This window comes from Aquarana catesbeiana, linkage group LG13 (assembly GCF_042186555.1).
Source record: "Aquarana catesbeiana isolate 2022-GZ linkage group LG13, ASM4218655v1, whole genome shotgun sequence".
Lineage (NCBI taxonomy): Eukaryota > Metazoa > Chordata > Amphibia > Anura > Ranidae > Aquarana > Aquarana catesbeiana.
The window spans coordinates 33,052,666-33,196,844 of record NC_133336.1 but is presented as its reverse complement, the minus strand read 5'-3'; the positions used below and the strand labels follow the sequence as shown (position 1 = coordinate 33,196,844).

At 43.5% G+C, this 144,179-nt stretch overlaps 1 protein-coding gene across 1 annotated transcript; it reads left to right on the top strand.

Moving 5' to 3' along the window:
- Positions 1–71,454: 71,454 nt before the first annotated feature.
- On the top strand, positions 71,455–135,638 carry DIO2 (iodothyronine deiodinase 2). Its single transcript, XM_073609751.1, has 2 exons — positions 71,455–72,170; positions 125,014–135,638. The coding sequence occupies exons 1-2, from the start codon at positions 71,949–71,951 to the stop codon at positions 125,584–125,586; spliced, it is 795 nt and encodes a 264-aa protein (XP_073465852.1). The 5' UTR covers positions 71,455–71,948; the 3' UTR covers positions 125,587–135,638.
- Positions 135,639–144,179: the final 8,541 nt, after the last annotated feature.

Below are 144,179 nucleotides of genomic sequence, written 5' to 3'. Positions count from 1 at the left end.
TCGTGTACCAGCCAGAATCTGTTCGTTATGGAGATCTGACAACTTCCAGTGACAGCAGGTTAAGAATAATATTTAGCCATGCTGTAGGTTTTTTTTTTACAGCCAGACACACAGTCAAGTTCTGTATGAACATGAGTATAAACAGCTGCCATGCCAATTCCACAAGGAATATAGCGCAGGGACATAACTTTCCTTCAGATTTCACAATGAAATGGACTATTTTCAGTTTAACAAAAGAAAATGATGGACGTGAATACTCCGGGATGAGATTACACAGCAGGGTAAGTCCCGTTTAGTGGACAATCACTCCTGCAGGCTGAAGACTCCCAGATCTTGGTAAAAACTGCTTCTTCTCAGAGTAATTGTACAGGTCAGGGAACAGAAGGCAGAGATCTGCTCTATGTACCATGACAAACACTGCTGTACATCACAATGTAGACATATTTATACCACAAGGAAGCACCCAGGAGGGACTCCCCTCCACAGATGTGCAGAACATGGATAATTGGAACAGACATGTTTAAATTCATAGGTGGCACCTGCAACCTTAGCGCTGCTTTGTCATCTTTCATTTTTTGTGATTTCACAAAAAAAAAATTTGAATAACTAAGTAGACACTTGACAGCTCCTCATAGCGGTATAAAAATGCAGGCCTCCAGCTACTGGGAACAGTTTAAGAACAGTACGATACTCAGAACTGAAAGAGCCACAAATAAAGACAAAAAGCAGGAAGTTCCCTATTATGTAAATATATTTGTGTGCTTCCAGGAACTTCTTCATATTCCCATCGCACACATTCCTGGATGAGCTCACGAGTATGGGTGCTGCAGCAACAACCAGCTGGATACTGGTTCAAGTCACAATGAAGATATTTGCCAGCACACCATGGAACAACGTAGATAGTGTCCAAACATATAATTTATTGCATTATCACAACACAAGGACAGTGCAACGTTTCAGAGTCACGCAGGACCCCTTCGTCAGACGTTGCACTCTCCTTGTGTTGTGATCATGCAATTAATTATACGTTTGGACACTATCTATGTCATTCCATGGTGTGCTGACAAATATCTTCATCATTCATTCTTCCAGGAACTTCTTCTCCAAAAAAAGAGAGAGAATGCACTAAAAGTCGGTACTTAGAAGCTGTGCCTTAAAAAGGCAGGCAGAAAAAGGTAGGGAGATGACTTACCATGCCTTCTTCTGCACTGTCATCTGTCTGGAAGTACCCATCTGGATATAGGAGCGGGGCTTTGCCTCTGCACATCAATACTGCCCCCTTGATGACTGGTAACCGGATGACTGGTGGATTATTATTATAGATGGATGATCCACAAAACAAATGAAAAAGAAGCAGGGAGATCCTTGCACTGCAGGTCATCAGTTACTGTTAAGGCTTCTTCTCTAACAAGGTGAGCACAGTAGTGAGATCACCAAATCCCACTTCAAATCTGGAAAGACTAGCAATCAGAGGCAGCAGTGCCTTGGATCTCACACTGCAGATATACAGCTGTCATGTACCTGGCAAGTGAGCCTGACGTGCAGAGGAAGGCCTCCCCTTCAGCTCCGGTTCGGGGGGCCACTCATAATGAAATAGTGGCCGCAAGAGCATGGCGAGGTATGAGCGCCTATGATCAGTCCAGTAGTCTACGCTGGTAGTAGCCGATAGGTCACTGGAAGGGTGCCAGGAGACGGAAACAGCTGACAGCAGGCAGATCAGACCGCAGGACAGGCTGGCACAGGGCTTGGCTGTCGACAGACTGTGGAGGCACAGCAGGAAGCAGGAGCCAGAAGATGATGCTGGACTGAAGGAGCTGTAGAAGGCTGGAAGAGCTGGATGCAGGGTCAGACGAGCCAGGTCGGTAATGGGCGGGCAGATCAGGCAAAGACGACAGACAGCCGGGTATTCAAGTCACAAGCACTGTTGGCAACGGAGAGTGGATCAAACAAGAGCAGAAGGCAGAGGCAGGTAGCAGGCAAGGATGGTCAGAAGTATGCTGGGTCAAGATCAGAGGTCAAACACAGGAATCAGGGACACACTCACAGAACACTGTAGACCAAACAGCAATTAGCCAGTGCAGTAGCTTTGCTTACAAAGGCAGTTTGGCGCCAGTATTGGTGACAGGCGCGTGGCTGTGAATGCATGTGAGCACGCGCACATCTGCACGTCTGTTCAATATCTGCCTGTCCCATTCCCAACCAGCATGTGCGCCTTGAAACTTCATCTGTACTATGGCAAAGTCTTTCCTGACAAAAGCTAACAGAACAGGAGTGCTTAGGCACAGTAAGTGATCTGCTATTTTTCAGGAAGGATTTAAGGCAAAGGTTGATTGATTTTTCAGGGTACTGCTTAGGCACAATTACCTTTTCTAGAGGTTCCTTATGACATCATTATACAGGATATATATAGCACCAACACGTTGCACAGTGTGATAGGTCTCACTAATAAGATCTGTTTTCACAGGTTGCCTAAAGGTGTATAGAGTAGGAGACAGTTGGAGCAGATTGGTATAAGGAGTTCCAGAGGATGGGAGAGGCTTGGGAGAAGTCCTGGAGGCAAACATGGGAGGAGGTAACTAGAGAGCAGGAAGTCTTGGGAGGCACAAAGAGAACGACTTGGTTAGTATTTTGAGAAAAGATTGGTAATGTAGCAGGGGGCAGAGTTGTGGATGGCTTTGTAGATTGTTTTTAGTATTTTTAATTTTATTTGCTGGGTGAGCGGAAGCCAATGGAGGGAGGATTGGCAGAAAGGGGGAGGAGACGACACCAAATGACTGGTAAGGTGGGGGAGTCTGGCAACAGTATTCATGATGGACTGAAGGGAGGGAAGCATATGTAGAGGCAGGCCAATGAGAAGGGAGTTGCAAAAGTCGAGGTGAAAGATAACCAGGGTGGTAATTAGTAGCTTTGTAGTATGGTTGGTTAAGAAGGGGTATATTTTGGAGATGTTCATAATCCAGGATGTGGTATGTGGGAAAGGACTGATAGTTGTGCCATTGATCTTGATGGAGATGTCAGGGGATGGGCCATGGGTGGAATAATGTGAGCTCAGTTTTGGATAGACAGAGTTTGAGGAAGTGTGACATTTATACTGATAAGTCTGTTAGTAAATTAGTGATGTGTGAGGAGACTGATACAGTAAGCTGAAAGGTAGAAAAATAGATCTGTGTGTCTTCAGCATAGAAATGGTATTGGAAGCCATGGGGGCTATCAGCTGACCCAGGGAGGACGTATCGATAAAGAATAGGAGAAATCCGAGGCCAAAATAATGCAGGACCCCATTGGAAAGATGAAGAGGAGAGAAAGAAGTAGAAATGTAAGGGATACACAAGGTGCGGTGATATAGGTAAGAGAAGAACCAACAAAAAAAAAAAAATCAGAGTCGCAGAGGCCAGGGGAAAGGAGTTTATTTTTTTATAAGAAGGGGGTGGTACACTGTATCAGAAGCAGCAGACAGAAGAGTAATGCCGCATACACACGGTCGGACTTTCTGACAACAAATGTTCGATGTGAGCTTGTTGTCGAAATTCCAACCATGTGTAGGCTCCATTGGACATTTGTTGTCGGAATTTCCGACAACAAAAATTTGAGAGCTAGATCTCAAATTTTCCGACAACAAAATCAGTTGTCGTAAAATTCCAATTGTGTGTACACAATTCCGATGCACAAAATTCCACGCATGCTCGCAATCGAGCAGAAGAGCCGCACTGGCTATTGAACTTCGTTTTTCTCGGCTCGTCGTATGTACGTCACCTCGTTCTTGGCGACCGGAATTTCCGGCAACATTTGTGCGACCGTGTGTATGCAAGACAAGTTTGAGCCAACATCCGTCGAAAATAAATCCAGGAGTTTGTTGTCGGTATGTCTGATCGTCTGTACGCGGCATAAGAATACATCGTAGTGACCATTGGTTTTGGCAGATAGTAAGTATTTAGTGGGTTTTAAGAATGAAGTTTCTCTGGAATGTTGTGGGTGAAATCCAGACTGAAAGGGGTTAAAGGAGGTTGTTAGTGAGGAAAAGACTAGGTGTTCTAGAGGTTTGGGGTTAAATGGCAGCTATTTTTGGGAAGACTTTAGGACAAAGGTTTGATTTTTCAGGGTACTGCTTAGGCACATTTTTTCTTGAGGTTCCTTATAACTAAGCAAATCTATACTTTTTGAGTCTCCTGGCCAGCATGGAAGCTGAAAAGTAACTGTGGCAACTCTTTCAAGTACATCATAATGAAGTGTCTTCAAAGAGTGAGGTATGACCAAAGTTTTTTTGGCCATGCTTCTCTGTGGGTCACAGGAGTACTTTACTTTTGTTTATCTGTGACAAAGAGTCAGCTGATAGGTAGCTACTGCACGCTATCAGCTGACGGGGCAAAGCTGATTAAGACTCTGAAAGAATCCCAACAGTGTTGTCATTTGACTGCCTGACAACTGACTCCACCTCTCTGAGAGCCAGCTGCTCCCACCCCCTCACCAGCCTGGCTGTCCAGTGGAAGCATAAGGTGTAAAGCAGACAGCAATGACCGTCAGTCACTGCTCTCCACTAAGAGCAGACCAAGAATTGAGTGACTAGGCACATTTATGGCCAGCTTAACATGTGAACTATTTTACCCGCCAAACAATGTGCATTGCTATTCAGTCACATATGTTATTCACTTTCCTCTGCCTCGACTGTCTGGCCATACACCGCTATTTAGAACTTGCATTTCTGCAGCTTCCTATATAACATACTGATTATCAGCCTGCTTGACGGGACTATGAATAGCCATCATCACACCAAAATGGGTCAGCTGCTCCTGAAAGTTACAAGTACCCAAATATAAATTTGAAATAATAAAACTAGTAGTATTTAAAATCTTATGGGTTTTAACTAATAAATAATTGGGTTAAAAGAGTGTTATGTTTGGCTGGAGTTCCACTGTAAATGCCCACAATGAATATCACATTAATATTTAAATGCAATCAAGTAAAATAGCGTACATGAATGTATGAATGGGCCAGCGCAGCTCACAGATAATCCAGTCAGCAGCTGTACTAACAGATAACACAGATTTCCACATAGTGTGTTCTGATTAAGCTATTGCTAAGTTAGAGTTTTGACCCCAAAGGATGGCAAAGAGTCTATTTTTTGGGCTACTGAGTCATCAGAAATTGGTGCCACATCCCTGAACAGAACAAGAAGAGTGATACTTTGGAAAGGATTTTTAGGCACCATTCAAAACCAATATTATAATAAAATACAAAAAGTTTAATTTAATAATTGCTTAAAAAACAATGTGTTTGTAAAATTTATACAATTTACATAGGCATAATCACATATACAAAGAAAGGGGGAGAGAATTTCCATCCATTAAAAGTACAAGAATGACAAGAGGGATCCAACGCATTTCGACTCGCAAAGTCTTCTTCAGGGACTTCTTTAAAACAACGAGATGGATAGATTTTGCAAGGTAAATAACAGCCAACAAGTAAAACCAGAACAAAAAAAAAAATATACACGTTGAACAATTTAACATTCTCGGATACAAAATAACTCACAAATGTGCTAAATGGAGACCAGATATAATCAGACACCACCAGGACCTCCCCAGGTGACCCAGCGGCGAGGAGGTAATTCAAGGGACAAAGGCCTAATGTCAAAAAAGTTATACATAAATGTAAAAAACCACAAAAAGAAGAAAAGGCGCAACACATTTGACATGGTACCAGGGTAAGCTTTAAAGTTTCTGGACCTGGATATAACCAGCTCCACAGAACAATGCTTAATGTGCTCATAGATGAACAAGTATTTACTAAAAATGTGAAGGTGGCTAGGGCTGGAATTGTAAATATATCACATAAAAAGCCCCCTTGGTTCTGCAAGATGGAAGGTCATATACTGACTACATCAAGGAACCAGACAGTTATAAAAAAAAAATACTCTAGAATCTGACATGTGCAACAAAATGTGTGCAACTGGCTAACCATAATTCAAAAAGTACCGTGGCCAGCACGTTCTATGTACTGAGGGATCCCAGAATAATGCGGAGGTTCCTACAGCATCCACTTATATACAGAGCCTTGAAAAAAGTATTCACACCCCTTGAAATTTTCCACATTTTGTCATGCGACAACCAAAAACATAAATGTATTTTAACAACTTCCCGACCAGCCGCCGCAGTTATACTGCAGCAGGTTGGCTCCCTTGCGTGAGCTGTCGTAGCTGTACATCGGCTCTTTAAGGCGATGTAGCAGGCGCGCACACCCACAGCCTGTCCCCGGAGTCGATGCACGTGCCCGGCGGGGCACGATGGCCGCTGGGTATCCGTGATCGCTTGTGACAGAGTGAGAACCAGAATCTGTGTGTGTAGTTACACAAATCCTGGTTCTGTCAGGAGAGGAGAGAGATTGTGTGTTCCTACTAAGTAGGAACAACGATCTCTCTCCTCCTCTAGTCAGCCACATCCCCCCCACAGAACACAGATTGGGAACATAGATCACCCCCTAGTGTTAACCCCTTCCCTGCCAGTGACATTTATACAGTAATTAGTGGCTATTTATAGCACTGATCGCTGTATAAATGTCAATGGTCCCAAAAAAGTGTCAAAAGTGTCCAATTTTTCCACCGCAATGTCTCAGTCTCGATAAAAATCGCAGATAGCCGCCAAAAAATAATAATAAAAATGTCATAAATCCATCCCAAATTTTGTAGTCACTATAACTTTTGTGCAAACCAATCAATATACACTTATAGCGATTTTTTGTTACCAAAAATATGTAGAAGAATACATATCGGCCTAAACTGATGAAGACATTTTTTTTTTTTTTTGGGGGGGGGGGGGGATATTTATTATAGCAAAAAGTACAAAATATTGTTTTTTTCAGAATTGTCACACTTTTTTGTATACAGCGCAAAAAATAAAAACCACAGAGGTGATCAAATACCACCAAAAGAAAGCTCTATTTGTGGGGAAAAAAGGACATACATTTTGTTTGGGTACAACGTTGCACGACCGCGCAATTGTCAGTTAAAGCGACACAGTGTCGTATCACAAAAAATGGCCTGGTCATTAAGGGGAATATCTTCCGGGGCGGAAGTGGTTAAAGGGATTTTATGTGATAGACAAATTGGCACATAATTGCAAAGTGGAAGGAAAATTATAAATGGTTTTCAAAAAAGTTTACAAATAAACATCTAAAAAGTTTGGCGTGCATTTGTATTCAGTCCCCTTTACTCTGATACCCCAACAAAAAATCTAGTGGAACCAACTGCTTTCAGAAGTCACTTAATTAGTAAATAGAGTGCACCTGTGTATAATTTAATCCAAATATAAATACAACTGTTCTGTGAAGCCCTCAGAGGTTTGTTAGAGAACCTTAGTGAAGAAACAGCATCATGAAGGCCAAGGAACACATCAGACAGGTCAGGGATAAAGTTGTGGATAAGTGTAAAGCAGTTAGGTTATAAAAAAAAACATCCCAAGCTTTGAACATCTCACGGAGCACTGTTCAATCCATTATCCGAAAATGGAAAGCGTATGGCCCAACTGCAAACCTACCAAGACATGACTAAGCTGACAGGCCGGGCAAGGAAAGCATTAATCCAAGAAACAACCAAGAGGCCCATGGTAAATCTGGAGGAGCTGCAAAGATCCACAGCTCAGGTGAGATAATCTGTCCACAGGACAACTATTAGTAGTGCACTCCACAAATCTGGCCTTTATGGAAGAGTGGCAAGAAGAAAGCCATTGTTGAAAGAAAACCAAAAGAAGTACAATTTGCAGTTTGCGAGAAACACTGTGTGGGACACAGCAAACATGTGGAAGAAGGTGCTCTGGGTCAGATGAGACCAAATTTGAACTTTTTGGCCTCAAAGCAAAACACTTTGTGTGGCGGAAAACTAACTGCACATCATCCTGAACACACCATCCCCACAATGAAACATGGTGGTGGTGGCAGCATCATGTTGTGGGGATACTTTTCTTCAGCAGGGACAGGGAAGCTGGTCAGAGTTGATGGGAAAATGGATGGAGCCAAATACAGCGCAATTTAAAAAAAAAAAACTGTCAGTCTGCAAAAGACTTGAGACTGGGGTGGAGGTTCACCTTCCAGCAGGACAACCCTAAACATACAGCCTGAGCTACAATGGAACGGTTTAGCATATTTATGTGTTAGAATGGCCCAGTCAAAGTCCTGACCTAAATCCAATTGAGAATATGTGGCGAGAATTGAAATTGCAAAATCCAGGCACACTCCCTTCGGACAAAAGTCTGATGCTTTGTCTCCAGAAAATCCGATCGTGTGTACGAGGCTATACCCAAAAAGACATGCAGCTCTAATTGCAGCAAAAGGTGGTTCTACAAAGCATTGACTCAAGAGGGCTAAATACAAATGCACGCCACACTTTTCAGATATTTGTTAAAAACTGTGAAAACCATTTTATCATTTTCCTTCCACTTAACAATTATGTGCCTCTTTGTGTTGGTCTATAACATAAAATCCCAATAAAATAGATTTATATTTTTGGTCATAACATGACAAAATGTGGAAAATTTCAAGGGGTATGAATCATTTTTCAAGACACTGTAGCATCTCACAGAAGGTGGGAATTAAAGGGCACCAATAGCAATCCTACATGCTGACTGTCTCATAGACCATTGGTCACCCTGTCCAATCATATAGCCCATAATAGGGTGGATACACACCAACTGAACTATAATATATGGATGGCTCATCCCACAAATGTGGTAGGCCACTTAACAATTGTGGCAGAAAGGCAGGAATCCCACCATTAGCCGCATGTGGCATGCATCAATGCCACCATAGCATCCTCCACCTCGCATGTGGCGGATAATGTCACTTCCGGCGTGTCTGCACCGTTGGTGTGCATACCCTCCCGAACGTCTGAAGTGCCAGCATGAATGGGCGGCTTTGGAGCTCCTTGAATGTGCAGACGCAAGCAAAGGGCCCAGGAGCTGCACAACCTCCAAAACTGCATAAGCAGTCCATCTCCGATGATGGGCAGGGCGGAACAAGAAAGCTCCAGAGCCACGCATGCGTGCTGGCACTTCAGACGTTCAGGGGGTGCGTGTGCCAATGGTCCAGAATAGCCAGAAGTGACACGGTGGCCCGCCAGAAGTGATGTCACCTGCTGCATGCAAGGTGGGGGACGCTATGGTGGCATTGAAGCACGCCACATGCAGCTAATGGTGGGATTCCCGCCTTTCTGGCACTATTTTTGAGTGGCCTACCACATCCATCCACATATATATGATCCATCTATATATTAAAGTTCAGTTGGTGTGTATCCACCCCTGTTACCCCCTATTATAGGCTATATGATGGACAGGGTGACCAATCTTCTATGAGCCAGTGAGCATGTAGGATGGCTATTGTTGCACTTTAACTCCCACCTTCTGTGAGATGCTATATAAGTGGATGCTGTAGGAACCTCAGCATCATCCTGGGATCCCTCAGCACATCCAACATGCTGGTCACGGTGCTTTTTGAAATGGGGTAAGCCAGTTGCGCACATTTTGTTACACATAACAGATTCTAGAGTGTGTTTTTTTTTTTTATAACTGTCTGGTTCCTTGATTTAGGCAGTGTATAACCTTCCATCTTGCTGAACCATGTTCCAATGTGATATGTTTACAATTCCAGCCCTATCCACCTTCACATTTTTGGTAAATACTTTTTTTTTTTTTTTTTAACATTATTGTTATTATTTAGCCCCTTTTGTAGTGTGTGATTGTTATATACTTTGTAGAAGGTTGGCAGTTCTAACTGCCTTTGTAAATTGCTTTCTTTATCCCTTTCATGACTAAGCCTATTTTTGAAATTTGGTGTTTACAAGTTAAAATCCGTATTTTTTGCTAGAAAATTACTTAGAACCCCCAAACATTATATATATTTTTTTAGAAGAGAATCTAGAGAATAAAATGGCGATTGTTGCAATATTTTTTATCACACGGTATTTGTGCAGTGGTGTTTTAAACGCAAATTTTTGGAAAAGTGACACTTTCATGAATTTTAAAAAATCCAAACAGTAAAGTTACCCCAATTTTTTTGTATAATGTGAAAGATGATGTTACGCCGAGTAAATAGATACCAAACATGTCACCCTTTATAATTGCACGCACTCGTGGAATGGCGACGAACTACGGTACCTATAAATTTCCATAGGCGACGCTTTAAAAAAATTTTTACGGTTACCAGGTTTGAGCTACAGAGGAGGTCTAGGGCTAGAATTATTGCTCTCGCTCTGACGATCGCGGCGATACCTCACATGTGTGGTTTGAACACCGTTTACATATGCGGGCGCGACTTCCGTATGCGTTTTCTTCGCTGCGCGAGCTCGCGGGGACAGGGGCACTTTAAAATTTTTTATTTTTTTTTTATTTATTTATTTTATTTATTTTTGTACTTTTATAAATTGTGTTTAAAAAATTATTATTTTTTTTTTTACTTTTATTGCTGTTACAAGCAATGTAAACATCCCTTGTGACAGTAATAGGTGGTGACAGGTACTCTTTATAGAGGGATGGGGGGTCTAAAAGACCCCCCATCCCTCCTTTACACTTCAAAGTATTCAGATCGCCGAAAACGGCGATTCTGAATACTATGTACTTTTTTAAATTCGGCGCCATTGACAGCCGAGTAAACGGGAAGTGACGTCATGACGTCGCTTCCGCGTTTACAATTAGAAGGCTGGAACGAAGCCGCTCACAGCTTCGTTCCAGCCCGCCCCCAGCCGCCGAAGATTCCCGATTGGACACCGGGCCTCCCGATCGCACGGGAGGCCCGGTAACAGCGGCGGGAGGGGGGATGTCCCCTCCCGCTCCTCCGGTATAACAGCCGAGCGGCTTTTAGCCGCATCGGTTGTTATACTCGGGTAGCTGATCGCCCGCTGAAAACAACGGTACCGGGATGATGCCTGCAGCTGCGGGCATCATCCCGGTATAACCTCGGAAAGCCGAGTACGCATATGTGCGTACGGTCGGCGGGAAGGGGTTAAATAAATGCACATTACAATCTCGATTGGCTACCCCATGGCAATTACTTATCTGCACGCTTTTTATAACAAAGTCCCTCATATCTTTGGACTTATGTGGTTTGGTTTCATCTATCAAGTTTAAGTTTATTTAGCAACCATGTGTATTATGTCTAGGGCTGCAACTAACGATTATTTTCATAATCGATTAGTTGGCCGATTATTCTTTCGATTAATCGATTATTCAGTTAATAACCTTAAAAAAAAAAAGTGTGGTGTATAATTTAGTTAATGTGTAAAGTTTTAAAAAAAGGTAATTTATTCTTAAATATCTCTATGCAGTGGTAAATATAAATAACCAACTATATGGTTAGGAAGCAAAGTATCTAATCCACTCTGAGAATAACACAGACAGAGATATACTGTATATACTATTAGAGGAGATATACTGTATATACTATTATAAGAGATACACTGTATAAACTATTAGAGGAGATATACTGTATATACTATTAGAGGATATATACTGCATATACTATTAAAGGGTGAATCTGGTAAATATCAGACTCAGTGATCAAATTTTTTTATTAAAAACAAAAACAATGTCTTCCTTCAAAAATAATGTCATTTTAAGAACGTTTGTTCTTTCATTCAGCGAATGTACAAAGATTTTTTGTCTGAATATTCTCGTCTGAAAATTGATCCGTGTGGCCAGCATAAGGCTCGGTACACACCTATGCAGTTTGCTTTTGATCTGTTTCTGCAATGCTTTTTGCTGTGCGTTTTGATTTCTGTGCGATTTCTGTGCGTGATTTTGCTGCGATTTGCATTTTTTTGGCCAATTTGTTGTTGGGCAGATTAAAAAACACAAATTGCTGCAAAAACGCATTACATGCTTTTCTGCAGCTTTTCAATTGAAGTATATTGAACCAAAAAAGCACCGTTTTGCGTGAACGTGTGTCCCATAGGAAAACATGTAAATGAACTGTAGTAGCGATTATTTGCTCTTCTATAAAGGGCGCATTTTAGGGATTTAACCCCATTATGTTACTGGCCGATTAATCGATTATGAAAATAGTAATCGATTAATCGATTAGTTGTTTCAGCCCTAATTATGTCCCTACTGGGATATCGATCCAGCTACTGACGCATTGACTCAGTCTGACTCGGCTTCACCCTGTCCATCTATGACCACGTTAACATTGTTCTGTGAAGCTGGTTATATCCAGGTCCAGATACTTTACAAGCTTACCCTGGTACCATGTCAAATATGTTATGCATTTTCGTGTTTTTTTTTTTTTACATTTCTGTATGACTTTCTTGACATTAGGTCATTGTCCCATGAACTACCTCCTGGCCGCTGGGTCACCTGGGGAGATCCTGGTGGTGTCTGCATATATCTGGTCTCCATTGTGCACATTGTGAGTTATTTTGGATCCAAGATGGTTAAATTGTTCAACATGTGTGTATTTTTTTTTTCTCGTTTTACTTATTGGCTGTTATTTACCTTGCAAAATCTATCTATGTCATGGTTTTAAAAAGACACCCCTGAAGAAGACTTTGCGAGTCGAAACGCGTTGGATTCCCTCTCGTCATTCTTGTCCTTTTGATGGATTGAGATTTTCTCCCCCTTTCTTTGTATATGTGATTGTTAAAATGCATAAAATTTACATATGCACAAACACATTGTTTTTTAAAGCAATTCTATAATAAACTTTTTTGTATGTTATTATAATATTGGTTTGAAATTGTGCCTAAAAATCCTTTCCAAAGTATCGCTTTTCTTGTTCTGTTCAGGGATGTGGCACCAATTTTTGGGCAGCTAAGGCATATCTGATACAATTTACCTAGAATGCAAAACTTCAAAGATTGAGCAGCATCTTTGATAGGGGTGCACACAGAACAAGAAAGTAATTGACTTCTATGGCTGCCGTCATTGTTCAGCAACCTCCAAAATCATCACAGCTGGTAGGTAGGATGTGTCCCATTTCTGATGACTCAGTAGCCTAAAAAATAGACTGCCATTCTTTGGGGTCAAAACTCTCACTTAGCAATAGCTTAATAAGAACACACTATGCGGAAATCTCCTGTGTTATCTGTTAGTACAGCTGCTGACTGGATTATCTGTGAGCTACGCTGGCCCATTCATACATTCATGTACGCTATTTTACTTGATTGCATTAAAATTTTAATGTGATATTCATTGTGGGCATTTACAGCCAAACATAACACTCTTTAACCACTTCCGGACCGCCCACTGTCGTTTTATGTGCTGACTTTGAAGGAGGATATCGTTGTTATGGCAGCAGCTAGCTGCCATAACCCCGGTATCCTCATCTTCAGCAGGCGGTCCGCGGTGGATTCGCCACGAGATCACTTTTAATCGGCTGCGGGAGAGTGCCCCCCACGCGATCTGGTGCCCTCCGCCGCTTACCGGAGCCGTTAGCAGCAGCGGAGGCGATCGTGTGTGTCCCCTGCCTGGGTATGGAGACGAGTGAGGGGAAGATGGCCCCCACCCGTCTCCAGATCACTGCAGGGCGGAAGCGACTCAAAACGTCACTTCCGCCCATAGCTTTTAAAGGGCCTTTTTTTTTTCTTTTTTTTAAATGACAATTTTTTTTTTTATTGCATTTTATTGTAAATATGAGATCTGAGGTCTTTTTGACCCCAGATTTCATATTTAAGAGGTCCTGTCACGCTTTTTTCTATTACAAGGGATGTTTACATTCCTTGTAATAGAAATAAAAGTGACACTTTAAAAAAAAAAAAAAAAAAGTGTAAAAAAAAAAAGTGTAAAAAAAAAAAAAAAAAAAAAAAAAGGTAAAATAAATAAGAAAAAAAAAAAATTTAAACGCACCCCGCTCCGACGAGCTCGCGTGCAGACGAAAACGCATACGTGACTAGCGCCCGCATATGAAAATGGTGTTCAAACCACACATGTGAGGTATCACCGCGATCGGCAGAGCGAGCGCAATAATTCTAGCCCTAGACCTCCTCTGTAACTTAAAACATGCAACCTGTAGAATTTTTTAAACATCGCCTATGGATATTTTTAAGGGTAAAAGTTTGTCGCCATTCCAGGAGCAGGCGCAATTTTGAAGCGTGACATGTTGGGTATCAATTTACTCGGCGTAACTGCCCGTTCTGCCTAGTGACAGCCTCACTGATCTCTGCTCCCTGTCATCGGGAGCAGAGATCAGTGTGGTGTCACAGCTAGCCCATCCCCCCTACAGTTAGTAATCACTCCCTAGTACTGACTTAACCCCTCCCCGCCCCCTAGTGGTTAACCCCTTCACTGCCAGTGTCATTTACACAGGAATCAGTGCATTTTTATAGCACTGATCGCTGTATAAATGACAATGGTCCTAAAAATGTGTCAAAAATGTCCGACATGTCCGCCATAATGTCGCAGTCACAATAAAAATCGCCGCCATTACTAGTAGAAAAAAAAATATTAACAAAAATACCATAAAACTACCCCCTATTTTGTAAACGCTATAACTTTTGCGCAAACCAATCAATAAACGCTTATTGCAATTTTGTTTTACCAAAAATATGTAGAAGAATATGTATCGGCCTAAACTGAGGAAAAAAACTGTTTTTTTATATATTTTGGGGGGATATTTATTATAGCAAAATGTAAAAAATAATGCGTTTTTTTCAAAATTGTCGCTCTTATTTTGTTTATAGTGCAAAAAATAAAAATTGCAGCGGTGATCAAATACCACCAAAAGAAAGCTCTATTTGTGGGGAAAAAAGGACGGCAATTTTGTTTGAGAGCCACGTCGCATGATTGCACAATTGTCAGTTAAAGCGACACAGTGCCGAATCACAAAAAGTGCTCTGGTCAGGAAGAGGGTAAATTCTTCCGGGGCTGAAGCGGTTAAAGCAATTAATGATTAGTTAAAACCCTGTCTATTATGTCCCTACTGGGATATCAATCCAACTATTGACTCAATCTGACCCTGTACTTGTCTATGACCACGTTAACATTGTTCTGTGAAGCTGGTTACATCCAGGTCTAGATACTTTACAAGTTTACCCTGGTACCATGGCAAACACGTTGTGCCTTTTCGGGTTTTTTTACATTTATGTATAACTTTATCCCTTGAACTACCTCCTGGCCGCTGGGTCACCTGGGGAGGTCCTGGTGGTGTCTGCATATATCTGGTCTCCATTTAGCACATTGTGAGTTATTTTGTATCCGAGAAGGTTACATTGTTCAACATGTGTATATTTTTTGTTCTCGTTTTACTTGTTGGCTGTCATTTACCTTACAGAATCTATCCATCTCATTGTTTTAAAGAACACCCTGAAGAAGACTTTGCAAGTCAAAACGCAATGGGGTCCCTTATGTCATTCTTGTCCTTTTGATGGATGGAGATTCTCTCCCCCTTTCTTTGTATATGTAATTGTTAAAATGCATACAATTTACATATGCACAGACACCTTGGTTTTTAAGCAATTATATAATCAACGTTTTTGTATTTTATTATAATATTGGTTTTCAATGGTGCTTAAGAAAATCCTTTCCATAGTAAATGGCAATGGTAAGTATTGCATTCTACTCTGAATGCTCAATAAAAGGCATGATCCCAGTTCTGTATTGATAAATCATTCTAATGCCCCGTACACACGGTCGGATTTTCCGACGGAAAATGTGTGATAGGACCTTGTTGTCGGAAATTCCGACCGTGTGTAGGCTCCATCACACATTTTCCATCGGATTTTCCGACACACAAAGTTTGAGAGCAGGCTATAAAATTTTCCGACAACAAAATCCGTTGTCGGAAATTCCGATCGTGTGTACACAAATCCGACGGACAAAGTGCCACGCATGCTCAGAATAAATAAAGAGATGAAAGCTATTGGCCAATGCCCCGTTTATAGTCCCGACGTACGTGTTTTACGTCACCGCGTTTAGAACGATCGGATTTTCCGACAACTTTGTGTGACCGTGTGTATGCAAGACAAGTTTGAGCTAACATCCGTTGGAAAAAATCTTAGGATTTTGTTGTTGGAATGTCCGAACAAAGTTCGTGTGTACGGGGCATTACAGAGGTTGCAGCACTGGGGTTCTGAGTTCACAGTGTTTTTTTAATTTTTTTTTTTTTTTTTAATTTCCTGAGTAATCCAGTTTCTTCCTAATGCCCAAAACCATAGCGGGTACAGGCTACCCCCTCTCTTTACAAAGTATAGTTACTGCTGTGTTTCCTTTGTAGATATTCGCTAGCACACCAAGGATCATCAAATTTCATCCAAACGTTTTTTTATTAAAAGAATGATCACATTTCAAAACGGTGTAGTGCAACGTTTCGGAGCCACACAGGACCTCTTCATTAGGCATGTGACCTGCGTGGCTCCGAAATGTTGCACTACACCGTTTTGTGATGTGATCATTCTTTGAATAAAAAAAAAATGTTTGGACGAAATTGATGATCCTTGGTGTGCGGGCAAATATCTACTAATGGTAAAGGTTCCAGTATCCATTTGGCGGTCGTTCCAGCACCCAGTATTCTAAGAGCTTATTCCAGGAACATGTGCGATGGAAATATGGACTATGGACGGTTGTGTTCCCGGCCCCGTCCTGCTAACCTCAAAGACTCCCGACTCCATACGTGGTGTTTTAGCATGCCACACAGTTGACACTGCACCAGACCTGACATCTATGGCCATCGCAGCTTTACCGGTACAGTGCATTATTGTAAAGCACTGGTGTGAGGATGCCTGCCTTAGATGTGAAGGTATATCACCACAATCCCCAGATTCAAACTTAAACAAAGACAAGAGATGCTCATTATTTGGCCAGATCAGGCAGGTGACTAGATCAATTCTATGGACTCTGGGGGGAAATGTCCACAGATTACCCTGTCCTCCCTGAGTTGTTTGCCCACTCCTCTTTCAACTTTTCATGCAGACCTGGGCAAATATGTTTAAATGGTGTCTACATTTGTGAATGATGGAAATTAGGTAGTGAAGAAACTCCAGTGCTGCTTTGAGTTCTCTTTTTTTTTTTTGGCTTTTGGCATATAATCAAAGAAATTGTTGATCAGATGACGGAATACAACAGCCAACAGCCGTTTCTGGTATTTAAACAATCCCCCTTAACAGGGCTGTGTGTAGACTGTCATTAGCCCGTCTGCTGGCTCTCCTCTTTACTTCAACAGCCACAACCCCTACACAGATCTGGCCACCACCACCCTAGCCAGGCGGGCTCTATTCATCCTGCTTCTCAGGCCAGGGTCCCTCACAGCCACCAATTTATGAGCCAAGGCTGTAAAAACCTACGTTAGACTTACCGGTAAAGGTATTTCTACGAACCTTCCAGGACGGCAGGCCTGAGAGATGAGGGCTCCTCCCCACAGGAAACACAATCAATTGATGGCTTGTTATAAGTCCCCACCCTTCCGCTTGATCCCCATTATGTAATAAAGTAATCCTGATCTGGTTCACAAGGAGCATCGCTCCACATAGGTACTTACCACCTCGCGGTTAGCTTACCTTTCCCTCCACATAGGGCGGGTAGTAGGCCTGCTGTCCTGGAAGATTTATAGAAATACTGTTACCGGTAAGTCTAACGTAGGTTTTCTCCTATCACCATCCAGGACGGCACACCTGAGAGCATAATTAAGTAAACACAGGCCTACATTCATACCACAGCTTGTAGGACCTTCAACCAAAAGCCAAGTCTTGTCGTGACAACACTTCCACACGGTAGTGCTTCAGGAACGTATCCTGACTGGACCAGGTGGCCGTGCTGCAGATTTGTTCCAAGGAGGCCCCTGCTTTTTCAGCCCAGGACGTTGCTAGTGACCTGGTTGAATGAGCTTTAACCTTTGCTGGTGCTGGAACTCCAGAGATAGCTTCCCTGATCCATCTGGAGACGGAGGCTTTAGAAGCCTGAAGTCCTAGACCCAGCGTACAAAACTAGCAGGTGACTGGACCTCCTAAAACTCTTTGTTCTTTCTAGATAGGTAAGGAGACACCTTCTTACATCCAGACAATGACATTTTTTCTTTCTCATTTTTTGGTTTATCACACAAGGACGGCAATGTTATATCTTGTGTCCTATGAAATAAGGATGCTACTTTTAATAGATGCAAGGGATCTGCCCTGAGGGTGACCCTATCTGGCTGTACCAAAAGGAAAGGTTGCTTCATGGACAGCCCTTGCAATTCCCCGACCCTCCTGGTCATAGTAATTGCTAACAAAAATGATAATTTTAAGGTTAGAAACTTAAAGGAAACCTCTTCTATAGGTTCAAATGGGTGTTTAGATAATGTCTCTAACACCCTTGTCAAGTCCCACGGTGGGAAACTACTTTTGGAGACAGGGGAAATCCTTTCCCTGGCCAGCAGAAACCGTTTAATGAGGTCTTTGCCAATCTTACATCAAGGTAGACCGAGCGGGCCGCTATCTAAACCCGAAGGGTGCTGACCGCTAGACCTTGGTCTACTCCATCCTGGAGAAACTCCAGGATAACGGGAACAGTGGTGGAGGTCATCTGTCTTTCTTTACCCCAGGGACAGAAAGTCTTCCAAACTTTAGAATAAATCTTTTTAGTCACTGGTTTCCTATTCAGAAGGAGGGTACTTATTACTCTCTCTGAGCAGCCCTTACTTTTTAAAATCTGGCGCTCACTAACCAGGCCGTCAGCTGGAAAAATGCCGGCCTTGCGTGGAGTCTGGACCTGGTGCCTCCCTGGTGACTCAAGTAGGCTACGACAGTGGCGTTGTCGGAGCTCACTTGAACCTCCTTGCTCATGATGCTCTTTTGAAAGGCTTTTAGAGCCTTCCCCTTTCTTTGAGCTCCCTGTAGTTGGACGACATCCGACCTAGCGAGTTGTTCCATTGGCCTTGGGCTTTCTCCTTTCCAAGGTGGGCCCCCCACCCCCAGGAACGGACATCGGTGGTAACTTTTACTGGATTCCACTGAGCCCACAGCCCTTTTGGGTACTGTCCACCACTCCAGGAAGGACAGGACCTGAGGGTTTAGTAATATCTCCTGATCCAAGGACTCTTTGTTTTTGTCCCATGAAAACAGGAAGAAGTAAAGGTCTCTTGAGTGAAGTTGCGCCAAAACTATGGCTGGTATACTTGCCGACATCAGACCTAGGGTTCTTAGCACCTCCCTTCTAGAGCGTGACAGGGTCTTTATCAAGCCCCCCACTGATGAAGCTAGTTCTCTGGCAAGAAGAGCTTCTGCAGTCTGGAGTCCACTCTGTAATCAAGGTCTTGACCTGTTCTGGTTCGAGGGAGGATTTTTCCGCGTTGATTATCCAACGCAGGTTTTTTAGAACCGACATTACTTTGTTGGTATCTGATTTGACCTGGGTGACTGATGGTCCGAAGATCAGTAGATCGTCCAGGTATGGAATTAGAGATATACCCTGGAGATGTAGAAAGGCTACGGTCTCTGCTAGGATTTTTGGAAAAATCTTTGGGCTGGCTGTTAACCCGAAAGGAAGGGCTCTGAACTGCCAGTGAAAAATCTCCCCTCCGACTGCTACCGCGAACCTCAGGAATGCCTAATGATCCACGTGAATTGGCACATGCAGGTAGGCATCCCTGAGGTCCAGAGTCATCATGAAGGCCTCCTTCATGAGGTTTTTGCGTACGGAGTAAATACTCTCCATAGTAAACTTTTTGTATTCCAGGTACCTGTTCAGGTTTCTTAAGTTTACTATCAGCCGATACTTTCCTGACGGCTTGCGAACAATGAATACGTGGGGGTAGAATCCCTGGAACTGTTACTTTGGTACTGGTACCACCACCTGCTGTTCCACCATTTCCTGGATACTCTTCAGGAGGGAAGATCTTTTCAGGGTATCCCTGGGGGATGTGTAAGGGTGATCATTATGGGGGGTTTTGCCGAGAATTCCAGACGATAACCCTCTTGCAGGATCTGGCAGATGTCAATGCTGTCCGATATCTTTTCCCACTGAGGGACAAAGTGGGACAGCCGTCCCCCTACCCTGATCTTGGAGTCACTTGGTTTCTTTGGTGCCAACCTTGGAGGAGGAAAACAATAAAGTGTTCTTTTGCTTTCCCCTACCAAAGCCCCACCGTTTGTTGGGCTCCTTTTTGGCTCTATGCTGTGGTTGCAGTGGGGGGGCCCTCGAAAATTTTTTGTAAATTTTTCTTTTTTGGGGTTTATTGGGATTTTTTTTTACCCTTTTCTGATGACCTAGACAGAACGTCATCCAGGCCCTGGCCAAACAGCAATGAACCCTGAAAGGGAAGGCCATTTGACGTAACATCTCCTTCACAAGCCTTAATTCAGACAGCTCTCCTAGCTGAGTTGATGCGGCCGTTTTAGCCGAGGCTCTTGCAGACTCAACTGCAGCATCTGCAAGGTAAGCAACAGCTTTTCCTATCACTGATAGGGAGTCAAGGACGTCACCCACTTTGGATTCCTGAGACAGGTGCTTGGTCAATTTCTCCACCCAAAAATCTGCATTCCTGGCCACACAGGCTGCTGCTAAGGCCGGACCCATGGCTGATGTATTAGCCTCCCAAGCTTTTCTAAGAAGGGATTCTGCTCTACGGTCCATCAGATCCTTAATACTGCCAGCATCCTCAAAGGAGAGTTCAGACAGCTTGGCTTGACTTGAGACAGGGCGGGGTCCAGTCTTAGGAGCTTAAAGAATGTCTCTTCGTCAGTCTGATTAAAGGGAAACCTCCTTTTACAAGTTTTTTGTCTGACAATCCTTCTTTCAGGCTCCCTCCATTCCTGTAGGACCAGATCCTTAAGAGATTGATGGAGTGGGAACACTCTGGATTGAGCCTTGCTCAGACCCCTGTATACCTTGTCCTGTGCTGAGGTTACTCTAGGGGCTTCTGGAATCTCCTCAGTAGCATATATTGCCTGCAAGAGTCCATCCAGATCCTCTAGGGTAAAGAGGTGTCTCCTTAACCTGGCATCCTTCTGAGTCTGACTTAACAGGTCGAGATCCAGCTCCCACTCTGAGCTGTGTTCTGACCTGGCCTGGCTTTCCATATCCCCCCCGTCCTCCTCTTCATCCTCTACCTTGGCTAGAGGGAGTGACTGTGAGGGTGGGAGAAGGGCACTAGGTCCCCCTCCAAAGAGGCTCTCCTGGGAGGATGTGCCTTCTCTAGGGGTAAGTTCCTCTGTGTCAGGGCCCTGGGTTGTTGACTGCCCGGCGGCCTCACAGAAAGCTTTGGCTGTTGCCAACATTTCCGTTTGCATAGATGAGAGAAATTTTTTCATCAATGCAGAAGCTTCTTTTCCTGCTAATTTGCTTATACAGTTATAGTAGAAGGGTTTTGAGTGGGACGTTGGGAGTTTATCCTTACAGTACCCACATTTTTTGAGGAGCTATGCCCTGTAGCGGCAGGAGGGTGTTTATCTGGGGCCTCCTGGGCTCCACTGGGGGATTCTGTAAGACAAACGATATAGCACATAACATTATTTTGTCTTCCCCCTAACTGCGGGCTTGTACTGGAGGGGGGGGGGGAAGGGTAAGGTGATTGGTGAAGTCCAGCCTGTTCTGGCCATTCCAAAGATTCTCCGAAACCTAGAATCCAGGACCTCTCACCCCCTTCCCCTCCTCCCTTTCCAAGGGGGGTATGTACTCACCGGGCCCCAATCTGGATCTGCCCGCAGTTGCAGTTGCCTTCCCTTCCTTCTGTTCCATGAGGAGGTTAGCAGGGGCCTGGGCTGCTGGTACCGCTAGTGGGGCTAATACAGCAAGCCGACAGTTTTCCACCGCCTTGCTGTCTCCACGCCGCTCTCCGCGCTTTCTCCCGACGTTTCTAACACTTCCGGGTTGCGCTTTAACTACGGCGCCGCCCACTTCCAGCTATGTACCAGAGTGGGTCGTGGAGAGCAGTACTTCCTGTAAGAAGATTCCCGGCAATGGGAGAGAGCGGCTGGCGGCGGTGGTTCATGCACATCCAGCGATGGCGCGCACTCCCTGCGGCCAGAGCGCTTGTGCAAACTTGGGGGCGACCTGTGAAAATGACAAACCTGCAGGTTAGTTCAGCCCTCCCCGGCCTCCCTAAAACCTCAACAGGGGGGCATCAGACCCTCCCCGGTTATTTGGTCTTTAAACAAAACAAACATGCTGCTGTGTTCGGGAGAAACACAATCAATACTGGGGATCAAGGGGAAGGGAGGGGACTTATAACAAGCTGTCAATTGATTGTGTTTCCTGTGGGGAGGAGCCCCCATCTCTCAAGCCTGCCGTCCTGGAAAGTGATAGGAGAAAAACTTTTTTTCATACTGCCCTTGGAGAAGGGCATTTTGGATTCCAAAATGTGTTGGGTATTGTATTCAAACTGACAAAAAAAAAGGTTTTCTTATGCCGTGTACACATGGGCAGACTTTTCGACCGGACTGGTCCGACGGACCGAGTCGGGCGGACAATCCAACCATGTGTGGGCTTCATCGGACCTGCAGCGGACTTTTTCGGTCGAAAATCTGACGGACTTTAGATTTGGAACATGTTTCAAATCTTTCTGATGGACTCGAGTCCGGTCGAAAAGTCCGCTCGTCTGTATGCTAGTCCGACGGATGAAAACCGACGCTAGGGCAGCTATTGGCTACTGGCTATCAACTTCCTTATTTTAGTCCGATCGTACGTCATCACGTACAAATCCGTCGGACTTTGGTGTGATCGTGTGTAGGCAAGTCCGTTCGTTCAAGTCCGTCGGAAAGACCGGACTTTTGTTGCTGAAAAGTCCGCCCGTGTGTACGCTGCATTGGTCTGGCAGTCTTTATACAACTTCTTAGTTCTTGGATGCGCACTGTAAGGGCCCCAAGTTACGGGATCCTGTTTGGCAAGAGCAGTCTCATCAGGGCCATTACAAAGTTTAATTGGATAGGTTGGTGGCAATTCTGTATCACTAATCACCATTGCTCCTAGTGTGTCACCGAGATTTCTTTGGACTTTGTCTCATGATGACTACCTAATAACCCCGGGCCAGCTAAAACACACATTGTCTCATTAATTATACAGCTTTGTCTGCACTCCTTTCTTCCTGCTTGACATATCACGTCTTACCTGACCTGAAATAAGATGTTTAATTCAATGAATGTCTGTTGGTTTCCTGAATGATTCATTTGTCTTTATCAAGAGTGCAGAATGCTTTACACACTGTCAAAGCTTAAGGTAATTTACTCGGAAGACAGGTTAGCCGATTGCTTAAAAAAAAAAAAGGAAGAGCATTAAGCATTCACGGGAATATAGGGGAATCGCGGCTGATTTGGTAGCACAGCAGATATTTCTCACGATAATAGACAAAGCTCCATGTATACTCATCACAATTCTATTTCAGTGTTTATAGACACACCCAATTATTAAATCTCTCTCACACCAACTACTACATGGATATCTCCCCATTGTGATATTGGCAAAAACAAACAATTGTGGCATAATATCACCATTGTAGGGGGAGCAGGGACACAAACTACTGCAGGGAAATCTCCAAAATGTATGAGGGGTGGAAATGCAAACTGTGAAAATCTCACCATTGCGGGAGGTGTGGAGACACAAACTACTACAGGGAAATCCCCTATTGGTGTAGAGCAGTGGTTCGCAACCTCAAGTACCCCCAAGGGGCCACGTTTTGGGAACATCTCTTAGATAAAATTGCTCTTATCAATACTATGTCATTGATATGGATTTAAAGCAGCTGTGCAACGGAAAGCAAAACCTGAGAACCTGGCCCGTTGGGGATACTTGAGGACAGAGTTTGAGAACCACTGGTGTAAAGGCAGAGACAAACTACTGGGTGGGAATCTCACCCTTGGGGAAGGAGCAAAGACACAAACCACTACAGAAAAATCTCAAGATCATGGGAGGGGCAAAGACACAAAATACTGTGGGAAAATACCACAATTGTAGGAGGGGCACAAACATATACTACTGTTAAACTAAAACATTGTTATATCTTTGATACTCAATATTTTGTACAATAAAAAAATAAATAAAATAGAAAAGAAAAAGAAAAAAAATTCTTCTGGCTGCCATCTTTGTGCTAATTCGAATAGCTGTTCAAGAGGTGCAAAAAATACAAGAGGATTCTGTCATATCAAAATCTGCCCTTTACACTCTGCAGTCTTATCTCAAACAATAGTACCAAGAAGTGCGTTAAGCTGGCCATACATTATACAATTCTCTATTTCTTCCTTCCATTACATAGTTACATAGTTAGTGAATAAAACGAGATCAGTCCAGCCAGTTCAACTTATGATGTGTGTGTGTATTTATGTCAATATTACATTGTATACCCCTGAATGTTATGGTTGTTGAGGTGCCCATCTAATAGGTTTTTGAAAATATTGACGTTGCCTGCTGATACCACTGCTTGTGGAAGAGAATTACACATCCTCACGGCTCTGACAGTAAAGAACCCTTTACGCAGTTTATGGTTTAACCGCTTCTCTTCTTTAGTGAATGTCTTTTTAAGATCTCTTTCACTAAATTGTTTTTTCCCTATGTTAGGGTGGCCAGTACGGTATTTGTACATCGATATCATAACCCCTCTCAAGCGTCTCCTCTCCAGAGGGAATAAGTTCAAGGCTTGTAGTCTTGCCCTATAGCTCAGGTCCTCTATTCCCTTAATTAGCTTTGATGCCCTTCTCTGGACTCTCTCCAGTTCCATCCTTCCTGAGGACTGGTGCCCAGAACTAGACAGCATATTCAAGATACGGCCAGACCAGAGTCTTGTAGAGTGGGAGAATTATCGTTTTATCTCTGGAGTGAATCCCCTTTTTAATGCATGCCAATATTCTGTTGGCTTTCCTTGCAGCAGCTTGACATTGCATGCTGTTGCTGAGCCTGTCATCTACTAGGACCCCCAGGTCCTTTTCCATCCTAGATTCCCCCAGAGGTTCTCCCTTAGCCAGTAACTTGTGTTTGTATTTTTGGCACCCAAATGCATTACCTTACATTAAAGGTAAGGCATTCAACATAAAACCTCATTAGCCATGTGGTTGCCCACTCCTTTAGATTGACCTAAACCATATAATACAAGGTCAAACCTGAAATCAGGCAGGGCCTTACACTTCATAGTTGAAGGTAAATCTAACAGAAATTGAACATGAAAATTGTATAATGTATGGCCAGCTTTAGTCTAAGAGGTAGAATTAGGAGTTTTCAGTACCTCATTTGAGCACTTTGATGAAGAGGCAGGTGCCCTAAAACATGTAGATGTGGAAGTAGACTTAGGTGGGGTACACACTAAGAAAATCTGGCGAATGATCGTCCAATTTTCCTCGTTTCCAGAGCAAATCAGAACCTATGAACAAAGTCATACGAACATTCTCGTAGGACAAAGGCTTTTTTTTTGTGTTTATGGTTTCTGATCTAGTGCAGTCTTTCTTTTCTGAATTTTCCTGTACGAAAATCGTTTGTTCTGTTCCTGTACGAGAAAAATTTTGGAGTTTGTCCCTTCAGGAATTTACGTGCGAAAAGTCGGAATCGGCTGTCGAAAGTTGTGTGCACACTACACGAAAATCGTACGAAAATTATTTGGACGAAAACATTTGCCCAATTTTCTTAAATTGTGTACGAGCCTTTACTCTCAGGGTATAACTTCAGTCCCCGTTCTAGTGGTCATTCTGAGAAGAAACAGCACTTGCATAAACTCTCTGTGTCCAAATTCTCCTGCATTCAGCTTTCCTCTTGCTGGCTGTCTACAGAGAGTGAGTTCAACCACCATTAATGTGATTCACAAAAGATGAAGGCACCCCTAAGATCTCTGCCTCTATTCCAGCTTGTAGGTGCTCATTCCTCTGACGTCCACTGCTTCCACACACAATTAAGCAAAGCTCTGGAGTCGTACACCATTTCCAAGAGGTGAAACCAACTTTATTTTTCAGCACAAACACAAAAAACTCCACCCAGGAGCCATCCTCTAACATGTTTCGTCTCCTACTGGGGCTTAATTATAGAGCCCTGAAGATCTATAATTAGGCCCCTGTAAAGGGGCAAAACATGTTAAAAGAAGGATCCTGAGTGGCATGCCTGTAATTGGGCTGAACAACAAAGTTGATTTGACTCTGCAAGTGTTGTGCAGCTCAAAGCTTTGCTGTACTGTTGATATAACCTGAGATTTCTATGAAGTGGCTGTCTTCCTGGTTTTATGCCCTGATCAAGTCACTGTTTGAGCACAATCTTACAATTTTATTAACCAGTTGCCAACCAGCCACCACCGTTATACTGCTGCAGGTTGGCTCAGCTGCACGAATCGCCGTAGTTGTACGTCGCTCATGTCCGTTGTCCCAGCAGCGATCTGATTCGTTACAGAACCAAAATCGATCTATAGGCCCAGGCCAATGACCTGCTGATCGGTTCTGGCAAATTAAATGCCTCCTCTGCCTGTGTAATGTAAACACAGGCAGAGAATATGATGTCATCTCCCCTCGTGGAGTCCTATTCGGTTCCAGTGTGGGAGGAGAAGACATCTACAGTGAGTACACCAAGCACTACACTGACAACAGGACCCGTAGGCACAGTTTTCACCCCCTGATCCCCCCCCCCCCCGTTACCCCTTCCACTCCCTGTCATAGTGTCACCAAGTGCAGTTTTCAGATTTTTCACTGATCACTGTACTGGAGTCACTTTAACACTAATCAGCGTAAGGGCAGTTAGTGGTAGGCCCAGGTAGGTTTAGGCTACCCCCATATATTCCCTAATAAAAGGTTTTAACCCCTTGATTGCCCCCAGTTAACTTTTTCACCCCCTGTCACAGTGTCACTAATATAGTGTACAGATCTCTTTTCTGATCACTGTATTCTTGTCACTTGTGACTAAACAGCAATAGGGCAGTTAGCGGTAGTCCCAGATAGGTTTAGGGTACCCACCATATAGTCCCTAATAAAGGTTTACCCCCTTGATCACCCCCCTGTTAACCCTTTCACTCCCTGTCATTGCGGCGTTAGTGTAGTGTACAGATCTTTTTTCTGATCACTGTATTAGTGTCATGGTTTAGCTAGTTAGCATCAGTTAGGTGTCAGCGTCAGTTAGCTTCAATCCCAGACAGCATCAGATTTGAACCCTTTGAGTGCCATTAGCGCTAACACACACACCTCCCTTACTACAATAGTGCTTGAACGGATCAATATCTTTGATCCGATCAGATCTATACTAGCGTCCCCAATAGTATAGCGTTCACAAAAACGTGACATTAGTAGGATCAGCCCAGACACCTACCAGCACCTGCGTTTAGCCCCTCAGCCCAGCCCAGCCCACCCAAGTGCAGTATCATTAGATCACTGTCACTTACAAAACTGCAGCGTTGGCAGAGTCACGCCTGATCCCTGCTAGCACTAACAGTTAATTTTTTTGTAGCGATTCAAGCAGTCGCTGACAACCAGGTGCTCTTTTACCGGTGAGTCGCACTAGTTGTACCTATAAATTTAGTGGCCAAAATGTCCAAACAGAGGTACACTAGTGAAGAGATCTACACGTTGCTGAGCATGACAGATGAGAGCGAAGGGGAGACCTCACTGTCAGATTTAGGCTCAGTATGTGAACCTGTAGAGAGCAGCGGCACCCTGACAGATAGCAGGGACTGCTACTCTGTCGTCAGAGCTAAGGTTAGGCGTACCTGACCCCGTTCTTCTGTTGCTGAGGTGCAACAACCGCATGGTTCTCATATGGAGCAGAGAGCCAGTACTAGTGCCGCTCAACCTTCTGGTGAACTGGCAAGCACCAGCGGACTAGTATGTCCTGGTCATAGACAAACCAGCACTGCAGTAACATTTGGTGACGTGGCAAGTCCCATAAGTGCAGTTCAAGCTGGTGTGGTGGCTAGCACAAGTAGTGCCCCACAGCCACCAAGATTTTAAAGACAGGCCCGTAGAGCCCATAGTGCCCTTCCTGATGCATTTGCAAATCCTGATTGGCAGCCCACCACTTCTGTAGCACCCGTACTTCCCCCATTCACTGGCCAACCCGGAATTCAGATGGAAACAGCAGATTTTAGTACCCTTGACTTTTACAAGCTGTTTTTCACGGAAGATCTGTACAGATCCTTTGTGGACCAACGCAATTTATACACTGGTCAATTTATCGCCGCAAATCCAAATTTGACCCTTGCCAGAGAATTTGGCTGGAAACCTATAATGGTTCCCGAATTTAAGACCTTTCTGGGCCTAGCCTTCCTCATGGGCATTACTAAAAAGGTTGGAGTTGCGGTAATATTGGTCCACTGACCCAATTCACCATATGCCCGTGTTCTCTGCTTCCATGACCAGGACTAGATATGAGCAATTCTTGCGGTTCATGCATTTCAATGACAATGAAAACTGTCATCCTTGGGGTGACCCAAAATATGATCGGCTCCACAAAATTCGGCCCCTCGTAAACCACTTCAACCAACCGTTTACAGCCTTGTTTATTCCCCATAAAGTCTGTATTAATGAGTCCCTGATTAAGTTTTCTGGCTGTCTTGCTTTCAAACAGTTTCTCCCCAGCAAGCGTGCCAGATATGGGGGTCAAGATGTAAAAAGCTCTGTGACAGGGCCACAGGCTATACATATAGTTTTCTGGTTTACGAGGGAAAAGATAGCAGCATGAAGCCCCGTGACTGCCCAGACTACATAAGGAGTAGCGGCAAGATTGTTTGGGACTTGGTGTCACCCTTATTCGGAAAGGGGTACTAATTGTATGTGGACAATTATTACACAAGCATGCCACTTTTTAATCACCTTTTTGATTTTGGAATTGGCGCAGGTGGCACGATGCAATCAAATTGCCCGGGCTTCCCCCAATGGCTTGTAGAGCCCCGACTTAGACAGGGGGCGAGAGCCTGGTTGAAGTGTAATAAATTGCTTGCAGTGAAGTGGAGGGACACACGGAATGTTTTCGTTCTGTCCTCCATTCACACAGACACGATTGTCCAAATTCCAACAGCGACTGATGTTGTTGAGAAGCCCCTGTGTCCACGAATACAACCTCAACATGGGAGGGATGGACCTCAACGACCATATGATGGCGCCATACTTAATTGGCCGTAAGGCCAGACGCTGGTAAAAAAGTATCTCTATACTTATTCCAATTGGCTCTGCTGAACGCTTTTGTGCTATACAAAGAGTCAGGAAGAACTGGATCCTTCCTAAAATTTCAGGAAGAGATCATCACAGCCTGTTTCCAGGCGGTGCTGTGCCCCAACTTCCCAATCCAAATGCAGTGAGCTGGCTGCATGAGAGGCATTTTTCGGATGTCCTCCGTGGTACCTCTACCCAAAGAACACCCCAAAGAAGATGTTGTTTCTGTAGAAAACACGGATATAAGTGTGACACCCGCTTTTATTGTCCCTCCTGTCCTGACCAACCTGGTCTCTGCATCGTGACTGTTTCCGTCGCTACCATACACTAGTTGAATATTGGAATAGGGTACAGCACGGCACAGTCCTAGGGCACACTTTCACACAGGGTCTCGACAGATGTTAGATGGCCATCGCATTTTGATAGAGCCAAAGCTGGAACATTTATAGTTACAATAAAAGTGTAAAAAAAAAAAAAAAAAAAAAAAAAGGGGAGCATGAGCGAGGCTGAGATGGCGGACGTGTGAAGTCTCGACTCTGCTCCCCACCGGCCTGCTCGTCACACACCCGGACAGTTAGCGATCCCGCCCGCCGCTGAAAAACCTGCTCCGACCCCCGCCACCCCGGGGACCCGATCCACAGCCCGGACAGAGCAGAAATCGTCCCCACAAGAGCCGCTGGAGCGGGGACTAGGGGAGGCCGGAACCCGCGGCCTCAGTTACACTATCCGCCGGCCCGATCCTCGCCAGGGCTTCTAGCAACCCCGTCCACCGCAATGAGCATCCCTCGGACACCTGCAGCCATGAGAACCAGAACTGCAGGTTAAGGTAGGCCAGATTAGCCCCCCCAGCTGCCGCTCTGACACAGGCCAGCGAGGGCCTGAAACATCAAAATGGCGGTGGCAGCGCGGCTCACAAGTAAACAAGCAGCCCCCCCCCGCAGACACAACCCGAGGATGCCTTATTTCACAGCCTGGCAGGGGAGGCGAACGAGGTGACCCCCCAAGCAGCTTCACTATCACCAGAACGAGACATGTTCTCCTCACAATCTGATGTGGACAGGGCTCTGGGGGACATGCTATTCAGCCAGGGGAGCCCAGGTAATAGCCCTAGCTATTCATCCAATGTGCAGGCTGCTCCACCACCCACTGAATATTCTGGGGATCCCATACTTTTAGCCAGATTTTCCGCATTGCTTGATCAGGGCTTGGAAAAGGCCACTACACGCATAACCTCCAACCTTAAACGTGAATTCCAAGAATTGGGAACCCGCATAGAACCCTAGAAAACACGTTGGATGACACTATTACGAGGACCAACCAAAACACTGACTGTATAGAGAATATCCACAAGATGCTCGATGACGCCTTAAACAATTTTAGGGTCCGCGGAATCCCTGAAAGTTTCACAGACTCTGAGGCTATAGTCAAGGAACTGATTTCATACCTTATTCCAGATATACCTCCCCACAGAATGGAACTAGATCGAGTCCACAAGGCCCTGACTGCACCTCGGCCCGATGGTCTACCAAGAGATATCATTGTAAAACCTCACTACTACACGGTGAAGGAAAGAGTGATGGCTAAAGCTAGGGAGATCGCGGACTTACACCTGAGAGACCACTCTATTCAGATTTTTGCCGACATCTCGCCTGTCACCGTACAAAAACGCAGAGCATTGAAACCCCTGCTACAACCACTCATTGCTAACAACATAAAAGTATCACTGGGCCTTCCCGTTCCGAATGAACTTCACCTGCCGTAACAACAAATACGCCTTCTCGACCTTTCCTGGAGGCGAAATATTGCTGAGAAGTCTGGGCCTGATCTCCACTGAACCTGGAGGCTCCCCCCACACCCCACAATCCAAACCTCCAACCAGCGTGCCACTGCAGAGCCCCCTGTCCCAGGTGCGGCGCTCCACAAGAAGCAAGGCCAAGCTCAAGGCTCGACCTCCATGATGACGACGGCTGTCGGGGTCCCTTTTTGGGATGATGCAAAATTTTTTGACGCTAATTTCCCTAATCGATCCTAGGGCGGGATCACAGTTAGAATCACAGTTAGAACCACTTCTGATGGTTCCTAAGTTTACTGTTATGTTACAGAAAGAGGGAAGCTCTCCCTTACAAACAAACATTATCCTATAGTATTGTGTACAACAAAAATGAGACTTCCACTCCTTGTTAAAAATGTATGGTTCTACAGTTAACGATTCAAGGGTGTTCTAATGGCCGGTGGCGGTTGTCATCTGCCCTGTTTGATTTTGTTCCCCTTCCTTGTTGAGGGGACTGGGATCAAACCTGGCCTTGGGTCTAACCCAGGGCTGTTACTGACGACAAGGGGCCTATACACCCCTCCCCCCCCCTTTTTTTCCCCTTGTTATTACAATTTAGTCATCTTTAATAATCTAAGTGACTTGTTCTAATATTGTTCTCTGCATTTTGTAGGACAGTACCTATTCAGATTGTAAATTCCATCCCTACTCTCTACCTCTCTTTCTTTTCCTTTCTTTCTTCCTTTTCTCAAATCTTTCCTTCGGAGTCCCTCGGTGCTGGGCCCTGACCACAAAGTGAACTTCGTCAGTTGGACAATCCTGCAACCGTCCTCTGGGGTATAGGTGAGTGTGTTTATTGCTTCTTGAGTGCACCATGGCAAACCAGACTACAGACCTCCCCTTTAAAATTGTTACACATAATGTCCAGGGATTTAATTCTCCAGTTAAACGCAGAATGGCCTTTCAACACTACAAATCCCTACACACAGACGTGCTTTTCCTTCAAGAAACGCACTTTCCTCCGAATTACAATCCTAAATTCCTACACCACTACTACCCCCACTTTTACCTAGCGAACGGCCCTGGGTAAGACTGGGGGTGTGGCAATATGTTTTTCTAAGCGGGTCTCTTTTTCACTGGAGAAACAAATTAGTGACCCAGAGGGCAGATACCTAGCACTAATGGGACACCTGGGAGGACTCCCCCGTTACCTTAATTTCTTACTATGCACCCAACACAGGCCAACTACCTTTTTTTCGTAAACTACTGCACGCCGTGTCCCCTGACCTAGTTGTTCTCTTTGGAGGGGACTCCAATGTGGCCCTAGACTCTATCTTTGATAAAACCAGGAGGCCTTCATCGGCCCCACGACACTTCCCTAAAGTTGGATCTAAATTAGCCAAAATGTTATATTATCACAACTTGATCGACGTCTGGAGAGAGTTAAACCCATCCAGGAAAGATTACACATTCTTTTCCCATATCCACAATACCTATTCCAGAATAGACCACTTTTTCACAAATCCCACAAGTGTTCTTCTTTTTCGGGCCAGTAAGATAGGGGAAGTGACTTGGTCAGATCACTCCTTGCTTTGGACCACGTGTGACTCTTTACAAGACGCTAGGGGTCCAGCTCCCTGGAGAATAAAGGATTCCCTTCTGAGCAACCCTTCCATCTGTTTCGACGTGGAACAGCACCTCACGGAATATTTCTCTTTGGACAATTCGGAAGATACTTCCCCTGTGACCAACTGGGCTGCCCACAAGGCCACAATTAGAGGCTATCTCATACAAATAGAGTCCTGAATTAAAAAACACTCTAACTCATTAATAAAGGAAAAGGAACGGGAATTAAATGATCTACTGGCCCAGCACAAACAGTGTCCTGACCTAGACCTGAGAGACAAAATAGATTCCACTTGGTTGGAATTAAAGCTTTGCTTGACAACTAAAGCAGAAAAAAGCCTTGGGTGGACCCAGGCTTCTTTCTATACGTTGAAGGATAAACCTGGTACCATGCTGGCTCGCAGACTTATGCCTAGGACCCGTTGGACGGTACCCCCAAAACTCAGACAGCCCAATGGAAACTTGACACAGAACCCACAGATCATTACAAAATTCTTCCACTCCTACTATACTTCCCTATACTCTGCACAGGAGACCCCCCCTTCCGGAGCCCTGGATGACTTTTTTAAAGACGTGGCCCTACCATCTTTCTCAGATTCTCACCGTGAGATCTTGGAGGAAGACATCACCGTAACAGAAATATTGGCCACAATAAAACAGGCTAATGCGTCCAGGACTCCGGGGCCGGACGGCTTCTCAGCCTCTTATTATAAGAAATTTGCTCCACTATTGGCACCCCATCTACTAAAATTCTTTACTGCCCTTCGCAACGGGGTGCCACTTGATACGGATTCTAATAGAGCCCACATCAGTCTGATCCCCAAGCCAGACAAGGATCATAGTGATGTGGCAAACTATCGCCCGATATCACTGATCAATAGCGACCTGAAGCTACTCACAAAAATCTATGCAAACCGATTGAATACGTTTCTGGCGCAATATATCCATATAGACCAAGTGGGATTTGTTACGGGGCGGCAAGCTGCTGACCAGATACGACGGGCCACTGACCTGATTTCTATTTTACGCTCTAATTGGGATGGGATGGGCGCTAGGCGAGGAATGCTTCTGTCATTGGACCTTCACAAGGCCTTTGACTCTGTTTCCTGGCCCTTCCTTTTCCACACATTGAAACAGTGGAACTGCGGACCTAAATTTTTGAGCCTTATCGGCACATTATACTCTAATCCTTCGGCCAACATTCTTGCATATGGACACAAGTCCGATCTTATACAGATAAGGAGAGGAACTAGGCAGGGATGCCCTCTCTCGCCTCTCCTTTCTATTCTGGCAATCGAATCACTGACTGTGGCCATTCGTGCTAACCCCAACATTCATGGTGTCCCTAGTGGCGGCAGGACACATAAATGTGCTTTTTTTGCCGACGACTTGCTATTATTTGTAACAGATCCGATCACAACTCTACCCAATTTATTTGCTACACTCTCTAGATTTAAAACTGTCTCTGGTCTACGAGTTAACCATCTAAATCTGAAGCGTTGGACATAAACCTTCCTGCCCCAGTACGGGATGCAATACAGCAATCGTTTCCCTTTAAATGGTGCACACAGGCACTCCCTTATCTGGGAATTAAACTCACTCGGGATGTTTCTACACTGTTTCAGGTTAATTATACCCCCCTTTTTAAGTCCATTGAACAAGAACTGGCAGACACAAGATCTTTCCTGGATGGGTAGAATAGCAGCCATAAAGATGACGGTACTCCCCCCGAATCCTATACTATTTACGATCATTGCCGATTCCGATACCATTCGCATTCCTTAAAAAACTTCAGTCACTAGTATACAAATGCATTTGGGGTGGTAGCGGATGCAGAGTAGCTCACTCCACTCTCTATATCTCCAAAGGGAGTGGAGGACTTGGGAGTTCCCCACTTCGAGAAGTATTATAGGGCGGCTCAACTGGTACAAATGTTTTCTACAACATACCAACCAGGCTGTGTTCGGTTGGAAGCGCAGGCCAGTCCCTCACTACCAATAGACCTCCTGCTATGGCTTCTGACAAGAGAACGTCAGGCCATTTTGTGCCCTTCTTTATCCCACTCCCTGCGTCTGTGGGACACGGTGAGCAAAATATATCCGCTGAAATCTCCTCATTCTCCTGTAGCCCCTATACTTAATAACCCACACTTTCCTCCAATACAAAATCCCCAACAATTCACGTGGTGGGTTAACAAAGGCCTTTATAGGATAGCACACTTCATAGATCACAAAGGGATCAGGCAACAGGCTTACTTCCGAGAGACGTTACAGTTGCCCCAGACGGAATCTTTCCGTCTACATCAAATCACTCACTTCATAAAATCCCTAGCTACTGATGTGATAGACATAACCACTAGGACCTTGTTTGAAAATAACTGCTTATGCAGAACTGAGACATGGGGAGGGATCTCAGAGCTCTATGCCCTCTTCAATACTCAACAGACCAAACCTTCATACCAAATAGCATGGGAATCTGATTTAGGTGAGACTATAGAGGAAGAGGTCTGGGGGAAATGGTCGACCATGGTGCACAAGGGCATTCTCAATACTTCCCTGGTGGAGGGAAACTACAAGGTGTTATCCAGGTGGTACCTTGTCCCAGCGAGGCTGGTGAGGATGTACCCCGGAACTTCACCCCTTTGCTTTAGAGGATGCGGGCAGGAGGGTACCATGTTTGGTGGTCCTGTCCCAAGGTCCAGCGCTTCTGGATCAGAGTATTCACCTTGACCTACTCAGTGACAGGACAAAATCTACCTAAAAATCCCAAGACGGCGCTATTTGCAGATTTGCCGGACGGGACCCCTAGACATCTCCGAACTCTCATCTTCTTTATTTTTTTTCAGCAGCTAAAATTACAATAGCACGAGCATGGAAAACTCCAGTGGTCAACCTTGCACTGGTAAAGAATAAACTATCTTGGATCATGGTCAATGAAAAATTGGCCAGTATCTTTAAAGACAGACAGGCCAGATTTGACAGGGTGTGGTCCCCCTGGATTAAATACCTCCAAGCCCCATAGTCTCTAGAACTGGATGGTGGGGGACCCAGGCCGAGGGAAACGACTCCTACTTTGGATTCTTGACCTTTACTTTTTTCCAATTCCTCTCCTTCCCATCCTCCTCCTTCTTAACCTTACTTTAAATCACTTCTCTTCTCCCCCTCCTTTCTTCTCTTTTTATGTTTAAAGATCCAATTTATGGATACAAGTGGAGAGCTATGGAGCTTCTCTCTTCTTGGCTCCGATGGAGGAACAAGGTAAACTAACTTTAAATGCCTAACCTCCTTTGGTGCCAAGGGCTCTGATACTGAGATATACTAAGGGTGCTACAACTTGACTTATTACCAGGAAGTTAACAGAACTCCGCTCACAGGGCAAATTTATTCTTCATTTTTTATTTTTCATTTTGATAAACACTATTGATATATGGAACTCATGTGATATGTTATTCTAGACCCTTTAAGGGTAGGTCTTCATTTGTGTCCTTATGTTCACAGAGCATACTGACACTCACATGTTAACCCCCCTTTTTTTCTTGTTTTGTGTTATTTGACTGAACATATGATTACTGACTTATTGTCCATGTCATTTTGTTTAATTTGTAAAACCTTTAATAAAAAAAAAAAAAAAAAGAGAGAAAAAATAAAAAAAAGCAAAAATAGTTGTCATTTTATTTTTCTCGCTCTAGTGTTCTGCTGTTTTACTGTATTTATGCTTAAAGCAGAGTTCCACCCAAAAATGGAACTTCTGCTTTAAGTACTCGTGACCCTCTGACTTGCAACATTTGGCATGTCATTTTAGGGGAGGGAGCGGGTACCCAGTTGACAGGCACCCAGCTCCCACTTCCTCCCCTGGCACCAGAAAGAAGTTCACCTCTCCCCCCTCCTTCCCTGCAATCTTCTGGGACACGTCACAGGTCCCAGAAGATTGTCCGGTCATACATAACGTGCAGCACGTCTCGCGCCCGGCTGTGAAGCCACAGCCGGGCGCCCACCATTACAATGCCGGCAACGCAGGGAGGAGGTGGAGAGGAGCGAGGCTTTGTGCGCCCACATCACTGGACTGTGGGACAGGTGAGTGTCTGTTTATTAAAAGTCAGCAGCTACAATTATTGTTGCTACTGACTTTTAAATGGGTGGAACTCCGCTTTAACTGTAATGTTTTATTGTTACTCTATTTTATCGTGTTTGCATTTTAGGTATGGCCTACTGTTATACTGAAATGTTACTGTGTTTTATTGTTAACCATTATTTGCTTTGCAGGTATGGCATTCACCTGCAGCACAAGTTCATTTTGGACAGCAACAGGATTTGCTCTCACGATACATAAATCCGTGACTCCAGCGCTGTAGGAGGTGATTTCACCACCACAGTTAAAAAAATAAATAAAGGAGCATAGATGCCAAAGCATGGGGCAGGGGTGAACATTAGGGGAGTATTGCCCCTATGCTTCGGCATATATTTTTACTTTTTTTTGGCACAGATTGCGATAAATAAAAAAGTTGTTTCATTGAGTTAATGTTTTATTGTTACTGTGATTTGTTACCATTGTTTGCTTTGCAGGTACGCCATTCAGCTGCAGCACTGATTTATTTATTTTGACAGCAACAGGGTTTGCTCTCATGATACGTAAATCAGCGACTCCAGCACTGTAGGAGGTGATTTCACCACCACAGTTAAAAAAAAAAAAAAAAAAAAAGAGCATATATGCCGAAGCATAGGGGCAGGGGTGGACATTAGGGGCATATATTTTTATTTACTTTTCTTGGCAGAGATTTCTTCATCCCATGGGCTGAACGAAAAAAAAAAGAATGGTGTATGTATGCCCATCATTAGAAGTGGGTGGAAGCAGGGCGGTATTCTAATGGTTGGCATACCACCGATCGATCAATGTGAATAGAGGAATCTGTTAGGTTCTCTTTTTTCATTTAACCCACAGGCAACATTAAAAAAAAACAAAAAAAAACAAAACAAAAAAAAAAAACACATTACAATATATGCTCAACCAGGACCAGGGACATACTGGTATGTTACTGGAATTTGAGTGGTTATACCAGAATAATGCCTGCAGTTTTAGGTATCATCTTTGTATCGTTTTTTTCAACCTGCGGTCAGCTTTCGTGTAAAAGCAATCCTAACGGCTAATTAGCCGCTAGACTGCTTTTACAAGCAGTGGAAGGAAAGGTCCGCCCCCCCGCCATCTTCCATGGTTTTCTCTAGGTCTCTCCTATCCAACCAGGGAACCCGAGAATGCAGCTGTTGGTTCCACCAGCTGACCTTAGAGCTGATCGGAGACTAGAACGGTTCCAATCATCTCTATGGCCTAAGAAACCAGAAGCTACAAGCATTTCATGACTTCGGTTTTGCTGGACATAAACAGCACCATTGGGAAATTGGGAAAGTATCTTATCACACCAATCTTGGTGTGGTTAGATGCTTTAAAGTGATTGTAAACCCTTGTTTTTTTTTTAAAATAACAAACATATCATACTTGCCTCCACTGTGCAGTTCGTTTTGCACAGTGTGGCCCCAAACCTCATCTTCTGGGGTCCCCCGATGGCGCTCGCGGCACCTCCTCGCATCGGTAAACCCCCTGGGAGAAGCACTCTCCCTGGGGGTTACCTTGCGGGTGTGCTCCCAAGTCCAGCATTTGCGTGCATAGACACTGAATTCCAGACTCGGCCCCGTCAATGCGTCATTGGATTTGATTGACAGCAGCGGGAGCTAATGGCTGCGCTGTTATCAATCTATCCAATCAAGAGCCAAGAACCCCAGGCAGAGAGGTACAGAGTGTCTTTGCCGAGGGAACAAACGGGCTCAGGTGAGTAAAACGGGGGGGGCTAGGGGGCAGGTCAGTGTCAGAAGTTTAAAACCCCTTTAATGGCTGAGGTCAGATCTAGAGTCTAAAAGACCCCACATGTTTCAAAAAAAGAGTACCTGTCACTACATATTGCGATCATAGGGGATATTTACATTCCCTGTGATAATAAAAAAAAAAATATGAAAGGGTCAGTGTAAAAATAAAATAAAAAGCAAAATAAGTAATAAAAAAAAAAATTTAAAAGGGCCGTCCCCCCAGTGCACGCAGGAAAAGGTGAACACAAGCGCCGGTCTTGTGACATATGTAAACAGCAATTGCACCAAGCATGCGAACGTCAGATCGAGGGCAGTAATTCTAGCAGTAGACCTCCTCTGTAAATAAAAAGTTATAACCTTTAAAGGCTTTTAAAAATGTATATAGTTTGTTGCCGTTGCACGGGTGTGCGTAATTTTAAAGCATGACTTGTTTGGTATCTATGTACTCATCATAAGATTATCTTTTATATTTCAACAAACATTTGGGCAATATAGTGCGTTTTTGAGCACTGAAATTCAAAAAAGGGTTTCATTTCCGAAAAAATTGCATTTGAAAAATCGCTGCAAATACGTTGTGAAGAAAAAAAAATTGCAACACCCACCATTTTAACCACTTCAGGCCCGGAAGGATTTGCCCCCTTAATGACCTGGCCATTTTTTTGCGATACAGCCTTGCGTCGCTTTAACTGACAATTGCGCGGTCGTGCGACATTGTACCCAAACAAAATTTATGTCCTTTTTTCCCCACAAATAGCGGCATCTTTTGGGTGGTATTTGATGACGTCAGCGTTTTTTGTTTTTTGCGCTATAAACAAAAAAGAGCAACGATTTTGAAAAAAAAAAAAAAATATTTCTTACTTTTTGCTATAATACATTTACAAAAAAAAAAAAAAAGTAAAAACAAACTAATTTCTTCATAAATTTAAGCCAATATATTCTCTACATATTTTTGGTATATATATATATATATATATATATATATATATATATATATATATATATATATATATATATATATATATATATATATATATATATATATATATATATATATTAAAAAAAAAAAAAAAAAAATCGCAATAAGCGTATATTGCTTGATTGGCGCAAAAGTGTACAAACTACGGGATAGATTTATGGACTTTTATTTTTATTTTCTTTACTGGTAATGGCAGCGACTGCGATTTTTAGCGGGACTGCGACATTGCGGCAGACAAATCTGACCCCAAATGACCCTTTTTGGGAACCAGTGACATTATTACATTGATCAGTGCTACAAAAATGCACTGATCAATCTATAAATGACACTGGCAGGGAAGGGGTTAACACTAGGGGGCGATCAAGGGGTTAACTGTTTTCCCTCAGCGTGTTCTAACTGTAGGGGGGGATGGGCTGATTGGGACATGACAGAGATCACTGTGATCACTAGGAACAGTAGATCTGTATGTCATCTGGCAAAACGGGGAATTACTTTGTAAAAAAAAAAAAATAGATGATATATTGAGACTTATTTGTGAGACTTTTTGGGAGCCTAGCTGCATGCAGGAGCCCGAAAACCAATCACCGCCTTCAGGCTTTCTAATGGATGTCAGGATCTGAGGGGTTAACAGGCAGCTGTGAGACAGTTTAGTCAACGTAAAAGGCTTTATTCAGCAAAAACAGAAAAACTGACAGTCTTTGTCTTCATAGGCAGTTCAAAACAGCAAAACGACTCTTCATGCTCAGGGTCCCAGCCACAGAATATAACATAGTACAGTCCCAATTCAGGCAAGCTCATCCAGCAGGATCAAGTCATAGGCAACAGGGGTCCTTCCAGCTTCAAGCTCCTCTCAACTCTGATAGCTCAACAGCCATTCCCCTCAGACTCTCTGACCAGTTGCCTAATAAGCAGGCCTGAAAGGGAAAGTACTTACCCTGTTTTATTAACCCTTCCCAGGCTGACTCTCCACAGGGTGTAACTCCTCACTACCTATAACAGTTTCGGAGGCCCTGAAATGTCAAGATAGCACAAACCCCCCAAATGAGCACATTTTGGAAAGTACACACCCCAATGTATTTTTCTTTTTTTAAAACTGTGACAAAAAGAAAGATTTGCAAAATACTCAACATGCCTCTCAGCAAATAGTTTGGGGTGTCTACTTTCCAAAATGGGGTCATTGGGGGGGTTGTGCTATCTGGGCATTTCATGGCCTCCGAAACTGTGATAGTGAGGAGTGAAATAAAAAATGTACGCCCTTAGAAATCCCAAAGGCGGTGATTGGTTTTCGGGGTCCTGTACGAGGCTAGACTGCCACAAAGTCTCACACGTGTGCTATCCCTGTACTCAGGAGAAGCAGCAGAATGTAGTTTGGGGTGTCATTCCACATATACCCATGGCATTTTGAGCAACAGATCATTTAGTGACAACTTTGTGTAAAAAAACTTTTTTTTTTTTTTTTAAATTTTCCCTAAACTTGTGGCAAAATATAAAATATTCCATGGACTCACAGGCCTCTCAGCAAATAGCTTGGGGTGTGTACTTTCCAAAATGGGGGGTTGTGCTATCTGGGCATTTCATGGCCTCCGAAACTGATAGTTAGTGAGGAGTGAAATCAAAAATGTACGCCCTTAGAAATCCTGAAGGCAGCAATTGGTTTTCGGGGTCCTGTTTGGGGTTTTTTGGGCATTTTTTTAATCACTTGTGACAACAAAAAAAAAAAAATTAAATTAAATATTCAATGGGCTCAAAATCTCAAATTCCTTGGGGTGTCTACTTTCCAAAAAAGGGTGGTTTAGAGTGGTTTTGTACTGGTCTGCCATTTTAGCACCTCAAGAAATGAGAAACGAGACAGTGAAACTAAAAGCTGCGGAAATTCCATTAAAATGTACCCTAGTTTGTAGACGCTATAACTTTTGCGCAAACCAATAAATATACGCTTATTGAATTTTTTTTTACCCAAGACATGTGGCTGAATAAATTTTGGCCTAAATGTACGACTAAAATTTAGTTTATTGGATTTTTTTTATAAAAAGTTGAAAATTTTGAAAAATAATTATATTTTCTGTCTTTTTCATTTATATCGCAAAAAATAAAAATCCCAGAGGTGATCAAATACCAAAAGAAAGCTCTATTTGTGGGGGAAAAAAAAGGACGCAAATTCTGTTTGGGTACAGCGTAGAGCTGCACGATTCTGTCCAAAATGAGAATCACGATGATTTTTTTGCTTACAATAGAAAGATCACGATTCTCTCACGGTTCTTGTGAAGTAAAATCTCACATTATACAAAAAAAAAAAAAAAAAAAAGGCTAACTTTACTGGTTAGTTTTTTTTTTTTTAATTAATTTTTTAAAAAATTGCATTTGAAAGACCACTGCGCAAATACAGTGTGACATAAAATATTGCAACCACCATTTTATTCTCTAGGGTGTCTACTAAAAAAATATATATATAATGTTTGGGGGTTCTAAGTAATTTTCTAGCAAAAAAAACAAAACAATTTTAACTTGAAACCAACAAATGTCAGAAAAAGGTTTAGTGTTTAAATGGTTAAGATTTTTTTCACTTACACAGGAAGTCTATTCCATTGACAAATTGTTACAATGTTTATACTTAAGTTCAACTGATAAAGAATGTTTTGATTCTTGACAGACTGCCCAGTTTTTCTCTTCCTTTCTTTTGATGGCTGTGGCTTCAGAAGAACAGAGAGAATTCTTCGCAGAAAGAATTGTGAAACAGTTTAGTCAAGATCGCAATAACGATTCTTGACGATTAATTGTGCAGTTTTACTACAGCGTTGCATGACCGCACAATTACCAGTTACAACAGCGCAGTGCCAAATTGTAAGAAGTGCTCTGGTCATTAAGGGGGCAAATCTTTCCGGGGATGAAGTGGTTAAAATGTTTTACCTGCACTTTGTGCGCTCTGTTTTCTTATCATACAAAATCGTTCATGTAGGAACCATCACAGCAATTACATTATTTGTTTAATGAGCAGCGAAGAGCAGGTTACAGGTACCCAGTGACAAGGGCGATGCATGGTTTTCCCTGGGGCCATTCTATACTCAACCCTCTGAAGAGAGACAAGAGAGCTGAAAAGTGGCAGATAAATAAAAGTCCTTACTATCATTATAACCTCAGGACAATGTTCCCCGGCTTCCTCCACAGAAAATGAGTCACTTCCAAAGTAAACACACAGCACAAATTACTAAACAACCATAAAAAAAGAACCAGAAACCTTCCAATACTCAGCTCCACGTATTGCTTGGAGGAGCGGGCCAAGATGAGAGCCATGAGCTGCTATTCCTGGTCAGGGGGCGAATCATGCTGGGAGAGAAATGAATAACAAGGAAGGAGCTCCTTCCATCAGAGGATCGTCCACTCTAACGTGGACAAAAAACAGAAAGTCACAACACTGGGCTGATTTACAAATCGCCCTGTTTATTTTATGTTCGGGATCCATGCCAATAACAAATGTTGTAAAAAGAAACACCAGTACAGAAACGCTTTCACCTAATAGTATTTCATATCCCCAGAGGCGAGGCTAGCCTACACAACATGGCAATAAGTCAAATAAAGATGACACCCCCTTCCCCCAAAGAAAATCACTAAGATGTTATGATAAGCAATAATAGCGCTTTTAATAACAGAGGCACACTGCATTAAAGCTAAATTTTGAAAGGAGCCTTTCCTTTTTCTTTCAAATGCCATTCAAATATCTCATAGTTTAGCCACTTTACTAAAAACAATCGTCTAGTATCTTGGGTTTCCTCCCAATTAATTCAAGCAATGGGAGTGGCTGCCCTGTAAATTGTGGGAGTGTCCTCCTTGCACAATGCAGGAGGGACTCCCTTGTAAGCACTGGGGGTGGCTGCCCTGCAAGGTGTAAGAGTAGCTGACCTGTAATTTGTGTCTGCCCTGCAGGGTGAGGAGCAAATGGCTGCCCTGTAGGGTGAGCGAGTGGCTGCCCTGTAGGGTGAGAGAGTGGAGTAGCTGCCCTGAAGGATGAGAGTGGCTGCCCTGAAGGATGAGAGTGGCTGCCCTGAAGGATGAGAGTGGCTGCCGTGTAAGATGAGAGTGGCTGCCGTGTAAGATGAGAGTGGCTGCCGTGTAAGACGAGAGTGGCTGCCGTGTAAGACGAGAGTGGCTGCCGTGTAAGACGAGAGTGGCTGCCGTGTAAGACGAGAGTGGCTGCCGTGTAAGACGAGAGTGGCTGCCGTGTAAGACGAGAGTGGCTGCCGTGGAGGATGAGAGTGGCTGCCGTGGAGGATGAGAGTGGCTGCCGTGGAGGATGAGAGTGGCTGCCGTGGAGGATGAGAGCGGCTGCCCTGTAGGATGAGAGCGGCTGCCCTGTAGGATGAGAGCGGCTGCCCTGTAGGATGAGCGGCTGCCGTGTAGGATGAGCGGCTGCCGTGTAGGATGAGAGTGGCTGCCCTGCAGGGCATAAGAGCCTCCCCTGTAGGGTGCGAGTGTAAGGAGTATGAGTAGCTGAACTGAAGGGTATATGAGTAGCTGAACTGTAATTTGTGTGGCTGCCCTGTAGGGTGAGAGAGTGGCTGACCTGTAGGGTGTGAGCGTGGCTAACCTTTAGGGTGTGTCTCTCTGGTAGGGGATGTGAGTGGTTCCCCTGTAGAAGATGAGTGACTGCCCTATAGGATGTGAGAGACTGCCCTGCAGGGCATAAGAGGTAAGTGTGCTGGCTCTGTAGGGCGTAAGAGTGCTTGAAGCACTGAGAGTGGACATATAACGGGCATTTGCCGTGTCTACCTTGTAAGTTAATAAATTGGGGGTGGGGGTGTGCCTGAGTGAGCTTGCAAGAGGGAGTAAGCACAGGGTGGGCTTCACCAGTGCTGTCATATAACTTGTATCCAGTAACAGCATTATAGCAGGTAATAGGTGTTGCAGTGACAGAGCCAATTAAAAGTGCAGTTATACTCCTTATACCATGTAGCTGTAAAGCACTGCAGAGGTAGGGCGACCACACAAATAGTTTTTTTTATTTTAAACATTTTTGACAAATCAAAACTTATTTTTCAGTGAAGTGCACTGAACCATAGCAACCAATCACATTCATTTTACAGTAGTCAGGTGAGTGAATGTGAATTCTGACTGGTTACTGGTTTTAGATTTATTTGCTTGTTGAAAGGGGATTTTCCACTTTAAACACAAGTGTATCCAATCCCTTACTGAAGGTTCTAGATAAAAGGATGCCAAGTCCCCCAGTATTCAGGTTTCATGCCATTACTCACTCATACAGAATAATCTTCCTTTTATGTTTCTTGTCCATACTGGTAAAAAAGAGCACCTTGAGCCTGGCATTTCATGGATTAAAATGTTGTTTACTGACCTGCTTGTCCATGCTACCCAACAGCTTATACGGGTGCTTTTCAGCAAAAATGCATAACTGGTCTGTAGGATCTCACAGACCAATAATTAAAGGAGGGGAAGGGGGTTCTTTTCTAACTTTAGAACATCTCATGGTGCCAAGGTGGCTAGGTAAGGCATAGTCAACCAGAATAGTCCAAAGCTGCAAACAATAACAACGCTTGAGTTCCAAAGGTGTAGTTCATCTAATATTTCCTCACACCTTTATTTGGTTAATGACCTACATTTTACAAGGCAGTAGGTGAGTCATGTTTATATTGTTTCAAAACATACTATAAACCAAAATTTCCCTTCAACAAGCCCTGAGTCAGTTTGTTTCCTCCCCGTACTAAAACCAGTTCTATAATAGAAACACAAGAATCTTCCTGCCAAGACTAGGAGCAGATCCTGACCAGGCCTGGGGTATTCTCTGTTCTGACATCTCCCGTATGTATATCTAAAACATCCTAGCTGGCCTGAAGGAACAAAGAACATGTGGACAACTAATAAAGCATTTTAGGTTAAAATGTAAACTGGTGCAACAAGGAACTGGACGCCGGACATTAGTAATTGTTCAGAAAATGGCAAAGGAGCTGAAGTCTGATCGCTCTGCATTTCAGATGGATTACAGTGACAAGCACAATTTATAGCTGTGTGAACAGAGGATGATTAACAAACCTGTCATCTCAGAAGAGAAATGTGAAGGAAATGTGAAAAGCGTGGGAACATAACCACAAGGGGCAATTTAGAGCCAACGGGAAAAGGCAACAGGTTGTCAGACACAACAAGAGAAGGTGTGAATATTACCAGAATCAAAACATTTTGGTTCTCTCCTTACAGCAATGCAGAAGCAATGATAATGGCCAATGTGCAGTAACCTACAGTACAGGTGTCAGCAGAGCCTAGGCGTAAAGTGCCCCACTACTGAACTAATTTCTCACATTTTTGTTTTTTTTAGCCTTTTCTGGTCAATGAAAGTATGTTTCTTGGCTTCTCCATGCACAAGGTGGAGCTGATTTACTCAAGGAGCAGAACATGTTCACTTTGCAAAGCGAACATGTTCTACTCGCTTATGAAATCAAACACTATGGGGTTGATTTACTAAAACTGGAGCAAAATCTGGTGCAGCTGTGCATAGAAACCAATCAGCTTCAAGGTTTTATTGTCAAAGCTTAACTGAACAAGCTGAAGTTAGAAGCTGATTGGCTGCCATGCACAGCTTCACCAGATTCTGAGTGCTCCAGTGTTTGTAAATCTCCCCCATGTGTCTTTCAGGGTCTAAAGTGTAAGTGGATTATGTGAAAATAAGGCCGACTTTAGTGCCCTTGCAAGTAGAGGGTCATCCGTGGAAACCTTTAGACCCCTTTTACACTGAGGTTTTCAGGCATTTTATAAATAGCGCCTGTAAACTGCCTCCCATGTTTTCACACTGGGGCGGTGCACTTGCGGGATGTTAGAAAAAGACCTGCAAGCAGCATCTTTGAGGCGGCTTGGGACACGCCCCTGCCCACTGAAATGAATGGGCAGCGATTCCGAAGAACCTGAAAAGCATTTCGGAAGCGCAACACGGGCGTTTTTATCCCCGTCTTTGGCCACAAGCAGTGCTAAAGCGCCGCTAAAATGAACGGCGCTTTAGCGCTAACGCACGGGCGGCCCCATGTGACAGGGGTTTCAAGATGGGGAAGATGTTACAGCATCAATGATTCTGAATGTTGCAGTCCTTGTTCAGAGCACAGAACAAAAAGGAACCACCTGACACCCCCAATTGCAAACCAAATGGAGTCCAACTGGCCCTCATTTTCTCAATCAACCATTTGGGTAGCACATGTCTATGTCTTAACTTAGTTGTTTTGTGGGCAGAGAATCTGAAAAAGACGTTGTTACTCAGGTGTTTTCCACTAAGCCCAGCAAAATAATGAACTCCACATCTACATTGCGGGAATGCTGCTCGGCAGGATCATTGAGCACTAAAAGCAGCAGGCAGAAGAGTCAGGCTGGTTCTTGCTTGCTGTACACCAAGGGCACCCAAAAGAAGGCAGAGCTCAGGTGGCCATGAGAATCCCTCCCTTTTTTACAGTGTTATGTACTCAAGTCTTACCAAATCAAACTCCTTATAAATTAGGCCAAAGCAACACCCTGATCATTTTGGAGGTTGTTAATCATGGATTTGTCATGACGCTGCCAGACAAGTTGGGAAAGATAATTCCACTGGCATGGACCAAATTTCCCCCTAGGGCTTTTGCCCAGAGGGGCATCCTATATCTTATCTGGTATCATTTTATTCAAAGTAGCACCAGCTGGGTCTTCAACGCATAACCGGTTAGGGGGAAGCTGCTGTAAAACACATATAACATGGAGCAGTCACGGACAATGTTGGAAATTTCCATCTGCAGAAATGAAGAGAAAATTTGACCTTATGAACTCGTTGGTTTTGGGCAGAATATTTTGCTGAGGTTCTATTCTGCACAGAAGCTTCCAACAGAAAGACATGAACAAAGATATCATTATCACCCAATTACAAGATGGTCACTGGGGGGACGGAGATGGTGAGATTTGTCCAAGATCACACAGCGCGATGCAAAAAGCCACAACTCTGTTACTTCAGATTATCATTAGTGTAACTGGGCCAGCTCGGTAACCTATACCTTAGCGCAGTAAAATATTTTTTTTTCTTGTCCTTTTAACCGCAGGCTGAGTTTACTCTTTTTATAACCTAATCTTAAAGAGTCTGCCAAGGATCGTGTTTGAGAACAAAAACAGACGTCCGTGCATCTCAGGCAAGTTAAAAGGCAGAACATCTGCCACACTAAATCTTTCAGGATGTGGAACTAGCCAGAGAGGAAAAAAAAATTATTTCATTTATTCAAAAATGGAGCTGGGGGAGGATTTAAGACGCTGTGCCGAGAGGTGAGGAGCTGTGGGAGTTTCAGATCGCAACCTACACAGGTGCACAAACACCAGCACAACAACTGACACAACAAGAATATCACGTGTCTTACAAATGGGTCCATAATTAAGAAATGATATATTATAGATCAATTTTTGCCTTCTTCTAAGAACACATTGTCTGCTTATGATGCCAACTCTCAACTTTGGTACAGCCAGCTACTTACAGTATACAGAGAACTTGTGACATTTTGGAGAACACTGGTGTTGACCATTCACTTTGTTCCTTAGGTCAATATACTGCTTTCTTTTAACAACAGAGCTTGAGAAAATGCCACAGTGTGGCTCTTTAAAATGCTTTTAGATTTAACGGACTCCCCTTATTCTGCATTTACTCAGTGTTATGTGCTCCCTACCATTGTCAGCTTTAAAGCATATTTCCACTTTTGCAGTCAAATTTGAGAAAATCGCACTATATGACTGTTATGTGTTCCCATTCACATAGCATGTCCAAAACGTTTTTTTTTTTAATAAAGAATATTTCCTATCTTTTACATGTTTCTCAGGAGGAAGTGTCAGCCGACAACAACGTTTTTTGAACAATGTTAGAGCAAGCCTGTCCCAAGTCTGTCCTCATTACCATACAATTTGAGAAGACTAGCCTATACATGTTTAGGGCTCATATACACTTGCTTTGACTTTAACACACATCAAAGCACCCAACGCTTCAACATTTTTTTTTTTTTTTTTTAGGTGTTTTTGATGCTTCTGTGATGCTTTGTTGAAGCTTTACTAAAGCTTGTCAAATATCCTGTGTGAGTTGATCTTCTATTTGTTTTAAAGGGGCCCAGTAGTACCTCCGTTGAGCAGATCCCCAACTCAACTTAATAGTTCAGCAAGTCCCAAGCTTATTAGTACCCTTGTTCAGAAGATATCCAGCTTGTTAGTACCCTCGTTTAGCAGATCCCCTGCTCAGTAGTACCGCCAGCTCTGCTAATCTCCCACTCAGTAGTAACCCCCAGCTCTGCCTCTGGTTTGCTGATCCTCCTCTCTCTCTGATCCCCGCTCACCTCCCACTATATTGTTCCCATGCTGCTCACAATGTGTGACATCTGCTAGTGTCTCCTGTTCTGGTCCCCCAGCTCTGCCGATCTATCGCCGCTCAATCCTCCCTCACAACTCCCCGTTCATCTTCTGCTATAGCATTCCCATGTTGCACACCAGATGTGCCTTTCTGCTAATTGCTCCGCTCTACTCCACTCCAGTCCAGACCCCGCTCATCTTTCTGCTGCTCCACACCAAATATGACATCTGCACCAGACACTTCCAGAATATATACACATGAACCAGAAGTGACTGCGGATGAGGTCTTAGCAGTTTGCATGTTGGTTTCCCAGTGCATCCTGGGATATCCCATATCTGCAATATCTCCAAAACGCAAACCAACCTCTGAATAAAAGGCCCTCAAAAGCTTCAGGTGCTGCAAGCAAGTATTGTCAGACATCAATGAAGGTTTTGGAGATGCTTTGAAGCACCAAGAAAGCGACATGGGATATAATTTTTGAAGTGAAGCAAAGCAATCAAATCTAATTACAATTGATTTTTTTTCCTAAAAGTTTGGCATTCCTAATGCAAACATTTTAGCCAGCTAAATAAGTCCAATGCAGCAGGTGTGACCTACCTTAACAGTACTGCCCAGTCCCCTTGCTACACTGTGTGCAGCCCCTGAAAATCCCAAGCACCTGAGTATGGAATGTTTCTATGCAGACCATCCCGCCTCTCACAATGCAAAGTGTTCAACTGCCAAGCATGAGCACTAACAACTGCGGGCAAATGAAGTCCTGAGGCAGCGATGGCGAACCTTGGCACCCCAGGTGTTTTGGAACGAAATTTCCCATGATGCTCAACTACACTGCAGAGTACATGAGCATCATGGGAAATATAGTTCCAAAACATCTGGGGTGCCAAGGTTCACCATCACAGTCCAAAGGGATACAACAGTGCATTGATGAAGTTGGCATGCGCTAAAGTCTATGTTCAGCTTTACAACAACGCTCATTGGAAAACACAGAAAGGATGGATGAACAGACCATAGGTATGGTCTAATACATGGGTGGCTAAACATCATTTCCTTATTTTTTTTTGTAAGATTCCACATTATTCTTTGGGGTACGCATTTTATTCCAAAGCAAATAGTGTTGTATACAATATTAAAACGAGTTTTCCTTTCACTGACATGCATGAATCTCATACAAAGTCTTTCATATAAACCAGTGACATCATCAATAATAAAAAAAAAAAAAAAAAAAAAACCGCTCAGGTGAAAACCATCCTTCCAGAATGCAGTTTACTACACCCGTTACTGTGCCATGGAGAGATTCACTGTGATGCTGTACAATGCTTGGCATATTTTCATATCTATGAGCAGAGCCCACCTTCAAATACGCTTTACGTAATTCACAGAAATCAATACTAAATATGCACACCAAAATCACTAGTGTATAAACAGGATACTGTTTGTGCGAATGGTAAAACCACATGACCACAATCTGGCGTCTTAAAGGGTATGACTAGATCAAAGACCACAGTTGGCCTTGTGCATGGTGGAAAGCATGAAAAGTATTACACTGCAAGTCCATTATGTACCATGAAATGTACTTGTTATATTTAAAGACATGGCGTCATTGATATCAGAATTTTGAATTTGTGGTTTATTGATTGCAAGATGAGCGGCAATGCCTTACCATAATGCAGATCTTCTGTCCTGCATTGAAGTGAATCACTAAATCCGTGTTGTGGAGTGGAATTTTGAAAATAATTTTGTTTATAAAATGTCCTTTGATTCAGCAGCATGCAGGATTGGTGATAACCAACTACATTTCTCATGGTCTCCCAAGAGTGCACTGCACCTCAACAGAGCAAAAAGAGCCATCAACAGAGGCGTCAAACGGCTTCCAAAAGTTAAATTGGGTGTTAAACCGTAAATGAAGAACAGAAAAATGTAGATCCCAAAGTTATGGATCATCATTTGATATCAGAGGCAGGTATGGAAAGGTAGCCATACTAGCAGCACAGTTCCTAATGGGTTAGGGCTCTTCTCTGCAGCACTGATGTCCTGGATTTCATTTCCACCAGGGATACCATCTACATATCTTTACTGTGTGTTTGCGAGGCTTTATCCTAATGTTTTCATACTTCCTACACCATCCAAAATTATACTGGAAGGTTCATTGCCTTCAAATCTCCTTATCTCCTTATCCTCTCAGTGGGTGCTCAGTACCCAGAGGCAGGGTGTTTCATATAATGTACATCTTAAGTCACAAAACCCTAACAGGGCGTACACACGGTCGGACTTTGTTCGGACATTCCGACAACAAAATCCTAGTATTTTTTCCGACGGATGTTGGCTCAAACTTGTTTTGTCTACACACGGTCGCACAAAGTTGTCGGAAAATCCGATCGTTCTAAACGCGGTGACGTAAAACACGTACGTCGGGACTATAAACGGGGCAGTGGCCAATAGCTTTCATCTCTTTATTTATTCTGAGCATGCGTGGCACTTTGTCCGTCGGATTTGTGTACACACGATCGGAATTTCCGACAAAGGATTTTGTTGTTGGAAAATTTTATCTCCTGCTCTCCAACTTTGTGTGTCGGAAAATCCGATGGAAAATGTCCGATGGAGCCCACACATGGTCGGAATTTCCGACAACACACTCCGATCGGACATTTTCCATCGGAAAATCCGACCATGTGTACGGGGCATTAGGCTTCATGTACACGGGACGTTGTTTAACCTCTCCTGAACGATTTAACCTCACAGCTAGAAACCGTTGTCTAAAAATCTCAGTTTAGCTGCGTTTACATGCCGCGTTTAGAAGCGTTTTTGTTAAAATGAAAAACGCCTGTAAACAAAACGCTGTTAAACGCGAGTTACTGTGTTTAGCGTCGTTTAAAGGCTGTTATAGTCATTTGGTGTTTCAAATACCTCGGAGCATCCGTCGTTGAAAAAAAAAAAAAAAAAATTGCGTTCCAAAAAATGCTTCTAAACTCAACTGCCTAGAAACGACTGTAAACGACCCTGTGTACATGTACTGTTCAGATAACATAGAGGAGAGTTCAGGGGTAGCTGAAAAAAAAAAATGCACAACTGCTCCTAAACATCCATTTACCAGCAGCAGTGTACATAAGGGCCTAAAGCAGTCGCCTTGTTTATTTGATATAAAATTCTCAAATTTTTGTTACCTAACATTTTTAGGAGTATATTCACAGGCTTATAAAGGTTGAGGACTTTGGTCTGAGAGATAGTCCACAGACATCAGAGAGTGTCCAGAAATGTAAGTGCAATCCAATTGCTGAAAGTTCTTTTCATAAACATGAACTGTAGAGTCACCTGGGAATCCATGTATGCTACTAAGGGGGTCAGGATATCATCCTTGACGCGGTTTCATCCTGTCATTCAGACAGGAAAATTCCAGCAAAGCCTTTTACCGTGTACCCTAGCACATGTCTGCCAAGGTCAGCTGTACCCACAGACAGGGATGTCAGCTAACCTTTTCATGATCAACTTTATTAAGTGATAATCAACTTACAACTGAGGATACTTCTAGGCTTCTAGAAGTCCAAGCCCTAAAGAAAACCTGTGTTTTGTTCAAAAGACAAAAGTAGAACTATAGGCAAACTTTTTTTTTCATTTTGGATAGAGCAAGGTAGTGTCAGATTTTTTTTTTGCCATCTGTATCCCATTGTAGAAATTTCCCTTCACTTCCTGTCCCACACAGGAAGTGGGAGGAAATACCTTCATATTAAAAGGAATACCTTGGGGACCCCCAGGTCACCAGGGCTAGTGTCCCCATTGAAAGACTACCCCCTCTATTACTTTTCTGGGGACAGTCCAAATTTTGGGATTTTCTTTACTTTCACTTTGAATGATAATGGTAAACAGGACAAATAGAAAGAGTGAATCTCCCTAACGGGGGCACAAACAGCAATAAAAACCTAAAAGGGTTCTACTCCCTCTCCACTCTATCCAAAGCTAAAAAAAAAAAAAAAAAAAAAAAAAAAAAAAAAGGTTTTGCCTTTAGTAAGGTTTTAAGCATTACTGTACCTAGTAGCAGCCTGCAGCAAGTCACCTTGTGATGATGCTGATTGCGTTAGCACTCTCCCATAGGGGAGTCACATGCCCCCTTTTTTTTCTAAAGTTACCAGGTATTTCCTTTCACTCTCAGCAGAAGAACAGCTGGACAGTGACATGCTGGAGAGAAGTAAGGATTAAGCCCACGTTCACATCGGGCCGATTTGACACGCCATTTGACGCGTCAAATCGCCAGCTACTGCACCGTTCAAATCGGTGCGACGCTACGCTGATTCCCAAAAGTAGTTCCTGTACGACCTTTGGTGACTTCAGGGGTGATTTGAATACACATCTGTGCATGAACCCGCACAAATGTCTGTCAAATCGCCCCCAAAGTCGGACTGTATTGCCGGTTTGAAATCGTGCAAGTTCAGCTGATTTCAAACCCGCCCTCAATGTGAACCTGGGCTAAAGGTTTAGGGCTTTCTTTGCCCTAAATGGACAAAGCATACATTTGATTTAGTGTCCATCTGCTGCAATGCATTGTGTAAGTGCACTGCAATTTTTTTGAATAGCACCCCAACATACATACACAACGCATCTGTGCTGCAACACACCACAATTATGTGTTGGGGGCATTGCAGTGGAAAAAAAAAATAAAAAGAGCAGTTACTCATTGCATTGGGGCCCATTCCAAATGAATGGTCTGCAGGAATGCAACTCGCTACAGCACATGATAAATCACCTTGTGGCTTGCGCTACCACAGCACAATACAATGTGAACAGGCCCTCAAGGTGGCTGAAAAAATGCATCTACTATACAGTTTATAGAGCATGTTCAATAACCTCATACTCTATAAACACTAAAATAAATAATATAGGAATGGCGCAATAAAAGTGGCCTGGGGAACACATGGTGGAATGGGACCTTTTTGTTTACAAAGGGTGTTTAAATCATTATCCCCTTCCAGGCGGGCTTATGGCATGAATATTGGATGCGTTATTTCAGATCAGCCTCACACACAGGTAAAAGTATGTAACAATCCAAGGATGAAATGTAAAGACGGGACGCACCAGTGAGCTCAAATGTGTCTGCTTTGTATAATGCTGAGACCTTGGCCGTTCACAAAGCAGGATATACAAAGTGTACAGTACATTGGGAATAACTTTGTGAGGCTGGATTTGTGTCTCTGTGAAGATTATTGAACAATTTCTCATGTTTCTACCTCTTCCTGAAAAGGTCACACTGAATCCCCTGGAAACCGTCTACGTTGGTGGTCCTGCATAGAATACTGTTGAGTCGAAAAGGCTGCATGTCACTGTGAACTACAATGTCAGTGTGCAGCGTTCACTATCTACTGACACTGGAAACTATGGCACAGCTCACAGCTGGCACTTCATCTGAAACCTTTATAGCAGAACAACTCAAAAGTATCAGGTCATTTGGTGATCTGCAATACAGGATACACTGAAAATATGCTAAAGTAAAATAAAAATAAAAAAGGCTACATAGCCATTTTTAGAAGGCCTCTTGTGAAGCTTCTGGGTGACACTGTATCATCTTGTCACATGATTGTGTGTTGTGCAACCTCGATCTCATGTTTTAATGTGTATGTGTTAGGTCGCAACCAGGTCAAGGAGAGGGCAAAGCTTTAGATTCAGATCTGATCAAAAGAGCAGGATGCTAACAATATTAAAGCTGTCTTTGCAGTGTTTTCCCTAGGGCGGTTTTTGGCGGTTGCTTTGCTTGGCTGTTTTGGCAGCCAACTAAATTCTCTTAATAGCCTGCTTCCCACTTGTGCTCTTCGGCCCTACCTGGCTCCCCTTTCAGCTCGGAATCGCAGGGGAAGCCCCCATTCTTAGTAAACCCAGAAAGATTTGAACATTTCCAGCTTCAGGATGTCAGAATCTCCAAGGCAGGTGCCAGGTAACATGCATATCAGGGACTTCTTTGCCCCGTTCACACGATCGGACTTTCTGACAACAAAACCGTGGATTTTTGTTCGAAGGGCATTGGCTCCAAATTGTCTTGCATACACACGGTCATACAAATGTTGGCCAACAATTATGAACATATTGACGTACAAGACGTACGCGATATCTCCGTTACGAATGCTAGTTATATCTCCGACTCGTACTTGATTCCAAGCATGCGTGGACTTTTGTCTGACGGACTTGTGTGCACACGATCGGAAAGTCCGACAACAAACATTTGTTGGCGGAAAATTTGAGAACCTGATAGCCAACATTTCTTGGCGGAAAGTCCGACAACAAGCGTTCAATGGAGCGTACACACGGTCGGACTTTCCACCAACAAGCACACATCCAACATTTGTTGTCGGAAAATCCGATCGTGTGTACGCGGCATTTGTCCTTGACCTGTATGGGCATGAGTCAGAGGAGGCAACAGATCCCTAAAGTTACCAAAAAAAAAGAGTTCCCTTCACATAGGGGGCTTGTCTGATATAAAATTATAGGATAACTGAATACCCCCCCAAAAAAAAAGTATCCTTCCTTCAGGGCCCCCGCCTCTGTTTTTAAAAAGATGAAAAATATTCACTTTCCAATGCAGTTTCCAAGTGATCCACTTGTATTCTCACCAAAAAGGTTTTTAACCACTTGCCGCCCGCCATATAGCAGAATGACTCCCTCAGGATATTGAGCCGCTGCTCGCGACACCGGGGGCGCGCATTGCGGCGATCGTTGTTGCGGGGTGTCAGTCTGACACCCCGCAACACCGATCTAGGTAAAGAGACTCTGACGGAGACTCTTTACCACGTGATCAGCCGTGTCAAATCACGGCTGATCACGATGTAAATAGAAAGAACTGGTGATCGGCTTTTCCTCACTCGTGTCTGACAGACGCGAGTAGAGGAGAGCTGATCGGCTGCTCTCCTGACAGGGGGGCTCTGTGCTGATTGTTTATCAGCACTGCCCCCCCTCGGATCCCCCCCAGGATGGCCATCCACACTGGACCACCAGGTATGCCCCATAGACCCCCAGGGAAATACTAATCTGTGCCCAGGCAGCTGCCAATCAATGCCCAGGCAGCTGCCAATCAGTGCCCACTCACAATGCCTACCACTGCCAGTGCCACCAGGGATGCCTATCAGTGTCTCATATCAGTGCCCATCAGTGCCCACCAGTGCCGCCTATCAGTGCCCACCAGTGCCACCCATAAGAACCCATCTTTGCAGCTTTTCAGTGCCCATCAGTGTCGCCCATCAGTGCTGCATATCAGTGCCCATTGTCAGTGCCCGCTCATCGGTTCCGCCTTATCAGTGCCTGTCAGTGCCCATCAGTGAAAGAGAAAACTTACTTATTTACAAAATTTTTTAACAGAAACAAAAGCAAAACTTTAATTTTTTTCAAAATTTTCGTTTTTTTTTATTTGTTTAGAAAAAAATAAAAACTGCAGAGGTGATCAAATACCACCAAAAGAAAACTCTATTTGTGGGAAGAAAATGATAAAAATTTAGTTTGGGTACAGTGTTGTATGACCGCGCAATTGTCATTCAAACTGCGACAGCACTGAAAGCTGAAAACTGGTCTGGCCAGGAAGGTGTACAAGTGCCCTGTATTGAAGTGGTTAAAGACAAATATCAAAAGAATAAATTGGCTTCCATTGCTGACCCCTTCCAGTTACCACTGCTTTCAGTGTCATTGTCACAAGACAAGCATGCAGCCAACAAAGTCAAAACTTTACATGCTTGCTCTAATGAGCATTACAACCATCATGTTGCAGAAATTGGGGGGTCTTCTATTACAGAGGAAGGCTGTGCAGCATTGGGCAGGTTCAGACAGTAAAAATCTCCAAAACAGGTAAAGAGGCAAGAATCAAACCAGGTAGAATGCACTTAGGGGGTGGCGCCATGCCTTAAAAAGACAACTTGTACCAAAGGTACAGTTGTCCTTTACAATCCAGATGGTAATAGGGGGGTTGGTTTTCAATACACAGTGGAAGACTGTCCCTTTACCCTATGAAACCTATGGGGGAGAACTGCTAACTGCGGATTATGTTTTTTTTTTCCAGCAGCATGAATTACACGTCAAATGCTTCTACATCTTCAGTATCGTGTGGGTACTTTCTGGGGAATGGGGGGCCGCATTGTGATCATATCTGTAGAGTCTAGTGGGTGTAACACAGACCTGGTGCAACTATATTTACAAAGAATTCTATAAGAACCAAAATGTGAAATTGGCTGAAACAGACAACCCAATGAACTGAGATCTGCATTAAAAGCCTGATGGGATGCAGCAGTTTGCTGCAGTCATTCCTCTTTATCTCTATGCCTTTTCTCCAAAAAAGGCTTTTTGTGTGTACACTGAGATGCACATGCACAGAAATAAAAACAGCCTGGGCCAGCCAATAAAGATGGCCAATGATGCCGAATCAGGAAGAGGCCAGGTAGAGGATGTTGGCACCAGCAATGAAGCTCATTGAACGTCACATCACAGGAGCAAGTTTTAAAACAGGGAGCCCTCAACATCAAAGAGTCACAAATATGTACAGTGTATGTAATACTACAGAAATCAGAGACTAGATATACAACAGTAAATGGTCAGAGATTGTACACATGCTGCAGGCATGATTGGAGACTAGGGACATGGTGTAAAAGCCTGTCAGAGACTGAGAACACTTTAAAAGAGACCACTAGAAATGACAAGCCTTCACAAGCGAGCACTCCAAGCAGCCCGCTTAAAAATTATCACCATATTCGACATTGCCCTCAATTTACAAAAAGAGAAAAAAGAATGGGCAACACAGAAAAAGTAAGTAAGTGTGAAAGAAAGAAACCATCCATATGCTAATAGGATCCAGTTTAACAAACAATTTCCTTCTTTGTCCCCGAGTTAGCACCTAGGCAAGGAAAAACACCGACTCCTGCCTACTGACACCTGAACGTCAGACAGTAAATGCCAAAGGTTCACAGGTGCTGAGATCTCCACTGTGTGAATGCGATGAAGAAACAAACAGAACTGAGAAGAGAATATGACATGTATGTGTGTGAGGCCCCATGAAGAAGATACTTACAAGTGGCTGTGTGGTGCCAAGGGGGCCGAACAACTGAGATTTCTATGGATCCGGCACAGATGAAATGAAGATTCTGTCTTACCTTAAAGCCTCATCTGCGCGTTCACTTTTTATAACCCATATAGTCGAATATATTGGAAAATGTTGGATGGTTTCTAGGGACAGATCAAGAAATCCACATCCCTGGTAGAGTATAAAAAGAAAGGTGTTATTACTACCCATATTGTCATTAACCCATGTTTTTGGATTGCGCTTCGCCCATTCTATGGGGTCAAATTGTACATCGCACCAGAGTAGCACAGGACTCTCTCAAATTGCATCACAACTGCTCTGCAATGATGTGAACAGGCACCATTGGAAGCAATACTATTTTCACTGTATTTGCGATTAATATGAAATCACATGCGCTCAGTTCACCACCTTCCACCCATCCTTGTCATACAATGGGGGCGGGCTGTGACCTCAGCGCATCGGCGTCATGGTCTCACGTCCCGCACACGGCGCCAATTGACGACGCGTTGTGGGAATGTGTATTCTTTCCATACTGCGCTACAGTGATAGGCGGGCGGGCACCCACCGTGATCGGTGTATCGCGGACGGGAGGTCCCCTTGCTCCTATACGCTGCCTTGATGCCTTACATGATGCTGGCGTGAACACGCCCCTGACCCGGGGTATTTTAGTGGTGGCCATTTGCCGGTTCACTCCATACATCACCACAGTGGGGAAGTGACCTTCTATGCGCCACACCTTTACCAGACAGGTATTTACCCTACTATTCATGACCATTTCCATTCACTAGTTTGCCATTTTGCTTCTTAGCTCTTTCACTTTTTTTGTTTTTTTTGCACACCTCTTGGTACACATAAACTGACCTTTTGACCCCTTGCTGTGCCCTGTTCAACTTTCACATATACCTGGTCCTTGTTCCTGAGTGGGCCCAAGTGCTTAACACATATTCTACACCACACACACTCATCCCTTGGTGTATACCTATGGATGCAACCATTACCCTCACTATCTACACCTACTCACCGTTCCTTTCCACCCACTTATCCACACTCCCCCACTTTTTTCCAGAACTGGGTGCGCCTTGCAACATGTTTACCCACTCCCATGTGGCGGTGTGTTGCAGTGTTCCAGTATCCTTGGCTGCCATCTTCCTCGGGTCTGAAGTTTATCTTCTTGGGGGATGTTCTCTGCCTCAACCCCGTTTGAGACTTTGTAACCTAGTCTACCGATTTAACCCTTCCTGGGAGTGGTGATCAATCTGCGGTTTTCCGTAAGTAACCTGGAAACAGGTGTTTCTTGTTTACTTACTCCTTACCCATACAGAGGGCCCCATATATCTTAATAGATGTTTTATTATCATATTTTTTAGTTTTCTATGCATCTGACTCCTGATGATTGGTTGAAAGCCAAGAAACGTTTCGAGTTACCAACTAATGGATGCCCCAACAAACTTCTTATATTCATAATAATCAATTTCTTTGTGTACTGACTTCTGTATCAATTGTACCAATATTGTCTATTATCTGACCTATTCTGCATCAAATGTATCATGTCCAGCGTTTAATCATATTAAATATTTTTATATGAATACTATTATGTAAATCCTTTGTGATTACACTATTCAGCCTATATTATTGCATATTGATATTTTTAAATACCATGGACTACCGATTTGAGATTGTCATTTAAATAAATCCAATTTATTTCCTAACAATTAAAAACCATCAACTCCTTGATATGCCTCATTCAAAGTCCCGTCCAAAACTTTATTTTCCTTTTTTCCATGAAATCACATCAGTGTGAACCAGTCCTAAGTCATGAAAGAATTCCCAAAGCTTTCAGGTTTAAAACAAAATCAGCAATGGCAACTTCCATTCTACCCTGATAGGTTCAATGTGAGCAGTTAAACTATACATAAAAATAAGCTGAATAAATTGCACACAACACTGGGAAAACATTTTCTTTACAGGATACAGGAAATAAGCTTTCAAATAGCACGGCTACTTGGCCAACCGTGCAAAGGTCATAACCATTCAGGGCAACAATCTCCATGCATGCCAGGGTTTCCAGGTAGTTATTTTTGTGGAAGAAGTTGGTCAGTCTTGATGTATTACCCCGATGAGAGTTTAAGACATCTGTCTGCTACAAAGAAGATCTTTCCGAACCACATGTTCCCGGTCCACACTTTTTCTTCTATGTGTTCCACTTAGAACGCTTCCCCTGTCAATAAGGGTAGGGTATGTTTACTAGTGCCCATTCCAGGTCAGATGCCAAATGATAACCCATCTCTATTTCACTGTGGGTCTCAAAGGAGGAGAGAACTACTTCTCTTTAGCAGGCTACCAGATCTCCCCATACCCCAAGTTCTCCTCTCCCTGCTGCCTTTTCCTAAACCTCGAACAGCTCTACGCACCCTTTCTCTTCCTATAGTCTTCATTAACCCCTTTCCCCTTGAAGCTGCCCAGATTACCTTATTATATCTTTATTGTGTGATCAGAGAATGTGTAATTCACACAAATGGGGCTGAACAAAAGTATTCACCTGTTAACTGAAAAAAGTCTCTTTTCTACAACAATCACCCAATTCGCTGAACTGGCCCCTTTTACTCCACTTGCTCAGCAGGGATCTGTCCGCTGATCCCCCACCAAGCACAGCGGAGCGGGTGGATGACAGGTCTGTGCCTGCTCCGCTTATGCAGAGCTGACACAGCCCTCTCTGCTTTATGGGTGGTTGTCCATTTACACTCAACTGCCATTTGTTTTTGGCAGATCAGATTGGAGGTAGGCGAGTTTAAAGGGACACAAATCGGTTTACATCAGCCACTCCATAGAGGAGAATGGAGGTTCTAACTGGGTCTGGCTGAAATATGCACAGGTGGACACGATCGGACCCCTCGTGTTAAAGGGGCCTTGGGTTAAACACTTACTTCATAACCAGTGGCACTATCTCTTCATACCAGAAACTTTTCCCCTTTTGTCTTTATCAAGGATAGGAAGCACTACAAAATCTTTCAGGCAGGGGCACATTCAGAATAAACCACACACATATTTATTTTAGTGAGGAGGGATGGTTTTAATGCTGTCTGTGACCTCCTGACTCAGTGACAACTGCCCTCCTTATTTTTTGCATGGTGTCATAGGTACAGGAAATTAGGAAGAACACTCCAGTCCGGCCCTCTCCAATGGCTCAAGTAATTTTTTTTTTAAAGGCCCTACATTTTAAAATTTAACAAAGAAGCATTGTATTCATATGATGAATGTTAGATCTGACTGAACAGAATATTATTAATGCTCTCTGTGCGATCATAACAATACATCACCACGTAAAATGTAAAGTTATGCACTGTAAAGTTATGCACTTGGGGGCTAAGAGTATGCATGCATCATACATACTAGGGGGGGTACAACTTGGGGAATCCATAGTGGAGAAGGATCTGGGGGTTTTGGTAGATCATAAGCTCAATAATAACATGCAATGGCAAGCTGCAGTTTCCAAAGAGAGCAAAGTCCTTTCTTGTATTAAGAGAGGTATGGGGGGGGATGGGGAGAGAGAGAGAGAGAGATGGGGAGAGAGAGAGAGAGAGAGAGAGATGGGGAGAGAGAGAGAGAGAGAGAGAGAGGGGGAGAGAGAGAGAGAGAGAGAGAGAGAGAGAGAGAGAGAGAGAGAGAGAGAGGGAGAGGGAGAGGGAGAGGGAGAGGGAGAGGGAGAGGGAGAGGGAGAGGGGGAGAGGGAGAGGGAGAGAGAGAGAGATCATTTTGCCCCTGTACAAATCATTAGTAAGAACTCATCTGGAATATGCAGTTCAGTTTTGGGCACCAGATCTCAAAAAGGATAATCAGGGAACAGGAGAAAGTGCAGAGAAGGGCAACCAAACTGATTATAAGGGGTCCATATAGTGAACTTGGTGTTGAGTTATTCATTTTACGGTCAAACACAGATGACAATGGGGGCACTCTTTTCGTCTAGAGGAAAAGAGATTTTGTCTCCAAATATGGAAAGGTTTTTTCACAGTAAGAGCTGTGAAAAGGTGGAATAGGCTCCCTCCAGAGGTGGTTCTGGCTAGCTCAGTAGATTGCTTTAAGAAATGGCTGGATTCTGTCCTAAATGTACATAATATAACTGGGTACTGGGTATCCAGGAAAAATCTGATTGGCTCTCTGGGATCAGGAATGAATATTTTCCCCTGCTCTTGCAAATTGGATCATGACTTGCTGGGGTTTTTTGCCGTCCTCTGGATCAACTGTGGGTATAGGATTGTGTATATGGGATTGTATGATATTTTTTAATTTATTTTTATGGTTGAACTAGATGGACTTGTGTCTTTTTTTCAACCTGATTAACTATGTAACTACAGTGCCTTGCAAAGGTATTCACCCCCCTCGTCGTTTTTCCTGTTTTGTTGCCTCACAACCTGGAATTAACATGGATTGTTTGAGGATTTTCATAATTTAATGTACAGAACATGCCCACAACTTTGAAGATTTTTTTTTTATTATTGTGAAGCAAACAACAAATAGGACAAAAGAACAGAAAAGCCAATGTGCATAACCACTCACCCCCTTAAAAGTCAATACTTTGTAGAGCCACCTTTTGCGGCTATCACAGCTCCAAGTCGCTTTGGATAAGTCTCTATGAGCTTGCCACATCTTACCACTGGGATTTTTGCCCATGCCTCCTTGCAAAACTGCTCCAGTTCCTTAAAGTTGGATGGTTTGCACTTGTGAACAGCAATCTTTACGTCTGACCACAGATTTTCTATTGGATTTGACTAGGCCATTCCTACACATTTACATGTTTCCCCTTAAACCACTCAAGTGTTGTTTTAGCAGTGTGTTTGGGGTCATTGTCCTGCTGGAAGGTGAACCTCTGTCCTAGCCTCAAATCACACACAGCACCATCCATCTTTCCCTCAACTCTGACCAGTTTCTCAGTCCCGACTGCTGAAAAAACATCCCCACAGCATGATGCTGCCACCACCATGTTTCACTGTGGGGATGGTGTTCTTTGGGTGATGTGAAGGGTTTGCGCCAGACAGAGTTTTCTTTGATGGACAAAAAGTTCCATTGTAGTCTCATCAGACCAGAGCACCTTCCTCCATACATTTTGGGAGTCTCCCACATGCCTTTTCGCAAACTCAAAACGTGCCGTTTTGTTTTTTGCTGAAAGTAGTGGCTTTCTTCTGGCCACCCTGCCGGCTTATTGTCGTCCTATGTACAGATACTCCACTCTCTGCTGTGGAACTCTGCAGCTTCTCCAGGGTTAAATTAGGTCCCTATGCTGCCTCTCTAAATAATGCCCTCCTTGCCCGGTCGGTGAGTTTTGGTGTGTGGCCATCTCTTGGCAAGTTGCTGTTGTGCCACGTTCTTTCCATTTGGTTATGGTAGATTCGGTGGTGCTCCTAGAGATAATCAAAGACTTGGATATTTTTTTTATAACCTAACCCTGACTTGTACTTCTCAACAACATTGTCCCTTACTTGTTTGGAGAGTTCCTTGGTCTTCATGGCAGTATTTGGTTAGTGGTGTCTCTTGCTTAGGTGTTGCAGCCTCTGGGGCCTTTCAAAAGGGTGTGTATATGTAATGACAGATCATGTGACACTTAGATTGCACACAGGTGGACATCATTTCACTAATTATGTGACTTCTGAAGGTAATCGGTTGCACCAGAGCTTTTTATGGGCTTCATAACAAAGGGTGTGAATACATATGCACATGCCAATTATCAGTTTCGTACTTCTAAAAAATAATTTTATTTATATATTTTCCTAATTTTACTTCACCAACTTAGACTATTGTGTTTTGATCCATCACATATAATTCAGATTTAAAAAAACATTGAACTAAAGGCTGTAATGTAACAAAATACGTAAAAAGCCAAGGGGAGTGAATACTTTTGCAAGGCGCTGTATGTAACGTATCGTGAAAAGTGCTTGCCAAGTCATGCAAAACAGAACAGCTTACCGGCAGCAGTTTCTGCAAAGCTGGCAAGTCCCGGGTCAGTTTTTCTAAGATAACAACAGTCCACGAAACAATAATTGTTGAGTTCCGTGAAACAAAACAACTGTCTGACCAAAACCACTGTCTGCAACCAATCAAAGCAGCAGATGTCTTGTCATAATGCTCTGGAAATCCAGCTGGAGAATCTTTATCTACATCATCATTTCAGATGGACGTTAACAACTGACTGCGGGCAGCTCAGCAATTACGATGAATGGGGAACCGCTTTGGTACTCCAAACATCGCAAGTCCGGGCAATCTAAATAAGGAGCTTACCAGAAAATTGTGCTGACATAAGTATATATGTGTACTGTTGTAACGTAAAGTACAGGCAAGTCCACCCAAAATGCAGCAGTAAAAAGAAAATAATCTGGCGCACCAAGATTATATAGTCCAGTAAGCAATAGAATGTCTGAGACCAATAATAGGGATTAGGTGTAGTCCAAGATGGTCTCTGATCCGTGTAGGACGAGATATAATAGGGGAGAGGCACAGGACCACAAGAGGTATAAGTTAAAGAAGCTCATCTGGTGCGGAATATGTAGGTGTAGATTCCTCCTTGATCCGACCTGCAGGACCACTGTGGGGTGTTCCAGCTGCTGGGAGAGGAAGATGGCCCACTCGGGAGCCTGAAGGAGCCCCGGGAAGCCACGCTAACCAGCATGGACATCACCGGAAGGACAGAGGACCAGATGAGAAGTAAAGACTACAGGCTCGGAGCATCTAGCAAGTTCTACAGGCCTGTAGTAGGAGCTAGATGCTCTGATCGCTTAACCTTGCCTTCTCATCTGGTCCTCCATCCTTCCGGTGTGTGCTCCACGCTGGTTCGCGTGGCTTCCCGGTGCTCCTCCAGGCTCCTGAGCGGATCATCTTTTTCTCCCAGCAGCTGAAACACCCTACAGCGGTCCTGCAGGTCGGATCAAGGAAGAATTTACACCTACATACTCTGCACCAGATAAGCTTATTTATCTTATACCTCTTGTGAGTGTTTTTCATCCATTGTTATTAAAATTTTAAATCGGGATACTACATGTATCTGGCACTTCCTTCCCTTTGTTCTTTTCTCCCACCCAAAATGCAGCATGCAGGACTTCTCCCCATAGTCCCGGGTTTTTTTAAATATCAAATTACCCCTGTCAAGGTCACCGCTTTGTCTTGAAAAATTGACCATCCTCAAAATTGTCCTCTTTTTGTTATTTGTGAAGCATTGTTTACCTACTTGTATCTCCTGATGCACAGCGTGGCCACCCCGACTGTGGGCATCTGAAGCCCGCTGGGACCCTCTTTTCCGAAATTAGGTGCATGCTGGCTACCCACCATGCACCTCCAGATCTTGCGCATGTGCAATGGGAAGGAAGTGTGCCCCACTGTATGTTGGACAGGTTTCCATACTTAATTCCCAATTTAAAAATGGCGCCTAGCATTGTGTCATTTCCGGTTTTGAAATAACGCAATGCTAGCTGCGGGGGATGCCCACTGTCTCCTGGGGCTGATGACTCAGCAATCCCAGGAGCCAATGTAAATCCAGAAATTACGTACTTCCCCATGGCGAGTTACGACAGAAGTAAAGCTTTAAGATATCAGAAAAGGTACAAAACAAAAAAAAACACTTTACCCAAAAATGAGTGGGGGCCTTTATTATTGAAGCCATAGTTGTGATTTAGGCTGTCACTCCACTTTAAGACAAGAATTGGTGTGAATGGGTCAGATGGAAAACAATGAACTTTGTCTACACATTTTGCTGCAGGTAAAGGTTTGGCACGGTTTCCACAATGAACAGGCACTAAAACATGGAAGGTAAACCCCAACAAACTCCCTTATTCTTTGGTCTGATAAAAATACCACTGAAAGCATTTTGTTGAATCCGCTTATGCAGAATTCCAGGATATGCCAATAGTGTCTAAATACAAGAGTCATGTTTGTTTGAATCTTGATGTGTTTTGTGCATTTTTTCCAGATCTGTGCAGTAATCCAGTGTGATGCTTTCCCTCTGTGTAGGAGCTTCCTGTAATAAAGACTGCTCACTGTTGCTCTTCCCTCCCTGTGTAAGGTGGTTGGTCTTGCCTCCTCTCCCCTTATAGCATTCTGGAGACAGTCTGTAGTGAGTGGGGCCTGCTGGGTTCTGCCCACCGCTCTGCTCTCTGCAGAGGCTATGTACAAACAATGTAATGATGTCACTGCTACTTTTACAAGGTGATATTTGGGTTTGCAATGGCATTCAATGCACACAAAGTGATTTTGTATCCTTCAAGGCTATTACAGTGGTTGTAAACTTCTGAAATTATAAAATTAACAAAGCATATTCTTCTATAGTGTGTGTACTTGCCTCCATCCAAAGGACCACAAATGATACCTGTCTGCTCTCTCCTTGGCCGGGGACCAGCCAAGATACAACCTATGTATGGGCAGGCTGATTGTACCAAAGTGGATCCATCGATTGACTTGGGTGCAACCAGCCCCTTAGATTGTTTACATTCATTCACTGCTGGCGGCTATAGCCGCTAGCAGTACTTATTGTGTCCTGTCGGCTGCTAGCTCTAAGAACACAACAGAGCTGCAGGAGGCATTCCACCATCAACGCAGTAGAACGATTTTATTTCCTTCAAACCGTGGTGAAAGGAAAGAAAATTGAGTCATCTATGGGCTGCTTTAGCCTTTGACGTGTTAACTTTGAACAGCTTTGGAAAAGAAAAGGGCTGCAGATAAACAGGTACACCATATATAGGAAGATGTGTTTAAATATTTGTGTATCGACTAAAGCTAGTCACTTCAGTGGGTATAAGTAAGGGTTTACAACCACTTTAAACAATAAAGCTAAAGGATAAGTTCCCCTTTACAAAAAAATAAATAAATGCACATATCTTTGCAGGTAAAAAATAAGTTTTAGTTTTGTTAGGAGCCTGTAAAGCATTGTATCAAGGATCAACAGATTTTGGAAGCAATGCCACACTCACGCAAACTGTGTAGCTGTCTGCCCGTACCTCCGATAAGGGCAGGCAGTTAGACCCCTTTCACACTGAGGCGGTTTTCAGGCGTTTTAGTGCTAGAAATAGGTCCTGTAAAGCGCCTCCCGTTCATTTCAGTGCGACACTGGGGCGGTGCGCTTGCAGGATGTTAAGAAAAGGCCTGCAAGCAGCATCTTTGGATCGGTTTGGGAGCGCTGTATTTACCACTCGCAAAACGCCCTGCCCATTGAAATGAAGTGGAATCACTGCAACATGGGCACTTTTAACCTCTTCTTTGGGATTAAAAGCACCCCACTAGTGGCCAAAAAGCATCGCTAAAGCGCCGCTAAGACGAACGCCGCCGCTTTAGCGCTAAAGCGGCCACGGTACCAGTGTGAAAGGGGTCTTACTGAATGACAGGAAAGAACAATGAACCACCAGGGATCTGTGAATCAATGATGTGGTCATGTGGGCAGAGCCCCATATGGCTGTTTTTTTTTCCAACTGACAGCAAGTGCGGGGAAAAGATCCCCAACTTGCTGTCACAAGGAGAGGGGGGGGGGTTCAGATGAAGGGGGGGGGGAAGGGGTCAGATGCTGAGAACGTTATATCCTAAATATATGTGTAACATGTTCAGAAAGGTGAACTTATATTTTAAATGAAATACTTATTTCTTGGAGAGTAGCTTTAAATGCAAAAAATAGCTGTTGGTCCTGCCAAAAATACAGTGCAGTCGTTTGCACTCTGCAGCTTTTTCTCAGTTCTCTCTGTGGACAACAGTACTCTTTCCACCTATGCTATAGAGATGTATTCCTAACTCAGCCGCTGTCTGAAGGGGATAACGCTGCTTCTTCATAGATACTGTACAGGGAGTGTTATCACCATAGAACAGAAAATGCATTACTGGCAGGATCACCAGATGAAAATAAAGAAGTAAAAAATACAACCACCACATTTGAGGACTGGTAATCTGCAACATGTTTTATATATTTTGTTCTCGGCTTTTGATACGCTTTAACCACTTGCTTACTGGGCACATAAATCCTCCTGCTGCCCAGACCAATTTTCAGCTTTTAGCTGTCACTCTTTGAATGACAATTGCACGGTCATACAACACTGTACCCAAATTAAAATTTTAACATTTTTTCCCCACAAATAGAGCTTTCTTTAGGTGGTATTTGATCACCTCTGAGTTTTTTATTTTTTGTTAAAAAAATTAAAAAATACAGATTAAAAAAAAAAAAAAAAAAAAATACAAAACCGTTTTATATTTTGTTAAAAAATTTTGCAAACAGGTAATTTTTCTCCTTCATTGATGTACACGGATGGGCACTGATAGTGCAGCCTATCAGTGCCCATCAGTGCAGCCTGATGGGCACTGATAAGGCAGCACTGATGGGCAATAATAGGTGGCACTGGTGGACACTGATCGGCACTGGTAGGTGGCACTGATTGGCGGCACTTGTGGGCACTGATTGCTGGCACTTACTACTGTGGGCACTGACTGGGGGCACTGATTTGTGGCACTGGCAGGCGGTACTTGTGGGCACATATGAGGCAGTGTCACCTCTTCCTCTTCAGGACCGATGTCCCTTCAAACAGAAGCCGGCGATCGGCTTTTTTTCTCCTCACGCTGTCAGCGTGAGAAGAAAAAAAAAACAATCACCGATGTCCCTCTGACAAAAGCTGGTAATTGTTTTTATCAATTTACGGGCTTCTGTTTACATCACGTGATCAGCTGTCATTGGCCGACAGCTGATCATGTGGTAAGGGGCCGGGATCACCCCCTTACTCCGATCTGTGATCACCCGAGTCTCATTGACTCGGGTGACACAGCACGAGTCGCACGCCCCCTTCAGGGGGGTATGGCCAGCTTTGAAAGGGGAGGACGTCAATAGACGGCCACCTGGCAAAGCAGATCCACGCTGTAGCCGTCATTCGGCTATAGCGCGGATCTGAACAAGTTAAATATTTTCCAACACAGGAAATTTACATAAGAACCTGGCAGAGGAACCTCCCACAAATTGTCATAGGAGGGGAGGTTGTCCTGCCTACAGGCCACCCTGATTGGAATGGCCCAGTTAGATATGCCAGGGGGTAAGTTAGAGTCACCCTCCATCAAATCTGCGGTGGAAGGATCAGGTGCCTCAAGAGTCCTTTTAGAAGTGAGAACAGTCTCCTCAGAGCTTTTGCCCAGAGCATCATAGGTTAGTCTCTTGGGTGGGTGAAGAAGCCTTTACTCTCTGTTCTCTAGGCTTCGGTGTCTTCCATGGTTTTATATATACTCAACCATAATCTATGAGCAAACCAGATTAGCATACCTAAACCCCCCAAAAAATTTTTTTTTCAGTTACAAACCCTTAAAGTGGTTCTAAAGGTGGTTTAAGAAGTGGTTTTAGGTGTCAGCATCCCCCTCAACCCCCCCCCCCCCTTTTACTTACCTGAGCCCTCATTCGGTCCAGCTCTGTGCACGTCTGCAGCTCTTCTTTCCCCTAAGAGCCGGTTCACTTCACACAGGGGCGACTTGTCAGGCGACCTAGCCGCCTGACAAGTCGCCTCCCGTTCTGTACAATGGAACCGTTCTAATAGGAGCGACGCAAGTCGCTCCGACTTAGAATAAGGTTCCTGTACTACTTCGGGGGCAACTTGCATAGACTTCTATACAGAATTCGTTTTGCAAGTCGCCGCGGAAGTCGTTTGCAGGTCGCCTCGCTGAGGCGACCTGCAAGTCATGCCGCCCCTGTGTGAACCGGGGCTTACTTCTGGGTTTTGCTGGCTTTGCTGGGGCCTTGGTAGACATTGGCTCCCAGTGCGGTCAACCAAAGCCAGTGATGATGGAGTAGGCGGGGACGAATCCCGCTGTCTGTGTCAATGGACGCAGCAGCGGGGCTTAGGTGCGAGCATGCACGAGTACCCCCATGGGAAGCGGTGGGCAAAGGGGAGGGGCCAGGAGCACCGACGGGGGGCCCAAAAAGACAAGCTTTCGCGGCCGCTCTGTGCAAATCCATTGTACAGAGCAGGCAAGTATAGACATATTTGTTATTCTTTTGGGTTTTTTTATTTACCTTTACAAATCACTTTAAGGTAAAAACCCTTCTGCATATAGCTTCACCCCCAGTTCTGCCTAAATACTTACTTGAGCCCCATCTTTATCCAGCAATGTGCACGAGAGCAGCGGCTCTCTCAGCTCTCTCTCTCCTCATTGGCTCAGAAACAGCAGTGGGAGCCATTGGATCCTGCCGCTGTTGATCATAGCCTGTGGCGGGGGAGCTTGTGGGCTGAGCCATGCTGTGTGTCTTATGGAGATACACAGGGCCAACTCAGAAGCGAACACAGACACACAGACACACACGCGCACGCGCGCACGAGTACCCTCATTTCAAGCAGTTTGAAACTGGAGAAAAGGAGGATCGGGAATGCTTTGTGCAAAACCATTACACAGAGCAGGTAAGTATGACATGTTTGTTCTTTATTTTTTTACCTTTAGAATCACTTTAAACATAGTGGCTGCATTAGGTTTAGCCTTTTTTTCCCCTTATGTTCACCTGGTGATCCAGCCAGTAACACTTCCTGTCCTAGGGTGTCTCCACTCCAGATAGAGGGGCAATAGAGACACCTTTGGACATCAGCAATGTCAGTGAGGAGACGGTAGTGTAAGGCCGGCCATACATGCAGCAGGAACCGGCCGAGATTCGAACCATGAATGGGCAGATTGAATGTACCAAGTTGATCTATCAATCAATTTGGGGACAACGAGTCTGCCGGATTCACTTCCAATTATCGCAAGCAGCTGCTCTAGCTGCTAGCAATAATCACTGTTTTCTCCCACCTACTCCTACCCCCTCGCCGGGAGCAGGCAATAGCTCGGTAAGAGGGATTCCCCTGTCAGCACTGTCTGTGCTGATGAGGCAATTGTGCAAATTTCTTTTCTGCAACCAAAGAAATCTGCACCGGCTATGGCCAGCCTTAGATGTACTAGCAGATTTAAATGGATTTGACTAACAAAATTAAAGCTGAACTCCAGCTAACACTTTTTTTAAGAAATTAGAATAACTCTTTTTTTTTTTTTCTCTTCTTTTACATAAATGAATAAAAAGCTGACCATTGCACACAATCCTGCCAGTGTCCATATGTTTTTTTCCCTCAGCCCTCTTGACACTTTGGCCCCTTTTACACGGGCTTTCCTATCAGGTCCGCCTGTCAGTTTTTCAGGCAGACCTGATCAGAGCCTCGTCCGCCGACATCCTCCACTAATCTGATCCGATCCGATCCTGTCTGTGAAATCCAGACGGATGGTGACCCTATTTTTTCATCCGTCTAGCGGATCGGATGAAAACCGTCAGGCGGTCTGTTTTCATGCGATCTCCCCATAGGGAAGAGCGGGACTCTGATAGGTGTGTCACTGCAGTGTGAGCAGAGACGGACCCGTCATCCGCCTGCTCAGCGGACCGATCCCCCCGCTGAGCAAAGCGGAGTGTGAAAAGACCCTTTAGCTGGGCAGCTTGCCAGTTAAAGGAAGTTCATAGACTTCCTGGCCAGATCACCAGGTAAAAATAAAGGAAAATGAAAAGCCTAAAAAAGAAAATAAATGCAGCCACTACAACTAAGAACTGGTAAGCTGCAATATATATTTTTTTTCTTTTGGGTTTAGATACATTTTAAGTGACCCAAAGCAAGTGGATGTTTTTACAAAGCCCAGTAGTGATGAGTGGGAGCAGCTTCAGCCAGTGTCCTGCATGAGCTGCAGGCAGACTGTCTGAGGTGCACACCTACTGCCAGAGTACACAGGTGAGCCCCCCTCCTGCAGCCAGCCTCTCTCCCTCGTCAGGTACAGCGTGCCAGCTGCCTGCAAGTTGTTCAGGACTGCGAGATGCATGGAGGGAGGAGCCGGTTTTATCCTCTCCTTTAATAAGAAAGTCCCGCCTTGCAAGTTTTTTGAGCAGCTCTTTCCCTATTCAGAGCATCCCCAGCCAAACTAATGCCCTCTCCTACCCTGACGTCAAACAGCAGATCACAGGCAAGATTAGGGTTTTTCATTTCTCTTATTGCAGCAATTAGCCTGGGACTGTATAAAAGGGCTACAGAGAGGGGAGGGAGGCAGAGGGGAGATCTGGGGACAAAAAGAGATAGCGGAGAGAGGCAGAGACAGGAAGGCAGAGGTAGAGTGAGGGGGGACAGTGCAGGTCACACAGTCCACCTTGGTCTCTGCAGCTTCCTAGAAACTTTTTTTTTTTTTGCAAACTTTTTGAGTGATGAGAGAGACCAGCTGAAGTTTTTTCCTGGAAGCAGAGCAGTGTGCAGACACCTGTCCTAGCAGCTTCCCACTATTATACTGCAAGACATTCATTCCCTTTGAATGAAGGAAGAGAGAGGCAGGTAGAGAAGGGCAGCACTGAGGGCACAGGAGGGGGGAGAGGGAGGGTGCTGCCAACATGGGTCTGCTCAGCGTGGACCTGTTGATCACTCTGCAGATCCTGCCCGGCTTCTTTTCGAACTGCCTCTTCCTCGCTCTCTATGACTCTGTGGTGTTGGTGAAACACGTGCTCCTACAGCTGAACCGGTCCAAATCCAGCCATGGTCAGTGGCGCCGGATGCTCACCCCCGAAGGATTGCGCTGTGTTTGGAACAGCTTCCTATTGGACGCCTACAAACAGGTACGCAGGGAATGGAAAAAAAAAAAAAAGGCGCCACTTTTAAAAAGGGAAAGTTGCAGAACACCTGTGTGAGAAGGCTGTGACCGAAGGAGCCGTTCCCCATACTAGTTCCACAGCAGCCAAACTAAAACAGATGCTATCCAGGCAGTAGTGGGCAGCACCGCAGGGGGAATGGCTGCTTCTGTCGGAGCTTTCTCACACAGGTGATTCCTTTTACAAAGCAACATTACTGTTTTTTTTTTGTTTTTTTTTTCGATGCAATTTTTTTTGACTTGTGATCAACAGACATAAATGCAAAGATTGAAATATTGGGGGTGGATTTACTAAAGGCAAATAGACTGTGCGCTTTGCAAGTGCAGTTGCTCCAGAGCTTTGTAAATGAGGTAAAAGCATTACAAAAGATTACCCAATCACATTCAAGAAAAAAAAACAAAAAAACACAACAGCATTTTTGCTTGCGCATGATTGGATGAAGACGGAAGTCAGCAGAGGTCCCCCTCATTTACTAAGATTTGGAGCAACTGCACTTTGCAGACGTTCATAGTCTATTTGCCTTTAGTAAATCAACTTTAACCAACGTTGTACCGTGTCACTGAAAAAGGAAGAAGTTATATGGCAACTGATAATCGTACTGATATGTAGATGGGCTGAACATATAGTGCAGTAGACAGTAGTTCAGTACAGTGTTGTATGGATGACGGAGCTGCGCTGATGGCCAGCAGGTGAAAATCTTTTATGAGCTGGCTGAATACATTTATGGGGCAGTTGTGCATGCACATGGTGTGGTCACATAACTTAGGTGGTAAAAGCAAAAAGATAGGATAGAAGAGTGACAAAGTGCTCGTTACTGCAGAGAATTTACCAGCATGCAGGAAAATCTCTGTACAGCAACATTACTTCCCCTTACACTGCTCATGAGCTGCATTTATGGGACAGGACAGGGGGCACTGCGGATGGATGTCAAGTGATCACTCACCACCACCAGATCTCACCATGTATGACCCCCGCTCCATACACACACACACACACACACACACACACACACACACACACACACACACACACACACACACCAAAGCAATGACCAAAACAACAAAAAGGTCACAGAAAAGTGAGGACGTACACTTATATACACACACGTGGTGTGAGCCCAGGTGCTCCCAGCGGGCTCTTTTTCTACAAGTCTTTCAATCTAGTTCTCGAGCAGCAGCTACACAAAAGATAAAGAATGCATGTTAAAGCCACAGCGGCACATAAAACTCTCGACATTATAATAATAATAATCAGCGTTCCCTCCGCTGAGCAGAGATTGTACATTCCTTGGGCTATTAGGCATAAAAGGCAGCTCATTGCCCGGAGGAATTCGTATTTTATGTAATAAGTAGTTTGTGATGAGTGCCGCGGACTCCGGCTCCGCTTTTTTTTTTTTTTTTTTTTTTTAATTGCCGGTGTGCGGGGTCTGATCTCAGTGGTTTTTTTTTTTTGTTTTTTTTTTTTTTTAACTGCTGCTTTGATAACGACTCGTGCAGATCGTGAAGACAAGACTGTCACGTGGAGCTGAGCGGATTTTTTTTTTTTTTACCCCTTACGCCGCTCGGGTCCCTCGTGCTCTAAAAACGGACAACGAGCACCTACGAACTGCTGGAAAGGATTAGTGGGTGCCTGGGAAAGGCAAGGACTGAGCAGCTGGGGTGACATTTATCAGGGGGGAGGGGGACAGTGCAGGAATGGGAACATTCACATCATTAGTCAGTTCATCTCATTAAAGCTGCACAGAACCTGTGTAAACCCCCCCAATACAGGGTCAGGATTGTTCAATAGATCAGTGTCATACATCTACCAACCTAGTTTTGCATTACTGCAGCCAGAGCTGTTAGGAGAGGATTGGTTGCCACAAGTGGCACTTGTAACTAGGCAGCATTTTTAAAGGGGAACTTGGGGCAGAATTTTAAAAAATGACACATTTGATGCATTTTGTCGGTTTGTTTTTTTCCCCAAGTCCTCCCTGTAACATGAGTTTACTATCTGTTGATCCTGCCAGTAAATCTGGTAATTTAACTGTAGGAGGACAATGCTGTTAAGTCAGTCCTACAGTTAAATCACAAAGCAGCCGTGGTCACCCGGTGGACGAAGGAGTCTTTAAGTGGTTGTAAATTCGGAAGGTTTTTTATCTTCATGCATTCCACACACGAAGATAAAAAGCCTTCTGGGTGTATTAACACCCCCCCCCCCCCCCCAAAAAAAAAAAAAACTTACCTGAGCCCAATCTCTGTCCACGAGTGTCTAGACTGTCCGAGATTCTCCCTCCTGGTTGGCTGAGACATAGCAGCCACATCATTAGCTCCCGCTGCTGCCAGTCAGCTAGCCAATCAGGAGAGAGAGGGGGCGGGGCCGGGCCGCAGCTCCCTGTCTAAATGAACACAGGGAACTGTAACTCGGCTCGGGTCCCCCTATAGCAAGCTGCCTGCTGTGGGGGACACTCAACAGGAGGGAGGAGCACAGAGAAGAGGGACCCGAAAAGAGGAGGATCTGGGCTGCTCTGTGCAAATCCACTGCAACAGAGCAGGTAAGTATAACATGTTTGTTGTTTTTTTTTCTATAAAAATGAGACTTTACAATCACTTTAAGGGGCTGAGACATTGACCCATTAAAAAAAAAAAAAAAAAAAAAAACAGCCGACATTCGGCGTGTGTGTGCGCGCCACCCTGTCAGACCAAAGCTGGACGTTTTCCTGGCTTCTGTCAGATGGGCATGCTGGAAAACCAGCAGCTTACTGACTCCCGATCAGCGCTCTCAGCCAATGGCGGAAATCTCTGATCAGAGTCCGCCTGTCAGAACACAACAGCTCAGCAGGGGAGATCGCTATATTAACTTTGCATAGTTCTGACTGGAGCTGACAGTTTGTTTTTTTTTCTTTTTAAACCCATTCATAGTGTGTACCAGGCTTTAGGCAGGCATAGATCATACAATTTACTTAAAATTAGTGCAATTCCCCATCAACATTGACTATCCCTCCTGCAGCGCTATTGTGTTCTGCCAGCGGGGAGCCTTCCCTGCTGGGAGAACACAATGACCAGTGTTGCCAGCTATAGCCAATGGCACCGATTGTTTGGGAAAAACCCGACAGGCTGGTTGTACTCACACATCGATTAATGGACTGACTTGTGTACAACCAGGGTGCCCATACATGGATTGAAATTTGGTCTGTTCAGCAGGGACCGGCTTTAACCACTTGCCGCCCACAGTATAGCAGAATGACGGCGGCAAAGTAGTTGTGATCTCCTGACCGGACGTCATATGACGTGATCAGGATAGCACAGCCGGTTCGCACGCGCGGGGGGAGCGCAGCGATCGGAGGTGCTGTGTGTCAGTCTGACACACCGCAACTCTGATCGTGGTATGGAGCCTCTGACAGAGGCTTCTTACCACCTTATCAGCTGTGACCAATCATAGCTGATCATCGTGTGAACCAGGAAGCGCCAGTAAATGTCTTTCCTCGGTTCACGCTGACATGGAGTCGATCAGCGTCTCTCCCTGCCGGGGGGGGTCTGTGCTGATAATCAGCACATTGATTATCAGCACAGCCCCCATCAAAAGGTGCCCATCAGCTGCCAATCAGTGCCCAACACCTGCCAGCCTGTCCCCATAATAAACACCTGTCAGTGACTACAACAGTGCAGATCAGTGCCCACAACAGTGCCTCATCAGTAATGTTTGTCAGTGCCCCAAAGTGCCAATCAGTGCCACTCATTAATGCCTGTCAGTAGCTCCCCATCAGTGCCGCCCGTCAGTTTTTTTTTTTATTAAATTGTTGGTCTTTTCTCGTTTATAGCGCAAAAATTAAAAACCCCAGAGGTGATCAAATACCACCAAAAGAAAGCTCTATTTGTGGGAAGAAAATTATAAAAATAAAATTTGGGTACAGTGTTGCATGACCGCGCAACTGTCATTCAAAGTGGCGACAGCGCTGAAAGCTAAAAATTGTCCTGGGCAGGAAAGGGGGAAAGCGCCCGGTATGGAGGTGTTTAAGCTTAGCATTCACTCCAACATTCACACTAAACAGTGTGGGTGGCTAAATCTCTTCTGCCGGCTATTGACAGCTGGTGTCAGCAGCTGTCAGAGACTCTGAACAGTGATTGAAACCGATTGATTGCAGTCACTGTGTGGGGGCGACAATTTTCCACCTGGCTCCTTAGATTTTTAAAAAAAATAAATAAAAATAAAAGTTTGAGATGAGCGCTGCCAGCAGGGCCACCAATGGTTAGAATTTGCTAATTCCTGAGAAATTTCGGCCCAAAATTCTAACCGTCAGTAGCCCTGCTGCTGCAGTTTTAGGCTGCCTTTATGCAGCGCAAATTATACAGGAGCCAACAGTTTGCGCTTCACAACATGAGGGCAGACAGTACAGTACAGTTACTATACAATTCAATACAGGAGGAATCAGAGGGTCCTGCTCGTTGGAGCTTACACTCTAGGAGGGAGGGTCAATTGTTATAAAAGCTAATAACTGTGGGGGATGATCTGATGGAGAAAATAAAAAGTACAGTTATTAGGTGTGGGCAGAACAGGCTTCTCTGAAGAGAAGGTTTTTCAGGTATTGCCTAAAAGTGGATAGGAGTAGAAGATAAGCCGGATATATTGGGGTAAGGGAGTTCCAGAGGTTGGGAGAGGTTCGGGAAAAGTCCTGGAGACGAGCATGGGAGGAGGTGACAAGAACTAGAGAGCAGGAGGTCGTGGGAGGAACAAAGGGAACAAGTAGGTTGGTATTTTGGGACTAGGTTAGTGATGTAGCTGGGGGCCGAGTTGTGGATGGCTTTGTAAGCTGTTAGAATTTTGAATTTATTTTGTTGGACGAGTGGCAGTCAATGGAGGGATTGACAGAGAGGGGTAGGAGACACTGAACGATTGGTAAGGTGGATGAGCCTGGCAGCAGCATTCACAATGGACTGAAGGGAGGATAGCCTATGTAAAGGTAATTCCGTGAGGAGGGAGTTGCAGAAGTCGAGGCGAGAGATGACCAGGGAGTGAACTAGGAGCTTTGTGGTGTCATTGGTGGACCTGGATTTCTAGCCATGGGTGGCTCCATCGGCACCACTCTACCCAACAGCCTTTGATCTGAAAATCGAAGAAGCTAGGAGGAAAAAAGGGGTCGACCAAACAGTGACTGCAGCCAATCAGCTAAAGTCACTGTTTGGGTATTCTGACAGCCGGAGATTCGTCCAGCCACTCTGTTTGGTGTGGATGGGGAAATCAACAGACTCCTCTTGTTAAGAAATCTAAGAGAGTGTATGGCCAACCCTTGACGAATGTTTGGGTTTGAAATGGATTTCAAATGATTTATTTGGATTGGAAAAAAAAAAAAAAAACTAAACTAAAATTGTACAGAATAATAGAAGCCGACTTTTGTGAATACCCCTCAGCAGTGTTCTATAGTTCGTCCCAATTCTTGTAACTGTCACTTTTGCTGGACAGCTTGGCTTGCTACAGGAAGCGGAAAAAAACATCTACTGGCAGAAATCAAAAGGTAATAAAACTATGTTGCAGGAAAGACTCAGAGAAAAAAAAACTGCTGTGCTAATGCTAGTGACAGAATACCAATTTGTATGCCGTTATTGCCGAGTTTCAATGTATTGAACACATCCTTTTCACAAAGTGCAGTAACCTATAGCAACCACGTTTCATTTTTATGATTGGACTGAATTGAAATGTGGCTTCACACGTCGCCTGACCTTTCTTCGTTGACTAAACTGGTATATAAAAGACTTGTCTTGTGTTGATACACCACGTTTATCATATTTCACGCTGGCTTCAGATTGCTGGTCGGAAACTGAAAATTCCCCAGGCTTGCCCACCCCCCAACCTATGTTATGGCCCTTTAAACCTCCGCAGAGTTTTTCTTAGCAGGTTAGAGGTCCTGGATGAGATCTGTAACTCTGTGTCAATAGAAACAATCCTGGGCACAAGTCATTAAAGCACCTGTAGCTTGGCACAGGGGCAAAGTACCTCAATGATGCCCTCTGCTGGCAACTTCTTACAGCTCAAGAAACTGTTGACGTATGAACGGAGTGCTGATCGATTCCAAATAAAACCATTTTAGCAGATCAGGTTGGAAAGTCAAATGCCATGAGTAATGGAAAGGAACCGAACAATACAGCAGTATTTATTAGGAAGATAATTTGTTAATGTGCTGGCAAGGCAGATGTGCAGAAATTCTATACCCCCAGCACACAGTTCCATATGTTCAGGATGTGCTTACAAAGTGGGGAGGGCTTGATTTCGTGGATAGACCTCAAATGTCCCACAGTACATACATGTGCTTTCTCATAACAAAATCAGAGTGTTTGTTGTACAATACAGGACATGCAGTATGCGTATGCCGTGTTTGTATGATGAGCATTTAGAAGAACAGTCATGGGGAAGGTGGGGGGTTGGGGACCATGCATGTGTAGCCAAGTGCTGTGCAACGTTTGCTGGCACATTAATGTTAAGTGCTGCTTCATGGGAGATCATCAGAAAGCTTCTCATATGGGGAAAACCAAACTATGGACCCCAGTACACATCTTATAGAAAGCTGGCTGCCAGGATAGGACACGCAGTATGTGTATGCCTTGTATCAGTGCCAAACAAGGGGCAGATGCTGCCTGTGAAGGCAATTTTTTCTACCCTCCATCAATAGTTGCTAAAATACTGGCAGTCAGGGCTGTGCAACACCACTGGATGCAAGGGCGTAGGTGGCAAGGCAGTAGTAGTACCAGCCCTCACTATGCCTCAATGAGTGCAGCCTAACTGGCCTCATGAGCAGCATGGCCCCGCCTTGTATGTTTAGCATTTGCAAGAACTAAAATTGAGGGTCTGACCATGCGTGTGTGACAGAGGCATAATTAGAACCATCAGGGCCCCGGTGCAAGAAGCAATAAAGCCCCCCCCGGGACCTTTCCTTTGGCACCTGGACCCTTTCCCTTGGTCCAGGGGGCCCTTCCCACTGATCTCAGGGCCATTTACTCCCATTGCGAGGCCCTTTATAAGCCCCGGTTCACACTGCGACAAAGTCGCGTGACACGTCAAAACATTCAATGGGGCACGTTGCAAAAAAAAAAGGTCCCTGCACTACTTTTCTGCGACTTTGGTGCAATTTGAGTGCCACAGACTGCAATGTTAAATCAAGTCACACGACTTTGGGGTCACAGCAGTGTGAACCGAGCCTTACGGTCCCACAGCATCCCAACGGTGGTGGAATGCCAGGGCCCAGTTGCAAGTGTGACCCCAATAGTTCCCCCCGCTGATGTGTGACTAGATGCTGTCCATTGTCTATTGGCAACTTTACCCGGACTGTGTCATGTGCTCCTTATTGGGTAATCACTAGAAAGTTTGGATCATCCATGTGTGTCCAAGCACTGCCCAGTGAGCAATGATCACATTTTGGCAACTGCAGTGAATAATGCAACTGCTTGTGGGACAATACAATTGTTTATTGAAAACATACAAATCAAGCCAACATGGCCCCCCCCCCCCCCCCCCCCTTCTTCAGCGCTGTTGGTACATGCTAACGGAGATGCAAAAAGCCTTTCTTGTCTCTGCATTTCACAAGCTGGCATTTGCCATTACAAAGAAATCTGGTACTACTGCAGAGTTCATCCATCCCCATTAGCACATACACTATATTGTCAAAAGTATTGGTACGCCTACCTTTACACGCACATGAACTTTAATCCCAGTCTTAGTCAGTAGGGTTCAATATTGAGTTGGCCCACCCTTTGCAGCTATAACACTTTCAACTCTTCTAGGAAGGCTGTGCACAAGGTTTAGGACTGTGTCTATGGGAATGTTTGACCATTCTTCCAAAAGTACATTTGTGAATCAGGCACTGATGTTGGATGAGAAGGCCTGGCTCGCAGTCTCTGCTCTAATTCATCCCAATCTATCGGGTTAAGGTCAGAACTCTGTGTAGGACAGTCAAGTTCCTCCACCCCAAACTCACTCATCCAAGTCTTTATGGACCTTGCTTTGTGCACTGGTCCAAATCATTTTGTGGAAGGGGGGTTATGGTGTGGGGTTGTTTTTCAGGGGTTGGTATTGGCCTCTTAGTTCCAGTGAAGGGAACTCTAATGCCGCGTACACACGAGCGGACTTTACGGCGGACTTTGCCCGGCGGACTGGATTTCGTCGGACAATTCGATGTGTGTGGGCTCCAGCGGACTTTGTTTTCTCAAAAGTTGGACGGACTTAGATTTTAAACTTGTTTAAAATTTATCCGTTGAAATCGAGTCCGGTCGAAAAGTCCGCTCGTCTGTATGCTAGTTCGACGGACAAAAAGGCACGCTAGGGCAGCTATTGGCTACTGGCTATGAACTTCCTTGTTTTAGTCCGGTCGTACGTCATCACGTACGAATTCGACGGACTTTGGTGGATTGTGTGTAGGCAAGTCCGTTCATTCACAAAGTCCGTCGGAAAGTACGTCGAAAAATCCGCCGGGCAAAGTCCGCCGTAAAGTCCGACCGTGTGTACGCGGCATTAAGGTGTCAGCATACCAAGACATTTTGGACAATTTCATGCTCTCAACTTTGTGGATGGCCCCTTCCTGTTCCAACATGACTGTGCACCAGTGCACAAAGCAAGGTCCATAAAGCATAAAAACCAACATCCCTGTAAAAGGGGGTGACAGTTCCCAGGAAACACAATTGCTCAATCTGTACATTCTCACACATTCAATAAACAATTGCATTCTCTCACTAAGGGTTGTATTATTTTTGACACCGGGCGCTCATTCCTTCTCATTCAAGCATTGGTTCTACTGAAGCAACTGTTCTGTCCTATCAGTAAGGTAGCAGACCAAACCTCCTAAAAGAGATCAGCACCACCACTTACCTGCGGAACAACCTAATAACGATCAGCAACCATTTTAACCAAATGGGAATGGTCTCTAGCTCTAGTTAGTTACTTTTCGGCTGTCTGTAAGGGAGGCAATCTGACCACCACTGTAAAAAAGGGAGCATTCTTTTGAACTGGCCACCAATGTTAAGAGAACTCTTCCTACAGACCACCAATGTAAGGGACATTTTTTTCCCAATGATACTCAGTGAACTGGAAATTGATTTTCTTACACTGCCTTACAGTGTCAAATGTCCCTGGATGTAAGGGGTCCACTTATTCAACAAAGCAGAGAGCAATGTATAAAAGTAAAGAAACCATGCTCAAATTACAAGTAAAGAAAATTCGGGCTGAAAATCTGATCACAGTCGCTAAATTGGCATACATAACCTATCTCAGTTTGGGCAGGGTGTCCAGATCTGTGTGTGTCTGGCAAGCTTCATTAATGGAAACATTTGTGTGTGCTGAACTAGAAGTACGAGACACGAAGTGGGACAGACAGAAACCATAACACGGCAACTTGGACAAACAATCAGCACATCCACTGGGTTCGGCTGTCGCCAGAGTTCTTTGAAGCTCCACGCGGACCTGCAAAAACTGAAGCACGGAATGTTTCGGCACCCCCGTAAAGGCTTGCGAAGTTCCCGTGTTATTAGGAGAGTTCCGGATCTCTGGCTCTGAGCGTCCTGTCACACAGCTGAACTACACAAAATGCTGCCAAACCAGCTTCATTAGACTGCGGAGCTCTGAGTGGCAGGCAAGCAAGTTCATTCATCCTGAGCCCGTGTGTGTGTGTGTGTGTGCGCAGACCGCACAATGGGCGAGACGGATTCATACCGCATGCCAATATCATGTGTTCCCAGCCCGTGCCGACATGCCACAAACGCCGCGCCGGTTCTTGGTGTTTTGGTATCATTCGTGCATAATTTTACTATAGTGGAAAAGAAACGGAGAGACTGAATTGCTAACTTCACCAAACTGGCGGCACTGAAAGGTTAAATAGATAACGCATATCTGCTTGGCACGATTATGGTTTTCATACCTTGGACTATGAGATACTGTGTGTTTATTCCCGAGCAGAGCATTTGCTGAATAAGGTCAAAATGAAAAAAAAAAAAAAAAAACGGGCTCATAAAGTGCTGGAGCATGGGTGGAGCACCGACTTTCTGTTCTCGAGTAATATCTTGGCATTGGTTAATGGGTGAGATCCAGGGTGTCTCCAGGGAACACATAAACCGTGCTGAACCTGCCAGCTGTACAAGAGCTCCCCTTGGGCAGAGCCGTCTGCGTTACATTAAAGCAAAAAAAAAAAAAAAAAAAAAAAAACAGCGTGGGTTTGTTTGCAGAAATTTCTCAGCCTGGGCCTACGGAGGGGACAAGCGGCAAATAAGACCAGAACAGTCTGCTAGAACGAAGCTTCAGCCAGTTTAGCCTTCATTTACACACAAAAAAGGTACTTGCACTGCAATGTGACATTACACCAAGAATAACACTCTTTATTTTATGGCGTATTCCCAATACATATTTGTAGCTCCCATAGAGCTCATACAGGTGTTTCTCGACAGCGAAGGGAACATTTCCAGCTCATTATGCGGTCGGCAGGCGTGCACCAGTAGCTCCAGGTCCTAATCTGCTTTGCAGAGAGACGTTTTGCAAGTCTGTGCATTCGCTGGTTTTGCAGTGCGCCTGGTACCGTACGCTGCCATGGAGTATAGACTGCTAATATCCTGCTCAACACATCTACGTTAAAGAAGACCCAATCACTAAAATCTCCTATAAACTTTAGCACGTTAATGTGATTTCAAAAGCCTTTTTTTTTTTTTTAATTAATCTGCAGCTTTCATTAAAATAATCCTTGGTGATCCTGCCATGAGGGTCCTTGTTTAGGCAATTCCTGTTAAAAGGTGACAACACTTGTTCCATGCCTCCCAATTGTGCTCCTGCGTGGTCACCCTTTCACACTGGCTTCTGATGGAGAGTACAAGTCTCACGTCTTGCAGGCATAACCCACTGGTGTCACCATCAGGAAAGCTTAAGAAATGCCATGCAGCCATTGATGGAGCGCATTTAAACAGGAAGTGGCTATAAAGAGGCTACAAGATCAGCACAGAGATGCAGCAATGGAAAAAAAATTACTCCGGCGATCTCCTCTAGATTATTGGCGGATCCTCGCCATCCTCCAATCATGTGCAATGCAGGGCACACAGCTCTTGATGAAGTCTTGTAGAGCACCTTGTAGATAAGGAGGGAGCATGCCCAAGTAAAGGACCAAGTAGTATACCTTATTTCTCGATCACTAGTGTAAGTTTTCTGGTTTCCTGACTCCCAGCATGCACCTGTGAAAAAGGAACCAATGCGACTTGCAATGGAAGGTGTTTTTAGTGCGCTTTTAAAAAACCGCACCAAAAATGCTGCATGCAGGATTTTTCAAAAAGCAGTATACCCACGGTACAGGGATGTGAACAGGATTCATATAGGATTTATAGGAGAATAGTTCCATAGGATTCTAAGGGGTTGTAAACCCCCCTTTTTTTTTTTTTTTTTTTTTTTTTTTTTTAAGAACAAACATGTCATACTTACCACCACTGTGCAGTTCGTTCCTGATCCACCTCTTCTGGGGTCCCTCAGCGGCGCTGGTGGCTCCTCCCCGCATCGAGTGTCCACGTTGGAGAAGGCTCTCCTAAGGTGGACACTCGTGCGGGCGCACTCCAGAGTCCTGCCTCTGTGTCTATTCACATAGAATGCAGGACTCGGCCCCACCCCCCCATTATTGGATTTGATTGACAGCAGTGGGAGCCAATGGCTATGCTGCTATCAAACTATCTAATCAGGACACGAGACACCAGCTAGAGCTGGTGTGTTCGTTCCTGGCTGGTGGATGACAGCGTTTAGGTAAGTAAAGCAGGGGGGGATGAGGGGCTGCATCACTACAGAAGGTTTTTCACCTTAATGCATAAAAAAAAAAAAAACCTGAGGGTTTACAACCCCTTTAATCCCCTTCATGACTCGACCATTTTTGCGACACGGCACTGCGTTACTTTAACTGATAAGTGCACAGTCATAGGACGCCGTGCCCAAAAATAATAATAATTATATATATATATATATATATATATATATATATATATATATATATATATATATATATATATATATATATATATATATATATATAATATATATATATACACACACACACACACACACACATACATACATACACACACACACACACACACACACACACACACACACACACACACATATATATATAATGTATTTATTATTTTCTGCTATAAAACATATCTAATAAAAACAATGAAAAAAAAAAAAATTCTTAATAAAATTTAGGCCAATAGGTACTTTGCTGCATATTTTGGTAAAAAAAAATAAATAAATATAAATAAGCATATATTGATTGGTTTGCGCAAAAGTTATAGTATCTACAAACTATGGGATATTTTTATTTATTTTTTTTATTTATTTTACAAGTAATGGTGGCGATCAGCAACTTATAGTGGGACTGCGATATTGCGGTGGACGGTTGGATACTAACTGACACTTCTGACACATATTTGGGACTGGTGACACTAATACAGTGCTAAAAAATATGCACCGTCACTGTACTAATGACAATGGATGGGAAGGGGTTAAACATCTAGGGCGATCAAAGGGTTAAGTGTGAGCCTAGCTACTGTGTGTGCGCGCAGTGGTAGGTGCTTTTACTTGGGAAGACATGGATTCTTGTCCAGTGGTGGCCCGTTCATTAGGGGTGCAGGGGCGCCACCCCCCTAATCTACGTTTATTTATTTTTTTTTTTTATATAAGCACATGATTAGAGCCTGAAGCTCTAATTGACTTCAAAAAAGGGGTGGACTCAGGGTGCAGGACATCGCACCCAAGCCCTCCCAATTGTGTGACAATAGCAAATTTATATTCACTATTGTCTTCCTGATTGTCCTCCTGGCCAATTAGGAAGCGTGCGAGACCTAATTGGCTAGGAGGAAAAGCGACGGGATGTCTTGTTTGCTGCCCCTCCCCGAAAAAAAAATATACAGCACCAGCCGCCACTGTCCAGGAACACAGTATCCATGCCTCCCCTACTGACAGAACAGCGATCTGCCTTGTTTGCATAGGCAGATCGCCGTTCTGCCTCTGTGCGAAATGATTGGTAGGCGCCAGCGGATGCAGCGGTACACGCAGATCAGCTCCCGCTGTGTAGAATCACAGCGGGAGCGGGTCACCCGCGGTCCTACCTTGCCGCCGTATAAATTATACAGGCGGCAAGTGGGCAAAGGGGAATAGTCTTAACGTCCTTTTGTTGTACTGGAAAAAAGTGAGTTTTAACCCGGCAAAAGCGCACCAGTGTGAAAGGGGTCTTAATGAGTACAGGTGCACCATGCTGGTTAATCAGGGACCTCATAACAGACAGTCTAGGACGTAGAGCAGTGCCCTGTACCAGAAACGGGTGAAGTGCATTGCGTGCTTTGCGCTGTACCACGGTATGATGGCAATATAAAAACTGCTGATGGGAAGAATCGCAGACACGTTGGCAGCATCAGCGCGGTTACTGTACGGAGCTGTGAAACTTGGACGGCAGTTATTGAGAGAGGAAGAATTTGGCTTGGCTTTCCGCTTTTAGCATAGTTCATTTCAATTGTCTTTCTCAAGTGAAAAGACAGCAGTTTTGGTTTTGGGCACAACCAACCGCTAACCTCATGGAAAAAAATGCAGCCAGCCAAATCACTCTTAAAAAGCAACACGCAGGCATCTCTCAGCGGATCGTCTGTTTCTATAAAAAGCTAGCACTGTATATAAAACCCTTGCCCAATGGGAAACAGCTCAGATAGATAAGATCCATTACGCAATGATAAAAAGTAAAAACAACCGGGACAACCTTTCAGTCCAGAGTGCAGTCGGCATGCACAGAGCTGTACAAAAAAAAAAAAAAAAAAAAATAGAGTGCAAATAGATTCCTTATCAATACAGACACTGCCATTGTACACCTTCTTCTGTCAATCTATCATAAAAGTTAGTGATTTTTTTTTTTTATTATTCATTTTTTGTTGTTGTTTATTATAACGTTAATATTTAATTAAACTGCAGAATTTAATAGAACATACGAGATAAATGCCAAACCTACATGCTGAATTTTCACAATCTCTAAATATTTAATCTGACCTCCATCCTTCCCTTCAGTCTTGCACAGTTGTACCGGCTCCTCTCCTGTAATGAAATTGCTTACTCTGATTTCACAGCACACTGAGCTTCTCACAATATCAGATAGAGTCTCATTTCCTGGCTGGAGGATGTCCAGGTCCCTTTCATTCAATGGATTTTAGTATTTTTCAATAATGAAGGCTCAGCATCGCATGTAGGCGCTACCTAGAATGGTCTGCATACAAACAGCCTAACAGAGACCGTGAGTGTGTCCCCACCCCCCCAATTAGATGATTTCTGCGCTCTCTTATCATTTGGAGATTATTACCATTTGGCTCTTAATAGAGACTCAAGTCCCACCATGCAGCCCACCTATCTCCATTGATACATACCAATAGCCTTGAAGAAGGGGTGGCAGTTCCCCAAAACGCGTTGGCTCCATTTGTTTACTCTTAATTCTCAATAAACAATTGGATTACCTTACATCAAGCCATCAGGAGCCATGAGCGCCAGCGGGGGACCCGAGAAATGAAGGATCGGGGCTGCTCTGTGCAAAACCACTTCACAGAGCAGGTAAGTATGAGAGGTTTGTTATTCATTTTTATTTATTTTTAAAAAAAAAAGCTGAACCTTTGATACCTTTTTTTGAATACAGATTAAAATAACAAAAATTTATCTAGAGCGGTCCCTAGCTCAAACCAACCACTCCCCCAACTGACACCCACCCATTAAAGCATTTTATTACTATCTGCATATATCCTCCCCAAGATCAAGCCCACTGCTTGCATCAGGGCTCAGGGTTCTTTCAAGAAGCTATCTACACCACCTTGTTAGCCTCTACCATTAGCCAGAATCTGCCTGCAATTACATAGAGAAGCATGGAGACCAAGCGATGAGGTCACTGGGCCTAAAATAATGTAATGGAAAGAGGAAGGAGCAAAATAAACGTTAAATATTTACTGCTTAATGCTTTAAAAATAGACGTAATCCCAATCACTAAATTCTAGTAGAATTTTTAACACGTTAGTTATTTTAAATCTTCATTTTTCAATAAAATAATCCCTGGTAATCCTGTCAAGAAGGCCGTTGTTCAGGCACTTCCTGTTAGAGTCAAAACGCTCTATCCTTGTCTCCCAATTGTGTCCATACATTGTCACCCTGTCACATGGGCTTCCGATAGAGACTACCCACGCAATGAAACACTAGTGCATCCATTGCTGGAGTGTATGTAGACAGGAAGTGGCTGCAAAGAGGCTGCAGGATATCAGCAGGAACACATGCAACAAAGCATAAAAGCGCAAAAAATATGCATCTTATTATTTTTTTTTTTTAATAGACGTTAATTGTTTATGACATGCAGTGCGCTGAGCAAACTAAATGTCATCCGCATATATATATATATATATATATATATATATATATATATATATATATATATATATATATATATATATATATATATATATATATATATATATAAAAAATTTTCTAACACCCTAGAGAATAAAATGGTGGTTGTTGCTTTTTGTATTTACGCAGTGGTCTTACAAGCACACTTTTTGGGGAAAAATTACACTTTTTTGAATTAAAAAATAAAACAGTACATTTAGCCCAATTTTTTTTTTTATATTGTGAAAGATTGTTACGCCGAGTCAATTGATACCCTACATGTCACGCTTCAAAGTTGCACCCGCTTGTGGAATGGCAACAAACTTTTACCCTTAAAAATCTCTATATGCGACATTTAAACATTTCTACAGGTTGCATGTTTTGAGTTACAGAAGAGATCTAAGGCTAGAATTATTGCTCTCTTTCTACCGATCGTGGAGATACCTAATATGCGTGCTTTGAACACCCTTTTCATATGCGGGTGCTACTCACAAATGCGTTCGCTTCTGCACGCAAGCTTGGCGGGACACATTTAATTTTTTTTTTCTTATTTATTTTACCTTTTAATTTTTACACTGTTCTTTTAACCTCTTACCCACTGGGCACGTAAACCCCCTTCCTAACCAGACCAATTTTCAGTTTTCTGTGCGCTCACATTTTAAATGACAATTACTCAGTCATGCAATACTGTACCTATATTAATTTTTTTCACACAAATAGAGCTTTCTTTTGGTGGTACTTAATCACCACTGTTTTATTTTTTTTTGAGCTATAAAAGAAAAAAGACCGAAAATTCTGTAAAAAAAATAATTTTTCTTGGTTTCTGTTATAAAATTTTGAAAATTAGTAATTTTTCTTCATACATTTTGGCCAAAATTTATACTGCTACAAATGTTTGGTAAAAATAACCCAAATCGGTGTATATTATTTGGTCTTTGTGAAAGTTATAGAGTCCACAAGCTATGGTGCCAATCTCTGAAAATTGATCACACCTGATGTACTGACGGCCCATCTCATTTCTTGAGACCTCAACAAGGCAGGAAAGTACAAATACCCCACAAATGACCCCTTTTGGAAAGTAGACATTCCAAGGTATTTAGTTAGAGGCATGGGGAGTTTTTTGAAGTTGTAATTTTTTTCCATAATTCTTTGCAAAATCAATTTTTTTTTCTTTTGTAACAAAATTGTTATATTAGCAAGTTATTTCTCACACACAGCATATGCATAGCACAAATTACACCCCAAAACACACACTTTTACACAGCGTGGCCACATACAGAGGCCCAACATGCAAGGAGCACTGTCAGGCATTCTTGGAGCATTAAATTATACATATAATTTCTGGATTACCTCTTACAATTTTGAAGGTCCTGGAGCACCAGGACAATGGAAACGCCCCCAAAAATGACCCCATTTTGGAAAGAAAACACCGCAATGTATAATCTGTGAGGCATAATGAGTCTTTTGAACATGTCATTTTTTTTCTACAAGTTTTTGGAAAATGTGTAAAGAAAATGAAAACACTTTTTTTTTTTTTTTTTTTTTACACAAAGTGTCAATTTATACAATATTTCTAACAAATAGCATGTACATACCAAAAATTACACCCCAAAATAGATTCTCCTACTCCTCCCGAGTATGGCGATACCACAGGTGGGAGACTTTTACACAGCCTGGCCACATACAGAGGCCCAACATGCTGGGAGCACCATCAAGTGTTCTAGGGGCATAAATGTCAAATCTAATTTGACTACCTATTACACTTTTGTGAGGCACTCTAGTGGCATGGATGAGAACTGATGTGGCATGGATGAGCATGAATGGGGATGGATGAACCATGGATGGAGATGGCTGAGCATGAATGAGTATGGCCGAGTATGGCGGAGTATAGCTGGGTGCGGCTGAGTATGGCTGAGTGCGGATGAGATGGCTGATCATGGATGGATGAGTATTGCTGAGTACGGATGGATGGCTGAGCATGGATGAGTATTGACGAGTATTGTTGAGGATGGATGGATGGATGAGTATTGCTGAGGATGGATGAGTAATGCTGAGGATGGATGGATGAGTATTGATGAGGATGGATGGCTGAGCATGGACGGATGGATGGCTGGAGTTGTCACACATCAGCGCTGTGGGCACTGCACATCCAGCCCACAGCGCTGCTGCCTCTGATCTCTCTACTCTCTGTACCGATCGATACAGAGGGGAGAGAGGAGCCGGACATGACGCAGGTTTGTTTACAAGTGATCGTTCCGCTGTCAGCGGCCATTTACCGTGATGTGCCGGGTCCTATGGACCCGGTAGTCACAGATATTCCCGGGTGTGCACCCCAGGGTGTACAGTGACGTCCTCCCAGAATCCCGCTCTCCCTCTCCCTGCGGCGCGCACCCGAGCACATCCGTGACTGCCGGGTCCAGAGGCCAAATGACGGAGCGATCACTTGCAAACAAACCGGCGTCATGTCATGACGCCAGTTCTTTTCTCCCCTCTGTGTACCGATCGGTACAGTGTTAGAGGAGAGGGGGGGGATCGGATGGCAGCAGCGCTGTGGGCTGGATCTGTAGTGCCCACAGCGCTGCTCTGTGACAATTGCAGTCACATCCAGCCATCCCTTCATACTCTGTAATGCCCTGCAATACCAAGCCATACCCTGCAATACCCAGTCATACTCAGCCATACTCTGCAATACCCAGCAATACTTGGTGATACCCAGCCATGCTCTGCCACACTCGGCTGTACTCAGCCTCTGTATGTGGCCAGGCTGTGGAAGTCACACACATGTGGTATCGCCGTACTCAGGAGGCGTAGGAGAATCTATTTTGGGGTGTCATTTTTGGTATGTACATGCTATGTACATACCAAAAATGAATTCCACATCCTTGCCGCTCTTACAGTAAAGAACCCTCTACGTAGTTTAAGGTTAAACCTCTTTTCTTCTAATTGTAATGAGTGGCCACAAGTCTTATTAAACTCTCTTCTGCGAAAAAGTTTTATCCCTATTGTGGGGTCACCAGTACAGTATTTGTAAATTGAAATCATATCCCCTCTCAAGCGTCTCTTCTCCAGAGAGAATAAGTTCAGTGCTCGCAACCTTTCCTCATAACTAAGATCCTCCAGACCCTTTATTAGCTTTGTTGCCCTTCTTTGTACTCGCTCCATTTCCAGTACGTCCCTCCTGAGGACTGGTGCCCAGAACTGGACAGCATACTCCAGGTGCGGGCGGACCAGAGTCTTGTAGAGCGGGAGAATTATCGTTTTATCTCTGCAGTTGATCCCCCTTTCAATGCATGCCAATATTCTGTTTGCTTTATTAGCAGCAGCTTGGCATTGCATGCCATTGCTGAGCCTATCATCAACTAGGACCCCCAGGTCCTTTTCCATCCTAGATTCCCCCAGAGGTTCTCCCCCCAGTGTATAGATTGCATTCATATTTTTGCCACCCAAATGCATTATTTTACATTTTTCTACATTGAACCTCATTTGCCATATAGTCGTCCACCCCATTAATTTGTTCAGGTCTTTTTGAAAGATTTCCACATCCTGCGGAGAAGTTATTGCCCTGCTTAGCTTAGTATCGTCTGCAAATACAGAGATTGAACTGTTTATCCCATCCTCCAGGTCGTTTATGAACAAATTAAATAGGATTGGTCCCAGCACAGAACCCTGGGGAACCCCACTACCCACCCCTGACCATTCTGAGTACTCCCCATTTATCACTACCCTCTGAACACGCCCTTGTAGCCAGTTTTCAATCCATGTATTCACCCTATGGTCCATGCCAACGCACCTTATTTTGTACAGTAAACGTTTATGGGGAACTGTATCAAATGCTTTTGCAAAATCCAGATACACCACGTCTACGGGCCTTCCTTTATCTAGATGGCAACTCACCTCCTCATAGAAGGTTAATAGATTGGTTTGGCAAGAACGATTCTTCATGAATCCATGCTGATTACTGCTAATGATATCATTCTTATTACTAAAATCTTGTATATAGTCCCTTATCATCCCCTCCAAGAGTTTACATACTATTGATGTTAGGCTAACTGGTCTGTAATTCCCAGGGATGTTTTTTGGGCCCTTTTTAAATATTGGTGCTACATTGGCTTTTCTCCAATCAGCTGGTACCATTCCAGTCAATAGACTGTCTGTAAAAATTAGGAACAACGGTCTGGCAATCACCTGACTGAGTTCCCTAAGTACCCTCGGATGCAAGCCATCTGGTCCCGGTGATTTATTAATGTTAAGTTTCTCAAGCCTAATTTTAATTCCGTCCTCCTGTTAACCATGTAGGTGCTTCCTGTGTTGTGTCATGAGGATAAACACTGCAGTTTTGGTTACTGAAGCCCCCCGATTCACTCGTTAAGACTGAGGAGAAGAATAAATTCAATACCTTTGCCATCTCCCCATCCTTTGTAACCAGATGTCCTTCCTCATTCTTTATGGGGCCAATATGGTCTGTCCTCCCTTTTTTACTGTTTACATACTTAAAGAATTTCTTGGGATTTTTTTTGCTCTCCTCCGCTATGTGTCTTTCATGTTCTATCTTAGCCAACCTAATTGCACCCTTACATTTCTTATTGCATTCTTTATAAATTCTGAATGCTGTGGATGATCCCTCAACCTTGTATTTTTTTGAAGGCCTTCTCCTTTGCTTTTATATGCATTTTTACATTGGAGTTAAGCCATCCAGGATGTTTGTTCGCTCTTTTAAATTTATTACCCAATGGGATACATTGGCTAATGCCCTTATTTAATATGCTCTTAAAGCAAACCCATCTCTCCTCCGTATTCTTTGTTCCTAATATTTTATCCCAATTTATGCCTTTTAGCAAGGTTTGTAGTTTAGGGAAGTTGGCTCTTTTGAAATTCAGTGTCTTTGTGTTCCCTTCATGTCTCCTATTTGTGTGATTTATACTGAAACTAATTGACCGGTGATCGCTGTTACCTAAATTGCCCCGTATTTCCACATCTGTTATCAGGTCTGTATTGTTGGTAATCAGTAGATCTAGTAATGTTTTATTTCTAGTTGGTGCGTCTACCATCTGACCCATAAAATTGTCCTGCAAGACACTAAGGAACGGGCGAGCCTTAAATGAATGCGCGGTTCCCTCCGCCCAGTCTATGTCTGGATAATTAAAATCCCCCATTATGATAACACTTCCCATCCTTGCTGCTAATCCAATTTGTGATAGGAGATCCGTCTCCACTTCCTCCCTCAGGTTAGGGGGCCTATAGCATACTCCCAGTATTATTTTCCCCTTAGCTTCATCCCTTTGGAGCTCTACCCATAAAGATTCCACCTCCTCCCTAGCCCCCTCAGTGATGTCATCTCTCACATTCACTTGTACATTATTCTTGATATATAGGCATACCCCTCCCCCTTTTTTACCCTCTCTGTCCTTGCGGTATAGGGTATACCCTTGAATGTTTGCCAGCCAATCATGAGAGCTGTTAAACCAGGTCTCTGAAATTCCCACAAAATCCAAATCCTCCTTGTACAACAGTATCTCTAGTTCACCCATCTTGTCCGCCAGGCTCCTGGCATTGGTGAACATGCCACATAGTTTAGACCGGTCGCATATTGTCCTCGTATTGGGTGTTTCAAGATTGCAACTTGGACTTGCTACTATACTCACCTAGTGTTTTTGTGCTTTGGTTAACCTACCACTAATGCCCCCAATACTACCCTCTGGAATATCTTCCGCACTGGCTATCACTGTCTCTGGACCCTCCCCCCCATCGCCTAGTTTAAAAACCCCTCTAACTTTTTGGCCATCTTCATTCCCAGCAGATCTGCACCCTCCTCATTTAGGTGCAGTCCATCCCTTCTATAGTACCGGTTACCGACTGAGAAGTCGCCCAGTCCTCCAGGAACCCAAACCCAAAAATCATTCAGATAGCTTTTTCAGCCAGCGATTCTCTACACCATAAGAACGATCATAGCGGCTATTTCGCTGCTTGATCGCTCTTACGGGAGGCAAGAGGGGACGTCCCCCCCCCCCCCGCCGCCCTCTGGTGCTTCTACTGACTCACTGCTACGATCGAAGCCAGGATTTTTTTTTTTTATTTCAGGCTTCCCAGCCTAGAGGCAAGATGTGGGGTCTTATTGACCCCACATCTCACTGTAAAGAGGACCCGTCATGCCATATTCATATTGCAAGGGAATGTTTACATTCTTTGGAATAGGAATAAAAGTGATCAAAAAATTTATTTTTTGAAAAAAAGTGTTAAACTAAAATAAAGTAAAAAAAAAAAAAAATTAAAGCGCCCCTGTCCCCATGTGCTCGCATGCAGAAGCGAACGCATACGCAAGTCCCGCCCACATATGAAAATGGTGTTCAAACCAAACCACACATGTGAGGTATCACTGCGAACGTTAGAGCAAGAGCAATTATTTTGGACCTAGACCTCCTCTGTAACTCAAAACATGTAACCAGTAAAAATTTTTATAGCGTCCCTATGGGGATTTTTAAGTAGCAAAGTTTGGCGCCATTCCACGAGCGTGTGCAATTTTGAAGGGTGACATGTTAGGTATCTATTTACTTGGCGTAACTTCATCTTTCACATTATGTAAAAACATTGGGCTAACTTTACTGGTTTTGGTTTTTTTTAAAGCACAAAAAAAAGTGTTAGAAAAATTGCTGCGCAAATACGGTATGAGATAAAAAGTTGCAACAACCGCCATTGTATTCTCTGGGGTCTTTGCTAAAAAAAAATATACGTTTTGGGGTTCTATGTAATTTTCTAGCAAATAAATGATGATTTTTACATGTAGGAGAGAAATGTCAGAATTGACCTGGGTGCTCCAGAATGCCTGAAGGTGCTCCCTGCATGTTGTATATGGCCATGTTGTGTAAAAGTCTCACACATGTGGCATCGCCATACTCGGGAGTAATAGCAGAATGTGTTTTGGGGTGTAATTTGTGGTATGCATATGCTGTGTGAGAGAAATAACCTGCTAATATGACAATTTTGTAAAAAAAAAATCTTGATATTGCAAAGAATTGTGGGAAAAAAATTAAAACTTCAAAAAACTCACCATACATCTTTCTAAATACCTTGGAATGTCTTCTTTCCAAAAAGGGATCATTTGGGGGGTATTTGTACTTTTCTGGCATGTTAGGGTCGCAAGAAATTAGGCCGTCAGTACTTCAGCTGTGATCAATTTTCAGATATTGGCACCATAGCCATAGGTGTGCGCAGCCTCTTGCATTAGGGTGTGCACCCCAAAGCTAAAATACATATGCATGTGTATATGTACTGATGGTGTCAGTAGGGCAGTGTCATTAGTTTTATTTTATTTTTAAATAAATTATTTTATTTTGTAACATATTTTTGGGGGATGAAATATCAGTGGTCTAAACAGGGGGGAATATGCACCACACAAGGCGATTAGGGTGTGCCCAGGCACACCTGGCACACCCTGTGCGCACGCCTATGACCATAGCTTGTGGACAATATAACTTTCACAAAGACCAAATAATATACACCAATTTGTACTTATTTTTACCAAAGATATGTAGCAGTATAAATTTTGGCCAAAATTTATGAAGAAAAATTACTAATTTGCTAAATTTTATAACAGAAAATTTTTACAGAATTTTCAGCCTTTTTTCTTTTATAGCGCAAAAAATAAAAAACCCAGCGGTGATTAAATAACACCAAAAGAAAGCTCTATTTGTGTGAAAAAAAGGACAAAAAATTCATATGGGTACAGTGTTGTATGACTGAATAATTGTCATTCAAAATGTGAGAGCACCGAAAGCTGAAAATTGGTCTGGTTAGGAAGGGGGTTTAAGTGCCCAGTGGTCAAGTGGTTAAGAGCTATGGGTGGAAGTAATGTTTTGACGTCGCTTCCGCCCTGCAATGGCATGGAGACGGGTGGGGGCCATCCTCCCCTCACTCAGCTCCATACCACAGACGGGAGCAGACGCGGTCGCTACCGGAGGTTCCGGTAAGCGAAGAAGGGCACCGAAGCACGGCGGGAGGGGGGCCCTCTCCCGCTGCTGATAAAAGTGATCTTGTGGCGAATCCGCCACAGAGACCACTTTTATCTGAAAGCGGACCGCCCGCTGAAGAAGAGGATACTGGGGTTAGGGCAGCTAGCTGCTGCCATAACAACGATATCCCTCTTCAAACAGCTGACCTATAACGTCAGTGTGCGGTCCGTAAGTGGTTAAAAGGAGCATTTAACATTGTATGCATATTATTTTCCATTAAAAGCCTTCCTTATATAGACATTCAAAACCCCTGAGACTGCTGCTGGGCACCACCATCATGAATGTGAGGTCAGTAGCCCCAGCAGACTCAAAACCGTCACTCTAGTATTTCCCTTTGCTCTGTCCCCTACAGCTACATAAAAAGGTTATGTAGGGAGAGGCAGAGGAGTTAGGTCAGCACAAACAGTAATTAAACACTCCCAGAAAAGGAGGAGACTATGACAAGGAGGGAAGAAGCTAGTGTCAGGGCTGGGCTCAGCCCTTCCTTCTCTGAGCTGGCCGCTCAGCTGTCGGCTCTCCACAGTGACTCAGCTGTTGATGATCTGCTTGTCAGCCTGGCTACTTAAAGCCGTCCAGCTCACTTTATCTCTGCCTTCTCCTTTGGTCATATATCAGAGACTTTCTCCTGCGTTCCTATTGAAGACTTGCTCGGCTGACGTCTCTTCTCCTTTGGTCATATCTCAGAGACTTTCTCCTGCGTTCCTGTTGAAGACTTGCTCGGCTGACGTCTCTTCTGGCTCCTGATCCTGCTTGCTGTACTACGTTAATCTCTGGCTCTCTGACACTGGCATTGGCTGACTACCCGATCTGGTTACTGAACTTTGGCTATGCATTGACTACACGGTTTACCTTTTTATTATTAAACAAGTGTGATTAACTACTTCTGTCTCGGTCTGATTCATGGTTTCTGACAGTAGGAGAAGGCCATGAATTCAGAAGATGCAGTCAGTCCACTTGTTGGTAATATTTTTTCCAGATTGGATGACCAGGATCACCGCATGGATCAGTTTGCCTTGGCGTTACAAACGCTCCGGAGTTGTACGGCTCACCTGGAATCTTCCACTATGGCTGCTCTGGTACAACCTGTGTTGCAGGCCATCCCTGCTGCTGCTCCAGTCTCTGAGCAGGAAAAAAAAGGGGGTGGGGGGGATGAGGGCTCCACCGCTCAGGTAGGTCTAGATCGATAGGTGGAATGACTGGTATGAATCCTTCAGTAGAGAAGAGTCCCAGGTGCTGGCTAATGCAAAGTGGAGCAGAAGTGGACGAAGAGATCTGGATGCCGCACACCGGACTGAATAACTAATGCCTTTATTGTTTAAAAAGCTGGATCACAGGATATACAGGACACTACAGCAGGAATGTACATAGCTCATCTGTTGCGTTTCACACTCATGATGGGTGCTACTCAGAGTAAGCACCCATCATGAGTGTGAAACGTGTCAGCTGAGCTCTGTACATTCCTGCTGTACTGTCCTGTATATCCTGTGATCCAGCTTTTTAAACAATAAAGGCATGCGTTATTTAGTCCGGTGTGCGGCATCCAGATCTCTTTGTCCACTTCTGAGCAGGCACCCGCCTTGAGTATTACCTCTATAAGAGGCAAATCTGGTTCCGATCCGCTTCCCCAGCGATTTGGGGGCAATCCAGTTCAATGAGATATACTTTGAGATGCTGCCCCAGGCAAGTAGGTTTCGTAATATCTTTGCTTTCTGAGAGAGCCTTGGCCCGGGCAAACCCTCTATGGGAGACACAAAAACCTGTGGCTTCCTTCAAAAGGGTATTTGACGTTCCCGCGTGCTCCACTTCTGCTGCCAAGAGCCTCATGTCCATCAAACAGAGTACAAGAACTGTTGCCGATTACGCCATTGAATTCCGTACTCTGGCAGCAGAGGTTACTTGGAACAATGATGCCCTCGTGGCTGCCTTCTCTCATGGTCTCTTGGATAACATCAAGGATGAGATAGCAGCCTGAGATATACCCACTGAGCTGAAGAGGTTGATCACATTTGCCATCCTCATTGACCCCAGACTCAGAGAAAGACTCTCTTTTAATGAGTGCTGGCGCAAGCCTCCTGTACATTTCTCTCCGAGCTTTGCAGTCCCACCCTTGCCTCCCTCACCTCCCATGCCTCCGGGTACCGAGTTGGTCTGTGAAGATGAACCCATGCACTTGCGCTTCATGCGTCTCTCAGCGGATGAGAGAGCCCTTTCGAGGAGGGAGAGATTGTGCCTTTATTGTGGCCAGGCTGGTCACTTTTTGAAGTCTTGTCCTATCCGTCCAGGGAACGCCCAAACCTCGAGGTCCTGTCAAGGACAGACCTTAGTTGGCGTTGTTTCGTCTCCAGTTTCACAGAAAGATAAGCCCCTGGTTTCAATTACCCTGTCTTGGGCTGAGTCATCCGTCGAGATACAGGCTCTAATCGACTCTGGGGCTGCAGGCCTGTTAATTGATGCTGCCTTTGTATCAAAGCACTCGATTTCGCTGCAGCTGTGTGACACTCCACTTGACGGGAGACCTCTACAGCCTGCCCATGTAAATCATGAGACTGTTCCGTTGCCCATGGCCGTAGGGGCCCTTCACCATGAGATAATCCAATTCCAAGTTATTTCCTCACCTAAGTTTCCGCTGGTTATTGGTTATCCTTGGTTACAGTGGCACAACCCTTCTTTTGATTGGCTCCGTGCTGAGATTCTGTCCTGGTCGCCACAGTGCAGTGAGAGATGCTTCCAGAAGGTAGCCAAGGTCCTGTGCACCTCTTCACTTCTCCCTGCTGGAGAAGTACCGTGATTTTAGCGATGTCTTTGACAAAGGTCAAGCTGGTAGTTTGCCTCCACAACGACCTTATGATTGTGCAATTGACCTTCCACCTGGTGCCATACCCCCTCGTGGCCGGGTTTACCCTTTGTCGGTCTTGGAGGATAAGGCCATGGAGGAGTATGTTGCAGACACACTTTCTCGAGGTTTCATCCGCAAATCCTTGTCTCCTGCTAGTGCTGGTTTCTTTTTTGTGAAGAAGAAGAGTGGTGAGCTGAGACCTTGTATCGATTTATAGGGGTCTCAATCATTTCACGATTAAGAATGCCTATACCATTTGGTTGATTACGAGTTATTTGACCGCCTTAAGGGAGCAACGGTTTTCACGAAGCTTGATTTGAGATGGGCATACAATCTCGTCAGGATTAAGGAGGGCGAAGAGTGGAAAACTGTGTTTAATACCAGATCATTATGAATATCTCGTAATGCCTTTTGGCCTTTGTAACGCTCCGGCAGTTTTCCAGGAGTTCATTAACGATGTCCTCCGAGATTTGTTGCAGTTATGTGTTGTGGTTTATCTCGACGATACCCTCATATTTTCCAAGTCCCTGGAGAGCCACCTCACAGATGTCTGTCGTGTGCTTCAGAGATTAAGAGAGAACAATCTCTATTGTAAATTGGAAAAGTGCGAATTCCATTGTGAACAGGTTAAATTCCTGGGCTATGTTATTTCCACTGCTGGTTTTTCGATGGACCCAGAGAAAACTTTCAGCAGTCCTACAGTGGCCTCGACCCATGGGTTTATGTCCTCTGCAGCGTTTTCTTGGCTTTGCCAACTATTATCGGAAGTTTATTTGTAACTTCTCATTTCTAGTCAAGCCCCTGACTGATATGACCAGGAAAGACGGCAACCCACAGAGTTGGTCTCCGGAGTCCATTAAGGCCTTTGAGAGTCTCAAGGCTGCCTTTGTTTCTGCTCCTGTGTTGGCACACCCTGATTCTACGTTGCCTTTTATTCTAGAAGTTGATGCTTCTGACACTGGAGTTGGCGCCCTTCTGTCTCAACGTCCTAACTGAGTGCGCTATGCATCTGTGTGGCTACTTTTCCAAGAAATTGTCACCGGCGGAGTGCAATTACGAAATTGGTGACAGAGAGCTGTTGGCGATCATTTTAGCCCTGAAAGAATGGAGACATCTCATTAAAAAGGTACCACTGTGCCGGTTCTCATTCTTACTGACCATAAGAATTTCACATTCTTGTCTGAGGCTAAGCGCCTCTCTCCCAGAAGGGCACAATTGGCTCTTTTCTTGTCGAGTTTTAAATTACATTGTCTCTTTCTTACGCGGTACTAAGAATGTAAAGGCTGACGCCTTGTCATGACAATTTTCCTCCACTTCCAAGGAGTCGGTTCCGGTTCCTGCGATTCCTCCTGATCGTATTCTGGCTACGGTTCGTACCAGTCTTACTTCTCCTTTGGGTGACAAAATTCTTGCTGCTCAGGTCGATGCTCCTCCTGAGAAACCTTGTGACCGCTGCTTTGTTCCCGAGAGTTTCCGTACTGCTGTGCTCCAGACTTACCATTCTCCCAAGGTTGCTGGCCACTCTGGGAAGAATCAACTCTTTTGGGCCATTTCCCAACAATCCTGGTGGCCTAGTCTATGTGCTCATGTAACCGCCTTCGTAGCTGCCTGTTCCGTGTGTGCTTAGAGTAAGACTCCACGACACATTCCAGTGGGCCTCCCACAACCCATACCCAATGGAGAGAGGCCCTGGACCCACCTGTCTATGGATTTCATTGTGGAGTTACCCAACGCCCAGGGCAACACAGTTATTCTTATGGTGGTTGACCGGTTCCCGAAAATGTTGCATTGTATTCCACTCAAGAAGTTGCCTACTTCTAAGGAACTGGCTTCTATTTTTGCTCGGGAGATCTTCTGCTTACATGGGCTACCCAAGGTGATTGTCTCAGACGGGTAGTCAGTTTGTGTCCCGGGTCTGGCGAGCCTTTTGTGCACAGTTGGGTATTCAGCTTGCTTTCTCCTCTGCGTATCACCCGCAGTCTAATGGGGCTGCAGAACAAGCCAGTCAGTCCTTGGAGCAATTCCTACGTTGCTATATTTCTGACCATCATAACAACTGTTCAGACCTCTTACCGTGGGTGGAGTTTGCTCACAATAGTGCCTTGAATTCAGCTTCCCGTTTATGGCGAACTATGGTTTCCAAACTTCCGTGTTGCCTGCCTAGTTTGTTCCGCAGAGTATTCCTGCGTTAGAGGAGCATCTCCGTGGCCTTCGTTCCACTTGGGCACAAGTCCAGGAGGACTTGCGACATGGTAATGATAGGTACAGACACCATGCTGACCGCAGACGCCTGCCTGCACATTCCTATCAGGTTGGGGACAGTCTGTCTGTAGTCTCACAACCTCCAACTTTATGTTCCTTCTTTGAAGTTCGCACCTCAGTTTATGGGGCCTTTCCGTATCCTTCACAGGATTAACCCTGTGGCTTACGTGTTGGACCTTCCTCCTTGTATGCGCATCTCTAATGTATTTCATGTCTCATTATTGAAACCTTTGGTCTGCAACCGCTTTACCACCTCGGTGCCACGTCCTCACCCTATACAGGTTGAGAACTATGAGGAGTATGAAGTACAATCCATTGTTGACTCCTGTAGGTTCTGTGGGCGCATACAGTACCTGGTGCATTGGAAGGGGTACGGTCCGGAGGAACGCTCTTGGGTCTCATCCTTGGCCGTACCTGCCCCTGTCCTCCTTCGTGATTTCCATAGACATTTTCCCCTCAAGCCCGGTGGTCCTCCGAGGGGGAGGGGTAGTTGAGGAGGGGGATACTGTCAGGGCTGGGCTCAGCCCTTCCTTCTCTGAGCTGGCTGCTCAGCTGTCGGCTGATTGCCAGCTCCTTTCTCTCCACAGTGACTCAGCTGTTGATGATCTGCTCGTCAGCCTGGCTACTTAAAGCCATCCAGCTCGCTTCATCTCTGCCTTCTCCTTTGGTCACATCTCAGACTTTCTCCTGCGTTCCTGTTGAAGACTTGCTCGGCTGACGTCCCTTCTGGCTCCTGATCCTGCTTGCTGTACTACTATGTTGATCTCTGACATTGGCTGACTACCCGATCTGGTTACTGAACTCTGGCTCTGTATTGACTATGCTTACTCTGTTTACCTTTTTATTATTATTAAACAAGTGTGATTAACTGTACTTCTGTCTCTATCTGATTCATGGTTTCTGACAGCTAGAGAATGGACTCCTTCTGGAGTCGTTTTTCTGGCAAAATCAGAGGCACATTGCAAGTAAATAAAAGAATAATTTGTTGAAAGGAAAAATGCTGCAAGTAACCATTTAGGCTTCATGCACGCTAGCTTAAAGAAGTGCTCCAAGCAACAGTTTTTGAGCATTTTTTTTTCTGCTTCTAGAAGCAAACAGTACACTATTTTAGTCTAGAAGCATTTTTGAAGCTTCAGCTTCTAGGAGCAGGAAAAAAACAATTTTTTTTGCATTTTCTGGGGCAATTTGTCAGCAGAAAAAAAAAAAAAACCTCAAAGCTCCTAATTGCTGCTAAAACCTGGCACAAAAAAAAAAAAAAAAAAAAAAAAGATTTTTCATCCAGTGTTTTTCTGGCTTTTTTTTAGTTTATGGTGTGCATGAAGCCTTAAAATACTTGATTTTTCAGTGCATTTGCCTGCAGTTTTATTTTTCCTGAGCCCACGATGTGCAAAAACAAAACCATCATTGAACCAAAAAAGTGCACTTAGGATGTGCCAAATAGTCCTGTCCTGAAGAAGAAAGACTCTTCCCTGAACCCCCCAGGGTACAAAACTCCTGACAGGAGCAAGGTACACTCAGATCAGATCCAGTTGGGGGGGGGGGGTCTACTTAAGAGAGAACCCCCAAGGCAGGGGAGAAAGGAACCAAAAAGTCACACAACCTCACCCTAGAGTTGCAGGGTAGGCCCAAAGACCCTAACATCCTGAAAAAAAAAACAGACACACAAGTGCAAAGTAATGCACAGTGTGAGCAAAATAAATATGGTTTGGGTTGGTGACAGGGTCTCTTTAGGAAATGTTGCGTCTGTGCCTGCACCATGGTGCCTTACAGCTTACACAGAGTAGAACTGGACAGGTTACTGTGTTATAGGACAAAATCATTTCTTTTGATTCACAACTGCTCTCACCTATGTGCCAGACCTCAAGAGGCACAGGGTACATAGCAAACTATAGAAAGTTGTTTATGAAGTTACAATAGCATTATGCAGCCAGATAGGAGGACTCTGTGCCTGGTAAAAATAGTACAATGGACAAGGTCTATAGCCCCTGCCCTAAAACGATTGAAGAAAGTGCGCAAAAAAAAAAAAATAACCAAAAAAACAAAAACAAACTGGGGTAAAAGAACGGCAGCCAATATTCTTAAATATTTTCGGCTTCCTCCTGCAGGGTAGGCAAGGGTAATGTAACTCTCCTTCTGGCCAGATCTCAGAGAATGCCGAGTAGCCCACATCTCACGAGAAGACAATTCTGCAGCATCCTCTCGCAAGATTTGAGCTATTCAGCATTCCCAAGGATTTTATCAAGAGGAGAATGAAGTCACTCATTACACTACAGAGGTCAGGAACAGTGAGCACATTATCAACCATTTTTCCCTCCACGGGTCCTTTTTTGGACTTTTATGCAGCTTTTAAAGAAAAGAGGATGAGGTCCGCGTTAAATAAGAGGTCAAGTGCAAGGTGCGCACAGAGAAGCCATTGTGTCGACCATATCGTAAGCGTGGTAGCTGCAGGGTTAAGCCTAGTGCAATAGCGATGCAGGAAAATATTGCCTAAGGAGGAAAATATGAACAAGAAATGGTGCGTGCCAACAGCTTTGGTGTTCACGATGCCGTAAACTTTTAAGTACTTTTCTCACAAAAGTTTTCCAAAGCCCATGTGGAGCGTGAGAACAGAGCGTCGCTCGCTAGCCAAAAAGGGAGAGTCAGATGGAATTGGTTTGGCCACGGTGCGGGGTCAGGATGCGAGCAGCTGATGACTGAGTCACACTGGACAGCACTACTCATCCACTCACCCAGGACTCGGCGTCCGGGGAGCCTTACGTCAGTCAAATCAGCACAGGATTGGGGTGGGGGGGACTAAATACAACCTAAGCTGCCAAAAATGAAAATAACAAATGCATAGACATTTGTGGCTTGCAAAATTCATAAAATACAACACTAGGTAAACAAATTTTCGCTGGGTCTGCAAAACCAGCCGTTACTTGATTCACCTGGCCTTGCTAATCTGTCTGTATTGTTCCCAAGCCTGTGGAAATTATTGTTAAGAGAATTGAGGTCACGTACAAGTTGTACAATACAAACAGTATTAGGATGACCCATAGTCATGGGGCATACGGAAATACTGACCAATCACCTTTCATCTGTGACGAAACAGCTGGAATAAGCCTCCGTTTACCACTAACAGATGTTCGTGTTTAGAATGGATAGACATCAGTATGGAAAAATAACCAGCGCAGTGATAAAAATAAAGAGAGGATTTCAGGACCTTTTGCTGCGGGTTAACATATTTCAGATATCGTTTTAGGTCCCATCCCATGTGGCTACATGCGAAAAAACATGAGCGTTAAACACAACACATGGCAAAAAACCTGTGATATGTACAGGGTGTTGCAGAGCCAATCATTGTGAATGGCACCCCAACACATTGAACACTACAGTGCAGCGCGCACATACACCATACCGCGCCGTGCCTACTATGGGGTTGATTTACTAACGGCAAAAATACATATTTCAAAAAAAATATATTTCAATTGATTGCATTTGCAGCCCATTCATAATCAAAGGGCCACTTTAATGCATGGCACATTAATGGGTGCTGTAATGCGAATTATTGCAGCACAACAGATCGCTTAGGTGTGACTGGACCCTGATAAGAGACTGGCTGATGGGTATTATGAACAAGGGTGGTTCACTTTCTAAAGACTTACTAGTAATAATAAATACTAAGCAGATAGGGTACAACATAACTATCTCTTCATAAAATGCCAAAGGCTGTGCTAACATTAACCACTTCCCTACCCGCCCATAGTAATATGACGTCCGCAGGAGGGATCTCTCATCCTGGGCAGGTGTCATATGACATCCTGGGCTTCCCGGCCGTCTAGGGGGCGCAGGCGTGTGCACCTCCAGCGTGCACGTGCTCCTGCCATGTCACTTGTGAGCCGGTGCGCGTGCCCGGCGGCCGCGATGTCCGCCGAGCACCCGCGATTGCCCGATAACAGAGCAGGACCGTGGATCTGTGTGTGTAAACCTACAGATCCACGTCCTGTCACGGGAGAGGAGACCGATCGTGTGTTCCCAGTACAGAGGAACACTGATCGGTCTCCTCCCCTTGTGAGTCCCCTACCCCCATAGTTAGAATCACTCCCTAGGTAACACATTTATCCACTTGATCGCCCCCTAGTGTTAACTCCTTCCCTGCCAGTGACATTTATACAGTAATCAGTGCATTTTTCTAGCACTGATCGCTGTATAAATGTGAATGGTCCCAAAATAGTGTCAAACGTGCCCGATGTGTCCGCCACAATGTCGCAGTCACAATAAAAAAGCAGATCGCCGCCATTACTAGTAAAAAAAATAAATTATAAAAACGCCATAAAACTATCTTCTATTTTGTAGACGCTAGAACTTTTGCACAAACCAATCCATATACGCTCATTGCGATTTTTTTTTTTTTTTTTACCAAAAATATGTAGAATACATAGCCTAAAATGAGGGGGGAAAAAAATGTATGTATGTGTGTGTGTGTGTATATATATATATATATATATATATATATATATATATATATATATATATATATATATATATATATATAAAAATATAAATATAAAATTTAATCGGGATCTTTAGTATAGCAAAAAGTAAAAAATATTGAATTTTTTTCAAACTTGTCACTCTTGTTTATAGCGCAAAAAATTGCAGAGGTGATCAAATACCACCAAAAGAAAGCTCTATTTGTGGTGTAAAAAAAGATAAAAAACGTCATTTGGGTGCAGTGTAGCATGACCGCGCAATTGTCATTCAAAATGCGACAGCACTGAAAACTGAAAATTGGCCGGTTGGGGGATGCTCACTTGTCTCCCCCTCTTTTCTTGCGGCCTGCCATGTTGCGTGCTTGGATAAGGGTCTTGTATGGATTTTGGGGGGGACCCCTACGCCATTTTTTTTATTTTGGCGCAGGGTTCCCCTTAATTTCCATACCAGATCTGAAGGGCCTGGTATGGATTTTGGGGGAACCCCCACGCAATTTTTTTTTTGGTTCAGGGTTCCCCTTAATATTTATTCCACACCCAAAGGGCCTGGTAATGGACTGGGTGGGGGGGAACCCATGCCCTTTTTTTCAATGAGTTTTATCTATATTGCCGAGACCCGACAATTCATTACAGCCGCAATCAGTTTTAAATGACAATTTTTCCTTTAGAAATGGCATTTTGCTTTGGTACTGTTCTAAACACAGGAAAAATGCACCACTTTACAGGCATACTATAGGCACACCCCCCCCCCCCCCCCCGGCATGATATTCAAAGGAATATTTCATTTTTATTGTTTCACTTTTAAGCATTAAAAAAAAAAAAAGAAATCACTGCTCCCGAAAAAAACGGCAGTTTTTATAAATAAAATGTTTGCATTGATACATGTCCCCTGGGGCAGGACCCGGGACCCCAAACACTTTTTATGACAAAAACTTGCATATAAGCCTTTCAAATGAGCACTTTTGATTTTTCACGTTAGTGTCCCATAGACTTTAACGGTGTTCCGACGTCTTTCGAATTTGCCCCGAACACCGCTTATGCGGGCCGAACCGTTCACCCAGCCCTATCTGGAATACCATGAATGCTTTGGAAAAGTGAAATCTGAATGAAGTCGAATTCTAAGAGCCATCGCAATATCTTAACAAAGAGCCATTCTTCCAAATCGAGCCTTGTAGATAGACTCCGATGCACACATTCTCTCATATGCACTATAGACACTTAGAAAAGACCACTTTTAAATATACTCTTCAACAGATCAACCCTCACACAATGCCCACCAAGTGAGAGATCCTTGATAACGTTTTTCATGTTCCTAGACTTTGTATGGTAAATCTGGACTGTGGCCAAACACCCTGTGATTTTCACAAGTGATGTGACAGATTCAAGTGTTACTTATAATAATTGTACAGAACAAGAGTTACAAGTGTCTTGAAATTTGTAAAGAACTCCATTCTCGTGCCAGGGGTAACCCCCTGGGATTTTGCTGCCTAGCACTGTTTGCGGTGTACGGAAAAGCAGCAAAAGAGACTGCTACAGGCCCATGCTGTTGGGTCTGCTTCACGGTGGAATCGCTTAACTTTTAGTGCCTATCCTCCACTGGCCCACACTGTTACACTGGTGGAGGAGTTTCTAACTTACTTTATAATAGGCTAACACAGATTTCCTCAATGGAACAAAAAACTGACCAACCTAGCAACCAAAATCTCATTCCAACATGATCACTTTAGATCAAGGGTCTCAAACTGGCGGCCCTCCAGCTGTTGCTTGTTCCAGCAAGAAGCAGCACTTGTTCTCTTGGCATCTAAAGGAGCAATAGCACTTCTCAAATCTTTCATGGAAATGAACGATGCATCTGTCAGGAATATGGCCTAGGTGTTACCCTTACCGCAAATCATTTCAAGTCGGTGATGGCAGTGCCGTTACCATCTCCACTGCACGCATAGGTCTTTATAGCACGTTTAGCGGTAGAAGAAATGTGTCTTTTCCTGGATGTGAAAATTAATCAAACAATAAAAAAAAAATCTCACTTACATGACAGAGCTTCCAGCCAACGTATACTGCTCTAGGCAAAATAAAATACATTTTCTATCATCAAACTAAACTAGAGATAAAGAAATAGATGAAACAAATCTGTGATAAGTGAACATGGTGGAAGAATGCTGCTAGTTTATCAGTTTGCCAAGTCATGCACTGTCTTGCAGCAAAAATTTCCAACCGCTAAAACACATTGCAATAAAATAAAACAAAACAAGTCATTTTTTTTCAGTGAAACAAACCACTAACTTCTTTATTGTACATTAACCGCTTCAGCCCCGGAAGACTTTACCCCCCTTCCTGGCCAGAGCACTTTTTGCGATTCGGCACTGCGTCCCTTTAACTGACAATTGCGCGGTCGTGCGACGTTGCACCCAAACAAAACTGATGTCCTTTTTTTCCCCACAAATAGAGCTTTCTTTTGGTGGTATTTTATCATCTCTGCGGTTTTTATTTTTTGCACTATAAACAAAAAAGGGCAACAATTTTGAAAAAAAACACAGAATTTTTTAACTTTTTGCTATAATAAATATCCCCCAAAAATATATAAAAAACAATTTTTTTCCCTCAGTTTAGGCAGATACATATTCTTCTACATATTTTTGGTAAGAAAAAAAAAAAAAGATCGCAATAAGCATATATTGATTGGTTTGCGCAAAAGTTATAGCGTCTACAAAATAGGGGATAGTTTTATGGCATTTTTATTATTATTTTTTTTTTTTTACTAGTAATGGCGGCGATCTGCGATTTTTATCAGGACTGCAACATTATACACATCTAACAATTTTGACACATTTTTGGGACAACTGGCATTAATACAGCGATCAGTGCTATAAAAATGCATTGATTACTGTAAAAATGTCACTGGCAGGGAAAAAGTACACTAGGGGGCGATCAAGGGGTTAATGTGTTCCCTAGTGTGTGTTCTAACGGAAGGGGGGAGGGGACTGTGTAGGGGAGATGACAGATCACCTGTTCATACTCTGTTAGAACAGACGATCTGTCTGTTCTCCCCTCAGAGAACCGGAAACTGTGTTTACACACAGATCCCAGTTCTCTGTGCGTCAGCAGCGATCACGGGAGCCCGCCGGGCACTCGCATCGACAAGGGGGGGCAAGCGCCCCTAGTGGCCACAGGGCGAAGCGATGTTACATAACGTTGTTTCGCCCGGCCGAGCCATTCTGCCGCACTGTACCTGCGGTGGCTGGTCGGCAAGTGGTTAATATAGACAAATACATAGGTACATAACAAATTATACGATCTGCAGCGGTCACAACAAGGCCAGAAGCCAACGCGGCAAGCAGGGTGCCCCTATATATTCCCACACAGAGGGACAAGCATGAAAGAAATCAGATCAGTGCCACAATGAGATTTATGATATACAAACATATATACTGTACAGTGTATATGTATCACAGCCCCCCTCTTCTCATTCAATCACAGAAAACTCTGCAGTCATTCAGCAAATTCAAAGCATTCTTTGAATGGTACCCGTGCAGCCATTTCTCCTGTGTTCAGAATGCAGCAGGGCATCTGTTTGGCACTGGACCTGGAAGCAAAAGTGGAGATCACTTGACTAGTGGTGTGCACTTCAGTGATTTCATTATTCTAGGAGGATCAACTAGGTATGGTAGATGGACCAATGGTATGGTCTGTAACACTTCCCCCCCACAGGAGCCACCTTGCAGATTGGGTTTTGTGTTGTTCTAGCTTGACTCTGAGAACAACCTCAGCCCCACTGACACACCAGGTTAAGCAAATGGATACTGCACTGCTACTTTGAGCACAAATATAGATACCCTGCACACAACTAAGGTTCAGTATAAAAAATGTAAAGATCTGATTGGTTAGTGGTAAATGAACCCAACATATTGGTCACTAGCTACAGTAAATAGCAATATGCACATACAGTGGATATAAAAAGGTCTACACACCCCTGTTGAAATGTCAGGTTTCTGTGATGTAAAAAAAAAAAAAAAAAACGAGACAAAAGATAAATCATTTCAGAACTTTCCACCTTTAACCGCTTCCCGACTGCCTCACACAGATATACTGCGGCAGAAGGGCACGTACAGGCAGATTAACGTACCTGTGCGTTGCACTCTAAGAGGCGGCTTGCGGGCTCCGTGACCACGGTTCCCGTGGACCTGATGTCCGCGGGCATACCCGCGATCGTCTCACAGTGAGGAAGAACGGGGAGATGCTAATGTAAACAAGCATCTCCCAGTTCTGCCTAGTGACACTGTCACTGATCTCTGCTCCCTGTGATCGGGAGCGGCGATCAGTGTAGTGTCACACACAGCCCCTCCCCCCCACAGTTAGAAACACTCCCTAGGACACACTTAACCCCTACAGCGCCTAGAGGTTAGAGGTTTAGCATTGATTGCTGTATTAATGCCAATGGTCCCAAAAATGTGTCAAAATTGTCCGATGTGTCCGCCATAATGTCGCAGTCACAACACAAAAAAAGTCACAAAAAAAAAAACGCTGATCGCCGCCATTACTACTAAAAAAAAAAAACAATTATTAATAAAAACGCCATAAAACGATCCCCTATTTTGTAGACGCTATAACTTTTGCGCAAACCAATCAATAAACGCTTATTGCGATTTTTTTTTTTTACCAAAAATATGTAGAAGAATACAAATCGGCCTAAACTGAGGAAAAAAATGGGTTTTTATATATTTTTTGGGGATATTTATTATATCAAAAAGTAAAAAATAATGCGTTTTTTTTCTAAATTGTCGCTTTTTTTTTGTTTATAGCGCAAAAAATAAAAAAAACGCAGAGGTGATCAAATACCACCAAACGAAAGCTCTATTTGTGGGGGGAAAAAAGGATGTCAATTTTGTTTGGGAGCCACGTCGCACGACCGCGCATTTGTCAGTTAAAGCGACGCAGTGCCGAATCGCAAAAAGTGCTCTGGTCTATGCCAGCAAAATGGTCCGGGGCTTAAGTGGTTAATATGACCTATAAACTGTACAACTTAGTTGAAAAGCAAACTGAAATCTTAAAAATAAAAAAAATAAAATAATGTGATTTTATAAGTGTGCACACCCTCTTATAACTGGGGATTGTAGCTTTATTCAGAATTATGCAATCGTATTCAAACTCATGTTAAATAAGAGTCAGTACACACCTGTCATTAAAAGTGCCTCTGATTAATCCCAAATAAAAGTTCAGTTGTTCTAGTAGGTCTTTCCTGACATTTTCTTAGTTGCATCCTACAGCAAAAGCCATGGCCAGAGAGCTTCCAAAGCATCAGAGGGATCTCATTGGTAAAATGTATCAGTCAGGAGAAGGGTAAAAAATATTTCCAAGGCATTAGCTATACCATGGAACACAGTGAAGACAGTCAATCAAGTGGAGAAAATATGGCACAACAGCGACATTACCAAGAACTGGACGTGCCTCCAAAATTGATGAATATATGAGAAGAAAACTGGTCAGGGAGGATACCAAGAGGCCTACAGCAACATTAAAGGAGCTGGAGGAATATCTGGCAAGTACTGGCTGTGTGGTACATGTGACAACAATCTCCCGTATTCTGCACATCACTGGGCTATGGGGAAGTCTCCCAAAAGCATGTGCGAAAATGTTCTGGTCTGATAAAACCAAGGTTGAACTTTTTGGCCATAATTCAAAAAGATATGCTTGGCACAAAAACAACACTGCACATCACCAAAAGAACACCATACCCACCGTGAAGCTTGGTGGTGGCAGCATCATGCTTTGGGGCTGTTATTCTTCAGCTTGAACAGGGGCCTTAGTCAAGGTAGAGGGAATTATGAACAGGTCCAAATACCAGTGAATATTGAAACAAAACTTTCAGGCTTCTACTAGAAAACTGAACATGAAGAACTTTATCTTTCAGCATGACAATGACCCAACGCATACAACCAAATCAACAAAAGGAATGGCTTCACCAGAAGAAGCCCAGACCCGAATCTGATTCAAAATCTGTAGGGTGATCTGAAGAGGGCTGTGCACAGGAGATGTCCTCGCAATCTGACAGATTTGGAGTGTTTTTGCAAAGAAGAGTGGGAAAATATTGCCAAGTCAAGATGTGCCATGCTGATAGACTCATACCCAAAAAGACTGAGTGCTGTAATAAAATCAAAAAGGTGATTCAACAAAGTATTAGTATAACCACTTAAGGACCGAGCCTTTTTCTGAGATTTGGTGTTTACAAGTTAAAAAAAACAGGTTTTTTTGCTAGAAAATTACTTTAGAACCCCCAAATATTATATATTTTTTTCTAACACCCTAGAGAATAAAATGGCGGTCATTGCAATACTTTCTGTCACACTGTATTTGCGCAGTGTCTTACAATTTTTTTGATATTTCGTGAAAGATAAACGTTACACCGAGTAAATTGATACCAAACATGTCATGCTTCAAAATTGCGCCCGCTCATGGAATGGCGACAAACTTTTACCCTTAAAAATCTCCATAGGCGACATTTAAAATAATTCTACAGGTTGCATGTTTTGAGTTACAGATGAGGTCTAGGGCTAAAATTATTGCTCTTGCTCTAATGATTGTGGTGATACCTCACATGTGTGGTATGAACACCGTTTTCATATGCAGGCGCTACTCACATATGCGCTCGTTCCTGCACGTGAGCTCGGCGGGACGGGGCACGTCTATTTTTTTTCTTATTTATTATACCTTTTATTTTTTACACTGTTCTTTTAAAAAAAAAAATAATAAAAATTGTGTCATTTGTATTCCTATTACAAGGAATGTAGACATCCCTTGTAATACAAAAAAGCATGACAGGAACTCTTAAATATGAGATCTGGGGTCAAAAAGACCTCAGATCTCAGATCTCATATTTACACTAAAATGCAATAAAAAAAACAAAACAAATGTCCCTTTAAGAGCTATGGGTGGAAGTGACGTTTTGACGTTGCTTCCGCCCTGCAATGATATGGAGATGGGTGGGGGCCATCTTCCCCCTTACTCGTCTCCATGCCTAACAGGAGAGCAGACTCGATCACTTCCGCCACTGCCGGTGGCTCTGGAGCGCGACGGAGGGAACTGGAGCGTGACGGGAGGGGGGGTGGGACAGGCCCTCTACCACTGCCAATAAGTGATTTTGCGGTGCAGAGACCACCTTTATCTTTTTTCTGGCGCTGAAGAAGAGGATACCAGGGTCATGGCAGCTAGTTGCTGCCATAACAACGATATTCCTCTTCAAAGTAGCGACGTAAAACGAAGGCGAGCGGTCCGTAAGTGGTTAAGGGTGTGCACACTCATGCAACCATATTTTTTTAGTTTATTTTTACTTCCCTCCTCCTAAGATTTCAGTTTGTTGTTCAGTTGAGTTGTACAGTCTATAGGTCACATTAAAGGTGGAACATTCTGAAATGATTTATCTTTGTCTCATTTTTTTACATCACAGAAACCTGACATTTTAACAGGGGTGTGTAGACTTTTTATATCCACTGTACATAAGTAAAAGGTTAATCACAGTTCACTAGATAATATGTTCACTATGCTGTAGCAGCATAGAATGGAGTTCTGTGCAGCTACATTAGAATAAATCTAGTAAACCACAAAATAAGCAATAAGCAATGGCATTAGAAAAACAGTAACAGCAATGATAATTAATACAGCAAAAATTCCTCTGTAAACATTAGGCTATATCCACTTGCACTCTATATGCATGGCAGAGAGGAGATTCAAAACGCCCTAAAGAGTTACCTCTTACTACGGAGATTAGGCAAAGATCTTGTGAAGCAGCTGAGTGATCATTCTTTAACCCTGGTTCTTTTCTGCTGGCTGGCATTGGGGCCCAGTCTTTATGGCGGTGCACATGAGTTTAGTCCCAGTAAAGTCTGCATGCAGTAAATAATGCTGATCGTTAGATGTGCAATCCCTATGTGCTCAATCTCTGCTAGCAGCAATGGGTTAATGGCATCAGTGTCCTCTCACCAGTCCCAGCGACATGGCAACCCACTGTCCAGATGTCAGCTCACTTCTGGATCTGTCTGGAGTGGTCCTCTGCCCACAACCACAAGCTTGTAGTTGAAGGGCACACAAGAGCAGTGATGTGCACACCTCTGTCTCCTTGCAGCAAAGATAAAATCCCTGTTTTCAACCTGGTAAAAAAAACAGCTCTCTCTCTCTTTATACTTGGCAAACGTTTGGAATTGTAGTCAGAAAGTCTATTAACTGCCATAGTAAAATTTGTTTCCTGAACTTCATTTCCCATGATTCAATGCTGCCAACTGTCAAGTCTCTTGAGCTCTTTCTGTTTTTCAGTTCTCCATGGGGCGAGGTAGTGTTAACCCACTCATTTGAAGTTCAGTGGAGACACAGAAAGCACTGCAGCACAGTGTCCTAAATCACTGTCTGTCTCTAGCAAAGCACCTGGCTACAAGTCCACTGGCTAGACCAATGCAACTACGTAAAAATATCCATACCTAGAATTCGTTTAAGGAAGACTCTGCCTCACATTCAGCTTTATATACCGTGGAAGCATGCATCAACTTCTTTCTATGTTCTCTTCCATGGTCTGCTTTCATTCTGACAGTTTTAACATTGTCATTTGCCTACAGCATATTGCCAAAAGTACAGGGACGCCTGCCTTTACACGCACATGAACTTTAATGGCATCCCAGTCTTAGTCCACAGAGTTTAACATTGAGTTGGCCCACCCTTTGCATCTATAACAGCTTTAACTCTTCTGGGAAGGCTGTCCACAAGGTTTAGAAGTGTGTTTATGGGAATGTTTGACCATTCTTCCAGAAGCGCATTTGTGAGGTTAGGTGTGAAAAGGCCTGGCTCGCAGTCTCTGCTCTAATTCATCCCAAAGGTTTTCTAACGGGTTGAGGTTGGGACTCAAGCCAGTGAAGTTCCTCCACCCCAAACTCGTTCATCCATGTCTTTATGGACCTTGTTTTGTGCACTGGTCAAAATAATTTGGTGGAGGGAGTGTTATGGTGTGGGGTGGTTTTTCAGGGGCTGGGCTTGGCCCCTTATTTCCAGTGAAGGGAACTCTTAAGGTGTCAGCATACCAAAACATGTTGGACAATTTCATGCTCTCATCTTTGTGGGAACAGTTTAGGGATGGCCCCTTCTTGTTCCAATATGACTGTGCACCAGTGCACAAAGAAAGGTCCATAAAAGACATAGATGAGCAAATTTAGGGTGGAGGAACTTGACTGGCCCGCACAGAGTCCAGACCTCAACTGCAATAGAACACCTTTGGGATGAATTAGAGTGGAGACTGCAAACCAGGCCTTCTCCTCCAACATCAGTGTCTGACCTCGCAAATGCGCTTCTGGAAGAATGACCAAACATTCCCATAGACAATAGTGTTCTATCGGGTTGAGATCAGGACTCTGTGCAGGCCAGTCAAGTTCCTCCACCACAAACTCACTCATCCATGTGTTTTTTTTTATGGACCTTGCTTTGTGCACTGGTCCAAATCATTTGGTGGACGGGGGATTATGGTTTGGGGTGGTTTTTCAGGGGTTGAGCTTGGCCCCTTAGTTCCAGTGAAGCAAATTCTTAAGGTGTCAGCATACCAAAACCTTTTGGACAATTTCATGCTCCAAACTTTGTGGGAATAGTTTGGGGATGGCTCCTTCCAGTGCACAAAGCAAGGTCTATAAATACATGGATGAGCGAGTTTGGGGTGGAGGAACTTGACTGGCCTGCACAGAGTCCTAACCTCAACTTGATAGAACACCTTTGGGATCCATGTCTGCTCTTCTCTCCAGTCGATTTCCTTTTTTTTCCCATCCAAGCCAGTTCTTGTTTCTAGTCAATTTCCTCCACTTTCATCCATGTCCGCTCTCTCCTCTAGTCATTCTCCTTCTATTCATACCCACCTGTCCCTCTCTAGTCATTCTCCTCTTCTTCCATCAATGTCTACTCTCCTAATATCAGTCAATTATCCCCACTTTTATTCGTGCATGTTCTCTCTAGCCGATTTCCTCCATATCCATCAATGCCCGCTCTCCTGTCTAACCATTCTATTAACTATATAACAAAAACATATATAAGAACACATTATATCTTACACTAAACATTAAATACTAAAAATAGCTACAAAACAAAACTTTTCTGCTGCCAAAATTATTATTACTATAGAGAATATTTGCAGTAAATGTTGGACTTTAAATGTGCTCATGATTTCCAAAAGTTATATTTGGATGCATAGGCAGATCCGTGTTCTCATGACAGGTATAGGAGAGGGGAGCTGGGCCTGTGCACACTACTCTATAATTTGACCTTGGGCTAGAATGGAGGCTGCCTGGGACAATCCAGGTGCAGAGGCAGATTTAGGGGGCCTGTCGTTCCCACTAATGATGTGAATTTACTAGCTGAAATTTCTGGCTTGATTTCAGTAATAAATATTAACCTATTGTGTGACAGAAGCTTTCTTGACACTCTAAGCCCTTCCGCCCATGCTCAGGGATCCTATGTTACTAGCACGATCAGCTCCACAAACTAATGAACAGAACATGGGCAGGATTCATACTGCATTCATTTAGCAGGATTTATTACAAGCAGCAATTAAGTGTGTTCTGATGCTACACACAGCACTCTGGACTCTCCAGAAGTAGCTAAAACACAGAGAAAAGCCTTTCCTTTCTGCAAGACTCAAGACTTTTAAATCTCTTTGGACGATAGCTGGCAGGTGGGAAATGTAATCAGTAAAGTTGTGAGGCATTTGCCTCTGAAGCTTCGGGAACCTATTGACCTTTTCTGTAGTGAGAAGGATCTCAACACTGGCCATGCTGTGGAGGTCCTAAGAGACATAACATAAATGCAGACGGGTCCATTTGCACCAGGCCCACAAATTCCAAAGACAGGATGAAAAAAAAAGAGCTCATATTGCAGACCAATAATGGTCTACAAATTTTCATGACCTTTCATTTTAGGCACTGTATACAGTGTAAAGGCCTGTACACGCGCTTTGATTTTCAGACGTCAATTGTGTTACGACGACCAATCGTCCGCAAATCTTACCATTAGTACAAAGCTTTTGACAGCCGATTTCACTTTTTCGTCAGACAAAAGCTGGACATAAACACTATGAAATTTTTTGTCAGATGTGACCTCAACGTCCGATTTTCGTTTCATTAGTATGGTTTTTGTCCGAAAAAAAAATCGTAAGAGCAAGACAACGTATGCTCAGAAACGAAAGAATACATACAAAAACTATTCAACGCGTTACGCCACTTCTGACGTTGTATTCGGTCAAACGAAAATTCTTGTATTGTTAGTAATCTCTTCACTTTCGACATGAGTGAGACTAGCATGCCACAAAAATTGGACGTTCCATCGTCCGAAAAATCAAAGCGTGTGTACGAGGCTTTAGCCAGATGGATAAATCCACACAAGAACTGGTCAAATGCATTGAGGGTGAACAAAGCTCCCTTTGCCATTATAATGATGTAAGAAACTTGTGCAAGTAGAGTGTGCCACAAAAAAAAAGAAGATAAACCTGTTCCAGGTATTTCTGGGCTACCTGCACCTCTTTATATTTCACACTAAAATGGAACCTGCAATGGGTTCTGTGCCTAATTAACAGCGGGATTGCTGCAGATAGATTGGACCTGGCGTTTGAGAAGTGAATTGTCTTCCAGGAAACAGAAAACACACACACCTCTCTGCTCATGCAATGAACACACTACACGGGCAAAGCCGGCATATAGCAGGTACAGCTTCTTTCCCAGCCTATATGCATGGTCGTTAACTCTAGCAAATGGGGTGAACAGTCTTATCTTCCTCTTTCTCTCAGCTGACTGGGAAGGCTGGGGTGGAAGCCATCTCCAGACACTGGTGCATATTGCTCTAAAACAGGGGTTTCTAAACCGCAGCCCTTTGCTAGCCTTTAAACTAGGCACTAGTCCTCCCACTGAAACCTACTATGGGGCACCATTTCCTCCACTGATACCAATAATGGTGTACTATTCCTACTAGCAATACCAATGACGGGGAACTACTCCTCATATTGACCATCAACCCTGCGTCCATGTTTATTCTCACTGATGCTGGGCGTGGGGCATTTTATATCCCCAATGACCATAATCTAGCCCCCCTAAAGTCTGAAGGACAGTAAACTGGCCCTTTGTTTGAAAAGTTTGGAAACCCCTGAAGTAACATGGTTCCCCTTTGTTGGTGAAAGAGAAGGATCTGCTCTACTTTCTCAGTTCAGATAATTAGTGCACACAATTAGTGCACATGTACCACTCTTTGGCAATTCCCCCAATTGTGTTGCATGAAAATGGAGGTTTCCATAGCTGAAACCAATTATTTTGTTCCTGCTCTCCCTTGCTCTCTATGTACTTTTACATCCAGCATCTACGATGTGTATATCTGAGGTTTTGCAGAGCTACGTAGTCTCGTTCATGTCAGGAGATCAAAAAAAGTCTCATTTATGACCTATACTTGGACAAAACGTGAATAAATAATCCTAACAGTTGAACATCCTGCTTCTCTACATGCAAACTTCAGTATGTGTTTGACCTTCCTTATTCAAAAAGTGACAGGACCCAACAACTGGCATCTTTCCTATGTACTCACCCACATCATTAAGGAAGCCCTTAAAGCCCAACTAGGCTGGCCACAGATGATTTTTTTTTTTTTTTTTGATTGAAACAGATTCCCCCATTCACACAAGCAAGGTGGATGGAGGAACCTTAGTGGCTGTGCTATTGTATTCTGACAGATAGATTAATTCTGTTGAGCAGAATTTGCCATAGATAGATCAAGGGGCTGGCTGACTTTCGATTTATCTATAGACAGCTTAAATCCATTGAGTTAACGGTTTTCTAAAACGGTTACATCCAAGGCATGTTATGAATGATAATTGTCACAGCTGCTTGTGATGTCAGCTGAACTGTCAAGCTATCCATTGCCAGCATCATGGAAACTGCAGGACAAACAGAGGCTAAGATGGCAGCTTTCTTGGCTGGAAAGGATGGGGGGGTTGTTCCACTTTAACTATAAGTGGAAAAAAAAAAAAAAAAAAGATAATATTTACATATACATACACACACTATATAATATATACAATATAATATATATATTTTTACATTTATATTACACACATACATCTCCCTATTTCAATCAGTTGTCCTTTAAAAACTTTCCCTTTAAACTTGATCTATTAAAAAAAAAAAAAAAAAGGAATATCAAACTGGCTGTCTAATACACGGCTCTTGGAATTTCAATCATGAGGTCTATGGATACTAAATACACACATCTAGCTATGCACACTAAAGAAATACCCAACACAACTCAGCACTGGAAGTCACCTGTGAAAACAAGCCAGGCCTCAAGGGATGTTCATTTGAATGTCTTTACATGAGCCAACTGTATACACTTGGCGCTAATATTTTATTCTGTTCACCACTAAACAAAGCGCAACTGAAGGCAAGCATACCACCCAATGTCCTGAAGCACAATTTTAGTAATTTTTTTTAATGTCACTGGGACAGGAAGTGAAGGGAAAATCTCCCTAAAGGGAACACAGATAGTGATAGAAACTTGTCAGTATGTATCTATTCCATCTCTATCCAAAAAAAAAAAAAAAAATCTTTTGTGAGTTGCAGAGTTAAAGCAGAGTTCCACTCTAAAGTGGAAGCTCCGCTGGTTTGCTTCCTCCCCCTCTCTGATGCCACATTTGGCACCTTTTGGGGGAGGGAGGGGGGACAGGTACCTCTTTTTGAAAAGGTACCATCCCCACTTCCGGTAGACCTGGCTGCAGTGAGATGAGGAGAGGTCCCCTGGAATTTCAGCACCCCTCCTCCTTCCTCCGCTGCCTGGCCCGTTAAAAAGCGTAGCACGCTTCACGCATACGCAGTAGGCAACCGGCTGTGAAGCCGAAAGACTTCACTCCCAGTTTCCCACGAGAGCCAAATCGGAAAAATCGGCTGGGGTGCCGACATCGCGGGATCCCTGGACAGGTAAGTGTCCGATTATTAAAACTCAGCAGCTAAAGTATTTGTAGCTGCTGACTTTTAATTTTTGGAGGGGCTGGGACTCCACTTTAACCACTTCAGCCCCGGAAGGTTTTACCCCATGCCTGACTGGGCCATTTTTTGCGATATGGCACTGCATCGCTTTAACTGACAATTGTTCAGTCGTGCAACACTGTATCCAAACAAAATTTATGTCTTTTTTTCCCCACAAATAGATTTATGGCTTTTTTTTTTTTACTAGTAATGGCAGCGATCTGTGATTTTTATCGGGACTGCGACATTGCGGCGTACACATCGGACACTTTTTTGGGACCAGTGACATTTATACAGCGATCAGAGCTAAAAATAGCCACTGATTACTGTATAAATGTCACTGGAAGAGAAGGGGTTAACACTAGGGGGCGATCAAGGGGTTAAATGTGTTCCCTCAGTGTGGGAACAGTAGGGGGGATGGGACTGCCTGGGGGAGGAGACCAATCGTTGTTCCTATGTACACACAATCTGTCTCTTCTCGCCTGCCAGAACGGGGATGTGTGTGCATATTTTATATATATATATATATATATATATATATATATATATATATATATACACATATACATACACACACACACACACACACAATAAATATATATATATATATATATATATATATATACATACATATACATATACATACATACACATATACACATACACACACATTCTGACTGTCAGGAGCGATCACGGGTGCCCGGTGGCCATCATGGGCGCCGGGCACAAGCATCGGCTCCACAGTGACACGGCGGACACCCCCCGATACCCCTTAAAGCGGTCGCCGTACAGCTATGGCGATTCGTGCAGGGGTGCCATTCTGCCGCCATTAAACGACAGCGGACGCTTGACAAGACGTTAAAGTTACAGATGGCAGTTGCATGTACAAATATTACCCGAAAGATTCCATCCTGGATTACCCAACTGTGTATGTGTATGCCAAAGGCAAAAGAGGGTGGAGTATAACCAATCAGTTTATTTGGAGAGGAAACACAGGAAAATCTGACAAATCTGTTGTCCATGGGGTGCCTCCAGCTGGATGAGGTAATGATCATCTAAAGCAGAGGTACCCAACCTGTGGCCCAAGAGAGCTATAAATGCGGCCCAACACAAAATCGTAAACGAACTTAAAAATGTTGATTATTTATTTTTTTTGTACATTTTTTGTAAAAATACATTTACACTTAGCGAACACATGAAGTCAAAGAAAAATTTGACAGGGTCTCTTTACTGGCCTTTTACAAATTTTTATCTTCCCAAAGAACAGTATCCCACTCTTCACAGTCACGCCTAAGGGTCCTTCCACACGGGTGGTTGGCTCTGTGGACTCCGCTTTGCTCAGTGGGGGAATCGCAAGATCCACTGATGCCCGCGGAGCGGGCAGATGACAGGTCCGTCTCCGCTCACTGTCCAGAGCGGAGACGGACAGAGTCCTGCTCTGCCCTGTGGGGGAAATCGGGTGAAAACAGACCGCCTGTCTGTTTTCACCCAATCTGATCTGATCCGATCGTCCAGACTAGAGTTGCATGATTAATTGTTAAAAAAACATGATCTCTCGATTCAACCCCCTCACGATCTTAATCCGGCATTTCCTTGATTCTATGTAAACAGTGCAGAGCCGTTCTCTACTCAGAGCCGGCAAATGTTTAACAGATAACTATAAACATTATTATTATTATACAGTATTTATATAGCGCCAACAGTTTACGTAGCGCTTTACAACATTGTATCATTTAGTTCTAATAGATCAAAGGGATGAACTTCGGTCTGTAAATGAGGTCAGTTTAACCTCTTAACCTCTTAAAGAGCAAGCCTTTTTCTAACACTTGTTGCTTACAAGTTAAAAATCTGTATTTTTTTGCTAAAAAATTATTTAGAACCCCCAAACATATACATATCAATCAGAGACCCTAGAGAATAAAATGGCAGTTGCTGCAATATTTTATGTCACACAGTATTTGCGCAGCGGTCTTTCAAATGAAATTTTTTTGGGGGGAAAATACACTTCAACTAATTAAAATAAAACTAAACCAGTAAGGTTAGCCCATTTTTTTTTTTTTTGTATAAACATGATTATGTTACGCCACGAGAATTGTGAGAGAATCGCGATCCTCATTCCAAGCCAAAAATTTGTGATTCTCATTTTAGGCAGAATCGTGCAGCTCTACTCCAGATGGATGTAAAATAGGGTCACAATCCATCTGGATTTGGCAGACAGGACCGGATAGCGGCGGATGTCAGCGGACATGTCACTGCTGACATCTGTTGCTCCATAGGGATGAATGGAGGGTCCAATCAGGTCCGCCTGAAAAACTGACAGGCAGACCTGATCGGACCGCCCGTTTGAAAGGGCTCTTATGCATTTCACAAGTTTTCACAGCACCTACATTTGTAAACAAGTACTTTCAAGGATGAAGCACATGAAGGGCAAAATTACTAACAAAATATTTGATGAGCACCTTGAGAATTGCTACTGCATCCATCCAACCAGATATTGATGCGTTCGCTTATCAAAAACAGTGTCAAATATTACATTAATTGTACGTTAGCTTTTTTTAGAATAAAAAATTACAAAATACAACAAAAAAAAAAACAAAAAAACAAAATTAAGTTTTATTACTCAGGTACATTGGGGTTGATTTACTAAAACTGGAGAGTGCAAAATCTGGTGCAGCTGTGCATTGTAGCCAACCAGCTTCTAACTTCAGCTTGTTCAACTAACCCCTTGGCGCCGGCCGCATGCAAATATGCGGCCTCTCAACGCCTGGTCTTTGGCACAGAGGGGCTGCATATTTGCATGACTTACTGTCCATACAGCTGTGCCAAGAGCGTGCACGGTGCATGCGTCTGACACAGTTACGGACGCCAAAAGTTTTCAGGTCACGTGACCGCCAATCATGGCGGTCATGTGTTCCTAAGTCACACCCCTCCTAAACCCAGCTGTCAGCTGACAGCAGGCGTTAGCCTGCTTTCGTCTGAAAACAGGTCACAGGAGTGCAGATTCAATGCTGCATCTGTCACCTCTGCCTCTGCAGTGAGAACTGAGCGATCAAACACGGCTGATCGCTAAGTTCTTCTCTCCACTCTAAACTGAGAGTCAGCTGCCGGTCCAGGGTTCTGGATGGATCCCAGCTGTAAAGTCAGGATCTTTGCCTGGACTGGCTGAGTGATGTCAGCTGACAGCGGGTTTTAGCCTGCTTTCGCCTGAAAATAGGTCACAGGAGTCCAGAACACATTGCACTCTTGTGATCCATAGGAGAAGCTCTGGCCATACTTCTCCTTTTACAGTGAGGGGGAAAAAAAAAAAAGTACTTGATCCCTGCAGATGTTGCACGTTTGCCCACTGACAAAAAAAAAAAAAAAGATCAGTCTATAATTTTAATGGTAGGTTTATTTTAACAGTGAGAGACAGAATAGCAACAAAAAGATCCAGAAAAATGTATTTCAAAAAAGTTACAAATTGATTTGCATTTTAATGAGTGAAATCATTATTTGACCCCTTTGCAAAACATGACTTAGTACTTCGTGGCAAAACCCTTGTTGGCAATCACAGAGGTCAGATGTTTCTTGTAGTTGGCCCCCAGGTTTGCACACATCGCAGGAGGGATTTTGTCCCATTCCTTCTTGCAGATCCTCTCCAAGTCATTAAGGTTTTGAGGCGGATGTTGGGTAACTCGCACCTTCAGCTCCCTCCACATATTTTCTATGGGATTAAGGTCTGGAGACTGGCTAGGCCACTCCAGGACCTTAATGTGCTTCTTGAGCTACTCCTTTGTTGCCTTGGCCGTATGTTTTGGGTCATTGTCATGCTGGAATACCTATCCATGACCCATTTTCAATGCCCTGGCTGAGGGAAGGAGGTTCCCACCCAAGATTTGATAGTACATTGCCCCGTCCATTGTCCCTTTGATGCGGTGAAGTCCTGTCCTCTTACCATAAACCCCCTAAAAACATAATGTTTCCACCTACATGTTTGATGGTGGGGATGGTGTTTGAGGCCATAGGCAGCATTATTCCTCCTCCAAACACGGAGAGTTGAGTTGATGCCAAGGAGCTCGATTTTGGTCTCATCTGAACACAACATTTTCACCCAGTTCTCCTCCGAATCATTCAGATGTTCATTAACAAACTTCAAACAGGCCTGTACATGTGCTTTCTTGAGCAGGGGGTCCTAGCGGGTGCTGCAGGACTTCAGTCCTTCACGGCGTAGTTTGTTACCAATTGTTTTCTTGGTGATTATGGTCCCAGCTGTCTTGAGATCATTGACAAGATTCTCCTGTGTAGTTCTGGGCTGATTCCTCACCCTTTGCATGATTATTGAAACTCCACAAGGTGAGATTTTGTATGAAGCCCCAGACCGAGTGAGATTGACAGTTATTTTGTGTTTCTTCCATTTGCAAATAATTGCACCAACTGTTGTCACCCTCTCACCAAGTTGGCGATGGTCTTGTAGCCCATTCCAGCCTTTTGTAGGTCTACAATTTTGTCCCTGACATCCTTGGACAGCTCCTTGGTTCTGGCCATGTGGAGAGATTGGAATCCGATTGATTGCTTCTGTGGACAGGACCCTTTAAGAGAGTGCTCCTAATCTCAGCTTGTTACCTGTATAGAAGACACCTGGGAGCCAGAAATCTTGCTGATTGATAGGGGATCAAATACTTATTTCACTCATTAAAATGCAAATCAATTTAGAACTTTTTTTAATGCGTTTTTCTGGATATTTTTGTTATTCTGTCTCTCACTGTTCAAATAAACCTACCATTAAAATTATAGACTGATCATTTCTTTCTGAGTGGGCAAACGTACAAAATCAGCAGGGGAACAAATACTTTTTTCCCCTCACTGTAAAAGGAGAAGTATGGCCAGAGCTTCTCCTATGGATCACAAGAGTGCAATGTGTTCTGGACTCCTGTGACCTATTTTCAGGCGAAAGCAGGCTAAAACCCGTTGTCAGCTGACATCACTCAGCCAGTCCAGGCAAAGATCCTGACTTTACAGCTGGGATCCATCCAGAACCCTGGACCGGCAGCTGGCTCTCAGTTCAGAGTGGAGAGAATAACTTAGCGATCAGCCGTGTTTGATCGCTCAGTTCTCACTGTAGAGGTGACAGATGCAGCATTGAATCAATGCTGCATCCACCTAGGTGAGTATAATGTTTGTTTTTTTCATAAACCTCATACTTCTCTTTAAAAAAACAAACAGCCCTTTAAAAAGGTAAAATAAAGAAACCAGCCTTTCCTGCAGTATTTCACCTTCATTCCATATTTTCTTTTCCAGACAGTACTTTTTTTCTGCCACTAGGTGTCCTCAGATTAATGGCCAGCATCATTCAACCACCTTCTTCTGGACCCAGGTCATCCTAGACACACCTCAGCCTGTGATTGCACAGTGAAAGGAGAAACAGCGCAGTGATGAGATCATCTCTCGTCACTCTGTATTCTCCTCTTTTTAGCATGCTTTGTATAGAAAATTGTATATGGAGTGTCCATATCAGACAATTTTCTATACATACGCTCGCACTGCAGCCCTGCTGTACAGAGACTGCAAGAGGCTGATAACAGGTCAGATTCAGACACTTACATCATTAAATGTATTTTTAAATTTAAGTGGTGTATTAAGGAATTCAGAGCTGCATTGTTTTTTTTTCTTTTCTTTTTACCAAGAGGTCAGCAATAAGTGCAATACAATTTACATAAAACCAGTGAATGCACACTCATTTAACCTGGCCAATAAAAAAAAAAAAAAAAAAATAGTGTTTACAAAATGTAACCTGCAAAAATTAGTTACTGTGATAGTAAATCCTTTTTTTTTTTTTTTTTTCTTATTTCTCTTTAGGTGAAGCTAGGAGGTGATGCTCCAAATTCGAATGTTATTCACGTTACTGACAAAAACAGCTCTTCAGGAAAGCCTGGCACACCATGTCACCTTTTAGACTTTGCCAGCTCAGAGCGCCCTCTTGTTGTCAACTTTGGATCAGCCACCTGACCTCCCTTTATAAGCCAGTTGCCAGCCTTCAGCAAAATGGTGGAAGAGTTCTCTGCTGTAGCCGACTTCCTGTTGGTCTACATCGATGAGGCTCATCCCTCAGACGGCTGGGCGGCTCCTGGCATCTCCTCTTATGAAGTGAAGAAGCATAGGAACCAAGAAGATCGTTGTGCTGCTGCCAACAAACTCCTTGAGCAATATTCCCTCCCCCCACAGTGCCAGGTGGTTGCAGACTGCATGGACAATAACACCAATGCGGCCTACGGGGTCTCCTTTGAAAGAGTTTGCATTGTACAGAGGCAGAAAATTGTGTACCTTGGTGGTAAAGGGCCTTTCTTCTACAACCTCCAAGAAGTAAGGCAATGGTTGGAGCTCACATTTGGAAAGAAAGCAGAAAGTGGACAAACTGGCACAGAGAAATAACTGAAGGAGGAATAAGACAGAAAACAAATCTATTTTTGTTTATAGTACATACACAGGACTATAGAAGGACCTAAAGTTATGGATGTTCAGAAGGAAACTTTAAAAAAAGGACCAAAAGGCAGGAAAATAACCACAAAAGGTTTACTGCAAGAAGCCACAACCCAGATGTGTGAAATTATCCTCACTGTGACCCTTGTTTCTGGCAGACCTCAAACCGCTGCGTTTTCACTCTTTTAAAAACAATACACAGCAGAATCTAGGCTGAATTTTGGAAGATGAGGGTGTGGTAAAAGCTGCATGGTGAAGAGCCACACACAAAATATATATATACATACATACATACATACAAGAAGGGAAAAGTCACAATAGTTTCAAAAATCATAACAAAGCAGCTGACACAGAGCTCACATCTGACAGCTGTTGGAACTTTTGCTCTTCCTGGGAAATGTTGTACGGAGATGACATCAAGTGAGAAGAGGAGCGAGCAGTCCACATACCCCCTCTGTTGCATATTTATTCCAGTTTTTCAGTGATCAGGTGTAGCGCATGTTATTTATTGTGTTATGATTCTGCAGGATGTCTGTTACTGTAGATCCAGGAATGACACAGTTACCTCAACAAGGATGTCCTCTGCTCTTCCAGCGGGAAAAAAAAAAAAAAAAAAAGTCTGCAGGTTCCAATTATGTTAGCTGCAGTAGAGTTCACTCGTGACTTGTAAATGTTTTCATGTGTGAACCCAGAGGAACATAAATGCTATCATAAATATGCCTCCCAAGGGTTACCTAGGCCTGTGCAGTGACAACTGTGGCACCAATTAGCTACATGCTCTAAGCAAGATTCTGGGAAAAAAAACCCCTAAAGCCGTGTACACACGAGCGGAATGTCCAACAGAAAAAATCCGACGGAAGCTTTTCATCATCTATCCCGATCGTGTGTGTGCCTCATCGGTCTTTTTTTTTTTTTCCAAACATTCTGACGGACCTAGAAATAGAACATGTTCTAAATATTTCCGACGGAACCAATTCCTATCGGGAAAACCGATCGTCTGTATGCTGTTCCGACGGACCAAAAACGACGCATGCTCTGAAGCAAGTAAGAGACGGAAGCTAGCTATTGGCTATTGAACTTCCTTTTTCTAGTCCCGTCGTACGTGCTGTACGTCACCACGTTCTGGATGGTCAGACTTTGGGTTGACCGCGTATAGGCAAGACCGCTTGAATGGAATTCCGGAGAAACCTTCGGAGTTTATTCCGACGGCAAAACCGGTCGTGTGTACGCAGCATAACACTCTCATAAAGGTCTAATGCAGGTCTACAGGGCACACACCAAAACAAAAGCCTTCCCAGCACAGTACAATCTGGATGGTCTGGCACAGTCCTTGTTTATAGACGAAGGACCACCCTACAGCCATAGGATCACCCCCATCAACAACTCTGTTCAGCTAGAATTACACACAAAATGCCTTCACAGAAACTGATCACGACGACTTAGGCCAGACATACATGGTTTTCGAAACTCGGCTGGTTCAGCAGGAACCGGAAGAGATTTGAGCCGTTAATTGTCAGGCTGAATGCACCAATTTGATCGATCAACTTGGGTACAACCAGTCTGCCGGACTGTCTTACGAATATCACTAGCGGCTGTTATAGCGGCTTCCACCACTGACTCAGGGAGTCCAATAATCTCTTAGCTTTTGAGCGGCACTCTATGTTCCATTACAGGTTAACTGCCCTCCCCTAGTTTACTACAGAAGTGGGGAGGGTGTAGTTGGAGTTTGTAGTTGGGTATTTGCCTGCCTGCCTGTCCCCCGCATTTACCGGGCCCTAGGTTCCTGCTTTGGTTGCCCAGTGGAAGATCTTGTTCTGTTCAGGAGTATTGCTCCATTACTACAGCAAAGGGTGAAGCACCTCTGCAGAAGAAATGCCATAAAGGGTCCTACAACATTTCATATGTATCAAATCTTCGCGGACACAATGACATTAACCCTCCTTTCCCAATTCGCCACTGTTCTCCATCAAAGAATAGCACAATAAACTGACAGTCAAAAAAGAAAAAAAGTGGGAAAGCAAGGATGAAGTCACTGTATCCATGTGGACTTCTGAAGGTGAAGTTGATAGTAAATTGTTGGCTTGGTCACTTTAACAAGCAATGGCTTCAAACTGTGCTGATATGATCACCTGTTTGACAGAAAACCTGCTGGTAGAATGCTGGCCCCCAAAGTAGGTAAAAATAAAAAACTTAGAATCCAAGTTTTAGAGGCAGCTATTTGTTAACTGGGGTATCCCTGAGGTTCCCTGTCTGGAAGAAAAAGAACACCATAAAACAAATGAGCCCAGTAAAACATTTTTTTTTTTTTTTTTTATAATAGAGGTCAGGGGATAAAGTCAATGCATTTCAGGGGCTCAGAAATCCATCAGGGCTTGAATGTTGGCATTGAATCAAATTAATACCAGGTAACAGTTGCAAAATAGAAGGATAGGAAGATAATTCAGATTGTGTGTCAGACTGTCAACCTGAATCATTATCTCCCTATCCTTATATTGTGCAACTTTATCTCCCTATCCTTATTATTTTGAATCACTGCCAGCATTCATGATGAAGGGGGAGTTCTAAGCCTCTGAAATGTGTTGGCCATATCCTCTGACCCTTTTGTCATCAAATATAACATTTTACTGGATGCATTCAAGTATTGTGGGCACTCTCATGCTTTAACTATCCTCCAATCTGATCACCAGAAAAGTCACAAGGAAGATAGGAAACACAAATGTTGTAAAACGATGCAAAAGCAAAATATCTGACACAGAAGACCTTAAGGTGCCACAGAAAATATTTATGAAAGCGTTTGTGTTTAATGAGAAGGTTTAGAAACAATGTTAAAAAGGAAAAAAGAATGTGTTCCAGATGCCGGACATAGCCGTTAGAAGGACCATGTATACAGGTGCAGAGCCCAAGTAGCACCGACAAATGTCACAATACACAGGCTGAAGGAGTTCTGTAGGCAAAAAACACTCTACTCTCAGGAGATTGATAATCAATATGTGTATCTCACTGATCTGCTCCTGTATTCACACTGTTCTCTCAACTCTCCCCACACATCAATCACTGAGCTCACAGACTTGTCAGTCAATGGCACATTGCAAAACGATTACAGAAAGGCAGAGACAGGAGTGGGACCCTGCGGTTTACAAAAAGGAAGTACAGACAAGGCAGCTGCCAGCTGTGCCGGGGCCATAGAACATACAGCTCGTTCATTCTGTTTTCAGATCTTCATAAGAGCCATTGAGTGAATACATATATCCCTGAGAAAAGCAGTGTACAAATAATAAAACCCCAAACTCAGGGCACATTTAAATTTTATTTTACCATGCAATGCACTGCATGTTGTGGTCTAAGGTTTCGGAGAACCGAGTAATCCTCACCTAATCCTCTGATCCTTCCAGTGCAAGACCGGTCCCTTCGGCACCTGCCCCTCCACTGTCCAGCGGTCGACTGTTCCTGATGTCATCACACCCATAGTCTAGCTCTGGACATGAAGATGTCAGCAACAGTCCACCTCTGGAGGTGGGGGGAGTGCTGTTTTTCCAGAGGATCGGGCGAGTATAGGCATGGTGTTCACCTCTAGACAACACAAGCTTTTAACTCATGACGCATGGGCACAGCCTCACTGCGTGGGAAATAAAAAAAATAAAAAATAAAAATTGCCCTTTTCCTTCCCGGCATTATAACACTCTGTGTCGGGCAATTCCACAAATTAAAGGGCCTGTCCATTTGAAGCTGTTATTTCTGTTTTTGGTGGAAAACAGCGGAGTTCAATATACCCCATACATATAAAAACAGTCTTGTGGTCTTTGTTGGTGAGTTTTTAATCTTTTCTTTCACCTGCAGTAAAAATCTCTCTCTTTTGGAATTTTCTTCACTTTATTTTACGAACAAGAACTTAGACCAACCTTTCTTACCCAGGGTTCCTCCAGAAGTCGCTAGGATTTCCTTAAGCAATGAACAATTGCTTTTACATAATCACTTGCATAAACAAACAATCTTTTTAGCCATCTTCAAGCGGGGGTAATTTCTCCCATCAACATAAAAGGAACAATTTTCCCACTGGCCATCAGGCCGATGTATTGTGAGTTGTAGTTAAATCAAATATTAGTAGGGGTGTCCTGAGATCTGAAGGCTTTTTACAGGATTTCCCAGTGTTAAAAAAGTGAAAAAAAGGCTGACTTAGACTTTTGAAATAACTCCACTGGTGGAGAAAGAGATAAAAGGCCCGGGGTAATTGGCACCTACCAAATGTTTTGGACAGAGGGGCCCTTTAAATTGTGTACTTAGCTTGTCAGAGTTGCTTTACATATTATTTTTATTCAGGCCTTTGCGATTCCTTTTCACTGGAAGAAGTATTTACATTGAACATGTCTAAAAACGTAAAATTTACTTTTTCCAGTGCAGACACAATGATGACACTCCAAAATCACAAACCTAAACCCGCATGGCGTACGTGCTAAACAGCTGCCGTCCTCATCTCGTAAGATGCAGTTTGGAAGCCCCTGTTGTAAGAATGTCTCAGTTATCACATACAAGCAGACAAATGTATTATTGGCAGGTTCAATCATTCATATCATGTTGGGTATAAAAGCAGTTTTCACAATTTATATACTGGATAATAAGAAAAAGTTTCGGGTCTGACGTATTCAAAGAGGACTAAATTGAACGGTCATACTTGTCTGTCGCAACCATTAGCAATCGGCTCCAAACTTCTATTTTCACAGTCCAGATCTTACAATATATGAAGGAAAGCCGATTGGGGGGGTTGTTATGAGCCAAGTGGTTTTACCTTTTCATACATAAAAGGTCCACAAAAGAGAGGATCCATGCGACATTGCATTGCCAAAACCTACAACAACCAGAGGGCAATTCTACCTAACTAGAACAACTGGCATCAAGGCCTAAATCCCTTCCATGAGCTTACACCCTCCTTGGACCACCATTTCTGCCACTTTCAACAAATATTTATAAAAAGAAATAGGGCTTTGAAGGTACACAGCTTGCAATCTAATTCAACTTCATATATTGTATCATTCTTTACTGGAAGTGTAACAGCTCTCTACACATTTCAGAAGGGATCCACCGATATATCGGCCAATGAAAATGATTAGCCTAAAAAAGGGTTATCAGCGTTTTACCAAAAAAATAAAATAAAGTGCCGATAACGGAATGCTGTATCCCACTGACTTCAATGTAAAATCCTGTTCCATTGACTTTAAAGTGGTTGTAAACCCTTACAGACCACTTTTTGCTACAGGTAAGCCTATACTAAGGCTTACCTGTAGCTACCCAGGATATCTCCTAAACCTGCACGGTTTAGGAGATATCCCCTGTATTTGCATGTGCCAACCTCATCGGCACATGCGCACTGACACAAACTGAAGCATACGTGGCATTGCTTCAGAGAGTGTGCCGTTACCGCACGCACTCCCATGCGCGCATGGGAGTGACGTCCTCGCGGCTCCGGGCCAATCACAGCGCCGGAGCCACGATACCCAGGCTTCGATCTCAGGTGAGTATTACATAATGAGCTAGTATGCTCATTATGCCTTTGTCTTGCAGGTGTTAGTTTTTTTTTTTTTTTTTTCAAAGTGGGTTTACAACCATTTTAATGCAAAAACGTCCCCTAGTGATTTCAATGCAAAATCGTGTCCCATTGACTTCAATGCAAAAATCGCACCCCATTGACCTCAATGCCAGCCAAAAATGTTTAAAACATTTGAAAAACTGTCCATTTCGGTTTCAGTTTTGGCACCGGAATTTTCATTTCGGTGCCCCACTACTTTTCAGAGCTCTGCTTGACATTTAGGGTGGGTAACCAATGAAGTGAGGATACTTCATGTAAAAGATAAAAAAAGATATAAAAGACTCTTCTTCTCTGTGGAGGGTAGCCCACGATTTGAAAGTCACTATGTTGACAGTGGCCCAGGAGAAACAGCATTACATTAATGTTAAACCACCAAGTGTATCCACACCATGGGCACAGCCAGACAGATGTAGACCTAATTTACCACCCTCACTGTCTGAAAATTCATACACAGGATGCTATCCAAGAGACAGAGGCCCATGAGGGTGGGATGGAATAAACAGATGAAGATTGTGTACATCATCAAGGGCACTAGGAAATATCCCTTGCGGCCCTTATTTGGCTGCCTGGTTCGGCATCGATGGAGCAAGTTTACACATTAACTTTTTAAGGCTGGTTGTCCATATGCTCAGCACATATTTACATTCTTCTGAAAAAGTAAATGTTGGTCACGAAAAGAGCTGTTACGCTTCCAGTAAAGAATGATGCAAGATATGTAGTTGGATTATGGTATTGGGGCCACCTTATACCAGGAATCATGCAGGATTGTGCTGTGCGTTCCTGTGCTATTCACATGCAGTTCTGTGCGGTACAATGTCGCACTACTTTTGGAAATTCACTGCAACCGGGTCGCGTGGTACTTCTGTACCATGCGATCCGGTGTGGTCAAATGACCTGCATTTGGGGTGTCAGCTTTATATTGACATCCGCTGCAGATAGCAACTGCAGTGTATTTTGAACATGGTGTGGGAAACACACATGGAACGTGGGTTTCCCGCACCGTGTTCTGGTGTGAACTGGCCCTTAAAGCGGTAGTAAACCGCTGAAAAAACAAAAAAACAAAAAAAAAACCTGCAAGACAGTAGCATAATGTGCTAGTCTGCATTAAATACTAGCACATTATGAAATACTTACCTTAGAACGAAGCCCCCGCAACGGTGCCTGGTCACCGCTGAGGGGGCTGACATGTTCCCTCGGCGTCTCTTCCGGGTTCACAGGCTCCGGTGCTGTGAGTGACCAGGGCCGTGATGACGTCACTCTTGTGCATGCGTGCGGGAGCCGTACGTTCCAGCACGATATGCCGCGCCTTTAAAAGGCAAGTGCCGCTGATGTCAGCATGCAAGGTGAATATCTCCTACGCTGTACACTTTTGGAAGATATTCATTTCACCTACAGGTAACCCTTATTATAGGCTTACCTATAGGTAAAAATCCCCAAGCGGGCAATACAACCGCTTTAATGTGTAGAACATCCAATATGTGGTAGCACTGTATGTAGGATATCTCTGGTGGGATAAAAATTACCATTAGAACACATTTATAGGTTTTTATGAGGTATATATTTCATGGAAGAAACATAGTTCCTGCTTTTACAAAAAGTTTGTGTACCATCAAAGTCCCATTTGTTTGTATAAATATTTGATTACTGTAGCAAGCCACACACTCACCGATTATTATGGGTTAAATTTGTGGCCTTATTAAATAAAATCTCACGTATTTTATACAAAACCAAAAACCAAACAAAAAAGAAACGTTTTAGGAATTATTAATGTCAACCAAAGTTAAATTGTATGTAAACCCAAAATCTATTTTTCAGTATGTTTGGCATCATGCCGCACTTTTAACAGCAAAAGAAAAAAAAAAAAAGTGAGTTTGTTGCAAAAGTTTTTTTTTTCCTAGAGATCCTAACAACATTTCCTGCTGCAGGCCAAAAAAGCAAGGCCACTGCCTGGCAATCAGCAAGAGTGCTGTCAGGCTGCCCCGTGACACGCTACAGACAACTGAAGGCGCACACTCAACGCTCTCCCCAATGGCTGAGAGCGCTGACCGGAGTGTTCTGGCGGGAGGGGCAGCAGGAGAAATTAATGTACTAACATTGGGTTGTTAGTACAGCGGCTCCAACCTGAGCTGTCAGGTTTTTTTCTTTTTTGTTCAGCTCGTTGGGTTAAACAAAAAAACAAAAAAAAAAAAACTTGCCATGTGTACTAGGCTTTAGGGTGGTCAGCCTGCAACAAGAACTGCCACACAGGATCTCTCTTTAAGAAACTTCAGGGTAGAATAACAAGAAATGATTAAAACTAAATGAGGGCCGGTTTGAAATCATGCGAGTTCAGCTGAACTTTCAAACAGGCATTTTAGTCCGACTTTGGGGGCGATTTGACAGACATCTGTGCGAGTTCATGCACAGATATCTATTCAAAATCGCCCCCAGTGTCGACAAAAGTAGTGCAGGAACTACTTTTGGGAATCGGTGCAGCGCCGCAAAGTCGGCGTCGCACTGATTCAGACGGTGCCATTGCCGGCAATATGGTCTGATTTTGCATGCGATTTGACGTCAAAATCGCATGCCAAATCGGACCAATGTGAACGTGGGCTGGTTCACACCAGATGCAGTGCAGTGCATTTTTAATCTGAATCATAAAAGCATTTGCAGTGCTTTCCATGTATGCCACTGGCTCTAGTTCGCACCAGTGCAGTTGATTCCAGTGCGTTCAACAAAGAACCTGCTGCATTTTTTTTCTAGATGCAATGCATCTGGAATGCAGCAAAAATGCAGAAACAGAACGCTTTAAAAATGCACCAAAATGCACGTTGTCCTGAGATTTTTTTCAAGTGTCAAAAAAAAAGAAAAAAGGCATATGTAAAAACACATTTGAAAATGCATAAAAAAAAAAAACAAAAAAAAAAAACAGAACACAGAAATTGTGATGTAAACCAGCCCTACAGCATGATGCTAAAAAAAACAGAAAATTAGATTTAGGCTTACTTATTATTATTGCATACTTTGTTGGACTTGACAGGGTCCCTTTAAGCAAGGTAATTAGTCCCATTCATAATGATTTTTTGTAGTTCTCAATTGTTAATGTGCAGTCCGATTGGTTTCTGTACATTACACATCATTGACGCTCTGTCACCCTCACTACTATGGCCTATTCCATCTCTGTCTTGAAAAACCATGAACACTGCAGATTCTTGTACGAAATACATTTATCGCACACAACGCTGCGTGCAAGTTATCCACCCTGGAAAAGAGAGTGCTGCACTTTATCTGTATGCCGAGGACAGGTCCCCTCCGGCACGATGAGGGCCAAAATCAGTGTGCACAGTTCCACTGCTGCGTTATTGACATACTGTACCATATATTATGTACTGTATTGATATTCTGTCATACTGTAGCATAACGACAAGTCAGATTGTTATTGATAAACCCACCAGCCAAACCTCACTTGCAAATCTTCAGTCGCTCACTAATCATCCCCCTTCAGCGTCCCGGGAATTCGTCACTCTGTCCGCGCCTGCTGGCATGCGGGGCGGGAGTCTAAAGCGGATTTACATTCCCTGGATCCTGGGGCTGCACCTCACAGATTTTATTTTTTTTTATTAATGATGTGAAGAGTTGGAGATCATGTGTGTGTAGTACAAGGACAGATTTTGTTACCATTTTATACAAACACTCTGATGTCACTTGAACCTGTTACGCTGTGATGACCAAAAGTGTCTTGTTAGCCAGTCTGCAGGATGATGCGACATCATCCACCATTTTCTGAGCTCGTGGTTCTGGAGTGGTGGTTTTTTTTTTTTTTTATTAATTCTAAACTGTTTTCACTCTAAACTTTATCTATTTGACATGTGCATATTTTTATATATTTTTTATAAGTATTTTTCAAACTAGCTATAGAAAAAATAAAAAAGGCCCTTCTCAGTTTATTCTCTGCATTTAAGCTCAGTACCACTAGACTTCTCTGTCATATAATGCACCGACAATATGCCTCTGGCAAGCAGGGCTCATGGTGGCCCTGTACGGCACTTCCATTGCCAGTCCACAAGTCACTAAAATGATCTACACAGAAGGTGGAACATGAAGTGGTAACAGACTACAGTGACCTGAGAGGGCTCCGTATCTACCAGTCATTGGCCTTTATTGCCAAGAGAGGCAGTGATGTAGGTATGAAGGACACCATTGAAAGAGACACGCTCTCTGTTGGTGGCTGGATGGGGTCACATTGCTGCCGCTCTTGGCCAGATGCCCTCTGCCCGCCTCAGCGCCAGATAACCCGTCTAACCCGCTCATGTTCCCCACAAAATTGCTGACAAGCAGAACTGAAACCCAAACTCTCCACAGTAAGGTGCTTTAATAAGTATCAGTTAGCCAATGTTTTTACATGTATTTTAAATAAAAATCAGTGGGGGGGTCCCCCAACAGATCAGTGTGTGCGTGTGATTTCTTTTTCTTTTTTTTGGTTTCCCATCTACTAGAGCTGCACAATTAATCATTAAATAATCGTGATCTCGATTCAACCCCCCTCACGATCTTAATCCAGCATTTCCACGATTCTATGTAACAAGTGCTGAGTTCTCTGCTCAGAGTTGTAAAAAAAAAAAAAAAAAAAATTTAAAAAGCCAGCAAATGTTTATCAACATTGCTCAGCATTGAGAGAACTATGAACAATGTATCATTTGGTTACATGCACACAGGACGTTTTTAAAAAAAACGTCAGACGCCCCTAAATGTTAGCCTATGTGTCACACATAAACTGGCAGAGGCGTTTGGAGGCATAAGCCTTCAGGGGAAGTAGAAAAAAAAAAAAAAAAAAAAAAAAAAAAAAAACGACAGCCTGTGAGTCCAGGAGCAGTGGCTGTTGAGCTGTGAAAACGAAAAAGGACCCTAAACGCTGCAACAAGCTGTTAGCCACATTAGGCATTTTTACATTATAGGGAGTGTTTTCACTGAAAAACGCTAAACACGGAAAAAAAAAAAAACGCTATTCAAAAATGTGGCTAACAGCCACATTTTTAACGCTGCTTTATCCTGACAGCAGTGCTGGCATTTTTTTTAAACGTCCTGTGTGCATGAGGCCTAAAATCAAATGGATGAACTTCAGTCTGTAAATGAGGTCAGTTTAACCACTTAAAGTGTAAGTTCACCTTTACAGAAAATCTGTAAGGTGAACTTACACTGGACCCCCTCCCCATCCCACTAACCTGGAGTCCGGCGATCCTCCACACTGACAGATTGTATCGCCGCTGTACCAGTCCGGGGATTTGAAATCCCAGCGGCTTTCTCTCCTCTTCACCTGCGGCGACAGGACAGGCTACGCGGCCCATGTGATGGCGTCGACCAATTAGAATGCTCCTAAACGTACAGTTGAGCTCATAAGTTTACATACCCTGGCAGAATTTATGATTTCTTGGCCGTTTTTCAGAGAATATGAATGATAAAAACAAACATTTTTCTTTCACTCATGGTTAGTGTTTGGCTGAAGCCATTTATTATCAATCAACTGTGTTTACACTTTTTAAAACCATAATCACAACAGAAACTACCCAAATGACCCTGATCAAAAGTTTACATACCCCAGTTCTTAATACCGTGTATTGCCCCCTTTAACATCAATGACAGCTTGAAGTCTTTTGTGGTATTTGTGGATGAGGCTATTTATCTTCTCAGATGGTAAAGCTGCCCATTCTTCTTGGCAAAAAGCCTCCAGTTCCTGTAAATTCTTGGGCTGTCTTGCATGAACTGCACGTCTGAGATCTCCCCAGAGTGTCTCAATGATATTGAGGTCAGGAGACTGAGATGGCCACTCCAGAACCTTCACTTTATTCTGCTGTAGCCAATGACAGGTCAACTTGGCCTTGTATTTTGGATCATTGTCATGTTAGAATGTCCAAGTACATCCCATGCGCAGCTTCCTGGCTGATGAATGCAAATATTCCTCCAGTATTTTTTGACAACATACTGCATTCATCTTGCCATACATTTTGACCAAATTTCCTGTGCCTTTGTAGCTCATACAACCCCAAAACATCAGCGATCCACCTCCGTGTTTCACAGTAGGAATAGTGTACCTTTCATCATAGGCCTTGTTGACTCTTCCAAATGTAGCCTTTATGGTTGTGGCCAAAAACCTAAAAATTTTGGTCTTATCACTCCAAATGACTATGTGCCAGAATGTTTTGAGACTTGTCTCTGTGCTGTTTGGCATATTGTAAGCAGGATAATTTGTGGCATTTGCGTAGTAAATCTGGCTTTCTTCTGGCAACTCGACCATGCAGCCCATCTTTCTTCAAGTGCATCCTTATTGTGCATCTTGAAACAGCCACACCACATGTTTTCAGAGAGTCCTGTATTTCATATGAAGTTATTTGTGGGTTTTTCTTTGCATCCCGAACAATTTTCCTGGCAGTTGTGGCTGAAATTTTAGTTGGTCTACCTGACCGTGGTTTGGTTTCAACAGAACCCCTTATTTTCCACTTCTTGATTAGAGTTTGAACACTGCTGATTGGTATTCTCAATTCCTTGGATATCTTTTTATATCTCTTTCCTGTTGTATACAGTTCAACTATCTTTTTCCACAGATCCTTGGACAATACTTTTGCTTTCCCCATGACTCAGAATCATCAGTGCAGCACTGGTTGAAAGATGCAAGAGTTCAAGAGTTCAGAAACGCATTGACCTTTTATACACACACACTAAATTACAAGCAAACAGATCACAGGTGAGGATGGTTACCTTTAATAGCCATTCAAACCCCTTTGTGTCAACTTGTGTGCATGTTATCAGGCCAAAATCACCGGGGTATGTAAACTTTTGATCAGGGTCACTTGGGCAGTTTCTGTTGTCGTTACGATTTAAAAAGAGTAAACACAGTTGATTGATAATAAATGGCTTCAGCCAAACACTAACCATTAATGAAAGAAAAGTTTTTGTGTTGTCATTCATATTCTCTGAAAAATGATCAAGTAATCATAAATTCAGTCAGGGTATGCAAACTTATGAGCACAGCTGTACCTCCTGACGAGATACATTTTGGAGATTAAGCTGCAGGGGACTTCTAAGGCCCGGACCGGTGAGGCGACGACCCGATGTCTCCTAGCGGGTGATCGCCACTAAGGATGAGCTCCGGCGTGTTCACATGCTGCACATGCTGAGCCCGCCAGGAAGTCGGCACGGCGCAGCGCTAATCACAGGCAGGGAGACATTTCCTGATCTCTGCAGCCGCACATCGGGAAATGTCTCACTGCTTGTGATTAGCGCTGCGCCGTGCCGACTTCCTGGCGGGCCCAGCATGTGCACACTGCATTTGCGCAGCAGTCTTTCAAATGCAATTTTTGGGGACACAGATGGCTAAACTACAGGAGATGGAATCTGTCAAGGAAGACCTATAGAAGCTACAGATGCTCTAATGTTCAGCCTAAGAGCCTATCCTCCTCATCCTTGCTTCGGTATCTGACTCTCTAATGTAATAAAATGAAGCAGGTCAGACGGGAACAGAGCTGAGGATGTCAATCACAGGCTGTGTGTTGGAGCTCCCTCACTTTTCACCCTTTTTATCTTGGTGTTAGGAAACCCATCAGAAGTGATTTATGCAGATAACAGAGGAACAAAGTAGCAGACAGAAATGACACTTAGAGCTCTTAATTGAGACAAATACACACTATAGAGGACGCTTTGTTCAGATTTCATGGCTGATGTTTACAACCACTTTATAGTGCCATCACATTACTGAAGATTTATATACCTGACTATTTTTTATTACAGGTATTTATATAGCACCATCAATTTACACAGCACATCACACATTGAACATTCACATCAGTCCCTGCCCTCAAGGAGCTTACAATCCAAGGTCCCATCTCACATTCATACACACATACACATACTAGGGCCAATTTAGACAGGGCACAATTAACCTATCAGCATGTTTTTGGAGTGTGGGAGGAAACAGGAGTACCTGGAGGAAACCCACACAGGTATAGGGAGAACATGAAAACCCCAAACTGACTAGGTTAGAAAATATAAATACATGTTTGTTAAGTAGCATGAAGCACCGTTATTTCCAAGATACTTTATAAAGATGCTTTAGTGCAGCAAAGTTGAAAAATTACAACAGGACTTTAAATGAGTATGGTCTTTTGACCCTGCATGGCTTAACATGGGTTCACAATAAAGCCAGCCAAATGTGTGACCTCTATGTTGTGGTATGGAGCTTACAGAGCTCTTGAGCCCACCTGAATGGCCAATCACCAATTTATGGAGGGAGGGGGAGCGAGCCACATGCTCCCCATACCTTGAGGTACTGTATGACGACACCATTAACAATATTACTGAAGACAGGTGATCATGCATCATCACTACAGGAGCAAACGGGTCAGAAGCAGCAACGAATCACACATGGGGTTATACATAAAAAAACATGGACCGCCGTTTATTTGTTTGCTACATCTATTAACAGTTCTATTACTGGACAGGTGTCAGCTGGATATATCAGAGTAAAGACCAACTCCAGCCAATATATTTCAGGGTTAGAACCTGTCTGGTTCTCACCTTGGTTTGAGAAATGTAGCTAGAAGATGCTGGATCCAAATCTAGAAAGATCTCAGTCAAGACACTGCATAAGGTACTGAAGTGTGCAAAAGGCTCTGGTCGCCAGTAAAGCAACAAAGAGGTATCGGGGATCCGGGGGGAAGGGGGGGGGGGTTGTTGGAGTGAAATCAAAGTATGGGGAAAAACAGGAGGACTTGACCAAATGTTCAGAGACCATGATGATTTAAACCATAAAAAAAACACAAAAAAAAAAAAAACAAAACAAAACAATCAAACATTTTTAGGAATTCTAACACCTCCGCCTTCTCCTTCATCAGAGCTTAAAATTGCTGATAGTAATCTGGATAATTTAAGGCTTGGATGGGTTTTGCAGTCAATTGCTGGAGCCTTTTAGTTTTTACTGTTAATTTTTAAACCCGTTGAAATCCGAGACCATCCAGATACTTACCAGCAATTTTTTTTTTCAATACATTTTTATTGAAATTTTAAAAATACATTGAGGCAGTAGAGTATAAGCTAGTAGTAGGGGATTGAAGACTTCTTGCTGTAAACTATTACAGAAACATCCTCCTCAAGACAGAAGAGGAGACAATTTGTAAATGACCCTTAGGTCTAGGGGATTATGTTATAAGAATAAGTTACACCAACATTTCAAAAATATTTGATATAGGTCTGTTGTACCATGTACTTGTGTTAAAAAGTATCCTGTTCTCTTTGTATTTCGTCCTCTGTGTGAAATACCCGGTGACCCTGCCAGGCCCCCTGCTTTCCTATTTCATACGGACCACACTAGGGATGGAAACTCAGACATCCCAGCGTGGTCGGTTTTCTGACTGTGCTGGAAGAAAAGCCTGACTGCCCTCCAATGGCTATGGCTTGAGGCAACATGCCCCCTGCACAGCCATTCACTGGAAAGATCAGTATACAGCCGTTTCTCCACTCCTACCTCTCTAAGCCCCTTATGCAGCTGAGCACACAGATTGTGATCACTTCAAAAAAAAAAAAAAAAAAAAAAAAAAAATTATATATATATATATATATATATATATATATATATATATATATATATATATATATATATATATATATATATATATTATATTATATTAATAAATAAAATTTTATATATATATATATATTATATATATATATATATATATATATATATTAATTATACACACACGCACACATACATACACACACACTATATTGTCAAAACACATGGACTTAAAATGGCATCCCAGTCTTAGTCCGTAGTGTTCAAGATTGAGTTGGCCCACCCTTTGCAGCTCTGCACTAATTCATCCCAAAGGTGTTCTATCAGGTTGAGGTCAGGACTCTATGTCAGTCAAGTTCCTCCACCCCAAACTCACTCATCTGTGTCTTTATGGACCTTTCTTTGTGCACTGGTCCAAATCATTTGGTGGAGGGGGGATTATGGTGTGGGGTTGTTTTTCAGGGGTTGGGCTTGGCCCCATAGTTAAAGTGAAGGGAACTCTTAAGGCATCAGCATACCAAGACATTTTGGACAATTACATGCTCCCAAATTATATATATATATTATAGATAGATAGACACACATACACAGTGGGGACGGAAACACATACACAGTGGGGACGGAAAGTATTCAGACCCCCTTAAATGTTTCACTCTTTGTTATATTGCAGCCATTTGTTAAAATCATCACGTTCATTTTTTTCCCTCAATGTACACACAGCACCCCATATTGACAGAAAAAACACAGAATTCTTGACATTTTTGCAGATTTATTAAAAAAGAAAAACTGAAATATCACATGGTCCTAAGTATTCGGACCCTTTGCTCAGTATTTAGTAGAAGCACCCTTTTGATCTAATACAGCCATGAGTCTTTTTGGGAAAGATGCAACAAGTTTTTCACACCTGGATTTGGGGATCCTCTGCCATTCCTCCTTGCAGATCCTCTCCAGTTCTGTCAGGTAGGATGGTAAACGTTGGTGGACAGCCATTTTTAGGTCTCTCCAGAGATGCTCAATTAGGTTTGTCAGGGCTCTGGCTGGGCCATTCAAGAACAGTCACGGAGTTGTTGTGAAGCCACTCCTTCATTATTTTAGCTGTGTGCTTAGGGTCATTGTCTTGTTGGAAGGTAAACCTTTGGCCCAGTCTGAGGTCCTGAGTACTCTGGAGAAGGTTTTCGTCCAGGATATCCCTGTACTTGGCCGCATTCATCTTTCCCTCAATTGCAACCAGTCGTCCTGTCCCTGCACTGAAAAACACCCCCACAGCATGATGCTGCCACCACCATGCTTCACTGTTGGGACTGTATTGGACAGGTGAGGAGCAGTGCCTGGTTTTCTCCACACATACCGCTTAGAATTAAAAGGCCAAAAAGTTCTATCTTGGTCTCATCAGACCAAAGAATCTTATTTCTCACGATCTTGGAGTCCTTCAGGTGTTTTTTAGCAAACTCCATGTGGGCTTTCATGTGTCTTGCATTGAGGAGAGGTTTCCGTCGGGCCACTCTGCCATAAAGCCCTGACTGGTGGAGGGCTGCAGTGATGGTTGACTTTCTACAACTTTCTCCCATCTCCCAACTGCATCTCTGGAGCTCAACCACAGCGATCTTTGGGTTCTTCTTTACCTCTCTCACCAAGGCTCTTCTCCCCCGATAGCTCAGTTTGGCCGGATGGCCAGCTCTAGGAAGGGTTCTGGTCGTCCCAAACATCATCCATTTAAGGATTATGGAGGCCACTGTGCTCTTAGGAACCTTAAGTGCAGCAGAAATTTTTTTGTAACCTTGGCCAGATCTGTGCCTTGCCACAATTCTGTCTCTGAGCTCTTCAGGCAGGTCCTTTGACCTCATGATTCTCATTTGCTCTGACTTGCACTGTGAGCTGTAAGGTCTTATATAGACAGGTGTGTGGCTTTCCTAATCAAATCCAATCAGTATAATCAAAAATGAAGGTGTAGAACCAAATGAAGGTGTAGAACCATCTCAAGGATGATCAGAAGAAATGGGATGGCACCTGAGTTAAATATATGAGTGTCACAGCAAAGAGTCTGAATACTTAGGACCATGTAATATTTCAGTTTTTCTTTTTTAATAAATCTGCAAAAATGTCAACAAATCTGTGTTTTTCTGTCAATATGGGGTGCTGTGTGTACATTAATGAGGAAAAAAAAATTAACTTAAATGATTTTAGCAAATGGCTGCAATATAACAAAGAGTGAAAAATTTAAGGGGGTCTGAATACTTTCTATATATATACACCCTCCCCCCCTTCATATGGAGTGAGAGAGTGAAAGCAAGAAACAAGAGTTATAAAAGGGTGGGAAGGTTTAGAGGGCTCCAATGAGGGGTGCTAGGAGTAGGAGGGAGGGGGGGTTCAAAGAATAGAGTCAAGGCTAAGTCCCTGCTGACATATCATTAGAGACGTATACTCTATCAGAGATCCAAGCGATAAATTTCAGTTGGTCGATACATATTGATCCAGGATGTTAAGATCCATTTAACTTAACAGCAATTTTAAGCCCCTAGGAAGGGGGCTGTTTGTACCCTCAAAGTTTTTTCTAGCGGGTCCTTTAGATGGTTTTAATTCTAAATAAAATCTCTTCCTCATTGGGGACATTTGCCCTGACCTGTGGTAGCAGTGACACCCGGTGAATCAGGGTGTCATGACCAGACATCAGGACAGAAAGGAATTGGAAATCCCCCCCAATGTGGCACAGACATAAAGCCCTCACCCTCTTGACTCTGCTAATAGCTTTCGTCTCTCTCAGATTTCCCCTTATTTCACCGTCATTCTAAACTTTCAAGACTAGCAGCCTGTTGACTGACTGGAAGAGCCAGCAGCATCTTTAGGCCATGTGACACAGGCCTCTCATTCAATAATAAACGTGGGCCCATTTCCCAGCCTTCACAAACATGGGAGGCTTGCAAGACTAATTTCTGCAGTGGAAACCCAGATAAAAGGCATTTTCCCGCTAGATTTTGAGCTTTTTTTTGCACTTTAGTTATCCTATTTTACAGCTTGAGACATTTTTGTATTTTTAAATCTGCAAGTAAGCTTTAAATTAATTTAGAAGTGTTTTTTTTTTTTCCAGACTAAAATCACAACAGCTGGGTTAAAAAGCTGGGGATTATCTGATAAGCAAGACATTGGCTGAATTTGTCAAGGCGACCCTTACAAAGTGAAAGAGAAAGAATCAGGCCCAGGCTTGCTGTTCTCCATTTGTCATGTTCTTGGCAATAAGCGGTGTACAGTGATCCCTCTCACAACGGGCTCCTACTTCTGTTCTGCAACCCTGGCGACAAATCCCTCGGACCCCGGCTTCCTCATGAATTAATTATTGACGTTCAGATGATCATTCCCCTGCAAAAGTTCAGCAGCTGCTTGCAGCATCCAGATGTTATAGGTCTGTTGTCTCCATACATCACA